The 144,179-nt window shown below is 39.3% G+C and overlaps 3 protein-coding genes and 1 long non-coding RNA gene across 19 annotated transcripts; 1 reads left to right on the top strand and 3 right to left on the bottom strand.

Annotated features, from left to right (window-relative positions):
- Positions 1 to 43,890: 43,890 nt before the first annotated feature.
- LOC128152360 (uncharacterized) lies at positions 43,891 to 55,099 on the bottom strand. 2 transcript variants are annotated; one of them, XR_008238628.1, is made up of 4 exons: positions 54,880 to 55,099; positions 50,983 to 51,082; positions 48,095 to 48,231; positions 43,891 to 44,319 (listed from the first exon to the last, which is right to left on the bottom strand). It is a non-coding gene; the product is annotated as an uncharacterized LOC128152360 (long non-coding RNA). The 2 variants fall into 2 exon arrangements; XR_008238627.1 differs by lacking the exon at positions 43,891 to 44,319 and having other exon boundaries at positions 47,827 to 48,231.
- A 561-nt stretch (positions 55,100 to 55,660) lies between these two features.
- Positions 55,661 to 68,493, top strand: PGRMC2 (progesterone receptor membrane component 2). The gene is made up of 3 exons (XM_052815185.1): positions 55,661 to 56,069; positions 66,361 to 66,516; positions 67,276 to 68,493. Exons 1-3 carry the CDS (start codon positions 55,694 to 55,696, stop codon positions 67,371 to 67,373), a joined length of 630 nt encoding a protein of 209 aa, XP_052671145.1. The 5' UTR covers positions 55,661 to 55,693; the 3' UTR covers positions 67,374 to 68,493.
- A 4,590-nt stretch (positions 68,494 to 73,083) lies between these two features.
- On the bottom strand, positions 73,084 to 114,277 carry LARP1B (La ribonucleoprotein 1B). 11 transcript variants are annotated; one of them, XM_052815093.1, is made up of 19 exons: positions 113,907 to 114,261; positions 106,085 to 106,146; positions 104,928 to 104,987; positions 101,105 to 101,285; positions 92,475 to 92,618; positions 89,729 to 89,872; positions 89,308 to 89,476; positions 85,352 to 85,496; positions 84,935 to 85,109; positions 83,936 to 84,108; positions 83,061 to 83,432; positions 81,144 to 81,265; positions 80,069 to 80,282; positions 79,574 to 79,680; positions 78,884 to 79,041; positions 78,419 to 78,563; positions 77,055 to 77,164; positions 76,706 to 76,833; positions 73,084 to 75,914 (listed from the first exon to the last, which is right to left on the bottom strand). In XM_052815093.1, the coding sequence occupies exons 1-19, from the start codon at positions 114,217 to 114,219 to the stop codon at positions 75,681 to 75,683; spliced, it is 3,156 nt and encodes a 1,051-aa protein (XP_052671053.1). In that variant the 5' UTR covers positions 114,220 to 114,261; the 3' UTR covers positions 73,084 to 75,680. The 11 variants fall into 11 exon arrangements, with proteins under 11 accessions (XP_052671053.1, XP_052671042.1, XP_052671071.1 ...); XM_052815082.1 differs by having other exon boundaries at positions 78,884 to 79,044; positions 113,907 to 114,258; XM_052815111.1 differs by having other exon boundaries at positions 78,884 to 79,044; positions 113,925 to 114,257.
- A 4,496-nt stretch (positions 114,278 to 118,773) lies between these two features.
- Positions 118,774 to 141,068, bottom strand: ABHD18 (abhydrolase domain containing 18). 5 transcript variants are annotated; one of them, XM_052815069.1, is made up of 13 exons: positions 140,912 to 141,068; positions 139,970 to 140,078; positions 136,549 to 136,633; positions 135,324 to 135,424; positions 133,482 to 133,560; positions 133,308 to 133,392; positions 132,418 to 132,445; positions 130,001 to 130,139; positions 127,844 to 127,933; positions 127,014 to 127,115; positions 124,373 to 124,748; positions 122,585 to 122,747; positions 118,774 to 121,556 (listed from the first exon to the last, which is right to left on the bottom strand). In XM_052815069.1, exons 2-13 carry the CDS (start codon positions 140,059 to 140,061, stop codon positions 121,505 to 121,507), a joined length of 1,392 nt encoding a protein of 463 aa, XP_052671029.1. In that variant the 5' UTR covers positions 140,062 to 140,078; positions 140,912 to 141,068; the 3' UTR covers positions 118,774 to 121,504. The 5 variants fall into 5 exon arrangements, with proteins under 5 accessions (XP_052671029.1, XP_052671001.1, XP_052671021.1 ...); XM_052815041.1 differs by lacking the exons at positions 133,308 to 133,392; positions 133,482 to 133,560; positions 135,324 to 135,424; ... (1 more) ...; positions 139,970 to 140,078; positions 140,912 to 141,068 and adding an exon at positions 130,557 to 130,699 and having other exon boundaries at positions 132,418 to 132,495; XM_052815061.1 differs by lacking the exons at positions 133,308 to 133,392; positions 133,482 to 133,560; positions 135,324 to 135,424; ... (1 more) ...; positions 139,970 to 140,078; positions 140,912 to 141,068 and adding an exon at positions 130,557 to 130,645 and having other exon boundaries at positions 132,418 to 132,449.
- Between the last annotated feature and the right edge of the window lie 3,111 nt (positions 141,069 to 144,179).

Here is a 144,179-nt window from a genome sequence, read left to right as displayed (position 1 = left end):
GTTTTGTATTGAACTAACCTACATTGATTTTTAAGTTGTTCAGGGAAGACCCTTGTTTCTGTAATCCATCCTTTGGAGATCCCATCGAGAAGATCAGGGATTCTGAAAAAGCAACTGAAGACCAAGCCTATCCTCTAGGAAACATTAAACAAAGCTAGCCAATACACTAATCATGCTGAGAGAAGAGGAAGGAGAGCTAGCCAAGTCACCTCTGAAGCCAGCCAGTAACACAAGCTAGGCCATTATGGTCTAGATCTTTCTCACCTGTGTTGAGCTGGGAGCACTCTCTGAGAAAGGCTGTAGGTTTAGGGAAAAGTCTAGGATAGGTTAGAAGTAGCTTCTAGATAAGGTATCATAAAATAAGGTTGTACTGTTTGGCTGAGAGCAGGTTGTGGTTTAGTGAACAGGGTCCTTGGATTAATTAGATTGGAAGGGGACAAGTTCTCTGAAATATGGGATAGGGCCTCAGCAGGCAGATGTGCCTCCTGACAGAAGGTTTGAGCTGGGTTACAAGCTTGCTCTAGGAGTGTAAGATTTTGAGACCCTGCTCTCGTGACAGGGGAGATATTCCATAAGGCAAAACAAAACATCCATTGTAACCTTTGTTCCACTCATCACGGGGAACATGGTCTGGACACACTCAAGCTCTTTCTGAGTTGAAATAAGGGGTCTGGGGACACAACCTGATGCTGTGATTTTGTACCTGTGCTTGCACTATTACCTTTTTATGGAAGCTCTTCTGTTATCAGAGTCTCCCGTTCCATTAGCTGTTGCCGAGATAATGGAAAACTGGTAATATTCTTGATGATTAGTAACCATGTACAAAAAATATAGCCTCCAGTCGTAGTGACATTGACTACATTCTTCTATAAGGGGGAAGCAAGGTCCTGAATTAGATACTTCAAGTTAGTTGCTGAAAAGACCCTGGTTTTTCCCCCTCCCTTTTTCCCTCCCTTCCCTGCTCCAGCTACTGTTTCCAGTATAGCACCATAACACTGCCCATCATCAAGTAAGGAGCTCTCAACCACCACAGGGTACTTGAATGCCTGTTTCTGTAAAAATCCATAAAAAATCTATATGGCTGTAATATTGTCATTGCCAGCATATCAGCAGCTGTTTGTAGTTTAATTTATGAAAAATGTTTGTTTCATAAACTATTGCTAGAAAACATCTCAAGGTAGCACTACTATTGCTTTCATTTTGGAGAAGTATTTTGCAGTGCAGACAAACCAGCAATAGAAACCAAAGCTAGTAAGTTGAACATGAAGTTGAAACAGGAAAAGATGAGTTTACTAATAAGCCTAGTTAATTCTGCAAGGGCTTGCAGCTCATTTCTCATCCCAGTGAATCTAATAAAACTTGTTGAATAAACTATACACAAAGGGTAGCTGAGAAAAAGTAATATTTAAATTTATTTCAATCCAGTTTGACCATAATTTTTTAAGGTTAATTGCTATAAAGTTTACCTGCTATGGACGAAGTTAACTATTTGCTCGGTTATACACTTCAAAATTTCTTTGCAACAGATACCACTAAACCTATTTGCTAGCGCAAATCATGTACATCATATACACCAGGGACAGAAATGGGTTAAAGACTGGAACATTCTCAAATAACTAGCAATGGTCACTCTAACTCCCAAGTGAGGTCCTTGGTAGACAATGGGAAAACTCTTGTTGCTGCTGATAATGAGGTAACTACACTGTGACTAACAAAAATAGATTATCTTCAGGATTGTCAGTTTGTCATCTGTAAGTGTTTTTTTCATGGAAGTTCTTATAATCTTGGAAGAAACAAAAATAAGATGTCACTTCTATGTATCAGGTCATATATGACCATTGCTAAGGTTCTTGCCTATCAGGTGAAAATCAGAAAACTTTTTAACTCTGCAAATATCAGTTGATGTTAGCAGAATTATTTTATATTATGCTTGTCATTGTCAGTAAATAGCATTTCTATCAATAATTTAAATTCATCATAAATTGGCATAAAGTCATAATCTCACGGGTATGTAGCCCATTATGGTTCTGTGGATAATAGATAATTCTAAAACTACATTCTCTTAGTCTATGTAGGAAAGCTGTACAAATCATACCAGGATTCCTATGACAATGAAAAAAGCAAAACCAAAGCTTGTCCATGTTTTGCTGAGAAGAAAAAACTGAAGAGTTTGTGGGGTACTACAACAGAGAAAAAAACCAGCAATGATTCAGACCTCTGAATGTACAATATCCCTTATATGGCACACAATAGCAACAACCAATCTCTGATGCTATGGCCCAGTAGTTAAAGCTAAGACCTTGAAAAAATCACAGAGCTTCTTCATCCATGACACAGTGCAAAGGGCAAAATAACAGTATATTTTCTGGCCATTCTTTTTTCAGCATAGAGGAAAATTAATGTTTCAAGGAAAAATAAAGGGAAAACTATTTCCTGGGGAAACAAGCATTCTTCTTTCAACTTTTGACTAAATTTTATAGTTGTAAGAAAACAAAATCTTACTCCTGTAAGTTTATCTGGTTTTGGTACCTGCTAAACATTTGAATTATAATGATCTATTTGTGATTTTAAATTCATTCCCATTATGTGGGATATTAAGAAATAAAATTTCTCAAGCCTTTAAATTGGAAATTCATATACTCATATAGAGCACATACTGCTCTGTATTACATTGAATATTATTTACTATCAGGTTTTCATACGCAAATCCAAAGTGTTGAACTGCAATGAAAAACTGTGAAAGCTTAGATTTTTACTACAAATCCAAGGAAAACTAGAGCAAAAATTTGATACATAAACAACAGCAACAGGATGGATAGATGATGGATAGAAGGATATTCAGATGGAGACAGAAAACAATATTTTGTTTTTCTGTTGGAGATTGTCAGTGGTTCAGCACTGTACAAAACAAAAGGAATAGAAAAGAATGTTCTAGATTACAGGATGGTTTGGGGATTTTTTTCAGTATGCAACAGTCACGGTAAATTGGATATACTAGCAATGAGGAGTTTGGCAGAAACTGTGCTTTAAGGAATAATTTGAACTAAGGTAGATTAGTAATTTGCTTATAAAGGGTAAGAGAGAGACCTTCAGAAATATGATACACATGGTCTTTAACAGCACTCACTGATGCTGATTAATGTTTGAAAGTGATCAACATAGGTCAACATAACTATCATCAAGAGGTCAACATAAATAGGGCTCCAATAATGTCTCTAAGAAAATTGTAAGAAGTTTGGATTTATGAATTAATTTACAAGTGACATAGATGGTTAGCAGACGGATGCTACAAAGACACAGTACTCAACATTTGAAACATTAAAAGTTTCTTGCATATCCTGATAAAGTCACAAGGACATGCAGCAGCTGTCAGTCACTGGGTCACAAACTGGCTGATACTACTTCTCTGGAACTTGGTGGTCCTCTGCACTGATTCACTGTTTTTCTTTTTATAAGAGATTACATATTTCTTAATGTAGCTATTTATTTTGAGATAATTATACAGATGACTTCTTAGTAATTATAAAGCATTTCTTTTACTTTCCCCAGAAATTTTCATCGTTTTGCTAGAGTCCCCAGGAAAATATTTGTTGGAGTCTAGTCAAGGGAATTCAACATACCTATTAAAGTCACCTATCACCAAGCATGTGAGTAGTCCTGTTTAAATTAATGAGTTTATCTTTGCAGTAAAAGGTAGGCACACACTACTTGTCTTGTTGAATCAGGATTCCCCTGATGTAAATAAACTAAACCTCGGCTTGCTTACATGTTTTGAAAATCAGAATCTGTAAACTCTTATCATCAGTTAATTTACATGCAAAAGAATGACATTCTCACTATTCCATGTTAAGTGACTAGCTATTTTCTATAGAGTTTTAAACATTTATTTGACTAAGAATATCATCTGGAAGGTGGCAGAAATTAAGATTACCAAGCCCCGTATTTCTAGGGAGAGGATGATTTCTAATGAAATCAAAGGAAATCCTTTCCTTACATCTTACAAAGAACTGATTGACAGCCCAATGAAATGTATTAAAATACTGTTCTTGGATAAACTGGTTTTCATCTGGCATTTATATTTACAATTACAGTGGGTATGCTGTAAGGTTATTGCACTTTGTTCCAAAACCTGATGCCTAATTATCTCAGCCACACACCTTGTCCAGTAAGGCAGTTTTATGAACCAGCATAACCCCAACTAATACTTCAAAATTTTGATTAATTTTGAAAGAGAAAAAAAAAATGGTTTCTTCATCATCGTTTCACTGTTAAGCAAGCAAACACCCACTTGTTGCAAAACAATTTTATAGTGAATTGCTTTCACAAAACAAAATAGTGTTGTATACTACCTGTAAATCTAAGTTATAAATCTAAGCCTATCCTGTGCTTAAGCACTTCAGTCAAAAGAAAATATGGCCTTTGGCATATTTGTGCATTTCAGAATCTGTCTGTATTTTATAACTGCAAATGCTTGACTCTGTCTCCCAGGTTCCATATGGTTAGTTGTACTATTCTGGGCTAATGCAAGAAAATAGGTTAGTCACCAAGAAAAGAATCCCAATGTAGAACGTCCAATTCTAAAAGTTATGGTTGATACAAAAAGACTCTCACATCCCAAAGGAACAGAAAATTAGCTGCTACACCTTTTAAGAAAATCTATTTCTACTAAAATTTTATATATTACTGAATAGATTGCTGGCAAGGATTCATTGTTGGTTTTTCAGAAGCAGAGAAAAGTTTTTTCTCCAGCTTCTATTTTTTTTCAATTATAAAATTTCCTATCTACCAATTAGAGGAGTATTCCATGAGCTCAGTATATTTAGCTTAGATTGTGGGTAACTTAATTATAATCTTAAGTAGCTACCTGAGAGGCAAAATTCTCACAAAAGTTAAAAAGAGTCTTGCTTTAATCAATGGGAGAGGACTATGGTTTCACCAGTTGCAGAAGTGCCCAGCGCACCAGCCAGTGCTGGTATGAATTAGAAACTTCTATGCATGGAGGACATAGCAAGGTCTATAGGCAAGAACTATATGAGCCATGAGTCTATACAAGACAAGGGGGCAGAATACTATGAAAGCTACATTTGGAAGGCACAACATTATTCTAAGAAGTTAGCATTTTCCTGACTACTTAGTGTACAAAAAAGATGGGGATCCTACTCACCTGTCCACAATTTATCTTCTTAATCGTAAGTCTTTTATATGGGTTACAAAATAAGTAGCAGATTCGACCTTCTTGGCATAATTCATGACATTTGGGTTCTGCTGCTAGAATCATACAAAATTTAATGTAATGCTGAAAATCACTGACATATCTGAAATGCTGCTTGTTTCAGGCAGTCCATTAAAGATGTTGACAGCTATTATCTGACAGTGAAAATAACAGACTTACAATTAAGTAAGCATCCCAGAATTCAGACTGTTAAGGAAAAATTGAAGACATTTTAATAGAAAAAGCTTCTCCTGAATCTTTAAAAAATCCCATCTAATTTACCAAACAGTAAGGTGTCTGAAACACCCACTGGATAGATCTTTACTTTTTGATGCCCCACACTAAACAGGATGTTACACACGCTAATTCTATTTAAGTATGTGCAAATATACGCGAGGAAGACTACTGTTTTACGAGCAAATGTAACTCCAGCAATGCAGAGTTCCAAGTATCTGACCAGAAAATGTTGACATTGGATTCGATTAACCACAACCACAGTAATGCTCCAGTGTTGAGGGGGGAAAACTGGGGGAAAACGTTCACAAAACCCATCCATGATTCTCTCACAAACTGTCTGTCAGAGACAGCAAGTTTTCCACACACCAGGAGTTGTAAATCCATTGCTCTTTCCTGGGTGCTCTGAGATTTATGCAGAACGTGGAAGACCCGCTGGAGATCAGGGCCCTCAGTAGTGGACTCTCTACCTCCAGTCATTGAGATGTGTTTTTTGTGGGCATGGTAGGAAAAACTGATTCAGTTTTAAGCTGTTTTATCAAATTGCTGTTCAGGTCTATTTCCAGCCATTGCAGAACTCACAGCTTCCTTCTTTCAGGCTTTCTGCTTCATCCCTCCAATACCCACCACTCCTTTGAGAAACTCATGCTGTACTATGCAAATGCTGTTTAAACATTGTTTATTGACATAAAGCACCTTGGACCCACAGAAATTCCTGATGGACACACACAGGAGATGGTAGTGTTGAAATAGCCAAAAAGGCTGTTTTTTACAAAGGGAATAAGACTTTAAAAGCATTACAGGCTTGTAGAACCATATTGTGATGATCCCACATAACTAATAAACTGGGGGATGCACAGAAGTCTACTTTCTCACAATGTAGAAGGGCTTGTGACAGGCATGATCTCTACAACCTGTGAGTGCAGAGACTTGGCCATAAACTGCAAGTCACCAAAAAAAGGAAGCAGAAGGCATGATCATAATTCAGTCAGTCTCTGCTTTCAAAGCAAGGTTGAAGAATGAGGAGGAGGAGAAATCTACTACATCCTTACTATATGATAGAGTACGCCTCAGAGAAGTGCAGACACTTCTACAGATGTATTAGGCACAATCCCTTTGGTGCAGAGATTTCCTTTTCAAGGGAGTGCAGCTCTTCACTGCCTCCTGTGAAATATTATTAGAAGAAATGTCCAGGACAGATCACAAAATTTTTCACAAAACAAAAATCACAATGTGAAAGCACATAGCTTCCCCAGTTGTCAAGTACTTGTTGTTAACAGAGACAACACCAAGCACTGTGTGGTAAAATAAGCTGTAATGAAGAAGTATATGAAATTGTATTCCTTAGAAATTGATACGTGGTATTTTTATTGAAATAAGACATGTCATCTGTAAATTTGCAATTACTTATACTAGTGGCAAAATCGCATCAGACCTGTAAAAGTGAAAAGCCTTAATGTTTGGAATAAGTCCTGGTTTATTCTCATGACTTACAAGTCATACATACAGGTGAGCAGACAAATTCAGAGACTGTATCTGAAAGTATATCTGTACCTTTTGTCAAAGTTAGGATGAACTTTAATGGTGAGATCTCCATGGGAATACATGATGCCAAAGCTCTAATTCCACAAAGTCCTGAAGCACATGCTCAAAATCAAATAGGAGTTTTGCACAGTGGAATGAATTTATACACGTGCTTACATTTAGGTTGTGTACTTTTGGGCTTTGCTGAATATAGGCCTAGATATTTTAGCTTACTGAAGATGGTTTTTATTTCAGCAGATCACTAATAAAAACTTTATTTGAACAGATTCTTTAAACTTTTCTATATGTGTGATACTTTTGGATAGGTAGGTAGGTAGATAGACAGATAGATAGATAGATTGATTTTTTTCCTCTGTCTTAAGTGTAACAGATATATGAAATATCGTCCTGTCAAGCTATATTCTAAATTAATTTCTTCTGACTACCATAAAAATATTAATTGAAGTAGAAGACGCTTCAAGAGCAAAACATGTGCTAAAATTCTAGATAGAAAATATCAGGAAATTATCATATTTCAATTAAAAATAATGGAATATTAATCTCTTGAGGAGAATGTCAAGATTTAGTGACTCAAAGAGTATGTATTAATGAAAGCAAAACTACCTAGCATAAATTGCTGACATGTAACAATTTGGTAATTACTGCAGGGAGCACCATTAAAACAGAAATCTGTAAAAATAGTCTGTCTGAAGCATTTCACTGTATCTGTATATTTACTGTCTCTTGATGATCTTTGAATAACATGTTTAGTTTGATATACGTATATCTACAAATATAATTTAATTACCACTTTTGCACTTCCCACATTAGCTACATAGAAAAATGGAAAATCACCATAGAAAATATATATGGATAGATTAATTTCATTGTACTTGCTGTAGGCTAGTTTCTCCTCTGATACAAATTGGTATAGTTCCACTAATTTCAACTGAAGGGGTTTTTTTGCCAGCTGAGCAACTAGCCTTGTTCTTTTTGTTTTGTTTCAATAACCAGATGGAGGCAATTTAAAAATACAGATATGAGACTTCTTAGAGAAATTATTAACATTGCATTATAACATATTTGTGGTTTTAAACTAAACTGTAAAATCAGGCATGAAAATAATTAAGACTTCAGACTTAGAGTTAACTCACTAGTTTTGGACATTGTAACAGATAGCCCTTTCAACATAAATTCCCCTTTCACCTTAGCCACTCAGAAATCTCTCATATACTGAAGTGTTTCCTACAACCTTTGTTGTCACAGCTTAGTTTCCGTTCCTCTCCAGCTGAAGTAACAGTTAACGTCTGGATTGTACTGTGGCTGCATTTTCCTCACAAGATACAAATTCTTGGATAAAGTAGGAAAAGCTCAGAACTATTCTCAATAGTGAGGGAGGAACTAATAACTCAAGGAACATGACATTTTTATTAAGCACCATAGTCTAAGTTTCTTCAGGAACCAGCTTTAATAATTTGATTGTGCATTGCTCTGAAGGGATTAATATTATTTACTTATAAGCATGGCTTGAAGCAAGACTGCTAACACATCCTGTACTCTTTCATCAGCTCTGCGTCCGATTTTGGCTACACATAATTCAGAAGAATCATCACAGAGTGATTTCCCAACTATATATGTGCCTCCAAGCACACGCAAGGGAAAACTCTACCAAGCATAAAAAATGGCCTTTAATATCACAGTACACCTTTCGAGATGCTTCCCTAAATTAATCCAGAAAAGCAGATGAGCATTTCTGTCTGTTTGTTCAAAAAAATATAGTGAATTCTACACTGTCATATATAAGAAGATCAAACTGGGACCATCTTCAGTATTAATCACTCCTGTCCATATAGATTTTACTTTTTATTCTCCATGTTTTGTTAAATATTTAATAAAGTCCTGACTGCTCACTGTTGATAGTCAGAGAATGGCAGACTTAAGAAAATGGCATAGTTGTAACACTTCTAAATAGTGCATTAAGATACAAATAATATATTCAAATGTAAGTGTTCTTAAGTGTCATTAATAAGACTAATCTTATTTAAGTTATAATAATTTCAAAATGCCTTACAGAAATAACTAATTTTAAAGGTATATTAGCATCAAACACACAATCTTTTAACATACTGTTATTGAACATCCACAGTTATGACAACTGAGTAGAAGCAATATTTCTCCCTATTTTTAATTTGTTTTCTTTTTTGTTTGATTATCAGAAGGATTCATGCCTACCAGAGTTCAACAGCAGGTTTAAGAATACACACTCTTAGCCTCTTTAGGACTTACGGTAAGTGACTGATCTCACATTGTCACAGTGGGAATTCAAGAAGGAATTTTATGGTTAAATGACATAATAAAAACTAAAAATATTTCTTGTCCAGTTGAGTGTGTTTGGCACTTTGTGTAACTTCACAAGCACAAAATGTGAACATGCATATGCTGTAACAGCACAAAAAAAACCCCAAACCTGTTTGTACCAGTGCAGGAGCTCAGCATCCCCTTTTACAATAAAACAACGAATCTTCCTTCAAGATTTTCACTTGAACAACAAGGTAACTATATGTATGAAAGAAAGAAAGAAAGGGAGTGTAGACAGGACTAAAGCTTGCAATAAGGATAAGTAAAAGAGAACATGCAGAAGACAACAGGGAGATATCAAAATGTTCCCTCATACAAAAGGGAGGAGGAGAAAGTTCTCTTCAAGTGAATAACTATATCTCAAGCCTTAGGAGAAGGAAGTAGCTGGTCTCAGCCAAGAATGAGGAAATCAGCTGTGGTTGATTAGCAAACAATTGCCTCATTTACATGAACTCAATGTACTTCAGAGAGTCTGGTGATTAACTAGTTTGGGTCTGCTGATGATCATAAAAAGGTTTTCCGTGACACCTGATAAGCTAGATAAATATGGTTTATAGATTATAATTTTGTGGGATTTTCCGTATTAGATAGCCAGAAATGAAAGAGATGTTGTCAGGTCAAAAATAATGGCTACTGACAACTGCTGGGTCTCTGTATTTACACTGCAGACACACCCAGAGCAGCCTCCCTCAGGGCTGCAGCCTGACACTGTAGTAGGTACTTTACAAATAAAGAGCATGGCTGCTGCCTGAGCACATCAGTGACAGAGTTCAGAATACTTCATGATGTTACAAATAAGTAAATCAATATACAGTTATCATAACACTGAAACACTGTGGAAAATGGGAAAAAATACAGAAAAATAGCATTATAGGCCTCCGATTTAGTACAGCCATTAATGTAGCTAGTTCTATTTCATCAATAAAACATTTTGAGATGGACATGAAGGTGAAAATACCTGGTTTGGCTTGAGCCAATATGAGAGCTGAATACCACCAAAAGGGTAAGATACTGCTTTTCTTCCCTCCCTTTCATTCCCAGCCACAGGTCCTTCACCACTAACACTTTGCACTGAGGCCCACTTCAGATCCCCATGCGCGTGTGTACACACACACGTGAACAGAAAGAGCTGGTTCAACTCACGAATCTGACAGAAGACTGTGTATTTTTTCTGGGTCAGCAGGGAGAAATTTCTGTCTTTCAGTAATGATGTCCTACTAGATTACTAATTTGGACTGAGACATATAATTTAATTTCTCCCCAAAGGTGTACTTTCATGAGATGCTGACTTCACTGAAATAATCCAGGATAAAAAAAACCTCCAAAAAGTGGATTTTTAAGCCAGATCATTTCAGTGATCCAGTTTACAATGCTTCCTAAAAAATATTATATTGGCAGAACTGAGGAGGCGGACAGTTTGAACACATGACTGGAAACAAGCCATCAAGGGAAGGAGACAGAGTTTCTTAAGTTGGCTTTCTTGGGAAAACCAATGTCTGACAAGCCTGCACCTTTAGCATCCATGTATTTTCAGACCATACAGAGTTCAGTTACTTCACTGGTGCCATACCTCAGTGCCCATTAATTATCTATTTTTGCAAAATAAACTTTACTAGTGACTCTTCTTTTTCCAACATTGCCTACACTGTGAGTTTTCACAGAATGGCTGAGCCAATGTAACATCATTCTGCTACTTGAAGTGGCCGTCTTGCTTCCTTCATTCACCTCTTCCTTGTACCAGTTCCAGCACTTGTGTAAGCCCTGTGAGAGGTGCTTCAGCTCCCACCAAATCACAGAGAACTATTCACTTTTTTGCTGGATTAGTTTTCTCTGGTTTGGTGAGTGGAACTGGCTTATGGTAGGATCAGACAAACACAATAGTTAGCATCAGGGAAGCAACAGGAATGTGTGGCCAGGAGAAGGGGGAAATGGAATTGACCCTTTCAGCAGTGGCAAGCCACTAAACCAGTTCAATCCCAGAAGAAGAAAAACAAAGCCTCACCCTGACTGAAGATAATACGCAATGGCTCAGTTATTGTTGGCTGTAATATTTGGCCCAACAGCTGAATTTAGCACTTTTTCAAAGAAAGTCTTGTCACCTCCCATATTTTCTGGGTATAAAGGGCATAACCAAAGAAGAATTGCAGTTCTCAGTAAGAGAAGCCCACCTTCTTAGCAATGAAAGCAATACTGCACCATGACAAGCAGAAGTAGTGGGGAATATAATCTGTGTCTTTTGTAACACTGTTAGTAACGAGTGCGGTGATACAGCTAAGAATGTGCTTTTTGGACTAATATCAATGCAGAGGACTTTATCAGATGGAGGAGATTTCTCTCCCTGCCCCTCTGTCTCCTCACTGAACTGCTTGTCACCCCTAACTGCCTTCTAGGACACACAAACCTCCACTCACACTAAATTTGTGGTGGCTCAGTTCTCTTTGGATTCTTTCCTAGGAAAAAGCAGCAATATTCCTGGCCATGGGGAAGGAAGGGTGAACATTTCCATTAAGGGAAGACAACGACAGAGATGATACAGACCCAACCCTGTGAGAAGGCGTCAAAGGAAAAGGGAACAGAGAAAAGGCAATAGAGCAGGGGCAGAGGCACAGTTATGCTCAGAGCCAGACTGCGCAGACTGCGATAGAGCACAGCAAAATCTGGTACCACAGATACAATCCTGGCACTGCAGAACTAATAACTCTATCATGTACATTTAGAATTGCAGTATTACCGTATATCGCCATATGCCATAACCACCCACTGCTAATAGTAAGGATCCTTCAGTTGTTTTTTTCAAGTATGAAAAAGGGATCCATTATTAGCTGGATTCTGTCTGAAGGTTGTGGGAGGATAACGGCCACAGGAAATAAAACACAACTATTCCCATCTTAACACCTGCAGTTTTACTTCTATTACCGTATGACTCCTCTAGGCATAAAGAATCAACCTGTTTGAATTGTACCCTGCAGATACTTTTCTAAGTACAAGATGATTTTACATGGGCTGTATCCTGGATTTCTCTTAAGTAGAAGAATCAAGCAAGTCTTAGTCTTGTTAAATTTTGCTATGGATCCAGACTGATGCCAATTAAGCCACACAACTGTCTGCCTTTTGTGATATAGCAACATGCCATGTGAGACTACAGCAAGAGATACAGCCAGCAGCCCAGAATGCAGGAGTGTCTAGGAGCAGAAAAGGAATTGGTCAAACAATTATTTTTCAGACCTATTAACATATTTTATTTCATGTAGTCTTGTGTACTTCTAGAAAAGCCAAATGTAGCCACAAAAGGATTTATTTTCTTTTAAGGACATCGTTTCCTTGGGTGTATTTGAAGAAAAGTGCATGTTAAGCACTTCGGAATAAGTACTTGATAGCTCTGAGGGTTCCAGGCACTCAGCAGTGCATGGAGTACTGCCACCTTTTGGTCCTTTTCTGCAAAAAAACTTTTCCTTATTTTATAAAACCTCACTAGCGTGTAACATTGTTTCTTTTTCCATAAAGTCCTTCTGTCTTGGAAATTCTCTCTCCCTTCTTTTAACTGAGAGGTATGGAGAGATATTTGGAAGGATATTTAATATCCTTTGTTGTACTTGATTATTAGGTCATTTTCTTGGTTTGCAAGTAGTCTTTTTTTACAATGCTGAGGAGGCTTAGTGTTTGATTAATGTGAAATAAAAACATATTATTACAGTCTTATTCAGACTCACAACAATGCTGCTATACGTGACTGCAATCTTTAGATACTGCTATCCTGGACAGAGTTATTAAATAGCTCCTTCTTTAAAAGAGGTGTCACAAATAATAATAGCGAATAACCCTGCTCTAAACTACAAGACTGGAAACCAATATCCTAAGAAATTGACAACTTTCAGTATGATACAAAAAGCTGCTGACATCCATTCGCTCCGACAGATATTTAATGCAGGGGGTTGTTCTTCTGTTGTGAAAGAGCCACATCTTGCATTCCTCTGAAGTCAGCAGGAATTCTAACTAAAAAGACCCAGGTTAAAACTTTTCAGATTGTACTTGCTACTTCCCTGCATTAATTTCTGAATTTCACTTAACGTCCTATCCACATGTAAGATTTACACACAATTCTTTTTCTAGGGAGAAGAAAAAAATGGCAATTCTGAAAATTTCCAAAGGTCCTACTCCTTGGACTGAAGGAAACAGGAACTGAAGGAGAACAGACAATACCTTGCACTGTCAGACAGCAGGAGAGTAAACAAGCAAATTTACTTTTATCAGTTTAAATCATAAAGTACTGAAACTGACCACGCAATTCTCTTTGTCTCAGGGGTTATAAGCTTTTTAGCAGGGCCTGTTGTGATAGGACAAGGGGTAATGGTTTTAAACTAAAAGAGGGTAGATTTAGATTGGATGTAAGGAAGAAATATTTTACGATGAGGGTGGTGAAACACTGGAACAGGTTGCCCAGAGAGGTGGTACATGCCCCGTCCCTGGAAACATTCAAGGTCAGGCTGGACAGGGCTTTGAGCAATCTAATCTAGTTGAAGATGTCCCTGCTTATTGCAGGAGGGTTGGACTAGATGACCTTTAAAGGTCCCTTCCAACCCAAATCATTGTATGATTCTATGATAACACTTGCGGGCAGGGGGGGAACTGGGGATTTTCAGACAGGTAAGAAGCAGAGTTGGGTTCTTTCAATATCTGCTCTTTCTCCTGCATTTAGTTATGATCTTACATTCCTGCGGCCAGAAAGAGACTGTTCATGTGAGGATTCCCCAGGATACAGGACATTTTTTTAGTTTAGCGACAAACATTTTTGCAAAATTGTTCTCTTTTCTCAGAGGGTAAAAGGTCAGGGATTACTTTGACTGCTGCATTAGACCCTTATGGTTACATTGTCAAAGCTATGCTTGTGTTGGAAACACAAATCCTGCTATTGTTACAGGATTAGTGCACATAACTTTCCAAATGCTGCTTTGAAAATGGAGCCAAGAAATATTATTTGTGTGTAGTTTCTGGAATTAATGTAGGCTGTGATTATTGGCCAGTCTTAGAACAGCACGGTTACATACACATCTTTTGATGTACTACCTATAGACACTCATTCAGACCTGTCTGGATTTCTTTAGTAGTTGGACATTTATTTAAAAAAAGGAATGATAAGACATCAGTTTCAACCTACCTCTTCCTTTACCACAGATTAATACAATTTGTCTTGACCCTTGTAACACTTTTTCTTGCCTTTTTTTCAATTGTCTCTTAGGAAAAAAGAAAAAAAAACCAAACCAAACTTAAAATTAATAACATAATCTTTGTTTTGCTTAGTTCCACTAGAAACTTAAAACCTGCGCTGCAGTGATGGAATCAACCTGGTGCCGGCATTGCCAATTCCCCAGTTCCTCGAGCCTGATTAAACTTTTTCTCCCGTTCTGAATTAAAACAGGTTTAGAATCTTATTACATTGTACAATTGCCTCAGGTGAGAAATAGTTTTCTCCTTTGTTACTGTACAGCATCTATTGCAATCAGAGTGTTAATTTTTAACTATAAATGCTTAAAATTGTCCTCCACTTGCATATCAACTTTTACACGAGAATGGACCTTCTAACCTTTGTTTTAACCACTAAAATCATTAATAATGGTCTTCACAGGGAAATAGAGGAAAAGAAAAGCATGTGCCTTGTAATGGAAAGAACATCTAGTTTCTGTACCTTGATTACACTGAGGCATGACATACATTGCCTATCCAGCACTACCAAATCCAAAGCAGTTCCAGACACGCCTGGTGACATCACTAGGCACCTGGCACAGTCTGAGAAAGCTAGAAAGCCTAGAATTTGGGTTCCACATAAGTAGGCATTTTCAGGATTATCATTTTGGCCTTAAGTGCCTAATTTTGCATTTGGCGTACTACAGGCTTATATACATAGCCTGATTTGATTTTTATTCCTGACATTGTCATTATCTTTTTTTCTGTTTATACAGTAAAGTAGGAAGCTAGCTGCTCTTGGCTTCCTGTGTATAAGCAGGGTGAGAGGGCCTCATCAGGAGAGTAATTCAGTTACCTGTGATGAACTCTTCCTCTGAATTGCCCTCTGGGTAGTAGAAACCTCTTTCTCCCAACAATTACGGAAGATCCTAGGAAGGCTAATCACCCAACAGAGGCACTCTTGCCTTGGAGTGCCTTGAATTAGGCTGTGAGAAAAGCACCCAAAGTTACAACATAATGGCCTCCCTTGCATGGGTAACCCAGCAATATCCGGTTTTTATAAAAGCAAGCAAATTATGGTAGTCATCTTCTCTGATATTGCCATGCTTCTTATACAGAGCTGACATGCAGTCAATATAAAACACCATTTATCCCACCAGCCACATTTCAACTATTTCAAGACTAAATCTATCACTGACCTCAGCTTTCATCTTCCTCTTTTGTCAAAATTTTCTAGGATTTAAATATAATCCAACTAGAAAGAACAGAGATTATTTCTTCAGTAAGTAATGATAATTTCTCTTGTGTTGCTGTGGTATGAACACAGACAGCATCCAAAAGTCTTACAGCCACTGGTGTAATAAAGTTCTTTTTGGTGTGATTAAACATCAAATAGTTTTAAAGAACCCATTTATAAAATTTGAATTTCAAATGTGTATTTCACTGCTGAAAGTCTTGTATTATGTTCAGACAGCTGATCTATAAATCCTCCCAATCCTTAAACTGCACTGGCCAAAGTACTATCATTCATTAGATAAAGATAGTGACTACCTCATTTAAAATGAATCCTAGTAGATGACAGGCAGTGGAAGGAATATTTTCTAGTGTGACATGAGCCAGAAATACAGTTACCTAAAGGAAATAGCATTGAGGGGTAGTAGATATTAAACAGGGAAAATGCCTGCATGATGATGACTGTGAAGGAGGCCATTCAGAGCTTCTACACAAGCAATATTTCTTACATAGTCTTGGCTACAATCCAAGACTATATACTCACACAAACATATATATGTATAAAAAATATACAGTCCATCCTGGTATATAATTTAAAATGTAAATTACAAATCCTTACATATATTAATCCAACAGTTGTGGGCTACTTACTATGAGAGTCCACTGTTATATGTTAACAAGAAACAATATTATTTTACTGTATTGTTTAAATACATTTGGTCTTGTGATGTATAGAAAACTGATGGTGTAAATCTGGATCTTTTGTCTCATTTGGCAAAAAGTAGGCATTTCTAAGGGTTTTAATCCGCTGAGGACAAAGTAATAATTCAGTTCCAATTCTTGCAAGTTATACACATGCCTAAGTTCTTGCACACAGTATAAAAAAATCAATTAGAATGTTCACATGACTAGATTTTAGGCATATCCATAAAGTTGGAAGAACCACGGCCTTAGTATGTGCATGGATAGAAGTAGTTTTAGGACAAAGTGAAGAAGAAGGGTCTCGTCTGTAACAACTAGACATGTTCTGCATAGAACCTGGAATAAAATCAAGGACCTTAAATTGAACAGATGCTTCAAAGTGATACTGAAGTATAAATAAAAATAGCCTCCAGGATTGCTTCAGTCTGGTATTTAATTGTTTAAGGTTTCACTTTCTCTATGTTTGCAGTTGATTTTCACCCCAAAAAAAGCAGAACTAAAAGAGCAAACTCGCTATATATCTCTTAGGTAAGTAAAACCTTTTGGAGATGAAGTAGGTGTTTTAAAGTTACTGTTTCTCTTTTAGCTCCAGTGCATAACAGAACACATTTGCAACAGCTTATGGATATACACAAACACATTATGGCTGCCTACCTGTATAAATGCCATGGTCAGCACATGGATGTGTTGGGGTGGAATGCCAGTGTGTTTTGCAGCCAAGCCATGCATCTGTACAGCCTGGCCTAACAAAGGGCTCTTTCAAGTGTGTGACAGCAATCATAGATAAGGTTTCTAGAAGGGAATGGGGTCAGATATATTGGAACAGTTTTGCTCTCAGCAAGAACCCTCTCTAGGCAGTTACTACGGAGTATACCTGCACTACATAAAGGAAAGCCTGTGCAGGGTACGCAAAGGCCTACCTGCACGTGATTGATCACACTTTTGAAAGCAACTTATTTTACAACAGCAAATTGGAGGGAATGGAAAAGTGCAAAGGACAACCTATTTCTGTAGAGCAAAAAGTGAAGTTTTCAGACTTTCTTAAGTAAAAGCTTGAAAGTTATTTTTTTCCTTCATTTAAGAATAAATAAATAAATAAAAAGTTATACCAGACTTAAATAATACAAAGCAAAAAAGCAAAACCCCAGGATTGAATACAGGAAAATAAGAGCTACTTCTATCACGATAACCTAAAGCGGCTTGAGTGGTGTGACATGTTCTTCCAGTGCATGGCTAAGGCAGGACTAAAAAGCTTAGTTCAAATTCAATCTGGAAACAAGAGAAAAATGCTGTTGGCATTCAGGATGCATCCACAATTGTTAAGATATGGGGTACCTCCCGTCAACTGTTCGGATGCATTTCAGCCCAGAGTGCAGCAATAAGGTCAAGAGAAGTTTGGAATTTATTACAGAGAAAAGATTGCTGCTGTGGGACCTCTCTGGCATCGAGCCCCGGAGAGCAGAAAGCAGCCCCCCATAACTGCTGGTCGACACAGTCTCCATTGTTCTCTCAGGTTTCACAGCTGCAAAGGTTGCTTCCTCTTCCAGAAAGCAAGAGCTCTCCTCCCTGCAAAGCTGCACAGCAGCTCCATGACAGGAAGGATTTTTCTCTTTCTATCTCATTTGGTGGGGGTGGGGGGTGGGGTGAGGGGGTGCTGACCTTGTATGCTCTTCACTGCTTATATCACCCTGCCCCAGAACCAATTAACTTGGCCTGAATAGCCCAGTGGGTCTCAGGTGGCTGGGGCTTGATGAGGCATTTCCTCTCTGTGTGCTAGTCTTGATAAAAATCACTTGAAGGATACACCTCCTAAATTATTTAATCTTTTCTTATTTAATCAAAAAACAACTTTTGCCTTATATATAAGAGTTTGAAGACAGGCCAAGAACATATGAATTAAATATTTTAAAGCCCTGTTTAATTGATTAACTGTGGTCCTCAGAGACACTCTTGCTAGTTCCTAAGAGGGTCCTTCACCTAACGGTTTCCTTTAATGGAGGGAGCTTAGGCTAAACATGTTTCCCAAACTTTTTAGTAACTTGATCCCTTTCTACACTGGAATTGCCCCAAGCCTCCTAGCAGGAATCACCCGCAATTCCCAGCTGATGATAGTCCGAAAGGCAGGATATTTGTGGCATAAGGAAACTACAGTTTGAATAAACCTCTGGAGTTTAAGAAGGGATATATCCATGCTACAAAATGGGAGCTGTAGACCTGGTATCCTAACACCCTGCTATGGCGTAGTGCCATCTCGTGGACACCAGCGGTTTCTAGCAGAAAGCAGAGGAGGCAAGGAAGGTGGAAAGGAAGAGAGAGAGAGAGAAGAGGTGGTTTCAGAAAAGAAATTAAACCCCGTTCCATCTGCTATGTTCCTGATGTAGTAGAGCATTCAGAGCAACTTACAGGCATCTGATTGCTTAATTACCATTGCATAATATTTGTACTTGAGTGCCTTCGTGGTTTTTTCAGGCAACATACATGTGAAATCTGGGAGTGACCATTTACGAAAGCTCAAACATAAAAGATGTGAAGATTTGGCCCAAAATTTGAAGTTTTATCATGAGTAACTCCAAGTAACAACGGCAGTAAAAAAAAAATACTAAAATAAAAGAGATCTAAGAGGTTAATCTAGTCCTTCCATATAATTACTATTGTGTATTAATATTTGTGCATCATTTTTCATATTTAATGCAGTTAAAAATAATTAATTTACCCACAAAACATCTCTGTGAGCTAGGTACCAGAAAAACCTAGAAAAAAATTATTTGTTTTACTTCACAAATTTGGTGGTCTGAGAAAGGCAATATGTCATTGTTTTTTTTTCTGATGAAGTGATTTCGTATTATTTCCAAATGATCCTATTCCACTCCAAAGGGAAGTGAAACAATTTTGATTTATAGTGATTTAAAATCATAGAGTTTCATTGGAAAGCTAATCTGTCATGCTTCTGAACTCCCACTTTGGCTGTGCATAGGCATTATTTTGTCAGTCCAGTAAGCTTTTTGTTACTATACTTCCCAAAATAAATGCATCACTAATCAGTAACTACTAAAACAGCACCCAGACTGACTCTAACCTTTTGCAATAAAGTAATAAAAAAAATATTATCCAGATTAAGAACTACTTTGTTTTCCTAGGTAGATCACAATCTCCTTCACTGCTTTAGTTCAATTTTTTTTCTGACATGACTGGAAACTCTTTTGCTAAAGGAAATGTATCTGTCTTTATTAGATTAGGATTTGGCAGCAAACTCTGAAATATTATAGTCTGTCATATCAGATGACACCAGGGATTAAAACTTTTCACATTCCTTTAGTTACACATTCTAGTAGAGCTCTGCACATCTGAATTTTAAAAAAGTCTCATTTTTGCTTTCTGCCTGATGCTGAATGAGCGCAAAGAACTCTGGCATTTTATTTTGTTGGAAGAACTCAGTTGTTCTTAGAGTACAAAAAATGAACTTGGCTTACTTCCATCATGGATGTATGTGTGCAATAAAATTCACTTACTTGAGAGAAGATGCCCACACTCCCTGTAAGTTGCAGGAAATTTAGCCATTCAAACCAGCAAATTTAATGGACTGACACCTAGGCTACCAGTAAAAGATGCCAATAAAAAGGAGAGGGTCTAATATTTGTCACCAATAAGCAGCTAGGGGCCTATCCTTATGCAGGATTCTCAGCTACTGGCTGTCTTCTAGAGCTGGTGTCTATGTCCCATCAGCCCCTTCTCATAAACAATAAGACAGAGGATTCACAGTGTTTCCCAATTTGCAATACTGAGTAACTTACAAATTAAAGCATTTGCTTTTGTAGGGGAAGGTGCATGTTTGAATTCTGCCTCTGGATAAAGTGAAGCCTTGGTTTTTGTTCTTCCATGACTGATGTGAGTTACCTGCTTTTCAGGATACACGATCAATACTGTTTTCTCCTCTCCCTCTGGCTCCAAACTAGAGAACAAGAAATTCAAATCCTCTGCTCTAGGAATGAGCTCTGACTACTGTGTTGGGAGGGGGCACACAGAAAAACTTTACATGTCTTGTTCTTACCTGTCTTTTGCATAGATGGATCTAGACCCAGTTGCCATTAAAAACAAAAACAAAAACAAAACCAACAAAACCACAAACCCATAGCCCTTCACTTAACATTTCCAAGATTCCTTAATCTACCAATATAGTTTAATTTCAAGATGGTTTTGTGGACATTCCTTATAAATAAGTTCATTCTTTAATTTCTGACAAAAATACAGACTTGAGAAGATTTTTTTCTCTTCTTTAAAATGGAAAGACTTGCTTGTCAGACACAGTAAGATTTTAAAATGCTACTCCAATCTTAGAATATATAGCTGACATCATTGACAGAATGCTTTATGATGTGATCTCTCTCTCCTACTTCCAGCTAAGATTAATAAAGTCCTCACCTCCCCTTTGGCCTCCAGATCTTATTCCAGCAGGAAATCACACCTTAAAGTAAGTGATCCTGCCAGATACTTCATAGATTCTCATTAACAGTGAAAGTGGCAGGCATGTTCCATCACAGATCTTCCCAAATGAGTTGAAGTGAAACAGGGAAAAAAAAAGAATAGGTGTGTTCATCTACACACATAAGTATCGTCTGTTGTTATTAGGATCCTTTATTTCTAGGGAATAAATATGTAAAGAATTTGGTTTACCCTGAAGTTTTCAGGAGTTTCTTTTTGTATGCTTATTCCTGTATTACTGCAGCCGAATAACTTAAATTATTTCATTAAGACGTATATTTTAAAATATCATCCTAATATATATGATGAAATAGTTTACACAGATAAACTTCTGAGCATTATTACACTGTACAGTAAAATGTACCGTGCATTAATTTGAAATGCACCTAATTCCAGAAATATTAACATAATTAAAGTAATTTTTTAAAAAACAATTTGGTAGGGGAAAAAAGCCCAAGTGGAGTAAACCAGAAAAATTTTAGCAGAGATGAGCCAAAGCGCTTGAGGGACTCTGTTAACCAGTTCTCTTATATTCAGGCAGGGCCCAGTGACAGGACTGTATACAGTGCCATGTGTGACTGTCAATTTTAAGCATGGTATGCCAATGCAGCCACGTGTTCAATCAAGTTTTTGCATTACTCTGGAAAGTGATATTAAATCTGTGTTTTCTAGGCTTTTTTTGCTTTTTCAAACAGTAACATTTCCAGTATATAACTGATTTACTGTTCTATACTGTGAGTTATTATTCTAGATTTCCAAGGGGAAAGGACTGGTATTTTTGCTTTCAAGATTGCCCTAAGAAAACACCTGCATTTAGAATAAGAAATTTTATAGAGCTATGAGATATTGTCCAGGGTACAAGTGGAAATATTAAGAATTATATCCCATCTGAGGCTGAAATTAATATATTTCAAATTTCTGTTTCGCTCTTGCACACATGGAATATGTTTAATATCATTCTCAATGCCTGTAGACTTCTTTAAAGCCTAACTGAGATAAATTTACTGTCAGAAGAAGGAACTGTGTATTCACGCAGGAGTAATTACTGCTAGTCTTATTTCACATTTTAGCCTGAAACGTAGTGAGTATTTTCATTGCCACCGCAGAGAATCTGACATGAAGAAAATGCCTCTAATTGTAATCCCATAACCTCTAACTTACTTTTAACTTAACTCTAGATGTTATTATGATTACACTATAAAAAGAACTGCTGGAAGATCAATTGTGAATGGCACCAGAAAAATAAACTTCTTTTATTTCTCTTCATTTCATACACTATAGCAACACAGATGAGATTTGATCAACTAGCCAAGTTCAGCAAAAGATGTGGGTATCTGACACACTATCAACCAAAACTGTCTAACCTGTTTTCTTAAGCCAAATTTAGTACTAAGTACCAGTGTCCAACATAATGGCTCAGTTCTGCTCCCATGACAGGACTTCTGTCAGGCCAATGCACCTGTGGTCCAAGAGGCTGGTTAAAGTCATTTAGGTTCCAACACAACAGCACCACATAGCCAGTCCTACACTTCCCCCTGCACCTAGAAATTACAGCTGAGCCATAGTGCACCTAATTTTTGCCAGGACAACATATTGTAGTAACAGTATTACAAAATGTTCTGTAGCTTTATAGAGCTTTACAACAGATAGGGAAGGATGGTGGTGCAGAATAATCATGTCCTCCTAACGGTAGCTGTCCTCACCTAACTTTTCAGATTTGAGATAAGAACATGTTATGGGATTTTGACAGATTTTGGGGTTACTTAAAATAAATATTGGCAGGTAAGACACACCTTGCATTTTAACAATGTTACAAAGGTAATTCTGCCTAGAGGACTTCACTGTTTTATAGATTCCACCCCTGCTTAAATGTCAGATGTCCTTCTGACTAGCTTTCAATCCAGGCAGATACTGCCTTTTTGGTCTAGACCTTTAACCTCTGAACCAAATTATGCTGTTTACATGCTTAAAGCTCCTTCATACTAACTATAGTAAATATGCAATATCCTTCAACATGATCACAAATGATTTCTTATGATTACTATGCTGCACAATGTGAAAAATAGAGAAACAAGGTTATTATTTGCTGTGACTGAGTTTAAGCCTGATAGCTTTGACTAATACACAGGACATGCTGTTATTTTCTCTTTTTAATTCAGATGAGAACTCTTCCTCCTTTGGGTCAGAAGCAAATACAGCTGGGTACTGTCACTCCGATTCTGCCTACAGGTTTCAGAGTCATCTGCAGTGCAATTTGCAAAATATACCATTTTTTATTACTGACGCGTATGGATTATTTTTCAGGAACAATTTAGTTCAGTTTCTTTTTTTCTGAATGTCACCGACTGACGTTGTTCCTCCTTTGTTACTACTGATTGTCATTGTGTCGTTGTATGGAAATCTTAGATTCTTAGTCTTAAAAATTTTCTGTTGCATTGCCATGAAAATAGATCATCCTGTTATTCTTTAGTACATAATTTATATTCGTTATCTTCCTAACTTGCCTCTTAAATCTGTACTGTACTAACATGTTTTCTGGTTTTATACTTCAATTTATATACAACAGCATTTTAAAGCCCAAGATTGTTCTATGTAATATCCAATTACAACAGCATTACAGCCAGGAAATGAAGTAAATTACTTTGAATAAGCTCAAAATTCCTGTTTGAGCTACATCCATGAAACACAATTGTATGCATCTGTCTGTGGCAATGATAGACTAAGACACCCTGTGAATGTTTACAGTTATCATTTTAGTGTCTAAGTTTGATTTCTCTATTAAATACCATTGGCTTTCTCTTGCTATTTATAAAGGAGCCCTTCTTCACAGAGAACAGAGGAACAGCAAAACCAAGCAGGACACTAAATTCGTCTCAGGGTTCTCCTGACATCAGAAACCACTCAGGCTTTGCTCGAGAGACTCTTCATGTATTTATAACCCTGTAGTTTACAGTTTCCTTCCATTTACTTTACACATGGGTGACCTACCGAATGTATGCATGACAGCCAATATGGATCCCTTATATGTCAACACTGAGCTGTCTGGTGTTAGGACCCACACTCCAATCAGGTTTGAAAATGTCCTGGACAAAAACTTTTATCATGTAGCAAAAACCATAGCAGCTGCCTGCTAAATACTATCCATAAAAACAAAACTATTGGAAAGTGAGGCTGACAAGATAAAAGTAACTTAAGTCACTTCAGAGATGAGAAGAACATTTGGGTTTTGCACAGACTGCTGGTTTTCTTTATTAATATATTTCTTTGTTAATAGATTTCTGCTGAGCCCTAAGGCAGAACTTTTTGGGCCACGTACTCAGCCTTTCCTCAAAGCCAGGTGAAGGCATCATTTAATGAGAGATGCTGCACAGCTGCCACCTGCTCAGGTGATCTTATGTAATGTTATGACAGTGGTTACAGTAGCCTTGTTCTCCTCCCAGTGACTCCATGGATGTCCTTTCTACTCTTTTTTTCATCATTCTAAGTAGTTCCTGCCTTTTTTGAAAGCTGTTACCACAAGCACAAGTTTAAGTAATGAGACTATTAAAGGTCAATGCATTGCTCCTAACAGCTTTTTGGTAGCACACAGAACATGAGGCAAGATATAGCACTGTGTGACTACAGTGAAATCCATATATTGGGTTCTTTGGCTAAGAGGAGTGATCTGATTAGCCAGGGATGTTTCTGGCATGCATGAGCATGCTCCATCAGCATTGTATCTCAATGGTAAAAATCTTCCCTCACTTACATAAAAGTAGACTAATTTTCTAATCTTATCCATAAAATAGTATAGTATTATTCATGTTGAATAAAAGCTTGTTCTTAAATGAACTTGACAGAACAGTTTCTGTTAACACCTCTTCAAAGGTAATCTAGGGCTTACAGCAGGAATGAATCAGATCAAATGCCACTGGACCATTTTGTACTTTGTTAAGAATAAGATTTATCTAGTTTGTTCACTATATTAAAACTGCTTTGTTAAAATAATCCCACTCCCTTATAACTGCAACCAGCCTTCCTGCTTCAAAGCTAGCTTAGTTGCCCTGGATCTTCTAGATGCATCTAGGTGTCTCTGAAACACACACAGTTACCCACCAAAAAAGAAGACTAAAGCATTACAGTAAGGTGTGGATAGCACCTGGGTGCCAAAATTCCAAAATTTGAGTTCTAAAAATCCTTTCCCAACAAAGGAGCTATTGGCGCTATTTTTTTTTTTCTTTTTTGCAAGTTGTGGGGTTTATGCTGTGAAGAACGAAGTAGCGTTCACTGTAAGTGCGAGCTGGAATGACTGAGCCTACACCACTCTTGATGTGTGCCCCGAAGCAAGTCATTGCTCTCTCTGCCACACTTCCTTCAACTGTAAAATGAGCATATTGTAGCACCTTCCTCAGAGCAGGGATTCAAAAATAACCAGTAGTGTAAACATGTAAAAATTTTGTGGTCCTTAACTATACGCTTCTAAAATGAGAAGGGTGATGGGACTGGCAGCCTTTGGTATACTGATTTTTTTTACTACAGTAAAATTAAGAAACTGTCAGAGAAATTACGAGAACATGAAGATCATTTGTTGTTTAATCTCTCACTAAGCATTTGTCAGTTACCGTTTTCTGGAGGCAGGATTACGGGAGAGTGAACAGCTCTTACGACTGAGTACCCAAAAGTCCTCCAGCATTGTCAAGAGATTAATTCAAGGGGAGGCCAGGAGCCTACACCACCAGCTGCAGGACTGTACGCAGGCCAATAGGAGCGAGCGCACCACTTGGTACTGCCTCCAAACTCAGATAATTAAGAACCAGTTTATGACTCATCTATGATACGCTGTCTCTTCAGTCTGTGCTTCGTTCATAAACAGATGGACTGTAAATATTCATGAAACAAATTTTTCAAAACCAACTCGTAACCTCATAACCAAACATTAACTGGATAAACCTCTGTGAAAATATAATTGAAACAGATCTCTGGATTTAAGTGTAAGAAATACAGAACATAACACCATAAACCCCAACTAGACATTTTTAGAATTATTTTAGAATTTGAAAGACACTATTAAATGACATAATGGCACTAAATTAACCCAGTTTTGCAATTACATTTGACAGTCCTAACTAAATTGTGCTCTACTGTGCACACAAGAAGATTTAAAAGACTACGAGTGCTTGGTTTAGAAAACGATGAAAGAAAATCTGGCCTCAGAAATATAAATGGCATATTTTTACATTTATTTTTATTCATAAGGCAAGAACAAGTGGAGATTCATAATTATGACAGACTAACATATGCCTATAATGTTTGTGTTGACCTGTAAATTCAATTCTGCTACCATAATTTTGTCTGAAAAGCTTCTAATTTTGTTTGTTCTTGCCTTCTGCATTTTTCCACTTTGAAGTAAATACACATTGAACGGTAAAGTCTTTACATTCACCAGGAACACCGTTACTGAGAAATATGCCAAAAAATGGCAATGCCAATCATTCAGTTGGGTTCACTCTAGAAAAATAGACTGCCTGCAACACCAGAAAACTGTTTCTCCTTGTTTGCATTTGTTGTGAAAGGGCAGAGTTGAGGTAGGCAATGGATCTCATGACTTCTGGAACTGCTAGAGACCTTTTGACAGAGAAACTAGAACATGACAGATTTTTCCATACTGAGTTCTCTGTAACAACCTGTCAGCTGAGTACAGGATTAGGGTGTACTGCAAAACCTGTTAAGCTATAAGCAGAATCCATGGACTTTGTAAATGTTGAGAACACTCATGGGAAGTGTTTGGTATGCAGATGTTTAATAATCTTGCTTTGTTTAGCTAAAAAACTATGGCTGATTTGAAAATAATTTTCTAAATGTGTAAATTACACAGTTTTATTTGTAACCTCCCCATTGTAGGAGTTTATTCATCAGTCACAGCACAGGTCATGATGAAATGCAGGGTCCTGCATTAACAGAAGAATACTGTAGTATTAATGCAGCTCAGACCATAAGCGTGGAAGCTGGCAGGGTCAAAACATAGGCTCTACTACAGACTAGCAAAAAGGCCTACCACATTTTGAGTTCTTTTCCCATCTCCAGTAAGGAGCTCAGAAGAAACCAGAAACACATCCTGTTTATTCCTTGCCTTCTAGCTCATGAAGAATAATAAATCATTAGGGGAAAATAGTTTGCTATATATTTAATGGAACAAACAAAACCAAAACAATACACTAGACACCTCTGGAAAGATTTGTAGCTATTGTAATGTACTAAGAAGCTAAGTCTTTTTGGTTCTGCTAAATGATGCAGTCATAACTGACACATGACTAGTAAAATCCTAACATTGGCAAATACAGATAAAAGAAAATAACCAAGTGTTCCTCTGGTTGTGGTCAGAAGGAAGGATAGGACAAAGGCAATGTTCTAATCCACAGCCTTTTGAGGACTGGTCAAGCACATAGTATTAAAATAAACATCCAGCTCTAAGGAAACCTATATTATGCTTCAACTCAAAATATGCTGAGGGTCACAGCTTACAGGAAAAGGAAAGTTAGGAGCTGATTTGGTGGTTCTTTACCCTTACAGAGAAAAGTGAATGCTTAAGATATCAGCCAACTGTGTGAAGTGGGAACCGTGCAAAAAGCTACTGGAGCGGGGTCCAGAGATGAGCTGAATGCTTTCTGCTTTGGTTTTTTTTTAGTTCATAATGTTCCTAAAAGTATAATTTCATTGTGTTCCTTTGCAACCATCTTATTTTAATTTAAAATCACATGGAGCCCAAATATAGGGCTATGTTTTCAGATCTGGAGAGTACTTAGGTTACCAGATAAGGTGCTGCAACTAGAACTAGGTATAAATTCATTGTTGCCCTAGTTAAAAAAAAAACAACCACCAAACCTGAAAGCAGAGTCATTGTAGCAGAACAGGATATTTGAATTGCATTACATCCACAAAACACTGACATTCTCATTTTTATAGTAATCATTACAGCAAGAAAGGAATGTAAAGTTCTAACTTTAGATGTTATTACTAAAACCAGATATCTTGTTGGAGAGAAACTGCAAGAGTTTACAACAATAGCAACCTCAGTAGTGGCAATTCTAGACTGAAAATAAACAAAGATCTGAAATGTATAAAAATGTCAAAAGGAATATAAAGGCAACTGTTGTACCACAGCATGCAATAGTTACTATATGGTTACTTCCACATGTACAAAGTACCTACAATGACAGTATCTTAGACACCCTTCTGCAACTTTCTAGGGTAAAATTTATTTATGTAGATTGAAAAATAAAGCATTTAAAATTTAAGAAAAGCTAGATTTAGGCTGGTGTTATTTATAAATGTCATTCTCTCTTTATGCTTTCCCAACCTATGCACTAACTGAAGCAGGGCACCCCTAGGCAAATAATACGCTATCGTGTAATCGTACACCGTATCATAATGTATTCACTCTAGAAGGCAAAATTAAAGATACATTTACTTTCATGGGAAGACAAAAGCAAGTAATGATGGTCAAGATTTTGGAAGCCTGTATTTGTCAAGAACAGAGAATTAAAAGGCTTTTAGCAAATGGACTTTTTCTAACTGCTAAAAGTATCACATTGATATTCTCCACAGTTACAGCTCCAGGACTGGTAGCAACAATGGAAGTGGTTAGAAGTAGGGCTCAAGGTACTGAGGCTCAAATTGCTGTCATCACCACGGGGAAATGCTACATCTAATTGTTAATTCTCAAACAATCAGCTAGCCTGATTTAGTCTGATGACCCATCAAGATTCAATACTGAACTTAAGTAGGATTTTCTGGAAATAGTCTGTATATAAATTCTTAATGTGACTTCTGGAACACACTGTTCATATCTTGTCCTCTCTACATTCAATTTTTGAATTACTTTTTGTAGTATCTTATGGCATTTAGCAAAGAACATATTTAATGATGAGAAGATGTAATTTTGTACAGGTTTGCTTCAGTAGAAACACAAGCATGCTGAGATCTAAGAGAACAACTCTCACAAGGGCTTCTATTCACAATGACCTCAGTTGCCTCAGTTTCAGAATGAAAATAAGCTAAAGCTTTTCACTCAGCAGGTTTCTGTTCCTCGTTCTAGTAGGTAATTAATTTAAATACTAACAAATAATCATCAACTTTCAACTTGTTCCTGCTGCTGCAATAACAAATCAATTCTCAGTATTATTCAAAGGGCACTTTACAGATACAGACCTGCTTATCAGCAAAGGCTGGGAGTATTCCAACTGTACATTTTCGTTCATGTTTATTTCTAGTAATAATATTAACTACACTACTCAATAAACTAAATTACACGAAATTGGAATTTACCTTCTAAAATATGCAATTCCCACATGCAGCCACTGGATGGACTTACGGAGCCAGTGAATATTTTTTGATTGTAGACAAGATGCACAATTAGGTGAGCAACTGGGAAGAACTTTCCCTTCTGGGCAGTAGGAGAAGCTTTCTGTAGAAAAGGCCTGAGCCTAAAAAGCAAGGTACAAGAAGGGATTTTAGCCTTTCAATCGATCCTTACTTTTCAACACAATTTGTTTAAGAAAAGCTAGGCTGTACAAATGAAACAGAGTGATAAGAAAATTAGTTTGTAGGAGAACATACAGGTCAGTTCCAAACGTGATGATTTGGCATTAAAGTTTTAGGGTAAAAGCACTAAAAATTGCATTGAAAAGAAGCTAGGATTTTTTTGATAGCTCAGTTTGCAAACAGAAGCAGATCACAGTTATTTAAAGTTCTGCTTAATTTTTAAAACATATTCTACTTTAAAATGCTCATATTCTTTAAGAATAAATTAGGAAGGTATTTGCTTAAGCTATCTTACCTTTTTCTGGAACAGAAACCATATGAAAGTTTGAATCATTCTGCATAGTAAGTGTAAAACAAGCCCTGCATTAAGTAAGAGTTCGATTGTCCGTGAATATAAAAATTTTATTTCCTGTTTTATTACAGCTGGCTGTTGCAATTACTTCTGAGTATTTTGAGTGTATTATATTTAACTATAGTACAATCTATTTAACGCACTTTTTTAGACCAGTTACCATTCCAGTGTATACAGCAGTGATAAAATACATATGTGATTCCACACCCTGTGTTCTGCTGTTGTGTGGCTAAAAGAAGCAGTAGGCATCAGTTGTAGCAGGAAAACTCAGTAAATTCACCTCAAAGAAAGTCCAAGTAAATAGAGTTGCTGTGGGGAGAACTAAGTGAATTTGGGCAATGAAAGTATAGATGTATGAGCCTAAGAGAAAGAAGAGCTGTTGCATAAATCTCCCCATACCTGCTGTTCTAAATCTGTGGGCAGTGACAGTGACTAACACGGCCCCTTCACTCCCCCTCTGCAGATACACCCAGTTACAGGATCTAAATGTGGACCGTATGGTTTTATCATTTTATCTGACTGCCATCACTCTGTTCTGTCCCAAACAATTTAGAATGGCAGCAAACCTAACTATAGTTGAGGTTACTCTGCATGCCTGAATTTCTTTTGTCTTTATACTGTGAAGGTCATACGCAGAGTCTGTAGTGAGTGAATGTCCTCTGACTCTTTATTTAATTGCATGGGATAGTCTTACGGGGTACCTATTATAGCCAGGATGAATGAGATACAGTTAAAAAAAGCATGTGAGCAGGGAAGGAAGGCTGGGTCAGGCTCAGTGATACTGTCTATTGCCTTCAGTCCTCTTCCAGAACAAAACATGAAAGGAGACTACAGACATTTCTCAGTTAACAACCTCTTCCCAATCCTAATTCACTTCTTAACAGTGTACAATGGCAACTCTGTGGATAAAACGACACCTGCAGAAAAATCACTCTGGATCTCACCAATATTTTGCTGCTTTCTACCATAATCTGTAAATTCCTGTTATCTTTTAGAAAAGCAAACAAAGCCTGATATAGGGCCCAAAACAAACTACCTTAGCAGCCACATTTAAAGTTATGCATGCACTTTAACACCATTTTAAGTCAGGAGCTGATATCCATGGATTAATTGCCTGCGATGATCACACAGGCCATGAAATAGGATGAAATGGCACTTCTTACAATTACAATAATCATGGTGCCCATCACTGGACACGAAATGCGTGCAGTGTGTCTCTGGCATGCAAGGGCTCCTGAATGCCATATGCTGTCCTGACCTCAGACGGGGAAATACCATCTGGCATAGAAGCCCTGCAGTTGGCACTGCAGACTGCAGGCTCCTCTCTCTCCCTCCCCACTTCCCGACCTACCTCTCTGACTATTAGAAAAACAGTGATCTTGCAGGAATGAAGTCAGGCTGCAAGAATATTGAATGACTGAGTCAGAGACTAGGAATGGGGCTGGCAGCTCTGGAGACTGCCTGATATATATCAATGCCTAAAAGCAAAATTGTGACAAATCTGGTTCTCCTGTACATCTCAGTAGGCAATGAGATCTGCTTCCTGTTCTCCCCACTACATACAGTGTCGTGTCACAGGTGCGCACCTCCCTGCTAAAGTCCTCCTGGAAAACATCATACCTCAGCCAAGAATGCTTCCCCCTGTGAAACCCCTGAGCACGACTTGGCTATTCTTGGCTTGTTCTGACCCCCTTTAATTTCCTGACCTTGTTCTGGAACTAGGTGTTGGTCCGCTTTTAATCACACCAGACCAACCAAACAGCAATCTTCTCATACCAGTGCTGATTTAGGAAGCCTTTGCTAAGCTGCTGCATTGGGAATCTTCCCCATACAGAGATTAGGTCACAGACTTCCTTCCAGGGTAGGTGGCACCATGAGCGGCCAGCTCCGAGCTGGGACAGTAAACTGGGTGGGGCAGAATCCTAATATTACAGAGGGCAATGTAGACAGAGCCTATGGAATTACTAGTACCACTAATCTAACCACCTACATAAGCAAATCAAGTGAATCACCTACATTACTGGTCTATCAAGCCTCAGACACACATATGATACTGGATGTATAATGGTCGACTGGCCCACATGAATTAGATTTTTAAAGTGCTTCTAAATTACATGTTACAATTCAAGCTACTTAAAGACAAATGCTCAGTTTGGGAGTGGATTTTCAGACAGAAAATCTACGTAATTTATTATTCTAGATGAACAACTGAATACAAACCTGTTTATTCCTATGAATAGAATATTTGTCTAAAGTTCTAAAACCAAAGAATTGCAGGACAATCTCATTATTTTATCACTATGTTAAACTTTTCAATCTACTGTAGTTAGGAAATAAGAAGTAAATATCTATACCTATAATGTTGCTTTTAATTAAATCTCTGTCAGGCAATTAGTTGCTAGATCCACAAATGACAAAGCTGATGCAAAGCTCTGAATCTTTTCACTCACAGATTGTTTGGTAAATTGCTTTATTTGCGTTGGATGCACTACTAAAATCATTCAAATTAGTAACCAATCTGTTCCTGTTACTGTACACCTGAAAGCGTACTAGCAAATCTGTCCTATTACAGCCAAATGACAAATACCAGAAAAAATGTTGCCAAGACTGCCTGGTTTGTCTGTGTTGAGGCCTGTGGATTCCCACCTGTTCTGTGCAATGCCACTGCGTATATTATGTCGCAGCACAGGCTAAGCACAGCTTGGAACACTGCAAGTGTGGGTGACATATGACACTCAATATGAATTCCCCTCACTTAATTAACATCATGTACTTTCTTTGACATGCAAAAATTTTAGTAGCATATTCTTAAAATTTAGTAAATTGGCTTTGATTTCTTTTTGGGCATTTGTGTGTGCCATTCTGAAGAAGTAACAAGACTACAGTACTCACATTGCTCAACCCCGACATTTGAAATGTCTAAACCCCGTGCCAAATTATTTTCTGCATATCCAAAGTGCTTGCACATACTCATGCTGATAGGTATTTCTTATCTCCTGACATTTCAGTGCTGATTTCAGATTAGCTTTTTAAAGGCATAAAGACTATCAATACATGTTTCCATGTGTTCTGTAACCTATTTCTACTCAATTCAGAGTTTAATTTCTGACACCTCACATACAGCCTTTGCTTGTTGAAAGCAAATATCCATGCAAATATGAAGGAAGAAGGAATTTGAAAGGAAAAACAATAATTTGCAATTCCTGAACAACAGATGAAAAGATTGATAAACCTTCTATCCTGGAGAACACCTGCTTTTATTTACATATAATCAAATTCCAAAGCCAGAAGTTGGTAACAACAGACTTCTCTCCCCACTAGCAAATGTGTATCCAGAGCTGACCAATTAAGTTCATAGGCATGCTCAAGGAAGCAAGTCCTGATCCAGAAGTAACCTTACCCCTATTTTGCTAGTCTTCAGTGCTTTAAGACTCCTTGTACTATGTCCCAGCTATCTGTTCCTGACTTTGATCCTCATTGCCTTATAATGAGGTATGTCTTTTTATGAATTGGTTCTTTATTTAAACTTATGAAAGTGAGATGTGAGATGTGAAAGCGTGTTACACAGTGTACTTTTCACTCAGAAATGTGAGTCTCGCACTGCTTGCTAATGTGTACACTGCATGCCACAAATCCACCCTCATTAGACATCCAATCCAATCCTAATGAGGGAATGGATTCCTTCAAAAGGAGTGGGTAGAACAGTGCAGGGTATTAATTTCATGTACCAATGTGCATTGGTATGTACCAATATACATACTAATTTCAGGTACCAGTATGCATTTTCCTTATCCATGACTCAGAGCCTCTGGATGAGCTCAGAGGTAATGGTGACTCCAAAAATCAGGGGAATAGTCTTTATACATACACTTGATACAAAGTTTGATGGAAATGGATGCCACAATTACATAGGGAAGATGTACATTCATGTGTGTGGTAATTAAAAAGGAATATAGTGGTCCAGCATAAATTCTAAAACTCACAGTACTAATAGAATGGAGAAGCATACTGTCATCTTTTTTGTAATATGTTGGTTTTGCATTAAGGAGTTCAGTGATTTCTAAATATAGCAGTATTGTGTAGCAGCACTACTTAGATAAACTGGCGTGGCAATGTCATTTAATCTAAAAATAGAAAAATGCTTCTCCCTAGAAATACCTAAAGACTGTAACTGTGGTTTCAGAAGCAGCTTAAGGCAATCTAAGTTTGCACAGTCATGGAAAGCAGCTGTCCTGCCCTCTCCCCCATCTCTGGCTGTAAATTTCTGCTCTTCCCTTGCCAGGGCACTATGCTACGGCATAGTGCCATCCCAGCACCATGCCATCACGTAGCCATTCGGTTCCCTGAACAAAGCTACCTTACATCTGGCCAGTTCAGAGAACACAGCAGCAAACTCAGTGACAATTTGTACAGAGGTCTTAGGTAGCATTTAGGTTAGATATTAATGAGATGTGAGTGAGTCTGGAACCCAGAGATCCATTTTCATGCTCAAGCTCCTGACACAGTAGGTGCCTGCACACCTCAAAATGAAATCCAAGGGAACTAGTGAGCCGATGAGGAAGCTGCTTGAAGCCACTGTCTTAGGAAGTACTTGCCTACAGTGGGTCAAGAGGGAAATCTCAGTGGAGGGCTGCAGGTGCTCTGTTCCATCTACTTGTGTGTCACCACGCAGAATTTCCAGAAGGACATCAGGACAGATCATTGTCCTCTGCTAACGTGATCTAACAGGGGACAACACCATGGTGGTAACAGTCCCGATTTACAAAATGGTATTAGTCCTTGGTCAGAGGTGGGAAATCTGGCCTAATTCCTTCTTAGGCCAAATGCAGTTAAACACAGATCTCTCTGAGGTGTGCTCTGGTCATCAGGCTAACGTTTTGCTCTTGGATGAGGGCTGGAGTAAAGTAAATGGTCAGGCACTTGTGGTACTTGAAGTTGTGCCACTTGAAGAGAAAAGGGAATGTCAGTCTCATTGGGTAAGATAGGAAGCATGACACTAATCCTTTAATGTAAAAAAAAAACAAAGAAAGAATACATCTTAATCATATGATGACCAATTGTAGGTATGGGAAACACAGCTTTGCATCTGAATGTAGGGGGAAAAAAAAGATTTAGCTTTCTAACATGTGAGCTGCTAATTACTGTCAATTAAAAACAAAATAAAACAAAAAAACCCAACAACCCAAACCACAGATTTGTCTTATAAAACTTTAAGAGCCCGGTCTTTTTTCATGCATTCAGATGGAAGCTGCATGTGTCATGCATTAATTTACTTTATCAAGCCTGCAGTTTCTACTGCAAGGTAAACTCACACAGAAGCCCCTACTTCCATCTCTGCAAAGTTATGTGAATAATGATGAACAATGACAGGTATTTCTAAAATGTAGCTTATATGACTGTATTTTCACTGTCTCAACCAGAATGCCTCCAGGTCAAGTAGCAGAGATACATGCCATAGCACCATCTGTCAGACTTTTTGAAAAGGCACAGACTTATCACCATTCCTATTTTTGGGTTCTTCTTTCCTGAATTGTACAAAAGAGCAATGAGGCTACAGAGCAATTTCTACTTCTTTCCCCTCTTTTGGGCTGCAATGATTGCCTTTCATTTTTAAGATGCTTCCAAATGTTAATACCGAGGAGCACAAAATATGTACTGCTGTTATAAAGACTGTAAACAAGGAGACTTCTTGAAATCCTGTGTCATGGGCCTTCTGACATCTTTCCACATACATCATGCACAGAACTTTCATCCTCAGCCTTAAAGCCAGTTAAAGCGAGCTGAAGACTATTTCAGGTTGGATTGTCCTGCTAAACCAGTACCACTGCTGCTCTTAACCTAAGAGTCTTTTTATGAGTTGCCAGTCAGGTCACCCAAATTCTTAGTTCAAAGAGCAGGAGAATCAGCTACTATGTCCTCACATTTCCACAGGAGCTCTCACATCAACACAGGACATCTCACTTACATGAATTCCCAAGTGCAAATCAATAGAGAGGATACAGAAGAAAAGAGCAAGTATTAGCCATAAACTGTACTGATTACCAGATTTGTATTGAGAAGACAACCATAAACTGCCTGTTCTAGTTAAAGACTGCATTCAATAACAAAGCTTTGTTTCCTTTTGTTTTGGAGAATGAAGATCAGTTGCAATATGTTATTTCTAATCCACTTTCACAACATAGAGTAAAGAAGATATTTAAGCGGGGAGACTAGGCTATATCAGCTGCTCTTTGAAGCAGCCTATAAAAAAGGAATTGCAGCGGCCATAATGAGGTAACACCTGTATTCCTGGCTGTAAAATGTCTGGAATTCAATCAGATTTGAACTTTGTAGAGTGTTTGCATATGTGGGTCAGGTCGCAGTTCTCTGCTCTCTGGGCAGACCAAGACAGCATGGCTTGTTCCCCTTTGCAGTTAGAAGAGGAACTGGCTTTCTTTCTAAATAAGTACATCTTTTCTATCTATCTTCTAGCATTAATGGACAGCTTGGGACTCTACATTTGGTCACTGATTACAGCCATAAACAGCTACCAAGCCTGATGCAGTTTTCCTGTATTTAATGAGATAATTTGTGTATTTCAGAGTACTACATCTTAAATTTAGTCTTACAGCTAATCAGGATTGGAGGAGAAAGACGGACAGAGAACACCTCAAATTTAGCGGCTATGGCTAAAGCACAAGGCAGGACACTGCAAGCTGTTTGCCGTGCCTGAGAGACGTTTTACAGGTCTAAGTGTGAGAGAGAAACAGAGACTGCTGAGGGTAGCCAGGTGGCTGGCTGGTGGCTGGGAAGCGCTATAGCACCCTAAGAACAGCTGAGAGGGGATTACTGATACTGCAGCATCTTAGAACACAACGAAGTGTTTTCTAAAAGAATCTGTTTTAGCTGGGCAGGAGGAAGTAAAGGGAGCTGTTTTCTTCTGAATCTGCTGCTCTTGCAAGGGCCTCATTCTGGTTGTTCTCTTCTAACTGTGATCTACTTCAGACTAGAGAAAGAAGTAGATATAATCAGCTATATAAGGGACTCCTGCAGTTAAGAAATCTGCTATTTCCTGCAGCACAGCTAGAGGCATAGAAAATTTAGCTGAGATGTGAGATTTTATGATTGTATTAGCAAATATCTAAGTACCACTGAATACACACATTACATAAATGGGATGGAATGGAACTACTCACAACTGATTGTAGGAGCAGCAAAAGGGAGGAGCACAGGTACAAATTACAGCAAACACAGCCTTACTGATGCACGGAGGACTGTAGTCTTGTCAGACCAGCAGAAGATTATTCCCCCTCCCCATCTCATTTTGTACAGAGGGAGAAACAGAACTTATGTATCCATGATATATCTCCAACTGGGCTTCTTTAAATTAGAAATGTCTCTGACAGCAGAAATAGAACACCTGATTTTTCACAGGCAAGAATAATTTTTAAATGTTCTTGCACTGAACAATGTTTTTGTAAAAAATATGAAATGGCTTTTATGAAATCAAAAGCAGAGTATGAAGGGTACCTCAGTGAAAGTATTTAATTTAAAATCTCTAGTTGTGCTTCGTTTTCCAAGTGTAATTATCAAAAACTGCTAGGATCCTACTAGAAGGAACAGAACTTTTTTTTTAACACTAGATCAAATTTTCTCTCTTAATAATTCTTTTCCTTAAAAGAAGGTTTTCTCTCCTCTCTCATGTGTGCAGCCTTTAATTAGTCTGTTCAGACACAAGTAGTATTAGCTAGACTCTGTCACAATTACCCACATTTGGTAGCTAATTACTCCTTGAATAGTCTTAAGGCTACCAGCAATTTTAGTACAATTGGCAGCCTGGGGCCCCTAGGAGCTGTTCCAGCAACCAAGAATAGCTGGAACAGAGAGGCAGGCCAGCCATGACCCTTTCTCCTCAGCCACAACCTAACATATCTACTATGCCAAAGGCAAGAGCAACACAGAAATGAAAATATTCCCAAGTGGCTAAATGTGCTCTCTTTATGGCCTTTTTAAACTAATGGAGCAGCATAAAGGGACTATAGGGAAATGGAAAATAGGACCTTTTAAATGCTAAAGCGTTGGCAGGACTACTAATGATTTTTCAATTTTGCAATGTTCCATTAAAACAACAGTACAAAACACTTATATGGGATCAGATTCTGACACAAGACTTTTATTCTAGTGTAATTTTATTCACTGATGCCTCATATTGCAGTAATTTACATCACTGCAATATGAGTGTCAAGTGGGTATAAATTGCTGGCTTGATTTAGTAACATTTCATATGTATTTTACACAGGTAGAAATTACTTCACAAGGGACACAGCAGTGTCTGTGATTTCAGTAAAATGATTCCCGCTGTACACTTGTGTGACATCAGTAGCAGACTAAAATTAACATAAAAATTTAAATGAGAACTTCAGTTTTAAATACACTGTTAATTCAGATTCTATTCCACAACTCCTAAGAGTGTTGCTTTGCAAATTCAGCGGTACTGGGTTTGCAAAGAGCAAGGAATTCCTCTTAGAAAACTTCACAAGGTTATGAGGGAAACACTTTCTAAGTGTTTCTGTAGCTACACCCTCACTGAAGAATTAGCTCATTACCTCTGCTTTTCCTAATCCCTTCAATTTAGGCCAGTGTTCCCACCAAAAAAAATTATTAGTTATCCATCAGATTCTCAAAGGGAACTGACTCTTCTTGCATTGCATGACCATTTGATCTGGTGCAAGAGAAGAGGTGTGAGCCCTTGATGTACACAAGTTTGAGGGAAGAGTAGCATCAGCTCTTTCCACTGGCTGCCTGTTGTTACTCTGGATTAAGCATATAGTAAAACTGCACCTCATTCAATGCCCCTCTGGAAACTATTTTCTCCTGAACTGTGGAGACCATGAGAATTGAGAGAAGCTGTTGCAAGATAATTAGCCCTCAAGTCAGTAGGTATCCATAGTGCAGAGTTGGCAGCTATGTTCTTTTAATTTAACCTTTAGCTTATCACTGCTGATGAGCAGACTGATACGAGTACACCTGTGGATGTGTCAGCATTGCTGATGTTGACTGTAAGACGGACACTGGACTCTGAGCAACAGCAATAGCTTAGCTCAGCTGTCAGCAGCAACACCACAAAGCTGTAAGTTTGAAGATACATTGCCTTTGGCAGCAATATTGACTTAAGGTACTTCCAACAATTTTTCCTTCCTTCCTGCCTGTTCTGTTCTCTTGACAGCCATATGACTTTCATCAACACAACTGTCTGTAAGGCCACACTGTGAATCAGGCCCAGGGAATTAAACAGGTATTAAAGAAAAATTCTATACAAAAAGCATTGTTAGGGAGTTTAACCTGAATTAGTCTCATGATTCAGTTCCCAAACATACACATAAACAGCTGTGCTGGCATAGCTGAAAGGGTGTGAGGAACAGCTGGCAGTTGAGGTGGGTCCTGGGAATGCCTTAAAACAGGCTGCTGCTGGGAAAAATGTGCATGGAACAATACCTTTACTGTGTCTGTCTTGGCACTGCGTACCTGCATGTGCATTGGCCAGTTCCAGGGCCACGGTCCATAACTTTATGCACTGCAGTAAGTTGAGGCACCAGTAATCCTTTCCCAGTGTTTGTGAGGGAATTTGCCTGGCCTTCTGGGAGCAGAGCGGGGATTAGAGAAACAGCAGTGTTCTTAGCACCTGATTGCAAATCACCAGCCTAATGGAAAACAAAAGTAAAACACATCAAATTTGGGTTCCACCAAAGTATACATGCAAACCTTAACCCTCCTGACTAACTATAGTGAAAGATACTCCTCAGCTCAGTTCCTCAGTGGGAGCTATGCTAAGATCATGTCCAAAGCACAAAATCCTCTCTGGCTGCAAGAAACCAGAAGGCTTCCCAAACTAACTCTATGGTGTCCTGACTCACAATTTCCTGCCCTTTGTGCTCCCCTAACATCAGAGTCCAAGACCGGAAGAAGACACAAGAGCAGCAGGTTCTGAAGAAGAGACAAAATTACTTCCTAAAATGGTCCTGGTCATGGATTGGATAGTAGGATAGACAGATTGTAGGACAGATAGAACAGCTATTGTGAAAAAAAAAGTTCATAAGGAGGGTAATCAAACACCAGAGCAGGTTGTCCAAAGGGGTCTGTTGACTCTCCATTCTTGGAGATACTCAGAACTCAGCAGGACAAGGCCCTGATCAACCTGATCTCAAATGGCTCTGCTCTGAACTGAGGTTGGACCAAGTGACTTCCAGGATCCCTTCAAACTAAATTATTCTGTGACCAAGGAGCACCATGTGCATGACTGATGAAGCTCTAAGCTCAAAAGGCATCATGGTTTAAACCGGGTAATGCTTGGGATTAATTCCAAACAGCAGTCAAAGCAAACCCTCAGCCTATGCTTTTATCATTTATCCATTTCTCCAAGCTCTTCTTTTTTTGTCTCTTGACCTTCTCCTTTCTTAAAGTATTTCACAAGGTCACCAAAAAATTTCCTTTTTTTAAAAAAATTTGAATTCCCTACTTCAGTTTGCCATGTAAGCACTAGATAATACAGGTGGTTTTGAGGAGTTCAGAGCCTAGAAGCAAAACCTGAAAGGTAGAGAGTTACTGTTCAATTTTCAGGTTTTATAGTAGCAAAGAAGGTGTTGATTTTGGTTTTTGAGTCTCTTTCCAGACTGTGGAGACCATATGTCTCTTCCCACCTCTTATTTCATATGCTTTGGAAATTAAGGAAATGTCCATAGCTCTGATATTGTCAGTAGCTGCGCCAGAGCAGTGAGGGAAATGGGGCCTTGTTTGCGGCGCAGGGCATGTTCTCACTCTTTCTTAATATTGCTTGTAACAGTACAGAGCCCACGTGAATCCATGACATCAGGAAAACAAGGCCATAAGTAAGTGCAATTCAGGAATCATTTAGAGGATTAAAGCATTGGGATAGGTATAAGGCCTTGATTTATGTCACCAAAAAGTTAAAAAAAAAAAAAAAAAGAAAGAGCAAAACCACCCCCTTATTTACAAGAACATTATTATACTCATTTTCTGTAAGGCTGGATGGCCTTCAAGACCTACTTAGGGAATCAGAAAGTGGTTTTGCCTTGCATTAGAGCCTTTCCAAGCATTTTTTTTTCAGGGAATTTCTTTTTCTATCATCTGTGGGCAAATCCTAAGTTAGGTGTGCCATTATCATTCCTGTGCAATGAGATAATGAGCACACTGGGAGTTAACAATATAACAATTATAATAATCGTATATAATTATAAATTGTGTTGTGTAAAATGTTTCTGTGCATTTTGCCTCTCAAGTGCAATCTAAGGGGTTTTTTTTTAAAAAACATTTATATCTAAGAAGGTTAATTGGGTTTTTACTGATTAAAAAAATACATTGGTAGGGTTTTATTGACATTACTATATAATGATGAATTATTTCTTGTGTGATCAAAATGCTCTTACTCATACATGTTTTGATGATAGGGCATGTTCTCTGGAGGCTGATATGATTGGCATAGGACCATAAAGAATGGCGGCTAGTTCACTGCAGAAACTATCAGCAAATGAGCTGGCTCTTACAGGTCACCATCTGAAGCCACCGTCATTTTAAGCATGTGTTAAGAACGGGCAGTCGCCTAGAGGGCTGAAGAGGGAACTTGGAATGAAAGAGGTAAAACAATTTGTGGCTTCCTGGCTTACTACTGGGAAAGAAACTGTCATTTGGAGCATGTAAGGATGATAGTAAATTAAACAGAGGTAAGCAGCATTGACAAAAGCTAATTCACATCATAAAACCTATCCACATGGCATGTTAAGAGCACCAAATTACAGGAACAAAAATAAATACTATGTGTACACAACATCATATTTGCACCAATATCTTATAATGGTAAAAGCAATGGTTCTTAACAAACTCTTCTACAGTGCGGCTTACAGCCAGAGTATTTCTTTGTTAGAAGACCGGCCAGCAATAGGGGAGGAAGGTAAGCAGGAAGGAGGAGGAACACAGGACTATGTCCATACCTGAGGGATCAAGTTTTTGTGTACCGAAGATCCCTTGGAGACATGGTTATACAAGCATTCCTCAGCCACACGACTCTAACTATTCTCTTCCACATTGTCCATGTCCAAAATGGAAGAGTAAGTTGTCAATGTCTTTTAAAAATATCCTATTTAGTTCGAATTCTTGATAAAGGCCCAGCACGTATCAGTTCTCTTCGTTTTGGATATCTTCACGTGTTTTGCTCTAGTGTGATGTTGCCTGAAGCCTGCCCGTGACCCAGATCAATTCACAAGTTCCCTCAAAAAGTTTGAATTCTACTCTTTCCTGCACTTTTGCCTCTTCCATAGAGCCAGAAGACTTAGGACCTCAGCACGGCACTTATGGGAAGCACAAAGAAGAGCTAGAGCAAGATGCCGACTCCTAGAGTGTGCATACACAGAGATAGTAAACCTGGCTGCAAACTAGCATTTTAACATTTAATCCAACCACTGTGACTTCAGAGTGGCAAACAAATGCAGGTTGTTTAGACAAGTGTGGAAGCTATGTGCACGACAGTTGGGGGAATATAAAAAAAATTTCCTATGTAGGTACATACTATTATAATGAAGTAACGGTATAAGATGAAATGAATGATGATTTTAATAGTTAAAGGTATTACACAGATTTGCCATTATTTTATAAGAAATTGCATCAGGAGAAATCACATACATGTTTTTTTCACATCACACTCGTTCCCACCTGGTTTACCACAAATTAACAGGCCCTATCTTTCAAGGAGATCAGACCCTCCTTGTAGTATCTGGATGAACCATACTCAATAGTCTTCAGTAGTTTCTTTGCTTTAGGATTTGTGGTCACTCCTGAGTCTCTGAGCATCCAAAACAGCCTATCTAGGAGAATACCTCTATATCTGCTGCTCAGTAGCTGGACCCATTCAGTCCCAAGTGCACTGTAATCACAGGATGGCTGTTTTTTCTCATGCAGGTGGAAGTCAAATACACAAATCACATTTTGGATTAAGTATCTACCTGTGTAGCAAAATGCTATGTATCATCAGAGCTTAACTTCCTCTTGGAAGTGTTTTCTATTGATGAGCTTTTATGAAGCATCATTTTTTGCAAAATTCAACCCCAAAGCATGTTTTAAGTTCTCTTCTCTTCTTGTATGCATTCAGTACTTCTGTATAATGTAATGCGATTGCAGTTAAAATAGCACTGCTAGTACATATTATATCGGAATGGTCATGAGCCCAAGCCTACGTCTAGAGTAAATGTTGTGAGTGCTTTGTATGAATTGAATAGTGGTATGCTGCCAAGAGTCTAGGTTATCCCTCCACAGGAAACTGTATTGAAAATACAAATCTCTCAGTACAATCTGGCCCCATTCTGAGAACAAACATAAGCTTTTCAGAGGTGGTAGTGGTAGAAGAAATAGTAGTAGAAGAATGCTAAAGATGCTTCAGCTGTGCCGAGAATGATTTTGGAAAATTCACTGAAATATATCACGAGAAATGAAATGGCTCTTCAACTTCTTAAGAGGAACTTCTGCATTCTCCCGAAGTGCCAGCTTAGTAGAATTACAGATCTACAAACTCTTAACTAAGATCTGCATAATAGGAATTCTTGCTGAATTTGGGGTGTGCAATGTTTACATTAGACGGGTATGCTATTTACTGATAATTCCAATTTTTAAGGGTCTTGTACCTGTAACAGTTTTAGTAGCATAACTCTGTCACTTAGGAGAATGTTTTTATTAACACTGTTATACCAGCACAATTGGTATAGATGTAGTCATACCAGAACAAAGCTGACTTACAGCCCCCAGTACATGCTGTACTTTTCAAAAGTATTTCTGTTTTCATATGACTGCATCTACTTCAGGATACCTTTTTCTACTTTAACTTATTCCGTGGAATGTAGGTACAGGTATGCTCTTACCCTGAGTTTGTCAGGAATAATCCTTCTTTCAGTTTATCCCACACCGCCATACCCTTTTGCCAGGTCTGCCATAAGTTCCCAGCTCCATTTGTTTTCATATGCTATGTAGTTTGTAGGAAAAAAAAATTCAGTGGCAGTGCCAGCTTTCATAATGCCTGCTATTCTTCAGATCAGTTCCATGGGCTAGTCCAGTATGCACCCCGAAAAACTGCTGTGCTAGTCTAGTAAAGACTGCAGTGCAGGTGCAGAAATGAGTAGCCAGGGTTGCCTGAACAATGTTAAGCAGTACTGTCACTGAATTTTGAATTGCAGTCAGTTACAAGCCCTGGCCAAAGACAGACAATACTGCAGTGACAAAAGTAAATTCATAAATTCTAATGGAATTCAAATGACAATTAACAAAATCCCCACAAAATCTTAAATAACCTCAGCCAATTTTATATCAAAGTTAGTAAAACCTGTACACACCTACTGACGGATTCGGCCCTTTGACTTAGGAAGTCTCATAAATCATCTGTTTCACACTGTAATGTTCTTGTTTACTATCTTCACCTCCAGTAACTAGTGTCATGACAATCCATCTTCAGAGTGAGATGCCAAGGATCCATAATATGACACAGCAGCTGCATATTTAAAAGAAGAAACATGGGCAGAAGCACAAAATCAAATCCTTTTTCTATTATAGTATGGGCCCAATCCTAACCCCATAATTTCATGAATTATGTTCCTAATTATCATTACGACTCATTTTTTCCCATCTCATTATTTACATTTACACATGAGTACACTTGAGATTTCTATACAAATCATATTCTGAAACATTTCTGTGTTTGCCTAAGGTATAAAATATAATTTGAATTTGTGACTCTCCCCTTCTTTCCCTCTGAGGAAAAAATTGTCAGTCTATTTACAGCTAATCAGATATAGACATGCTCTGACTTGAAAAAGATTTGTCTAAGGACTATGTAGGGTTTACAGCATATTAGGGTGGTAGGCTATCATTCTGTGAGATAGTAAATAGCTTGAAGAAATAATTTTGTCCCAGGAGAGTTCCTATCAGATGAGATATTGTCTGTTTGTACCACTCTAACTTTATGTTGGATCAGGCATAATTTATCCTCCTCAGCTGACAGAAAGCTGGCATAAAATCTGAATAAACACTGTAACATATGCTCTGGCTGATTCGATAAAAATGCAGTCGTCTGCTCATGCCAATACAGATCAAATTTTTACTGCCAGGAAATCCAGCATGCACAGATTTTATATTACTTAATGCAGAACCACAGACTTATATTGCTTCATTTTTTCTGCATATTAACTGATTTTTAATTACTTTATTATGGGCACAAATAAAGCGCACAGGTTTCTTTGAAATCTCCCTGACAAATACTTGTGTGGAGTGAGCCTACTGTAGTATAATGGTTCTTCAAACACGATCTCCAGACAGCATGAATGTCTCTTTCATAACACTGGCATGCATGATTTTGTACCTTTATGATCTAAAAAAAATTAATTTATTCAAGGCAAAAGAGGCTATAACACCCCTCCGTAAAAAAGATGCTGGACTGGCAGTAAATCTGCACCGCTGGAGATACACTCATGTGCAATGCAGAAATTTTTGTGTTATATTTCACCTCTTTGCAGCCACTAACAGCACTGGAACAGAGAACACGGGCTACTCTGATTTTCAACAGGAAATAGTCCTGCACAAGCTTTATGCTGTGACCGAACTCTCATGCACACCTTGCACTGTCTGCATAGCTCAATCCCTATTCATCACAAATTATGAGAAATACATGGCTGCTGTTACCATTGGAGGAAAAGTTTAGTCTCTAAAGAGTACTTCTGCAGGACTGCATTGAACATAGAAGTTAAAGAGGAAAATTCTCAAATCCTTACTTGTGTTAAAGGCAACCTCTCTCTCTGACTTTCTCCAGGCTGTTTCTGTCCAATGCCCCTTCAGCTTCCAATTCTAACAACCTGATTTTTAGATTATAATATCGTATTGCTTCTTTAGAATGTGGATTTCCCATTTAGATTCAGCCTAGCCCTGGTCATTATTCAAAATAAAAAGGAGGAGATAGGGGTGCAAAGAGATAAAATATGGATACATACATACTAAGCCTGCTTTTCCAGTGTCTTGCGTTTTATTTAGTCATACACACCCCTGCTAGACAAGTGCAAAATGCAGGTCGAGGGCTCCTTTTTTGATTTGTTAGTATTACACACTTAACTTTCAAAAGGCTTTAATAATGAAAGATTTGCAAGATATTCTAGTGTAACTCATTTGTTGCTACAGTATATAAAAATCTGCCAGGAACGTATTAAGGAAAGTGTGTATTTAACAGCAGGGTGAGTTTTAAAAGACTTTAGTCCCTTCCCACTCAACCTCCCTCTCCTTGCGTAGCGCAGGCTAGCTTGGCAGGCATAATGCTGCTCATATGATACAGTAGCAACCATGTGACTGAGCAGCTCTGTCATCTGGGTTGTAGCTGCACCTGACCCCTGACTGAGTAACCATCGACCATATGTTTGGTGGTCTTTGTATCTGTCTCTTCCAAGGGGAGGGACGTAAAACACATACACTGGAGTGTTTGGCTTACACAGCATTTTGTTTCCTTTGGTGCTTTCTCTTTTTCTGGTAGTAGAGAATAAAGGTTTGCAACCTTATAATATATAAATAAAAGATGAATTGGAATGAGAGAACTAGTTAATATTACCCTTCATTAAAATGTTTCCCGTAAAATATAAAGGATCGAGGTCACCTGTTCTAGAGTACTTCAGTAACAATTAAACCTGCTGGCTTAACAGGTTTACAGCTGCTTTTTTACATGAAGTAGAAACTCTGAATCTAGCTTGAGATGCTTTCAGACTGATGTGTATGGTCAAGAAAACATAACCATAACACAAAAATTACATTCTTCCTCTTTCCAGTTGTCCTTCAAATCATTAAATATTTAATGTATTTATTATATGCAAAATAATTAACATTCCTCTCATCACAGGATCTTGACTACTCCCAAAAGGATATGGCTGTGTCTTCTCACATAAGGGTTGCCTTCGTAACCTAGCATAGGGAGTACTCCCCCACCAAAAAAGTTGGGCCCGTAATTTGTCCTCCCAAAAGTTTTAATGCCTGCATTAACTGGAAGAAATATAACTCTAATTCTGAATGTCTTGAGGAATTTGGTCACACCTATGTCAAAAACACTGCTTAACAGTGGCAGGCACTGACAAGACACTAGACAAACTGGAACCTTGCTCAGAACCAGTGGCATTGCTTGTAATGGGTTAGAAGTTGTTAACATACTTGGGTAAACCTCATTTACCTTCTCCTGACATTATTTCAGAAACAAGTCCCAGACAAGGTGGGGCCTGCACAGAAAAAGCAGCTATGTTCTTAGCCACTGCTGAAGTAGAACATGCATTTGGAAGGCAAGACAACTCTTCCTTTTATACTACAAATAGTTTACGCAAGTTTATGACATACTTCATTTTGTACCATTACTTGAGAAACTGAAAGTGAGGATTCTGACAAGGTTTGGATCCTGTAAACTTTTGCTATTAGTTGTTCTGAGCTGACTCACACTCCTGGGAAGCATCCATACCTTTCACAAGAAATCAGGAAGACTAAAATTAGAAAGACTATGCGTATTCAGATGAGGCCATTTTAGGGAGCAATTTATTGCTAATATATAGGGTGGGTTTTTTGGCTAGAAAAATGCTCTGGAACATGCTATACACATTTGTTATGAGGCTTTGTAGAGGTCTGTGGTGCTTATTCTTTCCTAAGCTTTAGGTTAGGACTAATAAATTTGTACAGTTGTATAGTGCCAGATTAATTGTATGGAAAGCATGGGATAAGGGTTGATTGCTTTTTTTAATTACATGTCAAATTAAACATAAATCTTGGTGTGTACTTTCCTGTGAGCACAGGATGCTGTTGTATCTGATCTTACAGATTGGTTGCTTTACTCTTCTTTAAAACATTGTGGCATAACAGCCATTTCTTTATGACTAAGTGGACAACCGGTGCCTAAATAAACAAACAATTCCATTAATAGTAGAAACATACAAAAGGAAATGTTTAAGAACAATGCTATCAAACCTGCTGTCAGCTAACAAAAGAAATGTTTTTTAACTACCTAGTATAGTTTGGCTTGCCAAGTGCAAACTAAAGCTAAAGTGAAATCTGTGAAAATAAAGTCTATAAATGGACTGTCATAATTTTTATGTGCTATGGTCAGGGACCTCATCATTAGTCTTTATAGAATCTGTATCTGCACATAAACTTTAGATGTTGGAAAGTATTCATTACCCTTCTAACAAGCGCCTTCTTTCCTCATTTTTTCTCATGCAATTAAGTTGCCAGTTTCTTATCCCTTGTTCCTGTTGTACCTGCAGCAAGTCTTAGAATTTGGTGTTCTTCTTTTGCACCTCCACAGCAACGTCACTGGCAGTGAGATGCACTTGTTCGCTATCTGTAGCAATGGCTTTGCTCAGTCTCCTAACTGGCCCATCCATACTCAGAGTACCTGCAAAATTAGAGAAAGAGAATTCATTAATCAGAAATTCAAAAGAAAAAACTTGCCTAGCTTCTTTGTGATAAAGGCCCCAGTTTACAAATTTTAGCACAATGCTACGCTGTCTTTCTAAGCAAGGAGAAGGTATTCTGTTCCAGTAGAGGAATTTCTTCAGCCAATAAAAAGAAGATTTCGTAGACCCTGGTGACAATACCACGTATGAATGAATGTGAGTATTAATAACAGAGGTGACCCAGCAAAATTCACCTTATTAACTAAACAAATCGACCAAAATTCTGGCTGCATAGTAAGTTTGTAAGTATTATTTATTAGAAAGTGTCAAAGGTTACTGATGAATTGCTGATGTAATTGCTGCTACCTGATAAGTATAATCTGGCTGTATTCTGCAACTTCCTCCCCTTTCCTGATCAAAAATAGAAAAATAGAAAGGGCAAAAAATGAAAAATGTGGACTTTGCCACAGAGGACTTCAGCAATTTACGCCTGACTATGAACAGCTGCCAAGAACAGGAGCATAGTTTTCACACACTCTCCTCAAAAAAAAAACCAACCCAAAGAAACCTACAAGGACAGACTACTTTTGGTGACTTTGAACCCTAACACATTTTGTCCAATGAAGAGGTCTATTATCAGTAGCCCAAGTTATGACTTAACTCTATCTCAGTTTCCTATTATGTGTGAATGATGTAGTTCTACGGATTGTGACAACACACTAAAGAAAAGGCATCTAATCATATGAATGGTCACGTATGCCTATTTAAAATCATTAAATCACTACTATGACACATTACACTTGGTTGTGTATTTACCATTTTCCCCCCTCAATAATGATGTGGACTTTGGGATGGAAGAGAGGCAATAAACTCCTGCATAAGCTGCTTAAATGGCTTTTGCCCTTAACAGAAGCCAATCTCCCTAGGAAAACCAACACTGTAACAGATATGGCTAAGAAATGTGTATTAGCTTGTAACACTGGTTCCTTCACTTTGAACCTGTGGAGGCACCAGGGAATTCATTGCTGAAATCTCCTAGGATATCTAGCGACAATTTCTAAAATGAACCCACAATTGCCCTGTGTAGTCTGTTTTCCTCCACTGCTTATCAAACACAGGTCTGCTTCTATGGTCAGCTGCTATGAATCATTGGCTTGTCAAAAGAGGGGTTTGTTAGCTGTCTCTCTGAACAGTAGCCTGTAATAGTCCATAAAAAAAAAAAATTGTGATTTAAGACTGAAGAGAATATACAATGCCTCAAAGACTTAATGGAACTGAGACGGAAACGCAGGCAAGCAGGACAAAGAGATACAAGAACGTAGAACAGGAGGAATGCCAGCAGTGGCCTACTTCTGTTTGTGATCTTTAACTCACAGCTAGCAGCATTGTGTATCAACACTAACACAAAAAGAACAGCAGCTGAGGTAGACACCTGTGGACAACCTCACACATTATGATTGTGGTGAACCAAGGAAATTACCGTAAGAATTTTTAACATGAGTGATATGCTACAGAACAAAATGTACATGTAAACACAGCAGTATCTTATAACCACAAGACAGAGTTAAAATGCAAAAAATCATCAACTGAAATTGGGCTAAATAGTATTAGTTCTGTGATGAACCAGGACAAAATTAAATGAAATGTCTATGTTAGTGGTGCTTCCTATGGGGCAAACAAACAACCAAACAAACGAACCAACCCAGTTCTTTTTAAAACTAAGACAAGGTTACTACTATTATTAAATTTGTGAAATTAAAGCCACTAGAAAAGCTCTTATTGACTTCATGGGATTTAACTATGTCACTGCACAGATAAACATAATCTGGTTACTTAAGTGCTTGGTTTGCCAGTGTTGCAGTAAAATACACATGGTACAACTCTGCCCAGTATGCAAAAGGTCATACCTGTACAGTTGAGAACTGAGTTGGAAGAATGGAAATACTAAAATTATTTGCAGTTGCATTAAGGAGTCAAAATTATTTTCTGACTTTAATTCTACATTTTACATACACTATTTCATTATTTATAGTGCCATACACTACCAGTGCCAAGGCTATACTTGAGCTCATGAACTGCAACGCACCAGCAAATAGTCTACCTCCCAAGCCTCTAGACACGTCTTATCCCCAGTCTCCTTGCTGCACTCTTACGTCTGTGTAACTTGCTATTTTCATCTTGTGTTCCTTTATGGAGACCAGCTAAAGAATATTCTGCAGCTCTTACATAGTGTCCACACTTTCAGCAGATATATCCCACAATACAGTGAGGTTATGTAATCTAATAATAGGCCTGGGCATTTAGTATTTGTCCTATAAGCATCTAGAGTCAAATATGAAAACATAATTAGTGTAGGAGTGTGGCCTATTTATATTGAAAATCTACCTTCTTGCTTACAGATGGCTGTGCCCAAAGGCCTGCCTGGGTACTTTCTCTGCCGTTCCACTACAGCCTAATTATTGCAGTTCTGAAGTTAACATTTGAAACACAGCCGCATACACACAGTTCAGTTGCAAATATCCCAAATAAGTTGTTTTGTTAAAAAGTTGCCTTTGCAAATGCATATGTTTTTTGAAAATGTATCTCCAGTATACAGGTCAGTAATTTACTTGACCAGATTTGGAATAATACATGCCAGAGCCACTGTGAGACCAAGAGCTGAGAGCCAGGGTCACCTGAGCTTTCCACCTTTGAAGGAAAGCTGCTCTCAGCTCCTACACCAAGCTGAGCTCCAGTTGCAGCAAACCTACCTCTGGCTCTGTAGCAAGGCACCACCAGTTCCTCATCTGGTCAGCGCTTAACTGGTGCTCACAGGTTTCTGCTGGTCCCAGCCTGGACCATAGAGACTTTCTGTGAAGAACACCATTAGACAGAGTAACTTTTTAATGGATGAACAAAATCCAACTGTTTTGTTAGAGATTAACTTAATCTCTTTCTGTGCTATTATAACCAGGCACTTAAGGTACCACAGAATTTACAAAGATTAAGAAATAACAGTAGACTTTTTACCAATGAAAAATCGAGCCCCGTATCAGCAACTATGAAGAATATTAACTCTGTCCTAGCCAAAACTAGCACAATGGGTTGATATGGACTTTGCTATACGGCTATTCATACTATATTTTCAAATTTTTCAAAAATTTCTGAACAACTTGTATGCATTCAGCATCCCTTCATTAAAGGACCCTGTGACATGATGTTAAAAAATTTTAGATGAGTCTACATGTAGCACTTAAAATAAATATGAAATAAAGATGGGTTAAGGAATGTAAGCAGATACTATTTTGAAATAAGACATCAAGCATTGCATCGACCTCAACAGTAAGCATTTCCAAGCTGCTTAAAACAGCTTAAAACAAAATCATCAGTGCATCCCATACATTAAGCTGGGTTTAAAAATATCCAAAATCAATGGAGCTGATTGATTGTTCTAGTATTCCAAATTTACTGAGACATCCCTACGTTCCTTCACACACAGTGCACCTCCTCATCCGTCCTGAACGTAGCCTGTGTTTGTGCGATAACAGATGTTTCTTCAGCTTCAAAATCAATGGAAAATAAACTTCAGCCATGATAGTGGCTTGCATCAGAGTTTGATTTCTGCTTGTAAAGTTGTGCTCTCATTGTGCTTTTCACTGAGTTCAGTCCTCTTTCCAGAGGCTGTAATAAGCAGTGTTTGAAAACAAAAAGTGAAGAATGCAACTCTGAGTTGAGGCATTCACCTCCTAATGGAAAGGTCATCCAGAAGCATCCTACCTGCTTCTCTCTAAAAAAATATGTTAGAGAATTATTTCATATGTGGAGCAAACAAAGAAGGTGGCAACTGATCTATTTGTGAAATTCTTAGCACAAAGGTGCAACAGTCAGTCATAGTATATCTGACACATTATAACACAGAAGGCTTTGTTCTGAAGAAGAAATTGTATACCGATGTAGAAAAATATTGAACATCTAACACCAGTGAGCAAATAACTTTAAAAGATACTACTGTTTTTTCCTTGTTGCTAGAACAAATCATGTCAGATATGGCAGAGAGACTGCTCTGAAATTTAATGGCCATTAGCCTCCAAAAACTAGAGGATAAACAAGTAACAATAGACAAGATTGCATATGAATATAGCAATATATTATTCATTTTCTAGGTAATCTTCAAATTTTGTTAGGTAAAAAAACCTATAACATTAAATAATACTCAAGAACAACAAAAGCTATAACATACGTAATTGGAAACTTGGCAATATTCTTTCATACGTGTTTTTTCAGGGCTCACTAAGCTCTTTATGGGAAACCATGATATGAAAGTATTACTACTTCATTTGCTCTTCAGATCAAATCCATATGAAAAAATTAGCAGTGCATTAATTTCAGAATTTGGAAAACTCTGAGGGTTTTTTTCCACAGGTAGCCCAGAATGTCTGATTTTCCTTTCACTCCTCTAATCGTATTGCTGTAATTACTCCAGACACTCGCAATTATATACATTAGCAATACCTGGGTTGCCCAATCATGGATCAGGATCTGTGACAGCTGGCTGTCAATTACATCAAAAATAAGATTCGTTCGCAACAAAAGAACCACACATAAAGAACAGTGGAAGCAACACAGTAATGCTAAGAGACTTTGGGGGACCTGTTACCAGTCGTAGGTTTATAAACCATAACTTTTATACTTTACGAGGGCAGACTTTTTTTGTCTTGGCAAACCAAAGACAGGCAAGGAAGAAACACTGGAAGCAGTCATAGTGGAGAAACTGTTTTTTCTGGCATTTCTCTGGCAGGTAAAGCTAACAGCAGAGTAACAAAATTTGACTGAAGTTGAAACTAGTCTGCCCCAAGACAGGAAGACATTTGCTTGTCATATTTGAGTTAGCAGATCATGAGTGCCTCTGCCATATAATGATGGTGTTCTGGCATTCAAGGTGCCTGCGGCTGCACTGGGACCTTAACTTCCTTGGCACTTCGCATCTGGGCTTGTCTGAGGTGTACACTAACAAGGGGGCAACCAGCCAGCGTTTCTCCAGTTTGGAACCTACACGTTTTCAGTGGTTTCTATCTGCTAGGTTTGGAAATGTTCTAATCCAAGTATACTTGGTATGTTTAGTATTTGCGTTCTATTTCTGATGTATCTGTCTATTTTCTAGTGTTCAAATTCTTTCAAGTAAAATTCTTCTAAACTCAGTCTTTCAAACGATTTCACTTCCTTAGGGCAGGTTCCTGGAACTCCTTTTGGTTTCCAGCTCTTACCTGGGGATCAAAAATAGCCACCATTTTGCTGTGCTAGATCCAAGGCTCACAGGAGTAAATCAAAGTATCCTAGCCAAGCCCAGGTAGCAATATAATCTCTTAAGGCGGCATCCAGAACAGACAAATGAAGTCTAGAATTCTTACGGTAGCCACGCCGATTTCTGAAAGTATTCCTTCCAGAATATAGCAGAACACCACATTGATGCAGTGGAACACCATGTGCTTTCAAAGAAATGTCTAGAATTATTTAGCCAGTCAGTATGAATTTAGAGATAAGATCTTGGTAGGAAGATGCGTAAAAGTACTTCACATCTCTTACTACTTGTTTTTGTTTTCTGAACCCATCTTTAAAATACACAGGAAGTTAAGAGAACATAGTAAGATGTTGTAGAAAATCTAAATTAAACTTGTGAGAGAAGGAAGTTCGGACGTAAGAGTGCAACTCCATCTTCTTCTGACCTGCACCATAGCTGTGCCCAGACAAACCAAATATATTATAATTCTGTGATAAAAACTGTTGTTAACCACAATCAAGCAGTAACTTGTTGAGATAAAAGGACTTTCTTAATAGTGTTTACTTAGACATATATTAGAGTCTGCTTGGTTAAGAGGAACAGTAGTAGTAGTAGTAGTATAATTGCAGGTCTTTAACTGGCAAAAACTTCATCTTGTTTCCCCACAGAGGTAGTCATTACTGAACTGTCTCAGATGGTAGAAGATTAAACCTAATCATTAGACAGGGTGTTGAAAACACAGAGCTTTATGTAAATGCTAAGTACCATTAACGTTATTTTCCACTGGGTTAAGTCTCTTGCACTGTCTACCAGCTTTTGTGGAAACATCTGAGTTTTCCAACTTTTGTGACTGAGTTACGTAATTGTGAATTATTCTTAAGGCTGATGTTATTAGGCAGGGATGCTTCAGCACCACATGGTTACATGGAATAACGATGTTTCTGAAGTCCCAAGTACTCCTTGTATCACATTCCAACTGTAGGGAGGGTGGCTGACATTCCCTAGGCCCAGTTACACACTTGTAGAGTGGGTCTTGAGCATCATCTGATGAGAGAGAGAGTTTTGCTTGGGAACACATTCACAAGGTCAGAGGAACAGAAGGGCTAAATTCTGCTCAGGTCTTTTGTCTTCTCTGCAGGTAAGTGTCGCCCTACAGAGATGATCTACATGCACCCACTCTCTCCTTGAAAATAGTAAAAGCTTTGTCTTTCTCCTCACATAACTGAGCAAACTCAGTCCCGGGCATGGGTTGTACTTCACAGAATATACTAAAGCCATCTATGTGCTGCCACCGCTATGTTTCCCAGCACAAGGAGTAACTCTAGCGGATTAGCCTACTGTTAGCAATCATCCCATTTTCTGACAGCAAAAAGTGGAAGGGTGTATTTACCCTAAGCAGTGGAGCGCACCAAGCAGTCCCTTGAGCTACCTCCAAAGGCTTCCCTCCACAACTGGGTGCTGCGTCACCTCAAGGGCACGCCTGCGTTCACCCAAGCGGACAGCAAAAGCACCTCCGCACCAACCCTCTGAGCAGACGTGTCGCTTACTCAGCAGCCGCCGAAAGGGCACTGCGCGACGTGGCCGCACCACGGTGGCCAACGCCGCCGGCCTTCGACCCCATTCCCCAGCGGCGGGAAGCACGCAGTCCTGCAACCCCCCCCCGCGGACCTAACGCGCTACCCCGCCGCCCTGAGAGGCTGCCAACCGGCGCCGTCGAGCGCCGCCGCCCTCAGCCCCCTCAGCCCCCTCGTACCCCGCCGCCTCCCGCCCGCGCTCTGCTTTCACTGCCGCGGGCGGCGATGCCCGCCCGCTCGCTCGCTCGCTCCCGTGAGGGAAAGCGGGGCGGCGGTGCCCGTTCGCTCGCTCGCTCGCGTGAGGGGAAGCGGGGCGGCGGCTGAGGCGAGCCGCGCCGCACGAGACGCTCCCGCCAACGCCACCCGGCCGCGCGGGGGAGCGGGGCGAGGCGACCGCGCAGGCGCGCTGGCCGCACCACCTCTCGCGAGCGGAGAAGCCGTTGAGGGCTGGCGGGGCGTGCCCCGCACCCAATTCGCCCGCGGGGCGGTGCGAGCCCGCCGGGGGCGGGTACCGCCTGGGCCGGGCACCAATGGGAAGTGGGCGGGCGGGGCGGGGCCGGCCGCCTGGCGTCTCTCTGGGCGCGAGCTAGGGGCGGAGCCGTCGGGCGGGCAGGCGCTGGCCTGGCAGTGATGGCGGACGATGGGGATGGGAAGCTAAGGACTGAGGGGAGCAGCGACGGCGGCCTAGGGGGAGCGGGGGAGCCGCCGGCCGGCGCGGCGGCGGCGGCGGCGGCGGTGGTGGGCGGCGGCGAGATGCTGCTGAACGTGGGGTTGCTGGCGCTGGCGCTGCTGGCGGCCTACCGGCTGTACCTGCGCTGGGGGACGCGGAGCGGGCCGGGGGGCGCGGCCCGGCAGAGCCAGGCCGCCGCTCTGCCGCGGATGAAGCGGCGGGATTTCTCCCTGGAGCAGCTGCGCGAGTTCGACGGGGCCCGCAACCCTCGTATTCTCCTGGCTGTCAACGGCAAAGTCTTCGACGTGACCAAAGGCAGCAAGTTCTACGGGCCCGGTGAGGGGACGGGCACGGAGGGGGGGGTCCCTCGGAAGAAGCCGCCCTTCCCGCCGTGCCGGGCGGGGGCCCCGCGCCGCCCCTCGGCTGCCGTTCGGGCGGCGCTGGCGGGAGGCGGGGGCGGCGCTGGGGGGGGGCGGGGGGGGGAGACGGCTGCGGCGGGCGTGCCCGGCCGCCGGGGGGGGGGGGGGGGGGGGGAGCTCTTCGCTGACGGCCCCCGCCACCCCCCCCGGGGAGGCGGTGGGTTTCGGGGAGGCGTCGCTGCTTTCTGGCGCTGGTGGCTTCACTCGGGGCCCTGGGTTTATCTGACGCGTGATAAGGCCGCCGGCTGCCCGTGGTGGTGTCAGATGGGAAGCAGCCCTGCAAACCGTGACCCGGCCCTGGTCGCGGTCGTCCGCAACCCCTTATTGGGCCTGCCTGCCTGCCTGCCTGGGGCCTAACGGTGGTTTTAAAGTAGGTGACGCGAAACGGGTCTGGGTTCTGTTCAGGTGCTCGTCAGGCATCCGTTTTTCCAGTTGCCTGGATTTGGATGTGCAATGTTTAATTCTTTTTTTTTTTTCCTTCTGTCTTTTCTAGTAGGTTTCCCAAGTGCAGCTGAGCAATGCTTCCTTCGTTCTAGCTCTTACGGTTCAGGAAAGAAAAAAACCAGCGGGTTACTTATTTAGGTGCCAGTGCCATATTGAGTATGAATTTTAATCAGGATAGAGGCAAGCAGGGAGGGCTCGGGGACTGATACGTTGCTACCATTGAGAGGAGTGCAGAAATCAACCTGATCTCTTAGTAGAAAAACAGACAGTGCAGGTTTTTTGAGTGGAAATGTATACTTCAGAGGTTCAGAAAAGTATGCTTCATATGCAATGTTATGTTTACGTATTTGCAGATTCGTAGATTGTGAAACTGCAGCATATTTTCTCGTAATAAACAGTGTTCTTTTTAATGAGGTGGATAAACTTTACTAGTGAGCCCTGTGTTCACATCTGATGCCAAAGGAAATGAGGGTTATGACTGCTGATAATTTTCTTCCTTAAACAATGGTGTTTTGGAAAACTTGACCTAAGCAAATTATGCAGGAGTTTTCATAGTAGGTATGGCAAGTGCCCTCATATGAGGGGTAGAGGAGAGAGAGGATACTTTCTCCCCACCCCCCAGGAAATAGTTCAAGTTAAGTAATGATTATTCTTATTTTTTAATAATCTTAGGTTACAAAAAGAAAAATACAGAACTGGCACGTTACAAGTCTTTGGTTCTTACTGGGGAAGTGACAAGCAGTTGTACGGTTGAACTGGCCCAGTGTTTTGTAACTCTGGTTACCCTCAAAGTTTGTGATACCAGCTCTGCTACCACTCACAGAAGTTGAAACTGCCATAACTGAATCAAAATGCTTTTCTTACTGGGTACTGTAAAAGTTAACAATGGAATCTAAACTACCATGCCATGGCTTATTTTGTTTATTGACCAGTAAAGCTGAGAAAATGCAGTCTGGTGTGCTGCAGCTTTCATGACGTGTAACTGGGCTAGTTCTTTTGTCTCTCTCACTTGAGGGGTTTTTAAACTGAGACCTATGTGCTGATATAAAATGCAGGTAATACATATGCTACATGAAACTTAAAACACCAGTGAGTTGACGCATTGCTTCATGAATTATTCCATGAAATAATACTGAACCATAATCTAAACACTCACTTTAGCTCTTTTGTGTATCAAATGTAAATTAAGTTTAGACTCTCCACTGTGGATGTCATCACTGGTTCACATCGTCAACTTGTGGAGGTCTATTACTGTGAGGAAGCCGAAGCTTTATGTTCTAGGACATCAGTCTGCTTTTTTGATAACTGGCAGCAGCTGGTTTCCCTAAAGCAGTGCTTCCAGCTTTTTGTGGAGAGGCACAAAGGCTGCTTTTTTTTTTTTTTCTTTGCCCTCCTTGTAGTGAAAGATTGCCTTTTTATAACAGAACTGACATCATCTTTGTCTCTCAGATCTCTGTTGCTTGGGACCATGCACATTAGGATAGTGGTGCTCAACCTGCACATCATCAGCTGTGTGTTTTCTGCCAGATGTGCTGATTTTTGAATCATGCTGACGTGGTTTCCCTGTGTGGATGCATGTTGGGGAATATTTTCTTGCAACTGTTTTGTGGCTGAAAAGAAAAAAAGCTAGTAGGTGGTTTGCAGGCCTTAAAAGATCTGAGAAGAGTTAGGTGGAAAAGTCTTCTACAGCTGGTTGAGACCTTTTCAGAAAGACTTCAGTCAGAGGCGCCAGATGTCCACAGCAGTTCTCTTGGTAATTTTACACCTGATAGCTGGAGTATAGCAAGAGAAGTGCAGAGCATACCAACAAAGCCACGGCCAAATTTTGTCTAACAGAAGAAACAGTTGAGGGCACTGGCTTTGCTGAAATTGCAGGCTCGGACTGTGAGCCTTTTGTACTTTGTTGAGGTACTGATGTGAAGTAATGCTTCAGCTTTGAAGGCAGCAGAAAGCATTGGCTGAGGGCTTACTATCAAATCTCAAGGATGTCTTGACTGCTAGGTTAACATTGAATAACGTGGCTGTCTCAGAAGGCTTCTGATGTCTTGAAATTAAGGTCTGTTCTTTTTTTTTCCTTCAGTGTAGTTTGGATGCAAAGGTGTTCCTTATTTCTCTACTTATAGCAGAAGGCTAAAAATGCACAGAATTGTCATCTAGTCCGGATTTTTGTCCAGCAGTTGAGATTCCATTAAAATTCCCACCAAGCTTCTGATCTTATTAGAAGCTCTCCTGTTTTTAAGTTTCCATCCACTGAATCCTGTTACGCATTGGTCTGTTTCATTGAAGAGCCCTTTACATACATACAATTAAGATATTTTAAAAAATTGATAGACTGTTGAAGTCATCCTTTCAAACAGCCATGACTGAAAACTTCACTTTCTTGAATATTTAATGGAAATGTTTTCCAAATTTTTTGTGTTTTCTCATGTTGTCTTCTTTAAGCCTTCCACAATTTAATCTCATTGGTATCCTATTAGTCTTTGGAATGTCTAATGCATTTTAGCTAAGAGCAAGAAGAGGTTATATCACACGTTTAACTGTCTGTGCCTCCAAAAAAATCACTTTGCTTACACTGAACTCTTAATTTAAAACTTTACGTGCCACGTTCTTTTCCAAAATGCTGCTTCCTGGGATAGTCCTCTCTCCGGCAAGTATACACTTAGTTTCAACACTTCACTTTTAGGTGTATTAAATACAACCTCTGTTTGTGCCAAATGAGTCTGTGTCCTAGAATGCTTTGCTTGGTTATTAATTTTAATTAATTACCTCTTCCATTATCACCCGCAAACTGTAAAAGAAATAAAGTAAACAATTAGCGGCTCACTATTAAAAATATCATGTAACCAGAATTTCGAAGAAGCTGTTTTGGGGTGATTTCCCCATCTGTAATCACATCTCATGACTTAGAGTCTAATGATTAATACCTTTAGTGTGTGCTGTGTTGGTTTTATAGCCTTATAATGAGAGACAGTTTTTACTGTTTCATTTATCACAACATTTAATTTCATGTTTGTTTCCTGGTAGTGTATTGTTCAATAGAAGGGCATAGGAAGAGTTGAAGTATTGTTAGCAAATTTTAATATTTAACATTTAAATTGGCATGCCAAGATAATGCTGTAAACGAGTTTTGATTAACTTATGAAATACTTTGTGCAGTTCTGAAAAATAACAGCTTGGAGCATGACAAAGCAAGATTATATGGAATCCAGTGTATACAACTGTTCCACGTCACTTCTTGGTTCTTAATGTTTCATGATTTTAAAAAAATCAATTTCCTGACTTTCCTTCGCCGCAGTACATTGTCACTGTCAACTCATTTCTCATCCCACTCTTGTCTGGCAAAATGTCATGAAGATTTCTGCTTTTCAGTTTGCCAAGAGGAGTAGATTAGGTAGTAGTAGTTCCTTCCACAAAAGTTTCCATCATAGTTCATTTTTCATGAGGGGAAAATTACCTTTATTTCATGTTGCAAATCCAGTTAAGAACCATGATTTCTGATGTTAAATACTTTGAAAAATTCTGTAGTAAACAGCTGCCATTTTTTCCCCATCATTTGTGTAAAAATAATGTGATGGTGTCAGACTTCCTTTGCAATTGAGTGCTGTAAACTTCATTGTGTGTCTCTTTAAAAGATGGCACTGATGCTTTTCAATACATCCTTTACAAGCGTCCATGGTTAGAGTGAAATGTTGCAGGAGGGACATCATATATGTTGTGTCTCGAGAATTCTGTTACAGGTGGCCTTATCTTAAGAACACAACAGGCCGAGGGTTTACAGATAAGTACAGATGACAAGACTGGGGGAAAAGGAGTGCTTCCTGTAAGGTGTGTATCTTCTCTGTGTTTTTGATGTTTGTCAGCAATTTGGTGTCCATGTAATGGAGGTGTCTCTTGCCCTGGGACTCAGCTTTTCAAAGAAACAGCGTTTCTGGATAAAGAAGCTAAGTTCCTACCAGAAGTAGTAAAACTAAAAAGGTGTATACATCCGTATTGGTGAGGGATTGTTTCCCTACTTCCAATTAAAGGGAGTAGTGCCCTTGCCACCAGGATGAAGGGGTTGTTCTAAGCCCTCAGTCCGTGTTCACAGAGAGCAGGGCCAGTAAAGCCATTTTGTGCAGGAAGATGCACCACTCTGTCTCCTCCTCTGCTTCTGCTTTGTGTGTCTATCAGCTCTCTCTTTGTCTTTTTTTCTTTTCTTTTTCCTTTTTTAATAACCTGAATATATTCCTTAAAACTTGAACAACTGTGTCTTGATAAAAGGTCTGTGTAAATCCCTAGTTCCTAATTAAACCATTCAGGCTCCAGTCACCTGAGGCTTGCCGGGCCTGATCAAGCAGGTATGCTCAAAGCAAGATATATTAGGATGTGACAGTGGCATCATTTTTAATGACATACAGATGTTAAATCCAGTACATAGCAGTGTAGCTCTCTTTCATTTAATCAAAAAACCTGGCCAGCATTGCTTGCCTTATTATGAAATAAACTAGTGGCCAGAGCATTTCTGACTAAAGCAAGATGTGGGATCTAGGTCCTCCTCAAGTATGGAGCTATCTTCCAGGAATCTCTCGACTACTGAACTACAGGCTCTCCTAGCAGCGCTCATTGTCTGTCCCTTTAGTTGAAATTGGGTCATTGATTCTTGCATTTTTTTTTCACAGAGTTAAAAAGGAAGCAAGCAAAAGAGAGCATGAGGCCCTCTGGGTTTGTGCCTAAGAAGTTGGGTTTAGACCCCTCTTTCTAAGCACTTCCCATCTTAGCATGTAGACTTTGTGGATTGCTCTCCTAAGAATGCTTACTTTCCATGCAAGTTGTAACTTAAAATTGACCCACATCTTCCCTTTCATGCAAATCTGGAGCAGTAAAGTTGACATTATGTCACCTTGAATTCCCAGTGATAAATGTTATTAGAAAGCTTCTGCTTTCAAGCTGCATCTCAAAGTGGCTTTGTCTAATTTGTAGCTTTTTCATTGCCTCATAAAAGATGCAGGACTGAACAAACGTGTCAGGATTCAGATAGAAAATTTTAAACAGACAGTGGAGATTTTGCTTTGATTTGGAGTGGAAAAGGTAGACAAAGTGGTAGAATAGTGCAGCTGTCAATAATTTTGTGGTCTGTCTCCCTTTGTTCCTTTAACTTACATTAAAGGAGAGATGAGTCTTTATTCTTGCCTGCAGTTTAAGAAATGTTGTCCATGAATTTCTAAGCTTCAGACAAAACTGGGTTTTATTTCCAGTGGCTGCATGGAGCCCACAGATGCAAAGAACATCTGGTATGCTTTGGATATTTGGTGATTGCTTGGAAGTGTTTTTTGACTACTTGAAGAAACCAAAGCTGGTTTAAAACTGAACCTTGTTAACCTGTGTGGCTTCTTCAGAGAACTTGTATGGGCCTTGCGAGAATGCATACAATTCATAGATTACAAATCACTTCATTAGATATAAAGTCCACATGCGGCGCTCTGTGGCGCAGTCCCTGTGCTGACAGTTGGAGCAGTCCAAAGTTCAGCGTACGCCTTCGTTGCTAGTCTTGGAGCAATAGTCTGGGATGTTCTGCAAAGCTAGTATAGAACTGAAATGGTCAGATTAGCCTCACTGATAAACCCAAGAATATCTACTCAAAAGTTGAACACCAGCATAGGTTTTGCTGGGGGAACTATTGGCCAAACTGGCTGAAAATTGAAACGTGCTGTTCCAAGATAGAGTTTAGCCTGTTTTGGAGCAAGTGACTAGAAGCAGTGCTTCCACATAAAAACTTGAGCTTGGACAGCTTCATATCCTAACTTTTTAAATACAGTGATTTAATGTTAAATTTATTTTTCTTTGCCTGCTGTTGTTTTAGGCTGTCTGCAAAGAGAAATTAAATCTTCATTTGAGAACCAAAACAGGGCTAGGAGATGCAGTAATCCTGAGTGCAGGAATTGGAAAGGTATTTTTACTGGCTGAAGAGACTTCGATCTTGACAGTTCTCAAGCTACCCAGTTCATTTGTGAGTAAAGATGAATGTCAGGCTGGAACAAGATGTCAAATTCATCAAGGCTGCCAGATTTTTAACTGGTTTCTGAAAGAAAGTGAGGATCTGCAGGTGGTGGTTAGCAACATTTTGCATGCGTTGTAGCTTAGAGAAAGGCATGCTTTATACAAGGTAGAGTTGTAAGGTAAATGAGGACTTTATACGGGGGGAAAAGGCATTGTATAAATGTGGTGGTATAGATGTGGAGATACACAGGCAAATGTGTAGTCTTGATAACTGTTTGGTCTCGGCGCTAAAAGAAACAAAGGCTCTGAAACAAAGTGTTCTAATACGTGAAAGCAATGATGGAAGAAAAGTATTCTCCAACGAACAAAGTTTTCCTTCATGTAAGGCTCGTCGCTATGTGTAGCCACATAACGTAGCAGACCTGTTTTAACAGATTTTGACACTTCCCTGACTTTCCTTTTTTTGTTGCAAGATGCCAAATAGGAGTGGGAGGAGAATTTTTTAAAGAAATATTTGACTATGAAATAGCTCATTTGGGGGTACTGCAAAAGAAAACCACTGAAATTTTGTGACAGGGTCTCAAAAAATCAGTTTGGTATACATACCTATGCTAATAGCATCTCTTTTTGCAATCTCTTCAGTATGTATATCATGTCATGGTGCAATCAATTATTTAGAACAGGAGCCGGTCTAAATAGGTGGGCAGACAAAAGGAAAGAAAAGAAGGACTATGGGTAGGGCTTGCAGAGTAGATTGCATCTGGTCATGAAAGAACTCGGTGGGAGTATGTCTAGGATTGCACTAATGTCTCTACCTCAGGATCATGTTCTTGAAGTATATTTTCTCCCCAGGGATTTCTATGCTGGCACCTTCCCAGACGCTTCTCGAAGTGCAATGAAATCTGATATGCAAAATACCTTTTTAAGACTTTCACCAGTATTTACATAAAAGTGAATAATAGACTAGGGCTTATAGCAAAACCCCAGTCCTGAATATTCTATATTAATATAAAATACTGTACTTAATCTCTGTGTAAAAGTATCTGAATAGAATCTTTAAATCTTGAAGTAGATTGCTCATTCTGAGATCTCCAAACTTCTGCTTTAGCAACCCTGCAACTAAGGTGAAGCTAGGCTTGTGCTTTTTTTTTTTTAAATAATCATAATTCAATATTTGCCTTTTAGTAAAGGATTAAAGAATGGGACACAGTTCTAAGTTACATTTGCAGAGCTGGAATTTGAGATGCTGTGAGATGCTGTCTACCAAGTCCAAAGGCTGTTTTTTATTAGTTAGCATTCTGTTGAGTGCTTGGACCTGGCGTAACAGTTTTTCTGTGACTTCTGAATACTTCTGTAGTAAACATGCTGGAATGTTAACATTTAAATTCAATTTTGGAAAAGAAAAAAATATTGGTATAATAGCATCTGACATTACAATATATTTGCAGAAACTTTGCATCCATTAATCTTAATGCAAACTGCTGTATGCTGAAAGCATTCATACTTTCAACTAAGTATATTACTGAGATGGAAGGGTGTTCAGGGCTTGATCTGATAAATATAATGTAATTCGCTTTTTAATAGAAATAATTGGAATCAAGCTGGTGGACCAAGAGGTGGCATCTCAGCAGGTGCTGTAAAACTCCATAAACCACTAAATGCAGGGCAGAAGGGAAGGAGAACAGTATGCTTCTCTAACTCTGGTTAGCCAGAATTTTTAAAACGCATTATGCAAGTAGCCAGTAGGGTTTATGGAAATATTTTTTTTAAACACTTCAGAGAAAGGAAAAGCTGGGGACAAAATACTGTTGGTGGGGAGGTTAAGTAGCAATTTATAATTGCTCTTAAGGATATCCTGATCGCCTGTGGTCTTTGTTAAGAGTTGCTTATAGCTCCTGTGTTTTTCATTCAGAACATCAAAAACTAGATCACTTGAACGATAGCTATTTTGGAGTGAAGCAAGACTTTTTGTTTGAAGAAGCTCTACGTTATGTTGCAAATGATGACCTCTTACCCTGTTTTATGGGGAGTGACTGAGCGTGCAAAATGGATAAATACCTTGGTATAGGATTGATTTTAGTCTCTGAATCCTGTTTTTCAAATAAACATCTAATTCAGGATGCAAATAGGAAAGATAGAGTTCACAAGCCCTCTTGACTCTGTTTCTCCTAAGTAGCACAAATGTAGTCCCTGATCCCAGAGGTGGTTACTGTGAATGTCGTTCCTGGAGCTAAGTATCTGAAAGGACAAGCATGAAGATGCTGTTAATCATTGTGGTTGTCTCTTACGGCCGGATTTGTACAGTGCAAGCTTCCAGTTGATAGTTCTTTCTCTGATGCGTACTTCTTGTGAAACTTTCCTTTTAAATCACTTGGTTTATTTCCAGAGAGACAAGGGAATTGTCTTTGGCACACAAGACACCCTTCTGTTCTCAGGTTTGACTGTAAGCAACTTACAATGCCAAGCACTCTGGGGTGGAGAGACGACACCAGTTCTGGTGAGGACGTAGTTTCTTCTAATCCATATGGTACTCGGGTTCCCTGCCTCAGGAGTTCTTCCTGCAGCATTCAGCCTCTGTCTCAACCCTGAAGTCAATGCCCGCCAAGAGCAGATAGGTGTGGTGGCTGGAGCAAGCGGCCTGGGAGGAAACCAGCCTCTCTGAATGATTTCCTGTGGCTCGTCCTGGTGCAGAAGAGGTCTGAGGTGCTATAGCAGGCAATAGAGGGGGTGAAGGACAGTGTGTGGCCACTTGCTTGTGTTCATTCTTGCCCATGGATGCTGCCTTTTCTTCAGGCTGACGGCCACTGTCGTCTTCCGAGAGGTAAGCCAGAGAAGGGTTCTGGCCTATTTATCTTCAAGTAGCGACCTCTCTTTAGAATGCCTTGGGCATTTCCCTGTTGCTTAGCTGCTGCAGTTAGTGCAGAAAATTTTGAAGTGGTTTTGTTTTGTTTTGTTTTAATTAAGCTGAATTAAGGTATTTGTTTTGAGGTCAAGAAAATCTAAGGTAACAATATGCTTGAAGTTCTTTAGATTCATTAAAATTTGGGAAAGCCAGTTACCAACCTTGTCCTGAAAGTTGTTGGTTTGCAGATCATCCAGTTCTCTTAGTAATAATATTTATTTGACAGTCATTGCTCAAAATTTTATTAGCGTATTTGTGCTGCTTTGTCAAAGAGCATGAAGGAAGTAGTTGCTTTACATTCCTAGTGTGAAGATTTGTGCAGTTTTCAAGAACAATACAGGATAGGTACGTGGGTGATAGGCTGCCCAAAATAAATGAGGTTATTTCCACAGAAGTAAGAAATGCATGAAAAGATGCACTGTATGTCAAGTATGTAGAAAGTTGTGGTGGTTCTGTAAGTGAAGTAAAATTATTAATTGGCACTCTTAAGTTCTAAGTAAGATGCCTATACAATTTGCTTCTATTCATGCCTGACTTGTAAATATTCTATGCTTTGCTTAATAGAAGTGTGTTTCTTTTGAATTCCAGCCTCCAGTCCCTTTGGAATTTGCATCAACTGACTTGCATCAAATGACAGGGATTTTTCCAGATATCCCTTCAAAGCTATTTTCCTGGTTCTGCTTCTCGCAGCAGACTTTATCTCCTAGTGATACTTAAGATTGAATTGCAGCGCTGTTGAATGTTGGAACAGCCATGGCGTTGAAACTACTGCTGTTCCCATCACTGCGGAAGTTTAATGTTTGGCTTCGGCAGACTATTTAAAGAACTGAGATTGGTCACTATAAACAAAGACTTGAAAGTATCAATTTTGTCTTTTTGTTTTCAGAGGGTCCATATGGAATATTTGCTGGCAGAGATGCCTCCAGGGGACTAGCAACTTTCTGTCTAGATAAAGATGCACTCAGAGATGAATATGATGACCTATCGGACTTAAATGCTGTACAGATGGAAAGTGTAAGAGAGTGGGAAATGCAATTTAAAGGTAAATTCTCAAATTAGCAGCACACCTTTAGCTTAAGAAAATGCTTTTAATAAAAATGACTGATTTAGGCTTGGGGCAGCTTTTAAAGAGGTGTTGACAGTGACATGAATAATGCAATGTAACTTTCTTGGGAAAAGACCAGGGATTTCAGGCCTTTCTTCCATAGAGAGGATTCCACTACATTCCACTATAGCTTTTTCAACCTTTTAGCTTTGTACAAGAAAGCTGTTCTCTTCTCAGCTCTTCAGCGCAGAATTTCACTCTAAAATCTCAGTGTAGCTTAGCTGATGGAATTCCTGCTTGCAGGTTGTTGGCTTTGGATGCCATGGAGTTATGATTAGGACTAAAGAGTTGTTTTGGCATGAAGGGTTGAACAAGTTTGTCTTGACATAATTTCTCAAAAGTATGGAAGTATGCCTCTGGAGGGAGGGGGAGTCATTTTTGACATTAATTGAAATCAAAACAGGCTGAGGGAATTTGGGCCCGTTTTCATAGCAGCGTTTTCAGCCATTGTCTGATAAAGCTTGCCTGATTAGCTGCGGGAGAATTGAAACAAAGTACTACGAGTAGAGAAAGCAGTGAGGAGCAATGGTAGCAAGATTGGTTTAGGAGGCTAAGCTTGCTGATAAGTTGCCATCAATTTCAGTGATTCGGGTTCAGAACCTTAGTGTGAGGAGAAAGAGTGAATTTGCAGCAGTGCAGGCTAACTAGCAAATGCAGCTGTATTTGATTTGTAATGGAATCATAAATCTTTTTCAGAAAAATATGACTACGTAGGTAGACTCCTAAAACCAGGGGAAGAACCATCAGAATACACAGATGAGGAAGATACCAAGGATCACACTAAACAGGAATGAACTTTGTAAACAACCAAAGTCAGGGGCCTTCGGAACTGCAACCTCTTATTCCCCATCACAGAATGTCCTGCATCTTTGGGTACAGTTCATCTGCTGCGAAAAACATTCAACAGGTTTTGTACAAGGAAAATAATATACTCACAAATGAAGATTTGAATACTAGACATTATTTGTGCTGCCAAACTTTTTGTTGCAGTTTATTTGTAATGTCTGGTTAGGCTTCGTTAGTGAAGAGGGGCCAGGGATTTAAAGGCAAAAACGCTATTCCTTTTTATCAGTAAGCTGAAGCCTTCAAATAGTGTATATTACAAGCTCTCTAAAAGACATGAGTCTTCAAGCTCAGTGGAAGGTTTGAATCTTGTTTCATGTGTGTCTTCTCCTTCAGCATTAAAGACAGACGTACTCATGTACATCAGTATCAGTAGGTTAGACTACTGAAACTGGTGTTAAAATGTGAATTTCCAATTTTCTTTTGTATGTGGACGTTAGTAGCCCTGGCAGAATACTTCAGTTCTCTAAGAGAAGTCCATGTAGATTAGGATGGGGGTAAAATTCATCCTTTTCTCAAAAGGATTGGGTGAAACTGTTTCCTCTACAACAACTATTATCTGAAGCCTGCCTCTCCCCCCTTTTCCCATCCTCTAAATCAAATCAAATGTTAATTGTGCCTTATTTCGCTTACATAGACTTGAATCGTTTTAAGGGACAGCCCCAAAATTGTGGTTTCATAGTCACTACAAGCAGCATTGAGACTGAAGTTAGAATGTTCTGTTGACTGGAAAACCTTGATGTCATTCTGTGTATAGAATGTAAAAGAGGAATACTCAGTGTTACTGCCATATGTTAATACTACATATACTTAAATTAGCATTGTGATGGCCAAATGCATACTCCCATGCTTCTTTTTAAGTAATTACAAACACACAAAAAAGTCACCCTTCCTCCTCTTCCAGAAGCTGCCTAACTTTTGGGAGCATAGCCTTCACAGCCCTGTAGAGTGAAGGGGAGTGCGCGCGTGTGTATGTGTGCGTGTCTGTCTGAATGCAAGACTTGGGAGGGATTGTTTCTGCAGATATTGTAAATACGAGTACCATTTTAATAAAGCATGTACAATACCAAATGTGCTGTCAGACTTTATGTAGAAGCTGTTCAGGAGGGCTGGAGTATGATGGAATACAAAGTAAGGGGAAGAAGTCTCGGATATGAAACGTCCACCGCTATTAATACTGTTCCTTGTCCTCCTGGTGTTATTTTTCCTTTCAAGTCCCAGCTTTTGAAGAATCTTGAAGACTTACTCAGGTAAGCTCTATTTAAGAGAATAAACCTATGCCAATGCATTTATGGTGGAAAAAAAATAAGCAACGTAAATGAAGGAGAAGCATTTTAGGAAATCATGTAATGTACAGTAAAAGGAATATGTCTCATGGCACTAATAGGACAAGAACGCTGGAGATGATATGTACGTGGGTATCACTCAACGTATTGTAGAAATTTCGCCGTCTGTTCTGCTAAATTCCTAATGGTAACACCATTAAGTTCATGACTTGCAGCTTTACGGCTTAACATCTGTACCTCTGTTTGCAGATTTCACCTGTGACAAGTCTACGGTAACAGATTTCTATATATACATTCTGTTGAACTGTAAACTGTGAAATTCCAGGGACTACTTCCTTTTTATTACTGTGTGACTGAAAGAGATTTATATTGATGTAAATGAAACAAATAAACAAAAATCCTCCGTTGAATCATGTGTAACTCACGTGTCCTAGATGGCAGGTTGAATTCTTCTTGCACATCCAAGCTTGGAATAGAATAATTTTGTCACAGAAGAAGTAACAGAACTGGAGCCATTTCTCCACAGAAGTTGGGAGGTTACGCTTGCAGGTTCTGGTACAGGCTGAACAATCCCATTAGGTGTGCGGCTGTTCAGCTACTGGCTCTAATTCAGTGAAGCACTGGTTTCTGCTTAGGTCACATCCTCGTAAGATGAGCATTGGTGCGGTGTCCAGAGTTCGGTTTGCACGTTGGTACTGCAAGTGTCTGCTCATCATCGTACACTGCTGAAATGCTGGGCATGCTAGTGTAACTAACCACAGAAATAGGTGTTTTAGATGGAACAGTGCAAGCTACCAAGGGATAAAGAAAAGCTTTCATGTATAGGACAGGAGCTAGGAGTACTTAAGCGCCAGTTCTTTATCTGGATGTTTCACTAGGGAATTTTTTCTCTTTTAACTAGATCTCGCTATAAAAGGTTTTACACTACGCTTCATTTACAGTGTGCATTTCACTTTTAGCTTTTGCGCCAGCTGTTGCACCAAGACGTGTGTAGCTGTGGAGCAGGAAAAGGCAGCTTACCCAACTATTGGATAGGACAGCCAGGTAAATACTTTTTCCCAGGCTTCCATGTAAAAATACACGTATTATGTGTTACAGCTTCTACTGTACAAAGTCATGGCTGGAGGTTCTTAGCACTTGCCGTGAGTTACTCCACTTTTCACTCACTACAGCTATTAGTATGGCTACATCTGGCATAGTGGTAGCATTAGCTGTTTATTGTGCTTGTATCTCTTTTATGTAGAAACTTCCTACTGGAAAAGGAAGGGTAGTTTTGCATGTGCCATGACTTCCTAACCTAAGTAAGTGCAGCCTTTTCCTTTCCCTTGCTGTAAGAAATGCAGTGAAGCTTAATCACAGGCAAGTTACGTGAAGTTTTGTTGTTTGGTTTTGGGGGTTTTTTTTAATTGTTTTAGAAGAACGATGCTCAAATTTTTACTTTCTTTCATGATTTAGGGTTGGTTGAACAGCGAGATGGGTGAAGGATGAGTTTTGCTTTGAAGCAACTTAATGGTGAAGAATACAAAACTGTCATCCTATGGCAGCAATATGTGCATAGACTTAATCCTGTATTTTGATATCTACTGGATCTACATTAACCTCATTCATCCTACATACAAAGTCACTAGTGATTTAAAGCTGACAACCTAAAAAAAGTGCTTTAAAGCACACTGCAGCTTTCATTTTTATAAAAAGTTGACACAAAGAATAATATAGAATAACATCAGATCTATCAAAACTTCAGTGCAATTAATAGAGTTTTATGGAGGCGTTCATCATTGTAACGTTTGTGTCAATCATTTGGTCAAAATTCACTATTAACTAAAATGACAGGCAGGTTGATACTGACAATGTGTTAAATTTTGTTTAAGCAACATAAGGGACTTGAAGGGAGTATTTCTCATTATATTTAGAAACAAAATACATTTCCAGTTTAATGTATGACTTGTTTTCCTAGGCTAGACTTAGTGTTAAACTAGTTTGAGTAGTCGTTTCTTTTGACACTTCTGTTTCATTTGTACACCGCTTCCAAAAAAATGCTTCATTATGGCAGGAAATCTATTTTTAAACCTTCTTGATTTAAAAAAAAAAAAAAAAAAAGTACCGTGTTTTTACTTGAGCTGAACATCTTGAACTTCCACTAAGGGCTACAGAATTATCCTTGCACGTGCTTGTACTTGTTTCTATCTTTTTATTGAGCTAGATCTACTTTTCCTTGGCTAAGGTTTAAATTTTCTATCCTTCAGAGTTGGACACAGCATGTGAAAGCAGTTTGGTACTCTGCTTCTGATCTTGTTTCACTTTAAATATCTTAGTTCTAAGCTACTGTCCAACATATTTTTTTTTCTTCCTGCAAAACCAGTTTGATTTTACTATCTTCAGTGTAAAGGTCAAGGAATAGTTAAACCTTATGCTTTGTTTTGAGTCTCTTTGATAATTGTTTTCCCTACAGTAAAAGGTTGGGGGGGGGGTATTTCCTCGAGGAAATACATGCATTGTTTTGTAGAGTAGTACAAAATATTGATCAAGACCTAGTACTTTGAATACAATGGTCTTCTGGCTCTGCTTTGGGGTTGGTTTTATTTTTTTAGGACAAAGCTGTGTAGTTTTTCATGCAGTGTAACTTGCTAATTTGGCAACTCAGTACTGAAATGTTGCAAAGTTCACTAAGTGTGTTTGTGATGAAGTCCTGTGGCCTTAGAGTCCTTCTTGCAGTCTTGGTTTTCTCCCATTTTAATGTTGCAGAACAAAGCGTAGGCTCTGGGGAAAAACCCTGCCATCACTGTTGTCTGACTGCTCTTTCAGGCACGAATGGAATGATGCAATTGCAGCTGTAGCTTTGGCTATTTTCTCCTTTTCCTACTTGACACTAGTAATAAGGTAACTCTGGCCTTGAAGGCTTCTTTAAATATGGAAACTAAATAATTAAGTATGAATGGTACTGGCAAATCCTTCCACTGGCTTCTAATTTATGGTTAAAGGTGAATGTTTACTACCAGGTATTTACAGATTGGGTTTCTAAGCCTGCCTTTCATAGAATCTGTGTGCCAGGGTTGGTTCAAATGCAGGTGAAGGGTTGTTTACTTGAAAACTTAAAAAAAACCCAAACCCAAATAAAAAACCCCAAACAAACCCAAAGCGTTCCTTGCCCTTTCTCTTTGGGGAGTGTTGTGGTTTTGGGTATTTTTTTCCTGTACCAGAAGGCAGCAACTTTAATGTGTTTCAGAGAGGTCGAGTCTGGCGCTGCAACTTTCCTCCAAAATTCACGAACAAATCAAATTCTCTCCATTCAGGTTACAAAGCTTACTTGGGTAGGGGGTTTGGGTTTTTTCTTGTGATGATCATATTTTACTGACCTGTCACATTTTCTAGGTAACTGGGCAAAGTCTCAAGTGTACACACTGTAAGCATCTGAAAATAAAGCCTTTTGGAGGTGTGAAGTTCCAGTGGCAAGTCTGGATTTGTCACTTCACCACAAGCATTCAATTACTGTTTGTATAAAAACTCCCTTTCTCATTTCACAAGAGTGAAATCACTGTCCTTTACTTTTACACATCTGAAGGCATGATTTAGTGTTTTTTTTACTAGAAAGAAACAACTAACCAGCTTTCTGAACCCAGGACAGAAGGTACTAACCAAGGCACTACCATGGAAGTGGTAACAAGACATGATTAAATTTCTTTAAAAATGGTATAATGTTGCCATTCAAGTTGTACTCTGAAGTTTCTTGTTACTTAGGTCATACAACACTAACACCTTAGACAAGTTAAAAGCTGTAAGTCCATTACGATGTTAGGTTTTGGGGTTGGTCTGTTTGCTGTATTTTCATAGTGGTGTTTGTGGAAGTGTAAGTTGCAAAGGGAACTGCATTTCTCCCCCCCCCCGCAAAAAAAACCCCAAACCTGTCTAGGCTGAGGACAGCAGAGAAGAAGGCTTTTAAGATGACAGGTATAGCCTAGCATAGCTGTGGGATTTGTCAGTAAAAGAACATTGGCTAACGCTTAGTCTCTTCTTCCATCCGGAACCGAGAGTAGTTTGTCACCTCAGTACCGCAGCAATGCCTGAAGCAAAGTCTGCAGGGTAGAGGCTGCTATGAATACAAACTGGTTTCTGTTCATTCTAATGCTTTATCTCCCACAGAAACCCAAATCCCTGTTAAACTCCAGGAGCATCAGTCATGCAGACAGGCTACTGCTGCTCATCATAGGGAAACATGATCAGGTCTCCCTCAGGAACAAGAGGGATCGAGTCTTGCCTTCCTTCCCTTTTTAAAAAGCCTTTAGAATCCAATATTTTCAGCATGACAAAAATCTTACTGAGTTTAGGCAGGGTAGTATTTTGAAATATTTGTACAGTCATTTCTCAACAGAAGAAATGAAGGCAAACCGAAACAAAATTCTTTAATAAGCACATGGGAGAATTTCTAGACAAGGAAAGGTCTAAGACTTGCTAAGTGTTTAGTAATAGACTACTATTAGAACACAACCAGTCTTAAGACAGACAAATGGAAGGTTGGCTTAAATGGAAGGTTGGCTTAAATGGACCTAAAAGGCATCGGAAAGGATGTTGGACACCTACATGCTTGTTCCAAGACAAATTTATGGCTCTGCTGCAGGTATGGCAGTTATTGAAAGGTGATTAGCCGCTTTAAGCCATGTAGAGAAACAAGCTGCTTAGCCAGCAAAGTCTTTGGGGTTTATTCTGAAATTCAGCGGTTTTGGTCTCAGCTCAGTGTGCAAACACCAGTAATGCAAGTATAATTTTTTTCCACCTGTCTGCAAGGGCAGAGAGGGAAGATTCAAGCCCATGGGAAGTGAAAGGGGGCATTCCTGGGAGGCAGCCAGAGCCATGGATGGTTTTTTGTCTAAATAAAGGGACACTGTCTAAGCAGGTAGCTGTATAGAGGCCAACAGGACAGAGAGCAGGTAAAGTATTCACTCTCTTCACTTTCAGCCATATTTATCATTCACCTGCCTTTTTTTTTTTTGACAAATACCCAGTCATGTGAAAAAACCAGATCAATATTGAACTTGAAGAAAGCTGGCTCACATTCCAAGAACCACTTCAGCCTTTACTGGGCTGGGTTTCCCCAATACCTTAGTGCATCAGAGGCAGCAGAAATTCACATGCAAATCTACAGCTTTACATTATTTCATGTTGTTTTTCTTCACACTTTGGGGGAAAAAAAGTTGATATACAACATTATTAGGGTTTTGGTTTTGTTGTTTTTATAAAATTTGTCAAGATATCACAAAATTACACACACTAAAAGCTTAATCTGCACATTTTCCAATGAAAAATTGAAAGGAAATATCTTAAATCTATTACTTGTATATACAATTTCAATCCAAATTTACATTTGCATTGTTTTCTTGGATAGCAAAAGGCATGGATCAAACACAGGATTGAGATGTGTCACTTCAGCATATTTGTAGGATATTACTCTAAAATATTGGTATGCGTTCATTTAAATTCACTTAGAACAGGCCACTTCTTACAGAAGGCTCAATTTTGTATTGAAATTGTATTAACTGTTGGGAAGGCCACTGCTAACATATACCCCTTTACAATGCAAACAGTTGTAGTTTGTTTCATTGAGATTCACAAGACAATGACTGAAGAATTAATGGACTTTTTATAACCTCTGAGATCTGATACAAGTTTAAAAGCCCACACGTGGCTGCACAGTCAGTTAGGACACCTGCACGGATTAAGGCATTTGTGCTAGACGTAACTTTTTTAAAAAGTTAACTGAAGTCGTCTGCAGTTAGCTAAAAAAAAGCTGAAATTTTTCTCACCTACCTTCTCTTGGAAGAGAGAAGATACCCACTCAGGTCTTTTTGAGTATTTAAAAAAAAAAATAAGTTGTTAAGAAATTAGAAGATATAAACATCCCTGTCTTTCAGCTGCAGAAATGGATTTGCATTTGAATAACTTACGTTCAGTGAAATTGTATTTAGACCTGTTTGAAATTAATTAGGCTTAGCTAGCACAATTTAATTTAAGCAGAACTTCATTCAGATATTGCAAAATAAAGCAAAAAAAAAAAATTTACAAGGAATACTTTGTTTCCCTCCAAACTCATTTTTATTACTTGAAATATGCCACTTTTAAAAATTATGCCTCTCCGGTGAGAGTACTTCATAATCATAAGAGAATTCAAATGAAGACACCTCTCAAGCCAAGAATAATTTGAATAGTTTGCTATTTTAACAACCTGCACAAACTGTAGATGCTGTATGTTAATTTAAGACACTATGAAATCAACATTTTCCCCTGTATTTTTCTGTTGCTTGAGTTAAGAACCAGTACTGAAGGAAATACCTGCAAAACTATCCCAGTTATGTCCACTCAAACTCCATACTTAATAAAATACTAACTATGGAGACCCTGAAAAAAATAGAAACTATGTCTTTAAATAGAATCCAGAAAAGCAGTTTCATATATAGCTGCACATTCTCGAGTGTGCTTTTGCACAAAACCATACTTTTTAATAGTTCGATTCAAGAGCAAACCAATCACATAAATCCTTCCTTTACATTTAAAATTCTACATATAACAACGTCCTCTTTTTTGCTTTGGTAAAATACAAATAACGGGCAAGTCGGGGTAAAGAAAGCACAGTAAATAATGTGGGTATGTCATACCTTTTTTTAAGAAATACGAGCTGAAATGTAAGGCATCCCCAAAGTATTTTTTGCATATGCAAGGAATGCAGTTCTTTGTAAACAAAAGCTTGAGGAAAGCAATACTGAAGCCAAAGAATCTTCCCTAGGATCCTTCCGATGATCCCAAAACCAAAAGCAACTCTCCTAGGGTAAGTGTTTTGGAACTAAATCCTGTGAGAAAGAGAATCCAATCCTTTGTCTTCCCATACATTTTTAATCATGTATTAGATTGGCTCGCCTTGAAGATCTCCAAATTAAGAGTGATGTAAAAGTTGATTCTCAAGGGCACAAGCTCATCTTAAGTCTATTTTTCTGGTCTGTCACTTTCTATAGATTTTGTGGCAGCATTATTACGGCCTATGGACGCTTGCACAATATTCCCACTGGTAACGTTCCCCTGTGCGTGGGACTGACAGGCAGCCGTGGGTTTAGCGGCAAGAAGCGTTTTAGAAGAATTGGACTGATGTCTGCGATGACCGGAATCCTCACCTGTTGCAGCAACCGGTTTCTTTCTGCCAGATTCTTCGCTAATAGGAGGCTGAAAATAAACATTGGCAACCTGTTAAACGTTTTTCTGTACAGCCAGGTATTTGCCTTTTCATATAGGATCAAAAAAGACAGAGCATTCAATAATTAGGCCCTTAGTTAGGCCTAGTAATCTTAGTTACAATTCACTGATGATATTCTAAAGCTTTCCTGGCCGTTTAGCTAGAAGCACAAGTACATGACGTATTAAAGACTTGGAACAGTCTTACAGCATTATTTAATTGTCACTGCCCAAATGTTTGCCACAACTACAAAATGGAGGATTATAGAGGACGATGCTAACGTAGCGTACCATAACCCAGTTATGAAAAGCACGGCAGCGCTATACTCTGGACTCACACAGTTTAGGAATTCAGCATTCGACAGGAAGGATACATTGAATTTGGCATGTAAAGTCTCAGCACGGACAATGCCTGTCACAGTTCATTAAGAAATGCCAGTCGGCCATTAACTCATTTGCCAAATTCTTAAACGGTATAGAAGTCATGAGTCTTACGAGTGACAAATATGCTATTTTTTGCTATTTATTTCATTACACAATGAAAATGGATCACCACCTTTTACATGTTAGCTACCACATCTCAGCACCATACTTTGGTTCAAAAAAGAATGTGTAGCATAAAACTGCATTTTTAATTTAATTTTTTTTAATCATGCTTTTTCTAGTCATTGACAGGATTTGTAAAGCTGCCTTTTTGTGAAATGAAGTACTGTTCTCAGTTTACCTTGCAGGAAAAATACTCGTACGCCAAATATCTATTTAAAATAGGTATTAAAACTCACATCCACTCGGAAGTCCTCCAGTCTCTTAAATTTAATAAGGTATTCTTGCAGTTTGGGGTCAATGGTTGGAGTCTTGTGCTGAGAGTATTTTAGGTAAGCCCAAAATTTTTCCAGTCCATATAGCTGACCTAATAATGGAAAAAGAGAATTTTACCAATTTACAAAGGTCAGATTTAATTAAAAACTTAAATTATTCACTGGTAACTACACGGTTAAGAGAACTGCAAGATAAAAGGAACATGAACAAAAGCTGCTCTTGGGTTAGTTAACAAGTCAGTGCCAAGGAACTGGGATTATCTCCCAACTAAAGTTACCCCGGTGTGAGCAGGGACTGGCCTATGATAATTACCAGCTTCATAGTCTCTCTTTGTTTCTTCTTGGAAATCCTTGAATATTTCTTGCCTGAATTTCTTTTCTAGGCCATAGCTGTAAAATCGAAACAAGCATTCCAATCCATACCTGTAACAGAACAAAGAGGTACAAAAATCTTATACATACAATCCTCATTCCTCAGAAGGATGCAAGCTTTCAGTCTCTCCTTGCATCTAAGTAAATGGCAGTCTCATTTTACCCTTCTTGTAAAAAAACACTTCCTTTTTGCATCAATTTTTATCGATGTGTTGTTCTGAAACTTCTTCACAAATAATCAACACTGACTTAGGAAAAGCAGGTTTGTCCCACAGCTTCAACTTACAAACTACAGACACTACACACACGTACAAAATGAAGACAAATGCTTTCACCTTTTCAGTATGTTTGTATACACAAACAGTTTCAACATAAAACCAACCATAGTGGGTCGGACCAAAAGTCAGCCGAACCCACCACCAGTGCAAAACCCTACGCGTAAGGCAGGACTCGGTGTCCTTTCAGCTTCCGCACACCCCAGCGCCAGGGTTTCTGGCTCTGTGTTTAAGTAACACTCTGGCTTTGGCTGCCGCACTGTCACCAGAGCTGCCTTGGGCCTCTAGATAGCTGGGACCTCCTCCTGTCCTGCATCTACCTGCTGCCACCTTAGTCCCCTTAAGAGCCTTCTGAAGTTTCTCCTGGTAAATATATCCTTGGATAATCAGAGCATCAAAAAAGCTCAGAGCAGAGACACAAGGTATTATTAAAGCCACCTTTGCACCCTATGAACTCTTGCTCCGCCGTCTCAGACAACACATCAGAACTTCAGGATTTCCATAGCCAGTACTTCCTCATTTGGCATTCAAAACGTCAGGCTACCTTGTCTCTTTGGCTAAGAGAAGTAGAGGTAGGGGGAACTGGGTGAAAGGAAGGGAATAATATCAAAGAGCTAAAGGGGCAGTGGTAATTTCCTTTGCGGTCATTTTTCTGGTACTTTTGAGAGGCAAGAAGCAGTTTGAACAAGTTGAATGAGGGTAAGGATGTCTTCACCTAAGGAAGGAGGAATCTTATGGGTGTTAGTAAGTATAGAGCTGCCTTGTCACGGTCAACAAGTTACAGGATTTTGTAGAATTCAGGACCGATTACAAATCAGGAAATGCTGCACCTTTAGCTATACATCTGCAAAGCACAAATATATGCCAACAGATTTTTGGTAGTAAAATAACTTAGACTGCTATTTTAAAGATTTACAAAGAGTCAAAGCCAATACTAAAAACGTTCACTGCAGATATATGTGAACGTCACAGTCGTTAAAACGAATGGTAAGACCTCAACAGTTTTTAACTTCCAGGAAAAAGTGAATACCTGTAGTGTTCTTTTGCATCCTCTAGAGCAAGTAGTTTGAATTCTTCATACATTTTCTTGTTAAAGTGATCTCTCAGAAAAAAGGACCAGAAACGAAAAAGTGTGTTCATTTCTTGGGACTGGCCAATTCCCAACCGTTTCCTCTCTGGAAGAAAAAAGAAAGGGAAAAAAAAAAAAAAAAGCTCTTTTTCATTTTTCAGCAGCATATTTTCAAGTGCTTTTCCATTAGTAATACATACACACAAGGTCTTCCAGTAACTAAAGTTTAAATTTGAGGGTAATTTTTTTTGTCAGGGAATGTAAAGTTAAATGGAAAGCAGAGTTCATAAAATAGAAGCATCAAATAAATTTTGCTTTCCTTTCCGAAGAAAAATTAAGGATGAGGAACAATGTGGAGAAAACTGGTATCAGATGACACGTGGTAACTTCTACCTAAAATTTTAGGAAGCGCATTTAACAACTTACCCATTAGACACCTTCGACGGTATTTGTGGTACACCTGCTGAGTAAAGCCATTTTCCTTTAACAGTTCATGAGAAGGATGCTGAAATTTTGGAAGAGAATTTGGGGTACACCCGTAACTTCCTGTTAGTGGAGCTCCTTCTGAAGGTGAAGCATTGGAACTGCTGAAGAAAAAACAAAAATATTTCTGTCCTATAAACAGTGCTCTTCTACAGAATCAGTTTTCAACTGTTCTGATCTACACAAGAGCTGTCAGAATAGTACAGTCACGTGATGACCACTACAATGCATGCCTGGGGTCCCAGTCATCTGTTTTCAGGTGCACCTCAAGAAAACCAGACTCTCTGCTAATATGTCAAGAAACAGGCAGTTTTGGATGATAATAATTAAACATTACCGTAATGCACGATTTTAAATGACCACTTAAAGGCAAAATCACTGAAGTGAACACCAGTACTTCAAGTAGTATTACCGCCAATATATCATGGATCAACAAATGACATTGTGAACATAGTCAGTTAGCTAGTTTACTTCTGAATAGCCTTGTATTCTATGTTTTTGTCTTTGTTGGTCGCTCTTTTCTTGCTTCCGCTGTATTTATAAAGTTGTCTTTTATTGCAGCCTATTTCTCCATTAGCACTGAGAACTAATGACATTGCAAACAAATTTTCTATGAAAAAAAGAAAAATTTACCTCACAGAGGAAGTTCTTGGTCTGTGGTCTCTGGAATCCATCACCCAACCAACGTGGCATTCTAAGGGAGGATTTGTACTGTGTCGTGTTTTTCTTTTTCTGGGAGTCTAAGAAAGTAAACGAAGGATTTATTTCCATAATTTGATTTCACTCATTTGCTCCCTCAAAACAAAATTCTAAAAATTTTATATTCTATCTAACACATTATAAAGTCACAACACTCCAGTTTCGTAACCTAAAGACTGGTCTTATGTAACAAATTAAAATCTTTAGACATTACACTTTTTCAGCAAGGACTTTTAAGAAATGTTACAAAGAAAACTCAGAAACCATTTTGTAGAAATAAAAAAGAATTAATATGGTAAATATTTTGAAGATAAACAAAGTACAAGCGTTTCATTTTTTGCCTTTTCATTCTTGTTAAATCGTATGCACAGACATGAGTTTTATAGGCTTTTCCTGTTTTTAAAAAAAATATTACGTCTTTCCATTTACCTTTACGTCAATGGATCGTGCCTCTTTAACGACAGGGTAGAATCTGGGTGTTTTGTTGGGATCCTGTAGCCTCGGGGTGCGAGGTGTTCGCGGGGTGAAGCCAGGGTGAACGCAGGGGGAATCTGGAACTGCTGTTGGCAGCGATCGAGCTATTGCTGCTGTCGGAGGTACTTCAGTACTTAACAAATTACAAGCCAGCTCCTCTGCTAAACCTGTAGGCAAGAAGGAGAAAACATTCATTTTCAAAAGAGACTTAGGATTTCAAAGCCTAAGCTCCCCTAGTATCTAGTATCTTAAAGGCCTGTTTCATTTCAAGTGAACTACATCATCCCCAAAGGATAACCAAATTAACAAAAGCACTTGGTGTAGCAGCAGTACAAACTGCTCAAAACTATGAAATAATGTTTCAAGCATGTCTTTGCTAGAAAATTTAAACCCACTCTTTTCTTACCTGCTTGTTCTTGTCTATCTGCACTAGCAAAGTAATGGAAAAACACTGGTGAAAGCGTAAGCACGTTCTTGCTTTTTGGTGAGGTGGTGGGTTTAGTGAGGTGGTTTTCTTCAACTACTGTAAAGATGCTATTAGCATGTATCCTAGTGAATGTTAATAATACTACTGTAATCAGAAACACCTCAAAAGATAAGATTTGGACATTGTGACTGCTCAGAAAGGTTATGATACAAGTAGAAAATTCTTCTAATCTCACTTCATTCTATCCCTATTTCCCGTAAAAATACTGGTTTCTAGAAAATGTTTCACAACATCACTAGCTATTACTTTACACACTGTAAATGACAAGTTACACAAAAAGCACCTGGTGTTGGTATATGGTGACAAGAACACAGAACACTGTCTTTTGATGCTCATATGTATCCTGAAAAGTGCTAGTACCAGCGCTTCTAATTCAATGGAAACCACGTTCCTGATGAATAGTTGGCAATTTGAAAAAGAAAAAGCCCTTCAGACTGCTGACCGAACCAAAATTAAAATATTACACAGGCAGAAAGAGTTAAAACACCTACAGAATTGTTCTTTATTACAGAAATTCTAAAACCAAATATGTATTACTTAACTTTCTGTAACCCTGGAGGTCCTGGAGGAACTTCTTGGGCTGCATCAGCAATTGGTTCTGGTGCAAGATTATCAAATTCTTCCTTGCTAATGAGATTTAGCTTCTTAAAGTTCTCAATCTCTTGCTGAATTAGAGAAAGCAAATTGTAAATGCAAAAAGCATGATAATGTATATCACCCTGAGAAACAAGTGAATTTCATAAAACAGAAAATAAGCAAGCCAGAATTGACACACAACTACCCATACACAGCCAGTACAGATTTCTTTTAAGGAAGATAGAAGGAGTCTCTAGCACACATTGTAAAAAAGTTGCTGTGAACACTGTATATAACCTAATGCAGCTCACACTGCACTAGCTAAAAGAGACAGTTATGCCAACAAATGGGCCAATGGAGGCAAGCAAGGCCATCTACACGCAAATTTTCATAGACAAATAAGAAATAGAAATCACCAAGATCCTGCCCCTTGCCCAGCCCAAAACCATCCTCCTTCTGCAGTAAGCGTGCCAAAGAAGGTCCTAGCAATTCTGGGGAGCAGAAGAGGCTGTGCTCCCTTCCTCAGGCTACACCTAAAGAAAAGCCAGTATTTGTAAATAAAGCGTTCAACTTTTGGGGTTTTTTTGGGTTTTTGTTTTGGTTTTTTTTGAATTGGTAGCATAAACTGCAGAAGGACAGGATTTTCCAAGATGGGTGGCAACTTCTCAAATTACTCATGCCCCTACTCAACTGAAGGTGGGGTGGGACATGTGCGTGTGTGCATGCTGTGTGTGAAGAATCTTGGTTAAATCATTGTCAGGAATGTAACAACAACAACAAAGAAAATATTTAAATATTTTCTCTTGCTGTGTGCTATTTCTCACTGTCCTCTTCCAGTTTGCTGGTTTTCTCGGTCCATTTCCTTTGTAATAAAAGCTCCATATTCTGAATTCTACCTTTATTTCTTGCTCTTATTCTCAGCATTCATTTCAATTTTTGTCAGCACTTTTTTGTACCCACATTTTGTCCTTTAAGCTACTTTCCCCCTTCCCACCCACCCCACAACCCACCTTTGTCCTTACACACAGATAAAGCTCCTTCCCCTCACCACTTAGTGTTTAGGTAACTTTGTATTTCTGTACACATAATATCTGCTAGTGATACAGCAGGATTGCCTACAGACATGCCACTCACCAGGCTTGCTCGCACAAAAGAAAGGGTTTCTTAAACCAAGAGCAGCAAGTGACAGGACTGCAGCGTGCCATGTCGGCCTCTGCCTATGCAGTGCTGGAGTTCAACTCATCTGCAATTTTACAGCTTATTATATTTTAAAAACTAGTAATTTAAAAAAAAAATTAGAAGATCAGAAAGCTGACAATCTCCTTGTAAAGTTTTGAAAGCCTCAAAGACAGGGGCCCACGTACAGGCTAGGAAATAAAAGGGTTTCTATAATAAAATAAGGCATGCAATCCAAAGTTTCATTTGCTCACATTGCTATCATTCTAACAAGCTGCAAGGCAAACAGAACCTTAATATAAAACTACTTTAAAATTACTGTATTACCTTCCTCTCTTACTATCTCATCTCAGAAATGTGCTCCCTTCCCCTCTGGTAGGGGTTTGCAAATGTTTTGAAACAAGTTATTCATAGAACAAGAAAACACCGGAAAAGCTGAACCATCTCCAAAACATTAAAAATAGTTCTAAAAAATATTCATTCAATGTTTTTGGTCAAATCTATGACAAGAAAAACTTGCTGGTTTTGCTTTCAACTATTTACAATATTATCAAAATAAAGATAATTCAGTAGACCTGTAAATCCAACTACTGTCACTTTTCTTTCAAAAAAGCATAGCATTTTACAATTACATAGCAGATGGCTGAAATTAATTTTGGAACTGTTTGGACAGGCATGGTTTTCAGGTCAAAAAATGAAGAGAGTTACCTTCATCATAGTGTCATTTTCACTCTGCTCCATCCACAAATCCTGTTCATAATAGTATAAGCCATCATTAATAACTTTGGCAAGTTCTGATGTAATTTTTGCACGGCATACATGGTTGCCAGTACGATCTCCACTAAGATGTTTTCTCATATACGGTGGTGTCTGTGTTACAATCAAAATCTTGTTTATGTCCTGATCATCAATTTCATAATCGGAATCGCTGTCTGACCAATCAGTAAATTTATTCTTCCGACCTTGAATTTGTTCCATCTCTTCATCAAACAAAAAATCAAGTTCTTCTTGTTCTTGTTCCTCTGGAGGCAGGGGTGGCTGTTGTGGATCTGATGTTTGATCAGGTATAGGAACACTTTCCTAAGTTGGAAAAGGTGATGCATTTTATATTTGAATGGGATAGTGATTATCCAAATGGGAGACAAATAGAACACAATAGAACACTTTAAATAAAGAAATGTATGGGAATTAGAAACAATGCAGCCACTTTCAGATGCTTATTAAGTAAATTACTGTTCTAAATAATTCTGCCATAACCTTTTAGAACAATTCTCAATGCACATTACAATATATTTTTCAATAATCAACAGGTACAACTGTCCCTCAGCAGAAAAAAAAAAAAAAAAAAACACCAACAAACCAGCAGTATTTCCTTTCCATTTTAGTGAGCTTTGGATCAGGATTTTAAATGCACTTAGTTATTCTAAATCTGGTAGAGTGAGAAGTACACGCATTAACTATATTGCATTATCAAGCATCACATACATTAACACATAAAAAAATCTTGTTTTACAGTATAATCTGAAGGTTGGCAGGTTTTGCATTTGTTTATTTAAACATAACTTAAAGGTTTTCGATTTTACCTTTAGTTTGACCGTGGATGCACGATGCCTCTTCTTCACTTCTATCCAAGGTTCAGAGTCCAAATCAGGCAAACTTGTAGACAATCCCTTAGACATTGTCTGAAAATTATTCATTTCAGTGTTTTCCTTTGGACTCAGTGGGCTTCCCATTCTTGGAGAACTTGGTGCAGACTCTAGCAGTGGAAAACAGTAGTTCAGTTCCTGTTGTGGGTGGTTTTGGTTTGTTGTTGGTTTTGTTTTGTTTTTTAAATTGTTTCACTAGTCTTTCTTCTAACCACAGCTACCATTTTTCCACCTCTCTGGTTAAATATAACACTGAGCAGCAGAATTTCTTTTCATTTTTAGGAGATAGCATTTCACAGTTCACTCAACATTTTAGGAAAAGTTCGATTCTAGCAACTTATTTACGTGGAAAGTTTCTAACAGTCTGAGAGAAATTATGTGTTATTCAGAAAACAAGAGCAGCATCATTAGGGACATGTTTTCTCCACACCATCCTCTCGCTCTATGGACGGGTGCCTAACTCAGTCTTCATTCTTCCCATTTAATTCCAGCCAACATTTTAGTAAAAGATTTCCTTGCCAAGGGTTGTCAGCGAATAAAGCCATCTCCCTATTAATAATGTGAATGAGATCACCATTCAAAACCAGGATGCACCAAATAAAGAGTTAACTTTCAGCTGCTACCAAAATGAAGCAGATTTTATGACTAATTGAAGATTACTATTACTACTTCTACTACTAGTACTAAAGGACTGTAGTCCATCATACTGTATTCTGGATAATGGTCACAGCAGTTAACACATAAGAGACATTTTTATCTACTTCACATCAGCCATGCCAGCCATGTGACTTGGCAACTGCAAGGCTGACGGGCATACCAGCTGAATAAACTGTTACTGAATGTACAACTTCTGTTATGAAATCAGTATCAAGAGGCAAACTTCCTAAGCTAGATAGACAGTCCTAAACTTATGTTTCTATAAAATAAATTCTTTACCAGTATGTGAGCCAAAAATTTGGCCTGGTATGAATTCTGGACAATTGATGAGCTGAGAAAAGTCAGTCGGTGGCAGACTGCATGGAGGAGGACCTGGAATTGGCCACTTTTCTGGATCAACCCTTTTTCTTATCCGCTGATCCACAGTTTCAACTTCTGTACTGTCCTTTAGGGCCTGTGTGACAAGCATATTATAACTTTAAAAACTTTACATATCCAGCACGATCCAAAAAAAAAAAAGAAAAAAAAAAAAGAAAACAAACCCCAAACACAAACTTTGCCATTTATAGTCTCTTTATAAAATCCTTGTCATTGCAAACAGAAATATTCCTTAACTTCATAATAGCACTGACTTTAAATGACAGTAGAAAATCAAAGCAGCAACTTTCTACATACATAACTTCTGAATTATTTTACCTCCAAAATGAGTGCAGCATTTGTAGTGAGAGCTTGCATCCGACGGAAGCTAGCAATCAATGAAACAGGCAGAAATCCTTGTTGGTCCATCTTTCTCCTCAGAAAGAAGTCTCTTTCCAAATTTTCTGTGCTGAAATAATACTCACTGCAGAAAAACATACAAATATAAGCCTATTATAGGTTAAAGAAAATCCTAAAATAGCAACTTAGAGATTCCTTGTTAAAGTCTTCCATTAAAAACAGAGCATACTTTGGCATCAACAAAATCGTTCTTTCAACAGGTGTATCATTATAAGCAAGACTTACAGAACAGCATGCATACTCAACACGTTAAGAAAGACTTATGATCCAGTACAGTACATAGGGGTATAAATCAAAGCCTTGTTCCATTTGTGCATATGAACTGCATAAGGAAAAACTATGCTCGATTTTTCTTTCACCCATCCCCTCCCTTATTACTTACATGAACAGAAGGAAACAACATTCTCTTAGCCTCCATATAGATGAAGGACAACTACTGCTTACAGTCAGGGCATAAGTTATTTCCCACACAGCAGTATCAGTGCACCTTCATCCTGAACTGTATCTTTTCTTTTCTTTTGCCAGTTTCCAGTACATTAGAAGGTTTAAGTATCCTATCTGAGTGTTGAGGCACATACATGTACTCTGAATCATTACTTCAAGCATGCTTGTGGGAAGATGAGAAAACAAAAATAGTAATGTTGTATTTGTCATGAAACTGTACCAAAAGGCACAACAGTTTGCGGAGAAAGGTAAAGTCTAGAAGAAGAGATGATGTTTAGTGGATAAAGAGAAGAGGGACAAGGACCATTTCAGCAATCTGACAATACCACAGAACAAGAGAGACGAGGGACAAAGAAATAGTAGAAAGACCAATCTTCTTAAACAATGAAGCTGCTCTATGAAATGATCAGGGTGTCAAGATGTTTTATACTTCGCGAAGAGAAAAAGTAAGGAATTCATGATCTGTCACACAAAGCAAGGGAACGAGAAAACATCCTATGAAAAAGTGGAAAAAAACCAATTTAATCATGACGACTAAAATCTAGGCCTTTCACAGAGTTTACACATCGTACCATGATTTTGCATATTACATCCAAGGAATACTACTCCTCATCAGGTTCAGGAAAATGTAGATAGTGAAATATTTAATGGAGAGCAATTAAAATTCTATGACACAAAAATAGAGATAGAGCAAAAATAAAACAAGAGAGCATTAAAACGCTGAGGGGAAAAAAAACCACCAAAAACCGCACATGCAAATGTAAATAAAGTTAATTCTAATTTCAACAAAGTATAAAATGCTAAGTGTCTCCACTGAAGTTGGGATCAAGGCCAAAGTTACCAAGAGGAGAGGACTCCGATGCCATCATTGACCCAAGGAGAAGCTTGATACCATTTCTTTCTCTAATTTTTTGGTAGCTAAAGAAATTCAAAGCAAAAGCTCTCTATATGAAACACTCAGCTCCAAGACAGAATGAATATAAAGTCTCAAAGTTGGACAGTAAGACATACGACAAATGAAAACACTGCCATTAAATTGGAGCAGAGAAGAGAATAAGGCTTTCGGAGAATTAAGCTCTTGCTCAGAGCTATGTAAACTGATCAGTGAAGCAACTGTGCACAAAGAGAAGGTTTCTTTCAAGAATATCCTATTTACTGTTCTGAACTGCTACACTTCTTTTCCCCTCCCAATCTACAAGATAAGCAAGCACAAAATCCATATATCAACATTTTACTAATGTTACCTTTACAGTCATACAGTAAAGGTAAAATCTTGTAACGATTCACCTAGTTAAAAATTCCACAAGCAGAAATGGACAATGACTGAACTTGACTCAAACTGCCTCACTTGATGTCCATCACTCTAGAAAAAGGAATGTGAAAGACCATTAATGATAAATGAAGACAACGCACAAGTTTGCTCCAACTAGAGGGACAAACCTAAACACACATGCACCGCCTCCAGCTTTTTCTTTTTCGTCTTCCTCAGAGTCCCTTTGATATTCTTGAATTGATGCAGACTTGGATGCATGTCTGAACTTTTCTTTCTTTCTTTCTTTTTTAAAGAAAGAGGACTTTACATAGAGTTCTACTGTGTGTTGCAGACTGAGGAGTTGCTAAGCACTGAAACTTTTCAGGCTGACAACTTCAGCCTGTAATTAAAAACGTTAAAGATGTTTTTTTATGCAATACAAATATTACTCTCTCTTATACATCAAGCTGGTTCTTGGGACAAGCATAAGCTGCTTGATAGCAGTGTATTTCTTTCTGTAATTACATATCAACTCAGTTGGACACAGTCGCTAAGATTTTTCCCTATTAAGCAGGTAAACTGTTTTAAAATTCATCAATTCACTAGGATTCAAACTAATCTCACTTCTCTAATATATCCTGATTTATCTTGGACTCCGTAAGGAACTCTGAGACATAACAGTTCTGTGTAGCTTTATTCTTTACGTACTTCCTTTTTGGCATAGTCATTTTAATATTTTATAACTAAATTATGAAAGGCAGACAAAACCATCCCCATTTAGAAGCTAATAATAGGTAATTGATGAATAAAGTCTGTTTCCCATCATTTTTGATGTGATAAAAGAAGTGAATAGATAACAAAACCATCTTTTTTTTTTTTTTTTAAAGGAGCATAAAAATAGTGAAGTTGTGTCCTAAACCTGCTCAAGAATCTCCCTCTCTCTCATGGAAAGCAAACTCCATAATCAAACTGCCTTAGGAGTTTATTTCAGACAAGCAACCAATGGCTCTGGTTAGCCAGCCATGCCAAGTCTTCTATTGATACCTGCCAACCTCTTGTTGCTAAAATAAAATACAAATACAACCAGAAGTCAGATGTGACCAACGCTGTAACTGACATTTTTCTCAGCAGAAGGGGACATCATCATGTCCTACCTTAGAAGGTCTGGATTCTACACTGCATGCCCAGAAATCTGGCCAACAGTGGAGTGTCTGTGCTCCTCCCTCACTTGTCTGAGGACAGTGCAGGCCGATTATCCTGACATGGGGGTACATGTCCACTGTCAGGTCTCATAGGGGCCTGGCAGCAAAAGTAACAATAAAGACTGCAATAGAAGTTTTGAAGTTGATAGCCACATGCCAGATACTTTCTGCCCTTAAAGAGGCTTTTTTCTTCCTTTTTGCGTCAACTGTAACAAAAGAAGCAAGAATAAAATAAGCAAGTTGCTTTATGGAATACAAGGGCAATCAAAAACCACCACAAAGGCATCGCAGAGAAATGCCGTTGCAAGTACAGAAGATGAAATATCTGCCAGTGGTGGAAACTGTCTCTTTAAAATGAACTAGTGGTTTCCAGGCCCTTTTTGACTTGTCTCCTGGTGATAATCAGTCTTCCAGATGGTTTCTCATTGCCTAATGGTGTACACGAGAAAGTAAACATTTCAGATTATTGAAAAATCAAGTATCATTGCAAAACTACTCTCTTTCAGTTAAATGTTTCAGGTGAAACACTCTGAAAACATAAAACTAACAAGACTTCTCAAAGTGAAATTGAGAGCAAATAAGGGAAACGTCTAGCTACATCACCCAAGAAGAGCTTTATAGGCAAACAGACCAACAGTACTCAAAAGCACAAGCTCAGAGACATCCATATCTCAGTTACATGACAACATAAAAAGAGGTCTATGTACCATAAATAAAGCAGGTATACGAGTTAGAGCCAGACTACAGCACAAGATGCAGAACAGCTTCCTTAAAATTCCTCCCCATCACTCAAGTTCTTCCACCCCACTAGTGAATAAATTCAAACTTACACCGGTAATGGTCAAATCAATAAGTTCAATTGAAACATCTTAATCTCCATCTTTATATGGATAATAAGGATTAAGCACTGTTTGAAATCAGTTATTTTATCTGAACTAGATCTCTAAAAATATTTGTACATGAAACAATCTACTTACATTTGATGTTTTATATATTCTTTGAGAAGTGCTTCATCCACAGAATACATCTGCACTCCTGTTCCATCACCATAGTAATACATCACACTAGCATTAAGCTCAGGTTGAAATACTTGGTCAGTTCCTTCCCCATACAGTTCTTGATAACCAACTGAATATTCAAAGTTCACTTCAAAATAAAAGAGAACATAATATTTTTTCATTGTCTTTCTTTTAAGTCCAGCACACAAATGTTTTAAGGCATGATAAACACTGCTATTTTACTGTTGGTTTTCAGCATCTGATTTTAAAAAGACTCAAGCTACTTAATTATATTAAGCTACAGGGTATGTTTTTTGAGACAACTCTTACTTCGTATGCAAACAATAACATTATAAACATAGTTTTAAAATTTTTGCTAAGCATCTACTACTTTGCATACTTCTAGGGTTTCCTCTGCCTCGTCCTCTTCCTCTGCCTCTACCTCTTCCTCTGCCTCTGGAGAATCCTCGAACACTGCCACCCTCACTTCTCACGCTGCACACTTCATCATGATCATCTCTCTTTTCTCTATCACGACGCCAATCTTTAAGAGAAAAAAAGCATAATACTTGCAATCATAATTAAATATCACAGTATAATTAAGTAGTCTCTGATTTACTCCTAGGTATTAACCACAAAACATTGCACTGAAAAGTGTGTGTCTCCATTTTCTGGATGCTCAGAATGGCTGAAGGAAATGACTCTGCAGAATACATGATTAGCACCAAAAAGTCTCTTGTAACATAGAGTTCTCAGCTTGCGCCCAGGCAATCCACAGACTCAGTCACGCCGGCTGAAGCTGAAGGTCAGATCTGAAAGCTGCTAGGGTGAAACGGTAAGGTTTGCCCAGCCAGGCCTAAGGGCGAGTCAGGCAGAAGCTGTTAGCAATAAAGAAAAGTAAATGGCCTTGACTGGCAGTCAATTTCAAATGCTTCTGTAGTAACTGGACACTCTGGTGCCAGCTCAGGGATCACAATACCTATGATCAGCTTGGGTCAGGAAGGCATAATCATGCAATTCTTCTAGGCATGATAATACGGTCTCCTCCTGTGGACAACACCCGTACCTAGAGGGAGCTAGGAAGAGCTGCTAGCTCTTGACAATCCTGCTCTGGGCAGGATTTCCACAGCCACGGCTCTCCAGAGCCTCCCTCTTGTTCCCTCCCAGAAGCAGCCATCTACCACTTCCCTGACTCCACCCATTTAACAGCAATCATTTATTCTCTGCTGGTCCTGCCCCAAACTGAGCTTTTAAGTTAAGAACCCCTTTTTGATAACAGATGCAACTCTAAGATGACCGTAAGAATCTATGTAAGGTTTTCACATAAATACGTGGTCTGCGCACATAGCAAAAGAGAGTGAGAGAGAAGCAGAAGAAAAGAAGAAAGGCAGGAAGGAAAGAAAGCAGGTCCAAACCAGACCCCAGGCACCTTGGCTCCGCTCACCACAAAATTTAAGGACAGGTGTAATTCTCACTTTACTCATGAGAGAAAATGAACCCCTCTCTCACACACACTCTCTCACCCCATTTGTTTCTCTTTTCCTGACACTCTCAGAGACTTCTGTCTTCAGTCAGTCACCCTTGCTTAAAGTTTAAGTTGTAATTGGATAGTCTTCCAGATCCCAGGGGACCTCTTTGTCAGAGGAATGCCTGGGAACACAGACTCCGATCAAATTAAGAGTTGCTAAATTTAACACCGGACTGACTAAAGACATGATTCTTTGTTCGTATTAGAAATCCTGTTTTACTAGCAACTATTTTTAATGAACCCTACAACAAAATACATATGCTCATACATTCAAGTTCCTGTATTTCACTTCCTGTCAAATAAGACTCTGAATTTTAGAATATCATAATCTGTACATGTGTCTCACTGGGAATTTGGACCTTAGCCTTCACACTTGCTACCCTCTACCTTAGAGATCCCAAATGCGTAGGCGTTATTTGAACTACTTCCCCAAATCAGTTCCATTTTTGCACTCAGAGTACACGTGGCCCAGACACATGCAAAAGTCCTACATATAACACCTTCATGAGCTAGTGTATTTAAGACTGAAACAAGTTTTTTATTTAAACAGCCAATGCTCCCGAAGAGCAGGAGATGTCTTATGTTCTCTCACACTGAAACTGGTCTTGAATCACTAGAGCCTTGAGGTAGAGTTCATGCTACAAGTTTCTGGTCATTTGACCATCAGGTTTCTGAGAAATAATTGCTGAAGAAAGTGATACACTAGTAAAAATCCTCCCCCTGCCCCTGTTCATCCCTCAGACATTCAGATCACACCCTTATATCAATGTTCCTAAAATTACTTCATAAACAAATCCCATCTCAGTAGCATCCAGCACTTATTATAACGAGCAAACATTTAAATTGTTAATGTATATTGCAGTTTTAAAACTTAAATGCAAATACACAAACCAAAGAGTTACATTCAGCCTAAGATTTCTGCCATCAGACAAGCTGTATTCAGAACACCTGAGGACCAGAAACAGTACCAGATGTGGTGCATTTCTCCCTCTGTTGTGGTAGTACAACTTTTTGCATGGCCATGCTGAGAAATAGGTTGGGAAACCGAGGGAATTGGTCCAGCTTAAAGGAAAAAACAACATCGGTAGAACTGCCAAAGCAGAGTTCAAAGTGTAGGTCCACAAGCAATTGCTCTGTTAGCAACAAGCTGCAGGAACAGCAGTAGAGCAGGACAAAGTAGCCACCTTATGAGGCTATTCCCAAACTTTCTGCATCATAAAGCTGTGGCCCAAGACTCTGTAGGAAGCCATGAAGAGAAAAATATATGCTGCTCTGATTCAGAGCACAAGCACACGCTGTAAAGATAGACTGTTTCCAAACTCAGTTACTCAGCAGAGTCAGTGATTGAGACATTACAATTCTGATCAATTTGTGAAGAGGTTAAAAAAAAAAAAATCTGACAGTAAGCTTTTAAACAAAACTTTCCAATTTAAAATTTGTTAAACTACAGTACAATTTATTTCTTTTTTGCTGGTTATTGGCAAATAGTAACACTAGGTTTTACTTACCATAGCCAAGGTCAAGTTTCAATATAAACTGCCAATCTAATGGCCTACTCACGTGGTATTATACTTTATTTGCCACAAGTAGAAAGACCCAGAGATTGAAAACTACTTACTTCTTGTCTCATTCCGTCTGTTGTTATGAGGTATTAACTTGTTTGTTTCCAGCAGAAATCTTGAGCTAGTTCGAGAGCCTGGTCTTTCTTGACTGTCTGACCGTACATCATCCAGGTGAAGTGGCACCCATTTCTGCTTGTTACCTTGAAAAGTTAATGTATTACTCTTAATTGTAGTACTACTTGAGGTTTCAGCTCCTGAAAAGATTCTATAGAATTCTTCTTGTAGAGCTAGTAACAGTTAATTTCAAAGTTTAAAAACTGGGAGAAACTTTAATGTGGAAATTTTAAGATATGATGAATGACTAAACAATAATCAATGCAGTAAACAGGAATTTCTCAGACTGAAAGGTAACCTTACCTAAGCTTTATATGAAATTAAGGTTAGCTTTTTTTATGTAACAGATTTTTAGATGTAAGCTCCATTATCAAGAATTTATAGCTACATAAGTGTTAAATTTATACAGTAAAATCATTACTATATAATTTCACAACTTGCATATGAAACTTAAAGATAAAAATAACATATCAGGTTAACCACTAAAATAAAGATTTCAATCACAAACGGTAAAAATTTTCCTGAGAATTTAGCTGTGGTACTGTATTTTTACCTTGAGATACTCGGATTAAGTTCATCTGAGGGCATCAAAAATTATTGGCAAAGCTGTACTTTGTTGTAGGCTGGCCTAAAATATCCACTAACTACTTACTTTATGACAGTATTTGCTGTTCTATACTTGATTGGTATTGTGGGCTTCATACCTTTGTAGCCAAGAAATATAAGCAAAGACAAAAAATGCGTTATCTGCTCTGTGGGGGGAAAATATAGCTTGCACCTGTAGAATGCTTTGCTTTAATTTCCACTTAGACTGAAAAAATTAAAAGCAATAAAGGATTTTTTTTTTTTTTTAATATATACATAGGAAGATTAACAAATCTAAACAACAGAGTCTTTAGGATCTGAAGAAATATCAGCAGGGAAGCAAGAAAAAGAAACAGTTGATGGCAGCAATATCTTAAAACTCTCTCAGCTGTTTCTCCAGCCTAGTCGAGTCTAATGACCAAATGAGATACAGGTTTGTTTCTTACTTTTAACATAGCAGATTGGATCAAAAAGAAATTAAATAACCTGGTTTAGTTTTCAAGTGATCACTTCAAAGTGTAAGCTAATAGTAAAACATGAAAATTAAAATGTTAGTATATATAGTAATACATACACATTGTCCTGGTTTCAGCTGGGATAGAGTTAACTGTCTTCCTAGTAGCTGGTACAGTGCTATGTTTTGAGTTCAGAGCGAAGAATGTTGATAACACTGATGTTTTCAGTTGTTGCTCAGTAGTGTTTAGACTAATGTCAAGGATTTTTCAGCTTCTCATGCCCAGCCAGTGAGAAAGCTGGAGGGGCACAAGAAGTTGGCACAGGACACAGCCAGGGCACCTGACCCAAACTGGCCAACGGTGTATTCCATACCATGTGACGTCCCATCCAGTACAGAAACGGGGAAGTGGGGGGCAGGGATTCGCCGCTCGGGGGACTGGCGGGGTGTCGGTCGGCGGGTGGTGAGCAATTGCACTGCGTATCATTTGTACATTCCAATCCTTTCATTATTGCTGTTGTCATTTTATTAGTGTTATCATTATCATTATTAGTTTCTTCTTTTCTGTTCTATTAAACCGTTCTTATCTCAACCCACGGGTTTTGCTTCTTCTCCCGATTTTCTCCCCCATCCCACTGGGTGGGGGGGAGTGAGTGAGCGGCTGCGTGGTGTTTAGTTGCTGGCTGGGGTTAAACCACGACAGTCCTTTTTGGCGCCCAACGTGGGGCACGAAGGGTTGAGATAACGACAAACCTGACCAGAGCTTGTTAAAACAAATTTGTTATAAGCATTCATTATATCGGTCTAATAGTTGCTGGTCATTATGTTGATTTATGTGTTCTTAGAGTTGTTGCTCTGGTTTTTAAAGTTCTGTTATGTATCACCTCGCTTGCTGTATGTAGTCCCTCTTCTGCTGCTTATCATCCGTGGGAGGTGGATTAAGGTTTTCGCTTTGATGTATTGTATAACACTGGTTTATGGTATGATAAAGTCGTCGGCTGTGGGATTAATCCGGTACTTGCACCCAGCATTGTCACCTTTATACTGTGGAAGCCATCTGTGGGAAACTATTAATAATTATACCATTTACCTTTCCTCCTTGGAAAACCAGTCTATGGGTGGGATACCTTTCTTCCCCTCTCCTTTCTCCCTCAGTCCAGTTACAATGGTGTTTGAGAATTTTGAAAAATTTGAATACTCTTGGGATGTTGGGACCAGCACGGTCCTAGCCCTACTGCTAGGAATTAGCATGCTTCTGAATGTGGTTCAGCTCTCATTTAAGGTTAAACAACTATTTAAGAAAATCACCCAGAGATCTGCCCCAAGGCTGGATAATTATGAGTGGCAGGGTGTGTGGGGTAGTATGGGCAAGTACCTAGAAAAGTGGGCACCTCCAGTGTTTTGGAAATTCACCCCTGAACAAGTGCAGAATCCAGAAGAACTAGTAAAATATTTGGAAAAGGTATGCTGTCACCCCGGCAGCTCCAGAGAGATACAAATTACTGCAACGTGCTGGGGCCTGGCCCATGCCTATCGAGCCCTGTTCGACACCACTCAGTACCCTCAAGGGGAAGAGAAGGTCTCTGGACCTAACAACAAAACGATGAGCACTGTGGCTATCCAAACCTCAGTGACAGGCACTGCAGCCCCTCCAGCCTCGGCAATGAGCACGGCAGCTACCCAAACCTCGGCAACGGGCACTGAGGTCCCTCCAGCCCCAGCAACGAGCACAGCAGCTACCCAAACCTTGGCAACAGACACTGCGGTTATCCAAGACCCGGCGAGCGGTACTGCAACTGAACCAGTGGACCAACCTGCACCAGTATCAGTTGCCCCCGTACAGAAAAAGAAATATACAAAAAAATCAGTTCGCTTAGCGAAGGATGAAGGCGAACCAGGGTCATCACGGGAACAGGAGGAAGAGGCAGAACCAGAGGTAATAACCCGGTCCCTATCCTTGAGTGAGCTGCGGGATATGCGAAAAGATTTTGGCCGCCGTATAGGTGAGCATATTATCACCTGGCTCCTCCGATGCTGGGACAATGGGGCTAATAGCTTGGAATTAGAAGGTAGGGAAGCCAAGCAGCTGGGATCGCTTGCCAGGGAAGGTGGCATTGACAAGGCAATTGGAAAAGGGACACAAGCCATCAGCCTCTGGAGGCGACTCCTGTCAAGTGTGAAGGAAAGGTACCCCTTTAAGGAAGATGTTATATGTCAATCAAGCAAGTGGACAACCATGGAAAAAGGTATCCAATATCTGAGGGAATTAGCTGTGCTAGAGACAATTCATCATGATCCGGACAACCCACAATTACCCAAAGATCCAGACGAAGTCCAATGCACACGACCCATGTGGCGGAAGTTTGTACGGAGCGCACCATCGTCCTATGCCAACTCACTGGCAATAATGACCTGGAAAGACGAAGAGGCACCGACAGTGGATGAAGTGGCTCGCCAACTCCGTCAATACGAAGAGAATCTCTCCTCCTCCCTACAAGCCTGCATTTCGGCTGTGGAGAAGCTGTCCGAGGATTTCCAGCAATTCAAAGAGGAGATGTCCTGTTGCCCACCTGTAAGGACCAATGTCTCAGCTATTAGGAGTGAGCGCTCCTCTGCCCAAGAGAAAGAATATAGAAGGTACACACCGCGAGGTGCCCTGTGGTTTTACTTATGTGATCATGGAGAGGACATGAGGAAATGGGATGGAAAACCTACCTCGGTCCTAAATGCACGGGTACGTGAGCTGCGAGGAAAAAACACCACAAAAGGGGATTCTACCAGGAAAAATGCCGCTCCGGTTTCCAAACAGAGTAGAAGGGCTGATCTTATTTCTGATCCTCTTGAAGGGACTTCTGAGCCAATTTTACGAGAAGTGAATACTGGATACTCTGACCAGAATTAGAGGGGCCCTGCCTCCAGCCAGGTGGAGGAAAGGGATAACCGGGTCTATTGGACTGTGTGGATTCGATGGCCTGGCACGTTAGACCCACAGGAGTATAAGGCACTAGTAGACACCGGCGCACAGTGTACTTTAATGCCATCAAGTTATGAAGGGGCAGAACCCATTTCTATTTCTGGTGTGACAGGGGGATCCCAAGAGTTAACTGTATTGGAAGCTGAAGTAAGCCTAACTGGGAATGAATGGCAGAAACACCCCATTGTGACTGGTCCAGAGGCTCCGTGCATCCTTGGCATAGACTATCTCAGGAGAGGGTATTTTAAGGACCCAAAGGGGTATCGATGGGCTTTTGGTATAGCTGCCTTGGAGACGGAGGGCACGGAACAGCTGTCTACCCTGCCTGGTCTCTCTCAAGACCCTTCGATTGTGGGGTTGCTGAGGGTTGAAGAACAACAAGTACCAATTGCTACCACGACGGTGCACCGGCGGCAATATCGCACCAACCGAGACTCTCTGATTCCCATCCACAAGTTGATTCGCCAACTGGAGAGCCAAGGAGTGATCAGCAAAACTCGCTCACCTTTTAATAGTCCCATATGGCCCGTGCGAAAGTCTAATGGGGAGTGGAGACTAACAGTTGACTATCGCGGCCTGAATGAAGTTACGCCACCGCTGAGTGCTGCCGTTCCAGATATGCTAGAACTTCAATACGAACTAGAGTCAAAGGCAGCCAAGTGGTATGCTACAATTGACATTGCTAATGCGTTTTTCTCAATCCCTCTGGCAGCAGAGTGTCGTCCACAATTTGCCTTTACTTGGAGGGGTGTCCAGTACACTTGGAATCGACTGCCCCAGGGGTGGAAACACAGCCCCACCATTTGCCATGGACTAATCCAGACTGCACTGGAAAAAGGTGAAGCTCCGGAACACCTGCAATACATTGATGACATCATCGTATGGGGCAACACGGCAGAAGAAGTCTTTGAGAAAGGGAAGAAAATAATCCAAATCCTTCTGAAAGCCGGTTTTGCCATAAAAGAAGGTAAGGTCAAGGGACCTGCACGGGAGATCCAGTTTTTAGGAATAAAATGGCAAGATGGGCGTCGTCAGATCCCAATGGATGTGATTAACAAAATAGCAGCTATGTTTCCACCAACTAATAAAAAGGAAACACAGGCCTTCTTAGGTGTCGTGGGGTTTTGGAGAATGCATATTCCAAATTACAGTCTGATTGTAAGCCCTCTCTATCAAGTGACCCGAAAGAAGAATGATTTTCAATGGGGCCCTGAGCAACAACAAGCCTTTGAACAAATTAAACGGGAGATTGTTCACGCAGTAGCCCTTGGACCAGTCCGGACAGGACAAGATGTTAAAAATGTGCTCTATACTGCAGCTGGGGAGAATGGCCCTACCTGGAGCCTCTGGCAGAAAGCACCTGGGGAGACCCGAGGCCGACCCCTGGGGTTTTGGAGTCGGGGATACAGAGGATCCGAGGCTCGCTATACTCCAACTGAAAAGGAGATATTGGCAGCATATGAAGGAGTTCAAGCTGCCTCAGAAGTTGTTGGTACTGAAACACAGCTCCTCTTAGCACCCCGACTGCCAGTGCTGGGCTGGATGTTCAAAGGGAGGGTCTCCTCTACACATCACGCGACTGATGCCACGTGGAGTAAGTGGATTGCACTGATCACACAACGGGCTCGCATAGGAAACCCCAGTCGCCCAGGAATTTTGGAAGTGATCACGGACTGGCCAGAAGGCAAAGATTTTGGAATGTCGCCAGAGGAGGAGGTGGCACGTGCTGAAGAGGCCCCGCTGTATAATAAACTGCCAGAAAATGAGAGGCAATATGCCCTGTTCACTGACGGATCCTGTCGCATCGTGGGAAAGCATCGGAGGTGGAAAGCTGCCGTATGGAGTCCTACACGACAAGTTGCAGAAACTGCTGAAGGAGAAGGTGAATCGAGTCAGTTTGCAGAGGTGAAAGCCATCCAGCTAGCATTAGATATTGCTGAAAGAGAAAAGTGGCCAGTGCTCTATCTCTATACTGACTCATGGATGGTGGCAAATGCCCTGTGGGGGTGGCTACAGCAATGGAAGCAGAGCAACTGGCAGCGCAGAGGTAAACCCATCTGGGCTGCCGCACTGTGGCAAGATATTGCATCCCGGCTAGAGAATCTGGTTGTAAAAGTACGTCACGTAGATGCTCACATACCCAAGAGTCGGGCCACTGAAGAACATCAAAACAACCAACAGGTGGATCAGGCTGCCAAGATTGAAGTGGCTCAGGTGGACCTGGACTGGCAACATAAGGGTGAGCTATTTATGGCTCGGTGGGCCCATGATGCTTCAGGCCATCAGGGAAGAGATGCAACATATAGATGGGCTCGTGACCGAGGGGTGGACTTGACCATGGACACTATTGCACAGGTTATCCATGAATGTGAAACATGTGCTGCAATTAAGCAAGCCAAGCGGTTAAAGCCCCTGTGGTATGGAGGGCGATGGCTGAAATATAAATATGGAGAAGCCTGGCAGATTGACTATATCACACTCCCACAAACTCGCCAAGGCAAGCGCTATGTGCTCACGATGGTGGAAGCAACCACTGGATGGCTGGAAACATATTCTGTGCCCCATGCCACCGCCCGGAACACTATCCTGGGCCTAGAAAAGCAAGTCTTGTGGCGACATGGCACCCCAGAACGAATTGAGTCAGACAACGGGACTCATTTCCGAAACAACCTCATAGACACCTGGGCCAAAGAGCATGGCATTGAGTGGGTGTATCATATCCCCTATCATGCACCAGCCTCTGGGAAAATTGAGCGATACAATGGACTGTTAAAGACTACATTGAGAGCAATGGGGGGTGGAACTTTCAAACATTGGGATACACATTTAGCAAAAGCCACCTGGTTAGTCAACACCAGAGGATCTGCCAATCGGGGTGGCCCTGCCCAGTCGGAATTTTTACATACTGTAGAAGGGGATAAAGTCCCTGTAGTGCACATAAAAAATATGTTAGGGAAGACAGTCTGGGTTACTCCTGCCTCAGGCAAAGGTAAACCCATTCGTGGGATTGCTTTTGCTCAAGGGCCTGGGTGCACTTGGTGGGTGATGCGAAAAGATGGGGAAGTCCGATGTGTGCCTCAAGGGGATTTAATTTTAGGTGAGAACAGCCAGAATTAAACTGTATATTAGTTGCTATATAACCCTGCTACTGTATATTATCCTTACTATAATTATGTGCTATATCCATAGTACTATAGTAAGAATCACTTAGATCAAGCAAGAAAAGAACTGTGATAAAACTGAGCAAAGCGCAGTAGTGATGGAACCAGAACTGACTCCAGCATGCAACAATCCAACGGTGCACACCATCCTCCTGCTGCGCCAAATGTCACCTGCTTGTCACACTGCACTGAAGCCCAATTCTGCTCTACCGACTGAGAGGACTTTGCACCATCCCTCCTGCCCAGAAAGACTGGTATGACAGATGGAGCCCAGAGTCGGAAACTAAATGAACTCAATGAACATTTTATGAACATGACCCATGAACTAAAGGAATGATATCTCTGTGTGTGTATACATATATATATATATCATTGCTCATATGTCTTAAAGGGATGGAAAAGTGATGATTGATCAGGATGTAACTAAAGGTATGGGAACTGTGCATGACGTCAATGGTATAGAATAAGGGGTGGATACTGTCCTGGTTTCAGCTGGGATAGAGTTAACTGTCTTCCTAGTAGCTGGTACAGTGCTATGTTTTGAGTTCAGAGCGAAGAATGTTGATAACACTGATGTTTTCAGTTGTTGCTCAGTAGTGTTTAGACTAATGTCAAGGATTTTTCAGCTTCTCATGCCCAGCCAGTGAGAAAGCTGGAGGGGCACAAGAAGTTGGCACAGGACACAGCCAGGGCACCTGACCCAAACTGGCCAACGGTGTATTCCATACCATGTGACGTCCCATCCAGTACAGAAACGGGGAAGTGGGGGGCAGGGATTCGCCGCTCGGGGGACTGGCGGGGTGTCGGTCGGCGGGTGGTGAGCAATTGCACTGCGTATCATTTGTACATTCCAATCCTTTCATTATTGCTGTTGTCATTTTATTAGTGTTATCATTATCATTATTAGTTTCTTCTTTTCTGTTCTATTAAACCGTTCTTATCTCAACCCACGGGTTTTGCTTCTTCTCCCGATTTTCTCCCCCATCCCACTGGGTGGGGGGGAGTGAGTGAGCGGCTGCGTGGTGTTTAGTTGCTGGCTGGGGTTAAACCACGACATATATATGAAGTTAAATTAACATAAATCTATCTAGTTAATGAAATAAAGATATGAGACAGTAATTGTTTGTACAGCCATGCTAAAATTTTCCAGAAACTGTCAGAGCGCCACAGACCATCAGTAGGACACAAGCTGCTTTTTCCCCAGAACTCCTGTTTGACTAAACAGAACACTCCAAAACCTGAGAAAGGAAGCCTGTTTTAAGCTTCCTACCAGAAAGCAATATATTCTGTTATCACCTAGAAAATGCAAAACAAAAAGTTTCATCAAGTCATTCAACTGGAATTAATGTAACTGTATCAATGGTGACTTACTGCATTACACACAGTGCCCAGACTGACCTTTTTTCCTTTGGTTATTAGTGTGAGCTTCATCTTCGCTAATATTATCTCCTGGACCATCTGGCTTTGCCTCTGGGTTGTCCTTGATTCCATTATTGCTTTTTTGATCAGATTTCTCCTCCTTTTCTCTTTTATTTGTTGGCTTCTTACTGTGACTTACAGTCTTACACTGCAAGAGATACTGGTAATTATTTCTGACAGTACAGTTGCTGATAGCAAAAGGTATAAAAGAGGTGAGTTTTAGGAACTGTGTTGTTTTATAAAGTCTCATTTTAAGTAGTTCTATTTTCTGCTAACTTAGCAAGACTATAAAAAGAATTTTTAGACTAAGAAAGTTTTTGTTTGTTTTTTTAACTGAAGATGTAGAATTGCGGAGGGCACGACAACCATGTTTCAATACCTCAGAATTGAAATTTATTTTATAGGAAAGAAAGAAATATTACTCACTAGTACCTACTGTTCAGACTCATTATCTTTAAAAAGCTGTGCTTACAGAATACTGAATGGTAAATCAGAAATTCCGATGACGCTGTACAACCTCAACAGCATGCCAAATGTTCGTGTAAACTATAAGGAGCCGTAGGTCTTAACTCTGACAATTCTGTTCCACTAAATCAGAACATGAACCAAAGATCAGAAGATGTGGAGGTGTATGATTACAGATTTATTTTTTCCCACATTAGAATACAGCATTTACGGGGAACTGTGTGCCTTTGAGTAGTGCCAGCATCCTGCAAATCATCACTTCTTGGAAATCCCACAGAATACCAGGTTTCAAAGAAGGCAAAATGAGCAGCATTTTAGCGAATAGCAGAAAGTTTCATTTTTCCCCGGTATCAGTACAGGCTGGGGGATGAAGGGATTGAGAGCAGCCCTGTGGAGAAGGACTTGAGGGTCCCGGCAGATGACAAGCTGGACCTGACCCAGCAATGTGCGCTCACAGCCCAGAAAGCCAACCGTATCCTGGGCTGCATCACAAGAAGCATGGCCAGCAGGTCAGGGGAGGTGATTCTCCCCCTCTGCTCCGCTCTGATGAGACCCCACCTGCAGTACTGTGTTCAGCTCTAGGGGCCCCAACATAAGGAGGACGTGGACCTGTTGGAGCGGGTCCAGAGGAGGGCCATGAAGATGATCAGAGGGCTGGAGCACCTCTCCTGTGAAGACAGGCTGAGAGACTTGGGGTTGTTCAGCCTGGAGAAGAGAAGGCTCCAGGGAGACCTTACAGCAGCCTTCCAGTACCTAAAGGGTACCTACAGGAAAGACGGGGAGGAACTCTTTAACAGGGAGTGTAGTGATAGGACAAGGGGTAATGGCTTTATACTGAAAGAGGGTAGATTAAGATTATTTCTAAGGAAAAAGTTCTTCCCTGTGAGGGTGGTGAGGCACTGGAACAGGTTGCCCAGAGAAGTTGTGGATACCCCATCCCCGGAAACGTTCAAGGTCAGGTTGGATGGGGCTTTGAGCAACCTGGTCTAGTGGAAGGTGTCCCTGCCCATTGCAGGGGGGTTGGAACTAGACGATCTTTAAGGTCCCTTCCAACCCAAACCATTCTATGTTCAGATATAACATCTACCTGCAAAATTAAGCTTCGCAGACATTTCTGCCAAACAGAAGGAATACTCCTATGTTGTGGAGATAGCTTTGAACCTGCTGGAGTACATACAGTAGATACTGCAGTACTACACCATAATTAATTTGAATGCAAAGCCTTCCCCTAGACAAATCAATTGAGGTAAACCAAATAACATTTAGTTTGTATTTAAACAGACACCACATGAATTTGTCTACTAAAATTCTCACATACTTAAGTCAGCAAAAAGTTAATATCTATGCGAAACAAACTAGACCATCCAGTAAAACAAAAATCTTTTAAAAAATACTCTTAAAGCGGACTATTTCAGACAGAAAATATCAAATATGTATATTATGAAAGACTACCTATGTATCTCTCAGCCACTCTGATTAGTACTGTACAGACATCATTAATCATATCAAAATCTGACATAATAACCAAGTAGATGCTAAAGACCTGCAGTACTAAAGAGAATGCAAAAGATACGGGTGCATGTTTTCTTAAGTCAATAAAATCAGTATTTCCAAAAAAAAGAAAAAAAAGAGATGCTAAAATAAGCATATTCTAGACTTAGTCACAAATCAACATTAGCATTTACAAATATTATTAAAGGACATAAAATTTAATCCTTTCAATGCTATTCAATCTCTCAGATCTAAGCTCAGCAGACCCTCTCCTTTTCTGACCATCAGAACAAGACAGAAAATATAATTATTTTTTGGACATAGTTACAGAGTTTCTCTGCACTGTATCTCCTGTGTTACAACAGTAGTCTCTGAAAAGTTACAAAAAGTATTGCATAGTGGAACTGACCACACAATTGTCAAGAACAGCATTTTTTATTTATTAGGTTGCAGCAAAGGAAGAGGCTGTGCATCTGAGGTATAAAGAGCAGGGGTGAAATTATTTCTGATCTTATGAGTAGCTAAGGAAGGAGTTCGATGCACAGCTGAGAGTTACACACCTCTAATGCCGCCAGATAAATTAGCAGCTTTAGGATGCAAGTCATGCATCCTTCATGATATTGTTAAGTATATCACCACTGTCTCCTCCTGAAGTGGTAGTCTCAGCAACTGACAGGAATATGGATGATGAAGAAGCTTATTAATACTTTAAAAAAAAAAAGTCAAATCAAGGATCTTGGATAAAACCTAAACCATGATGGGAAACATGCACACACTAAAGTATTCTAACTGGTATGTGAGCAACTGAATGAGCATTAATTTATTGGCCTACAATCCATTCAGGTTTTTAAGATCCTTCTAGCAATCTCAAATATTTTCTTTGAGATCCTGTAGAACAAGCTACTAAGAGGAGGCAAATCCTACCTAGCAGTAAACATAATGTTGTGTCAAATCTACAGACATCTAGAATTTCGATCTGCAACGCTAAAAGCCTGGTTAGACACTTGAAAAATATTTTGTTGCTGACATAAACAACAAAGTTATGACAATCAGTTGAAGGAGAAGGGAGAGTGTTAGAAACTGAGCCCGTAGGACAAACGATTCATGCCAAACTACCTTAATACTCTTTTTCAGTTTTCATTTGGCACTTTCAATTATATAATGCACATTGTTGAACCCAAATCTTCTGGTTTCCCTCACCAAGAAAACAGTAACAGTAAAAGCATCACGGGGTGCTGCAGAACCAAAGCAAAGAGTGAAATGGCACCTCATAGCTTGCAATTACCTGGGCTCTCTTCTTGTTTTAAATAGCATAAAAGAGGTGTAAGATATATTATGCACTTATAACCTGAGATAAAGTAAAAGGAAGATAATTTGATGGAATAGATGTTAACTAAAGATCCAGCAAGGGAAAAATGTATTGGAGGAACAGGGCAAGGATAACCAAGTTGTCCTAAGACAACCTGCACAAAGCATTCTGAGCCACAAGGGAGGGCAGCATGTTCACAACCCCAAAGGCCTTCTCATCTGTGCATAAACTTCCCAACGAGTAGAAAAGGGAAATACAAGTTTTAAAATGGTGGAGTAAACATGGCACATTTTTACCTACAGGTCCTTGGAACACCACTAAGGATAAATGGAGTGTATGTGTGCAGGCTTGTGAAGGGTTCAGAAATTCTGGTACCAGTGCAGACAGTTAAGCACAGACCAGTATCCTGAATCATTGACAAAATTTCTGCTGAAAGCTTACAACAGCCATAGCACATTCTGAGGTGAATGGTATTAAGCAGAGAAGTCAATATAGATTTTAAAATAAATAATACGGAAAATAACAAAGGATACTTACTTCATTGTTTGCTATTTCGCTTGGTGTTGGCCAGTTTGTGATATCACCAAAATCATCAGCCTGCAAAGATGACAAACAGTTTATACTACTTCCTAGATTTAGTCCTTTTTAATACATGGAAGATATCACTCATGACTCAGATGGCCAGACAAACTCTTTGAGCAGAATTGTTAGAAGTAGCAATTTTTAAAAACTGAGAAATACAACAGAAAACAAACACACAACTTTTGAAAACAGAATATGATCAATTGTAGAAACAACTATTCATTGCAATTACATCCAAATCAAGGTCCAATACATCTTAGCTTGTAATTTGTATAACTGTCTAAAGAATGCCTTCACGAAGAATATTTTAAGCGGGCACAGACAAAAAAAAAAAAGATAGCAAGCAAACAAAATTTTCTACATTCTATTACAAAACAAACCAAGAGGGCTTATGACTTTTGAGCACACATAAAACAATTGTCAGATTAAATGCTGCCTCACACATAGCTTCCCATGTGACTTAAAGGCATCTACTGCTTAAAAGTCTTTTAGCTTTTGGAAGACCTTTGAACACAGGTATTATTCAACCTCAAAAGGGGTGGCTGTACAGAATTTTAGAAACTTCACTTTTCAATAAAAAGGATTCAGTGTCTCCTGTTGTCATAATGATAAATTTATAACAGCACATAAAAGAACACACATCACATGACATGCAAAAAGGATTTCCAAAACCAATCTAGCATCACTTGTGCTCAAGCGATGTTGTTTCTTGGCAGCCCCTTCACATTTTTATATAATCCCATTGCTTTTTTTTAATAAAAGTGCCTTTCCTTATCCCTCATACATACACCACTTCAGCATCCCTTCGAATTTTAAATTCCCCTTCCTTTTTTACTTTTCTCTGTCTTCAAAATTAACCATTACCAAGGCAGAACACAACACTTCTGGTTGTAACTTCAAAATACCTTGCTATCTTTTTATTTTAGTAATATCAGCTATTTACCAAATTGAATATTTACAGCCAGAAATACTCCTTTGAAATTATTTCCTTTTCTTACCATATTATCAGCTGAGCTAAATGCCAGTTTATATTAACAGGTTAGATTAACTGGGACTTCTAACACAATCAGTCCAGTAACTCATAGCTAAATGTCCTTCTGGCAAATACAAACCTTGCTGCATTTCCTTGTCCTGGGTTTCACTGCTTTTATAACTTTAGTGGAATTTTGTAGTTCTGAAAAGGAAGAAAAATATTTTCAGGTGAAGAATTAGACTGCACTTTAAAAGAATAAGGAAGGATACTTTAACAACCCTGTTTAACGACCTATCATACTACACCAAAGGTTTTTTGAGGCCTTGGCATCGAAGTCAATGAACATCTCCATAAAATAACTAATAGTACATGACACTGAGAAACTCACATTCACAATGACTGTAAATAATCTTGAAAACCAGGTGTACAGGATACCGTATAACACATTATTTAAGTATTTGCTGAGATATAAGGTCAAGACTAAAACCTCTGGTATTCTAACCTAAGAAGTAGCAAAGAAAATGAGCCCCTGAAACACATTTTAAAAGTTATCCTATTAGAAGCTATATTTATAAGACCGAATTTACAAAATCTATCATTATGCAAGCATAAAAAAAACCACAGAAGCAATTACATATTCACAAATTCCTAGTAATTTCCTTTTATATGCATTTACTCAAATGCCAAATAAAATTTAGCCATATTGCTCATAATCAAGCCAAAGCAGTGGAAAAAAAAAAAAAAAGGAAAGGCGAAAAGAGAAAATGACTATAAAAACTACATGAAGACTAATAAATTTTAATGCCCACATTCCACAGTGGATATGTTTATGATAAATATGTGCATTTGCAACAAAGCTGACACTCATACATTTTAAGAACCACCCTGAGTCAAGACCTAAACTTTATAATAATGATCCCATCTGACCTCCTAAGCATGAGTCCATTATACTTCTACCAGTAATATCTGCCAGAAATTAATATAATGTTTGTAAATAGTGCTCTCATATATGGCAACATTATTGGGCCTAATGATCTAGGATCAATAACTTACACTGAAAAAACCCCAGTCTATTTAAACTTACTATGTATTTTAGTACATGTGCAATTACCCTTCCATATATGAATCCGATTTTCTTATTCTGTGCAATTTTTCCCTACTCATCTCAATTGTGTTCTACTTCTTGCGTTGGGAATTCAGGGGGAAAAAAACCCACTAGTATCAGGCAATTTTTCTTGGGAGATTAGAACTGAGACAAGGGAAACCACCTCTTAACTTCTCCTGTTAAGCCCTGGTTCTGCTCTCCCAATGCATATTTTCCCATAGAGAAGTGGTCACAACCCTTCCTTGAAACTTCTTATTCAGTATTTTATTGCAAGACAAGCTTGAAACATTGAACATGACTGAAATCACTAGTGGATTATTATTTCATACAGGGATAACATCACCTCCTCAACCCTTATCTCTTTCACATCCAGTGACTAATCTTCCTTATCACTGCTTCACACTGGGAACCCCACCCTCATGCCCCAGTGACTCTGAAAACCCTCTCTGTCTACTTCCTGGAATATTCTGTGAACGTTAGAAACACAAACTAAAGTATACTCCATATTCCACTGTAAGTTATATTAATACTGCTATATACAGCTTGCACATCACACAAGACATGTGAATTCAATGAATGCTGATCGGCCTTTGACTTTTGCCACACCATTTACCAGCAGGTTTTCTTCCTCTCCTACAGATCTGCTTTTTAAAACAAAGACAAAACACACTCCCTCCAAACTGCCTCTTTCTTGTTATTCAATCACAATTAACTTTAGACTGAGAGCTTTCAGAAACACAGTGACTGTGTAATCCAAATTTTTACTTGTCATTCAACAGTAAACTAATTGCCCTTTACAGAACAAGACAAACAGCTGTAGAGGTGGATCAGCAAACAAATTTGTAATTTTCTCCAACAAAACTGCCAATTATCTGTAAAGGTAAACTGACTGGCCATAGCATTTGTCCTCCAGTAGTCGGTAAACACGCACCTCTCTTTAGCTGTTCAATTACCTTACTGAAGCCCTTTTTCCATCTCACAGCACTTCTACTTAAATTGCTGCTGAAGGACTGCCAGAACTTCTACTCTGTGTGTCACCAGGGCGTAGCAAGGGATTCAAAAATAAAAGACTCGATGTCGCTGCACTATCTTAGTCATGGCATATTATTCCAGGCAGCAGGAGAGGCTATCTGAATCGACAGAATGAGACCCAACTTGTTTTAAGGAATCTCTCTTATCTGTATGTAGTAATCCAAGACTTGGAAGATGCATTTGCACACTAAATGAAAAGAAAATTACTGTTAGGCAACACACCGCCTAGTTGATGATGCCCTTTCTGAACACAAAGGCCCGAGATCTCACCACGCTCCATACTTCCCTACCCGAAAACAACTCCACAGAGTTTCTGGTCCTCCCAGAAGAGCCATGCTCAAAACCAAATTTTACCGATCGTTCCTGACCAGCTTTCTGGGGCTTCTTGTGTGGGAGTTGGATTTTAGTGTGAAGCAAGAAAGAGAAGATAAAGGGCAAGGGGGGGGGGGGGGGGAAGGAGGGTGGGACAGTAGAAGAAGAAAACATCAGATCACTTAAAGGTTTTACCCAGGTCACATCTGTTGTTACGAACAGGCCTAGAGCCACTGTTCAGGCAAAAGCTACTCTAGAGTGCATTTAGATAAAAGCTCTATGCTTAATATTACTCCGGTGTTTAGTTTCAACACCACATAACAGTGCTGAACACCCAGAAATGGCATCTTTAGTACATTGCTTCAGCAGAACCCAGCAAGCCCTTGCAAATAAACTATTTCACTTACTGTTAATTCCAACCTAACTGTATTAAAATGGTTTATTCGGTCATATGCTACAAGGTAACTTGTTTAGTAAGGCATGCCGTGTTGATAAAAAATTCAGTTATCTTCAATTACTTTACTTGCTGGGTTTCAGCTAAGTTTTGAGGGAGAAAAAAAAATAAAATTAAAGATGAGGAAGTTTAACTGCCAATGATCATCTTTCAATCACTGAACTCTATCCAGTAAAGATGCCATCCACACGAAGAGAGAAATCAGCCTTCAAAGCCATTTTTATTCTGGTTCTTCCAAGTCTCTTAATACATCGCATCTCAACACGAGGTATTTTCTGCAGAAAGATGTGGATGTGCAAACATGCCAAGTGCAGTATGTCAAGATACATGGGATGACAGTTCTGAAAAATGAGAGATAAATTTTGGAACCACAAAACCAGCAGCAATTCTCTGGAGCAACAGAAAAGAAAAAGCAGACTGGATGCTGTGCAAAGGCAAGAGAAGCAAAGTTTGTACATAAAGATGTACCACTGATTATGAGACAAATTACGTTTTCAGTAGTAGTACTTCAGAATGGATGGTTTGAAGTTCTGCAAATAATTAGTCAGCAAGTAATTTTTTCTGATAGAAGGGGAGGGATCATATTGCCAATTTCTTCTGAAAGCAAAGTCTATTAATAAAAGGTGGAACACATTCTACCTTTGACACAAACGTGGTTTATCCTGTAAGGACTTCTAGACAATATTCAAGTTTTATTGTTTACCTGGACTGCACGTGTATTTCCTTTAGTGAAGGAACAATATTGCATAAATAGCAGAAGTGCTTCAGGAGGCGGTTGAAATCACCCAGCAGAACAGCCCTTCAAAACTTCAGTGGAACATGTTTGCTGGATCTTGTACAACCTTTTCCTTTCAATGCTCAGTTTGAAACTCCACAGCATAATTCATTTTTAAACAAGGTAAGCTCTGCTTAAATCTATCATTTTAACAGATAAACGTGAAAGCCTTGCAAACGTGACAAAACAATCCCTTGCAGTATATCATAATTTAAATCTAGAGCATGGATTTAGATCCAAGATTCTGGGAAATAAAAAAAACCCCTAAAGAGTAATTATGCTCACATCCTTTCCTACAACACTTCTAGCATTTTATAGCAAAACTACATTAGATTGACCTTCTTCTCACTATTTGAGCAACTAACCAAGGCAATGAGTTATGACACCTGCACATCCTTCCACCTATTTACATTCAAAACCAGTCATTTTTTCAATACAGCAAGCAACAGGGGAAAAAAATCCCCAATACATGATTGATTAACCTTATACTATTTATTTTCCTTCCATTTCATTTCTCATTTCATTTTTGTCTTAGTTTCTTCCTAGAAAGCTGCAACCTGTGACTCAATTTCTACAAAAGCTTTCATGGTCTAAAGGGAGCACATGCTAGAGCACAGCAAGCCAGTAGCATGTCTTCAACTCTAGGCAGCAGGATGGATTTCTCTCTCATAACAGGTCTCCAGTTTAGAAACAACAACAACCACCCTACCATCTAAAATGACATACGCTGTTATATACAACTAAAATACAGACAGCAGGTTTGTAAAGATAATGTTTTTAATCCTTTCAGGGTTGGGGTAACCGTCAATGTTGTACCTTCTGATAATTTTAAAAATAATTTTTAAAAGCTGCTATTAAAACACTCGGTGAATTCATAAGAACTAACGATAGTATCTGCCTTAGATACACAAAAAAATTTGATAATCAGATCGTTTATCAATTTATTAATCAAAAGTTTGCTATTCCTAGTAACACAGTATACCTTTACTAAACTGTACTTTTACAACCTGTTTTGCTAACAGACTAAAGCAAATCAATTTATACCATATAGCACTACAGTGAACTGGGTCTGCTACCAGAATATCAATCAGATAAAAGGTGTTCTTTGATGCCCAGAAATAAACACAATGAAAAAAGACAAATGGAGCACAATACAAGACTGAAGTGTGCAGTTATTTTAATTAACTACATCACTCAAGCACACTAGGAAGCAAACCCACTTCAACCACTTAAGCAGCACAGGTATTTTGCTTCATTGAATACTTTCATAAATGTCATGAACAATTTTTGAATAATCATCTAATGAATTAGTAGAGACCCACATCAGCTATACAAATCACATGAAGACTAGAGAACTTGTCATTCAGATTCCCTTTTGCAAGCTTACAAAAAGGGCAGCACTTTGGATTTCATCAAACAAAGAGGTGGGAGAACTTTCGTAATAAAATTATTTCAACAACTCCATCCTGGGCAAATTATTTATATGGAGGAAGGGTAACTAGCCTCTTCTGTGAGAGCCCAGCTCTGAGGGGTAGCTGAGGAAAAACAAGGAATACAGGACTAACGCTGGGTTGTGCAGCTTCCATGTGGACGCATCTTGTTGGCTCCATTTAAAAAAAGCTTATCCTGTTACCTTGTAAAAAATTATCTACAGGATTATACAGGACTTCTTCCTCGCAACCTTTCCTCTCCTTTTACTCACAGAGCGAAGAACTGAAGACTTACTGCAATATATTGGCTGGCTGGGTGCCACAAGGGAAGGAAGACATACCGCAGAAGTACCTGTCATCATTTGACAGCCTATACTGAAGCTAACTCCTTGCGTTCACGATCATTGGGATTAAACAGAAGGCTATTAATTTCACTAGCAATTTTATACTGCTGCCAGTCTTTCTCCATGAGTTAAATGCAGATTAGAATGTAAAAATAGCTGTAAAATTCTGAAGTTTTTCTGTTTAAAAGCAAATTTTAATAAAAGTTTAATAAACTTTTATAATTAAGTTTTATAAAAATAACTTAAAAGTTTTTTAAGCTTTGTTAAAAGCTTAGTCAGAAACACCGAAATGTAACAAACATACCATGAAAAATTCAAATTTGTTTACATTAGATGTTCGGTTTACTATAACATGATTAAAACCTAACAACATGTCCGAGACAAAAACATAATAGGGCACAGTAACAATGCTTTGACCGAATTCTTTCACCAAGAATTTTAAGCCTTTTACATTACTTTTTTCCTTCTAGTGTCAGCTGACATTAACAGTTTCTTTCAGTAACAACAGTCAGGTTTGCCTCTATTACAAACTAATGCCACGCTAAATTGAAAGTCAAAAGATGACAGACTGGGGTCAATTTTCTCAAGCGTGTAACTATCACTGAACACACCATATGTGCACGTCTCAGGAAACTTTCAACAAATTAAGCCAGGATCAACAAGTCGAACAGGATTCAGTCACTACTTTGATGTGAGATTCTTTTACGTTTTATTATCCTCTTTATGGATAGTTTTACATTCCATGCCGGTAGTATTTTTGCTCATCTACTTATTATTTCACATGACTAATTTCCATACTACTACATTTATAAGGGCCTAGCGTGACTGATTTTGCTTTGCCAACATGCAATTAGTTACTTTAAAATACATCCCTCATTGCAGATGGAGGCCCATGGCAATTCCTTCCTTCAAACACCCAGGAAAGATCAGCTGCTTTGTCTTTTACAAGGCAGAGAGCAGTGGCTCCTTCTTGGTGCTGTCGGTGCTGGCCAAACCAAAACACGCACCCTAGTATGCGTTCTTCACCAATGCCATTACCAGCAACGCTGACTCCCGTATTTGCTCAATTATACAGTTGCCACTGAAAAAGATGTTCCGGTGCAACAACTCAGTTTAATATTAACTTGATAAATGGTAAGCACAACTTTTACGCAGAAGAAAAATAATTTTTCGCTCTTTGAAATCATCGAATTAAGCATATAATGCACACAGTACATGAAGTCACCGCCTCCTTTCTCCTCCTTCCTTCAACAACTATTTGTGTATTCTACCTTAAGTGGAAAAGTAAACTTTACAGAAGGTGAAGCACGAGGTGGCTCATGCAACAAAAGCAGCTTTCGCAATGATTCTGATGTACCATTATTATTACTGCCACAGCAAGGCAAATGAGTGACAAATTCCCTTTCATGCATGGACAAGACCACAAGCTGCTGCCCAGCAAGCAGGATTGTAGAAGCTATGTATAAATAGGTATTTATGAGTGCGTCAGTACACACAAACGAAACAGTCGAGATGATAAAGTTGACTATATATGTTGCCAAAAGGTTTGATCTTCAGCTAAGTAGAGATTCTGCGGTCTGGAGAACTCCTCTGCTTGCACGACCTGCATACTTGAAACTATAAATTATATATTTCTCTTTGTGAAGGAAGTACACGTGTAATTCAAGGATAAAAGCGACTGAGATCACAAAAAGGTTTGTCAGGTGCCTTCAGGTGCAAGCGCTGAGATTGAAATTCTCAGGAAACACAGGTTGAAATACGTATTTTGAGGTCAGCGGTTTACTTCCAGCCAAGAACAATACTCCAAGAAGCTGCTAACTTCTAGGAACTCTTTGCTAGCCTAAGCACAAAGCCTGGCCATTTCAAGTCAGGTCTTCGATGACCAACTTAGTAAAGCCATCTGCCCGTTTAGTCGGTATGGAGCCTATAAAGTAGCTTTCTCTTACGCATAGTGATTAAAGGCCAGAAAATTATACCACGGCTACTCTCGCTCCCTTCTCTTTCCACAAAAACAGCTTGAATCCCGAGAGCAAGCAAACTGACTACTTTCGTTAACGCTTAAAGCCTCCGCCACCCAAATCTTCTGGAAAGCAAAACCAAGTAACGGATCGTACCGAGGACCTTGCTATATAATTAAACAAAAAAGACCTGCGGTAAAGCAAGCGAGCGCCCTCGCCGCCTTCCCCCCCCCCCCGCCCCGGCCCCGGCTCCGGGCGGCGGCCGGACCCCACCTCCCCTCGTTCGCTTCCCTCCTCTGCCCATGTATGTCAAAAGCCCGAGGGCCCGGCTCGCCTCCCGCCGAGCTGCACCGCCGCCGAGGCCGACCCGCACCCGGGCCCGGGCCCGGCAGCGCGCTGCCCGCCCCAGGGGGAGCGGGGAGAAACACACGCGTTTCGCTTCTAAAAAGAAAACCAAAACAAACCAAACGAAAACCAACACCGACACCACACGCCAACCGGCCCGCCGCCGCTCCCACCCCCCCCCCCCCCCGCCCCACACACACACACACCGGGCCCGGCCGCCACACCTGGGTCCTGCGGGACGAGCTGCCCGTCGGCCGCGGGCGGTGAGGGGCTGTCCCGCGCGGGTCTGCGCCTCGTCCACGGGTTCTCCTTGGGCGGCGGGGCTTCCACCGCCGGCCGCCGCCGGCCGCCCTCCTCCGCGGCCTCCTCGCCGCGGGGTGAACCGGACTCCGGTTGCCGGGACTCCTCCGATTCCCGAGGCTCCTCCGATTCCCGGGTCCGGCCGACCGCCGGACCGCCGCCCTCAGGGCCCCAGCCCCGCCGCTCGGCGGGCGCCGCCGACACCTGCGCCGCGGACATGCCCTGCCGCCCGCCGCGAGGGGCCGCCAGCCGGGGCGGCCGCAGGGAAGCCAAGGCGGGGGCGGAGGTGGCCCCGCCTCCTCCCTCGCCGCCGCCCCGCCCCGGTCCGCCCCGGCTGCGGGAGATCCCCTGTCAGCTCCGCCGGCCGGGCCGGAGCGCCGTTGGCCCCCTCCTTCCCCTCAGCCGCTCATTCAACCGACGCCTCAGCCCAAGCTGCCGCGAGGGCTGAGGGGAGAAGCGGGGGGGGGGGAGGGGGGGGAGAGCGACCCGACCCGCCCGGCCTCGCCCCGCCTCCTCCTCCCCGGGAGGCGCTACCGGCCCCGCTCAGCGGGGAGGGGCGGGGCTTGGAACGGGCCGGGGGGGGGAGGGGGGGACGCACTCCTCTGCGTCATGACCTCAGAGCGGCCGGGCGCGAGCGCCGGCGGAAGTGGCGGGAGTAGCCTGTGAGGCAGCGGGGCTACCCTGTCACAAAAAACGTCACCGTTTATTTCGGTGGTTTAAGCACCTTTGTCAGTAACACACACACGCCCCCACGCACACCCGTTCTGACCTGGCCTTAATGAGCTTGCGTTAATTACAAAGAGTTACGAAAGGTCCGCTGAGGTGCCAAGCGGGCGGGCGCCCACGGGCGCCCAGCACCGGGGGCACCCCACCCCCGGGAACGCAAACCCACCCACGTAGGAACCCCGGCGATCCCCGCTGCTGCTGCTGGAAAAAAGAATAAATCCATCGCCCCACCGCTGCTTTCAAGCGAGGGCACGGCTCAGCTTTGAAAACCTCATTAGAATGAGGAGTAATTTTTTTTTTCTTTTTTTTTTATAGCAAATACTACTACTTCGAAACTGGCTGCTCGAGTTCCTGCTCTCCATCCCAGACCCACCCTCGCAAAGACGGTTTAAGCTCTCACGTAATGCTGACCGGACATTGCGCTTTCATAGGTCTCGCCCATACTCGTACCCTACGACGAGGGTCTCAAAATACGGGAGGAGGAGGATGAACGCGTTTCGCTGAAGCGGACTTCTCCGGTTCAGCACTTGCAGGAGCACGGCCTAGAGAACGCGTCCAACCGGCACCCAAGAACATACGTGGGGACAAGTAGCGAGGGAAGCGCGCGTCGCTTAAGCATCGCAACAGAGCGGTACCTTCGCTATCGCACCGTGTCTCCTCCACCTTTCTGCCAAAGAGCTCCCAGAAATCACCCGGCAATGGCACACGTGCACTCGTACCACGCTTGCTGGATTCGTTGGGAGGTTATACCCGCGCCTCTGCCTCTGCCTTACCCCAGAAGCACTACGGTCACAGAAAGAGGAAAGCCACTGCAGCGTGAAATTAATCACCCCTTTCCTTCTTTGCAATCTCCATAAATTCTCCTTGATTACACCTTAAGACACCCTTTCCTCTCAGATTTCTTGCGTTCCGTCTCTCGGCCCTCTTCTACTCCCTTTCCTATAAAAGGTCTTCCAAAATAAAATTAAAAAAAAAAAGCCAACACCTCTCTAATGAACTAAGCAAATTCTTAAATAGGCTTTTATAAAGCTAGTCAAATATTTTTGAAGTACTGTCACAAGTAACCACATCTCCAGTGTTTCACAGCAGCAAAATATGTTGTTTGGGGTAACATTATTCTCTGCTTTAACGAGACTGTATGCACTTTTAACCCTTCAACAGAAAAAAACCCAAAACCACCACAAACCCACCAAAACCCACCATAGCTGACACTTCTTCAGGCACCAAAGCATTTTTAGGATGATTCTGGAACAGTGGGTACAGTAGCAGCTCGAAAGAACAGAGGCCATCTTCTACACCACCAAGCACTTCAACTGTCCCAACCCGCAGAAGCGGCTCGTGGACACCTCAGTCAGGTGTGACGAGATCAGATCACCCGGTGGAGGCTCAGGTCTACCTCAAAGAAGAAACCCCTCAGGTGCTTGCTGCTTTGTTCAAGATATTTGGAAGTTAAAGACCTTTTGTGGTGAAGGCTTGAAATTCAAACATCTACCACAATTGGTACGCTACCATAAGCAAACCGCATAGACACTTTAATGCACGTTTCTGTAACTGCAGATTTAAGCTCCAAACATGGGTAGTCAGTGAGGAATTTCTCTTTTCATAAATAGAAAAAAGAAATAACTATTGCTTCTAAGCACTTTTGTACAATAACTGACACATGTATTCTTTCTCCATTTTAAATTTATACTGAGAAAAAAATGTAAAATGATTAAAATGAAAGCAAATCTTCAAACTCTTAGAAACATTTTTCTTTGCAACTAAGAACTCAATTCTTTTGGATGCAATAAATTTACTAATCAAGGACATGCCAACTGCACATTGCAAGTGACAAATTTACTTGAAATGGAGGAAACCATTTTTAGTGAATAATTTTGACTGGGAAAAAAGCCCATATCTGTGTACATTTACATCTACATTCCTGAAAACAGGCGTATCAGTCACGCCACCTGTTCAAAACAATTTTTGCATCTTTTATTTGGTTTCCCAAACTCAGAAGTTAAGCAGAGGTTAGAGTGATACCAAAGTACAGAGGCCCTACCTAAGTCGCTGGTAAGAAGGGGATTAACCTCCTGTTTCCTCTTTTTTTCTCGTACCAGCATCAGAAGATAAGGAAGCAGATGTGCCGGCCAGCCGGGACTTCAGAAACACTGCAATACTGCAGTGCAAGAACCTGCATAAACCAGGAAAAAAGCAGGAAACTGATTAAGAGTTAACCATGTGGGGGCAAAAAACCAGTAAAGGTGACCAGTAACGTTTTTGTACATATGGTTTTGCTAACTTTGTGGTAGTAGGCAGCTTACTGTATACTTTATTGGATGGACTGGGCTTGAAGAGTGTATAAAAAGCTTTTACAGTTGCCCAAGACTCATCCTTAACTCTTTGTCCACTTTGTATCATCCCTCTTGTTACTTTCTAGCAGGGCAAGTCAGACTTCCTTGGCAAAACTCACAGTATTTTTTTCCTTTAAGAGCACGGTATTTAAAATACTCATATTTGGAAAAAGAGGCTGATTTACACTACGTGAAACCAAGAGAATAACAATCGTTACGAGCTACTTTACATTTTAAAGCTTATGTTTTCTCTTGTGTAGAAGCATCCAAGTGTAGCAGGAAACGCTGCTAATTACAGGATTGCATAATACAGTAGCATTTTACTCATGTCATAGTTTTTCATGAAGAATTGCACGCCTACAGACTATATGAACCTCCTTTCAGTACTGTATAACTTATCATTACAGCCAAGCTGACAGAGAAGCTGACAGTTTAAGATAAAGAAACTTCCCTGCCCAACCAACTGTAATTAAGATCAACATTTAAAAAAAAAAAAAAAGCGACACAAGACAGAAACAATTAAGATAAATAAATAAAAAATATTTACTGCCTCAAAACGTTAGCAGCTACCAAACAAAAATAGCGTTCTGAGGATCCAAGGATTTTCACTTTCTAATCTACTATTTAAAGAGTATCTATATACACACATATGACATTCCAGTAAGAAAAATCAACAAGACTCCATTCCTTCATAAAGGTACCTTTTTGAAGACTTTCTAGAGTAATACAACACAAGTGATCTATCCTTGGTTAAAAAAAAAAAAAGCTGAGCATTCACTTTTGAGGGGGGTGTTTTTTGGACTTGTGGGAAAAAAAATTACAAAAAGCTCTGTTTGACAATGATTAGATGTGGTGTGTTCTAGATGGTGATCAGCACTTAGGTGCCAGGAGAGAAACATGTAAACAAACACTAAAAAAAAATTACCTAGGTTACTCACGGGTAACACACCAGACCTAACCTCTCACTCTGTCCTGAACCTTTCCTTTAAAAGGCAGGAAAAATGCACTACCGGCTCCCTTGGTCCTCCTCATGTTTTGTCAGTCTTTGTGTGCGGAGGTGTTACCACAGCCTTCACTTTTCAGACAGCGTCACTGAGCACCAAAATAAAATTGATTGCATCTTCGTTGCTGGGCACAACCGGCAGGCTTCAGTCAGAATGACTGCTCCAATTCCACAGAGTAAGCCACAATTTTCCAAGACTTTTTTTTTTTTTTGCATATAAACATCATCAAGACTCAGAGACGCACCTGCCAGTAACATTTACAGCTATCTGTTCAAAGCAGCCTTTCAGCTAGCATGTGATACTCCCACTCGTATGACAGACTGCTGCAGACGATGAAGTAGCCTCCTCTTCTCCCGGCAGCAGCACTCCAAAACCCTACCACTACCTTCCCACCTTGCAAGAGCAACCACCACCAACGAGGGTGATTTTTTTCAATTACTGCTGGACAGTCCTACAACACGCTCTGAAAGTATAAAATTGGAATCACAACAGTATCTTAATTAGATGATACAATCTTATTTTCTTTACTCGGCACTGCATGTAGAAAAACATGAAAGCAGTATCACTGTTATGTGAAGCTTTTATCTTGCACTGTAGATTAACTACTCTTCTTGTGCTACAGTACTAGTAGGAATAAAAAGGATTACAGGGTGACAGTGAGATGCATTCTGAATTCCTGTTAACAAGAAAGAAAAAAACTGACACCAAACTGGTTTTTTAGGATTTTTATTGAAAAACGTTAAAACCAAAAAATGATCAAGGCCCGTTTTACAATAAATGTAAGACATACAGAATGGCTTACCTGCTATTTGGATTTAGTGCAGGAACCTTATTCCAGTATTTTTCTCATGCAATTGCTGGATTAAAATTACATTCTCATTTAACATCAAAATGGATTATTAATAATGCTTTCCTAGGATTTAACCTTAAAATCTGATTTAAAAAGTCGATTTTCCAAAGGTTAAAAACATTTACACAGCAAGACTTCCCCCTTCACAGGCCAGGTATATAGCTTTCTGTGTCTGATAACTGGCAGAAATAGACCACAGAGCTCATTTTTCCTTTTTGTTATTCTAACCTGAGAAATTTCTTAAATGCTTCTTACTGGGCTTTCATATTTGGCAACATTACTTTAGTTACATAGCAAAGTGTGATTTCTCATTCTTGTCAGAGACCAGTCTTTCACTACTTATCCCAAAAGACAGTCTCACAAACAGGAGTTACATTAGCATCAATCTGCTTCTGTGAATAGTATGCCCTTTTGGCAAGTTAAACCTTGTTAGTAATATCATCAGAACACTAACCTCAGGATGTCAAGTTCCCATCAGTTGTGTAATTCCTAGTATTGTGCGCTTTGAAAATATTTACTTTGGCATGTTATACTTTGTAGCATAGAGAAGTTGATTTTTTTTTTTGCACTTACTCCCTGCCTTGCAAAATCTGTCTTTTCTCTCTCTTCCATTTATTCAAGCCCTTTCCCTTGCCACCAGCTATCTCCCTTTCTCGTAGCTGCAACAGAAACAGGACACAAAGCACACAAACACATTTAAAATGCGAGATCTAAAAAAGCTGGTGAACAGCAGACAATGGTCTTGTAAAACACTCTTAGTTGATGAATGAGCTTGTAAAACATAAACCCCATAAATCTTTTAGTATAGTATTCAAGCCTTCAATTTTAAATTTGTGAGCTTACTTATATTTGATTTCAAACCTTCCAACATTGTTTCACTATATTTAAATGTGCTACTCACTTCACGTTTGCTCCCAATACATATAAAAGCAACACTGTCTAAAATGATGAAAAAACACTTGAAACAAGCAATTTAACTTCCAACAGAAGATAACTTCTTTTGCATTTTCAGTACATTTGTATGTTAAATAATTTGGGTTATTACAAATTGTTGCACTTCAGTTTTACCTGAACTTATCTGATTTTCAAGAGAACCGTTATTTCCTCCCAGGTACTAGTCCTGTCTGCCAGACTAAAATTCAAGAGAATATATTTATATAAACTGAGCTTTGTTTGCTTCATACTCTGCCTATTGAAAACCATTACACTAACCACAGAGATCAATGAAGTGCTTGATTTGAAAGGTGTAAAAGTCACATATCGTGAAAAATGGCTGGGTTTTTCTGTTTGTTTTTGTGTAACTCTGGTCATTACTGTACTAAAATTAATATTGAAGTGTTTCAGTTTTCAACTTCTCTGCAAAGTAACTTTAAAAGAATGTTACAGGAGATTACCACAAAATCAGATGTGGACAGATACCGTATACAGCTGATGCATGACAACCTTTTATTCTACTGTAATTTGTTGGCATTTTTGATCCCAAAAGAAGAAACAACTTTGGATTTTCTTAAATGCGTTCATAATTTTTTTTTTCATCCAGTTAAAAAAAACAGTGTTGAAAAATAAGGAGCTAACAGAACTGTTTTGATAACCCTTTGTCTCACATACATTTTTAATATTACACAGTGAAACTGTATTTTGCATATCCGCACTGAGTGCACTTTAAAAAGGACCTCTGCTGAAATATCTCAACAGGTCTTTATAGCACCATAAAATCTGCTGTTGATTTAACTGCTTAGAACCAGACTCTGTGCCACTGCTTCTAAAGAAAAATGATTACATTTTTATTTCCTCTAGCATTCTAAAAAAAAATTCTAGAAGAAAAAGTTTATGTTATCCAACTGAATGAACGTAAACAATTAATCACTAGACACTCCGTTTTCACTTATTCAATTTTGTGAAACTGATCAATGAATTGCTAGATGATTTTCTGGAATGGCACAGTTTAATTCAGTAGCAGAAAAATCTCAGGGATGCATTGAATGAAAATGTGTCTCTCACTCTTCATTGAATTTTGAAAGTCTCTTTTTTCAAGATTTGATGCTGCCCCTTCTATTATAGCTCATTTTCAATTCAAAATAGAGAAAATCAGTGACAAACATAAGAGGCTGAGTGCTGGCAAAGCCATAGTACAACACAGTAGGAATAGCAAGGGGACGAGGAAGCAAGAGGAAACCAAGGTACCTGGAACAAACTAGAAATACACTAAACGCAAGAGAGCATCTTAGCCCTACAGCAGATTTTACATTCTTTCATTACTTAGATTGGTCTGTTTTCAACTGATACACAATTCAGAATTTATTCAGAATTAAAGAAATACACAATGTGATTAAACATGAGGTACATGAACCATTCATGCACTAACAAAGGCTGCCATTGTTTTTTCACAGGTAAAGCTGAAGCAAGTGTGTCAGAATGGCATTTGGCTGAAATGAATGTAACGCTGGTACTTCACCATTTTTGATAGTTGTTACCTACAACAGTCAAAGTCAGTGACCATCCACTCAATGCTGCAAAAGGCTTGTTTTCCAAATATGAGTTCCAGTAAGCGAAGTACAAATGAGATCAGTTTGAATACATTATGAAGATTTTTAAACTGCGTATTTCTGAAGAAAGCGGTCAAATGCATCATAAATCGCTTGTCTAAAACAAGGAAAAAAAAAGATCATTTGTATAATTTGGGAAAGGGCAGATGTAAGTGTGTATTTCCATACATTTACAAATATATTTACAAACCTATCATCACAATTTCAACACAGCATTCAATAAAAATGTGACATTAGGTAGTCTTTTCTCCTTCACTTGTTGCTGGGATCTCTCACTTCAATCCAGTAATCTATTTTTCAGGAATGAGTGGGACTGTTTACCAATTTTAATACGAGTGCAAACGTTAATGGATTAGGAGTTTTCTACTCAAACATGTCAGGAAAGGGGTCAGAGAGACATGCATAATTTATAATTTCTGAGCAACTGTCATAAAATAAGGCTGAAGTTTTAAATAACAATAAGCTAGCGGTTACCATACCTTGACCTGGTATATTGCTATTCCTTTTTGTTGGTGCTTAGACTTCCTAAATGGGATGTATAGTCCTACTAATTCTTTCTATTTTAAAATTAACAGCACAAGTATTTAACTTTTTAAAACTAAAGAACTGCATTTATGTAACTGATTTATAAAACCGTCTTCAGGAAGTCAACGCCTAGTATTTCTAAGGCAAGAGTTCACGCAAGTACAACTCATTTGCAGTCAAGGTTATATTTCAATTCTCATCCTCAATTGTGTGGGTTTTTTAATCCTCAGGAGACAGCATTTGCAAAAAGACAACAGTTGCGCAATACAACATAGGCAGTCACTGGTTAAAAAATATTTTCTAGTGTCCACTGAACAAACTAACTAAAAGCTCTTGTAGGAAAACAAGAGTGAGGAGGATCATTCTCTTGCCATTGGCTTACTGAACGATCCGAGCTATATTGCACCTCATCTTTGCTCATAAAAGGGAAATGCTGACACTCTCTTTAAATTATTTCAGATCCAATCACTTGTTCTTCAAAGCAGTATTTGGTATTTGTTGCTTCAGAGTAATTATAGACTTGCTTTTAGAAGAAAAATTATGTCTCAAAGTTACAGTTTTAAGCTCTCAACTATTTTTAAACTTTCCTGTTTACCTTACCTAAAGAGTCCTTGTTTGAAGAGGTAGGCACTGACATGACCTCCATCCAGATACCTAATTTCACATCCGGGCCAGATTTCTTGAAGACTGCGCACCCCAGTTCGAGGAATATATGCATCCTCCTTAGCTTGTACAACTATGATTAAACTTGGGTCAACTGGAACTAAAGAAAAACAAATCAAAATTGAATTCATCTAAGGTAAGAAACAGAAACACATCAGCTGAGATTTACGTTGTAGAAATGCTCTCTATTTCTAAAAACATTAGAATTATTCTAAGCTTTAATAAAATTATATTTTCTAAAGTCTCCAGCAGAATTTATCTGGTTTTTGACATTACAGTAGTGAGGCCATCAGTAGAAAAACAAACTAATCAATCCCCTTCCCTCCCTTAAAGCAGAAAACTTCACAAGTCTTTGAGGAATCATAGGAGAATTGTCTTTCCTCTTATCAACAAAACTCCATAGCATTCCAGTCAGTTCTCTGAGATCTCTTCTTTTCATGAAAAGAACTAGGAGACATCTGAAATTCAATAGAGTAGACGCTTCATATAATTTTTTTTCCTCAAGGAGAAGAAAAAAGACAACTTTTCATGTGAGAGATCAGACGAAGTGCAGTATATATTCACTTTCTTTTCTGTTTCCTATATGTTTTAGTTACAACATAAAAATCCCAACATATTGTTATACATATTTATTCCTGATAACCAGAATTGCACCAATCAGATTACTGACTAACAGGAATAACACCAAAATGATGTTGAGAAAAATAACACCAAAATTATGTCGAAGAGTGCTCTCTTCACAAAAAATGTATGTGGTACGGTAAAGAGCAACCAGCCAAGATGTTTGACAATAGGGTGTCACAAATAATTTAGACCCTCTCCTTTCACATATACTAGATGATTTATAGAGGATATGTAATGATAAGGTAGATTCTAGTCCTCCATTCAAGTTTCCACAAAATCTGAATGCTAGGCAGATTTTCTGAAGCTCCTCTCTACACACACTCCAAAGATACCCTGGCAGGGGATGCAATGTCTCCCAGAGCATCAAGAGACCTGGGAGACAATTGACACAAAGGACTACATCACTTTGACAAGTGCCTTAGGATCATAGATCCTCTTAAGTTTCAAGAAAGGTTAATGCTTTAGCTAAGTGATACTTGGATAAGTGTCTAGATAAAGAAGAATGTCTGGACTTAGAATATAAGTTTACAGGGTTTTTTCTGTCTACTGAAATAACTTTTAAAGCTAAGGAAAGCACTTCACTAGTATTTGTCACAAAATATCCCTGGCTAGCAGTGATCTGGGACATTGTCCAAGCCAAGAAATCTATGCTAGTGTTTGGATTTAATCTTTGGATTTTTTTTTTTTTAGAACATTTACCACTGGAGTACTGAACGCCAGAATTAAAAAATGAAGTGGCACAGGGTCTCAGTATCAAGAATGTTTTGACATTCAAAGACAACTCTGTCAGAAACCTGTCTGAAGTCAAAGTATGTCCTAGGACAGGTTGAGAGTCCTCAGTGGGTATGTGCACAGGCAGAGAAAAATGAGCAAAGATACTGAAAGGCAAATTCTTAATTCACTTTATCATTGGTTGGCCATTAAGAAGAAACATAAAAACAATTAGGAAATTGAGTGGTAAATAGATGCTACTGAAAACACTCCAGATATTTTCATATTTTAGCTAAGACGCCAGCAGATTTACACAATGGAGAATGAAGAAAATACCTTTCCTTCCATGGTACTTTTCCAAACTGCACATTAAAACAAATAAATGCATACCTGAGAAGTTAGCAACATGAGTACATTCATCCATTACTCCTTTCATGAACCTTAAGGATTCTCTCTGTAAAGTGTCACTCCTCCTTTTATTTATCCTGTGTCCTTGTTCGCTGGTTAAGTTTTTATTGCTATTGCTACTGGTTGAAAATGTTTGATTTATGCACTGCATTTTAGGAGCATCTTGTATTAAGAGTCTTTCTGATGAGGCACTTAGAGTACTTCTATTTGCGGTAAAGCTGTGAACATCTTCTTTAGTTACAGCCTTGTTTGAGGAATCAAGGTCAAACATTCCGGAAGTCACATCCACATCCTCCAGACTGTCCACACTGTCAGGGAAGTTTTTAACAAAGTCTTGTCCCATCTTGAAAGAATCCGTCTAAACAAAGACAACAGGTCATTTATTAAGGGTTTCTCCTTTAAACCAGTGGGTTAATCGTATTTTTAAGATCAACTCAATATTAAAAAAAAAAAAGAAGAAGAAAAAAAGATACAAACAGCACTGCTCACAGTACTTGTTACTTTCAGCCTGCGTATCACTCAGTTAAATCCTGATCATCATAACCTCTTGATAATTTAATTTTACATTTCTGTCAGCTTAAAAAAATGCAGAAAGTACTTATATATGGTAGCTTATGATACAAACATTTGTCTGTTTTTAATTCTGTATTAAACTCTGAATTTATAATTGCAGTCATTTAAGCTTAATTTTCTAGGCAAATAACTCATAAAAGCTATGCACTTCTCAGATTTTTTTTTCCCACTCTCAAAAGAGCAGTAATATCTTTTTGGCAAAGTATTAAAAAATTAACACTTACATAGACATGAAGAAAGATAGGCAATAGCAATAAACATATGTGACCAGGTGCAATGTTAGGTTTAGGACTGAAAAATTTACTGTCTCTAAATATTAGGAAGACACAAGCTGAACATCTTGAAATATTTCTTCTTTTCATTTTAGAATCATAGAATCATTTAGGCTGGAGAAGACCTTTAAGATCATTGAGTTCAACCATAAACCTAGCACTGCCAAGTCCACCACTAAACCATGTCCCTAAGTGCCACATCTACACGTCTTTTAAATACCTCCAGGGATGGTGGCTCAACCACTTCCCTGGGCAGCCAGTTCCAACGCTTGACAACCCTTTCGGTGAAGACATTTTTCCTAATATCTAATCTAAACCTCCCCTGGCGCAACTTGAGGCCATTTCCTCTCGTCCTAGAAGATAGAAGAGACCAGTACCCGCCTCGCTACAACCTCCTTTCAGGTAGTTGTAGAGAGCGATAAGGTCTCCCCTCAGCCTCCTTTTCTCCAGTCTAAACAACCCCAGATCCCTCAGCCGCTCCTCATAAGACTTGTGCTCCAGGCCCCTCACCAACTTGGCTGCCCTTCTCTGGACACGTTCCAGCACCTCAACGTCTTTCTTGTAGTGAGGGACCCGAAGCCAAACACAGTATTCGAGGTGCGACCTCACCAGTGCTGAGTACAGGGGAACGATCACCTCCCTGCTCCTGCTGGCCACACTATTGCTGATACAGGCCAGGACGCTGTTGGTCTTCTTGGCTACCTGGGCACACTGCCGGCTCATATTCAGCCAGCTGTCGATGAACACCCCCAGGTCCTTTTCCAACAGGCAGCTTTCCAGCCACTCTTCCCCAAGCCTGTAGCATTGCATGGGGTTGTTGTGACCCAAGTGCAGGATCTGGCACTTAGCCTTGAAGACTTTGTCTGCTCCATCAGTGTTCCTGGAGTGTATTTTACTTAAAAATGGCAAGCGCCTAAGCAACCATCTCCATCCCAACCCCTCTCCTCCTGTTGTAAGATATTTGAAAAAGTACTGTCACAAAGCAAAGAATCTTAGGAAAGAAGTTATTTACCAGAAATGGCTAGAAGACAGTGTTGCAACATACAAGCAATTCTTAAAAAGTTATCACTCCAATCTAGAAGAGCAGTGAAGCAACGAAATTCCCCTTGGGAAGAGTCTTTCAACCATAGTCAAAAAGAGTCAAGAAGAAAGCAAAAAAAATATGCAGACAATAAATCGTATTTCGTAAGGAGCAAGAAGCTAATTACAAAAGCTCTACCTCCTGTTCATCCCAACTGCTCGTGTAACAAAAGTCTAAAGCTGAGGGAGGGCTAGCATCACACACAGAAACAGAAATAGAGAGACCTAGCACTCTAAACAAACTAGAGAAGTAACTTAATCTTGCTACATATTAAAAATATTCTACAGCATTGAATATTTGGAAGCAATTGCTTCAAAGGGCAATAAATGATGATTTTGTATTTACATGCCAGGCTACTGGCTTTCCAGACTATAAAGCCAGTTAGTGGGAAATATTATCTACAGTTTCCATGTTTTGATTGAATTCATTTTATGTTGCAGATTACACTAAGTGTGGTCACGGAAAAAACTTGTAGCAAGGGCTATACTTAACACACATTATACAACCAAAATACTAGCTTCTCTTTTTCAGAAGGTTTTCCTTCAAAGGTTACATTTATCAAAAGCATAAGGAAACAAGAGGCAAGCATGTTTTAGCTAACAATTGGCTACTCTTACTGGAAGTAAAAAGAAGTTACATTATTTGTTAGATTTTCACATGTAAATATTAGCAAATATGGAAAATAAACTATACTTACACCACAGTATTCAAGCATTTGAATGATTTCTTCTTCATAAACAGTTTGTGTAAAGTACTGTTTCTCTAGCTCTCTCCAGTTCACTGCCTTGCTCAACACACCCTGAGATTATAAACACAAGCGTCCAGTACACAAGTAAAACCCAGAGATCATTCTAAAATAATGATATACAGAGAAAATTGATCTGTTCCTCTCCGAGACTTGATTTTTCCAGTGGAATTCTGCCCAAGTTTCCAGATAACCCTTAGAATTATTGTAATCAAAGCATAAGCACATATTATAACATAGGACATGGAAACCCACCTCCCTTTAAAAAACAAACAAAACAAAAAAAAAAGGAAAAAAAAAGTAGGCAGAAAACAGTCCCACTCAGGGTTTACACGCATCTAGACTGGGCTAAACCCATGATGGCTGTCAAACCCAGTGTATTCATTCACCTATGCTGGCAGCAGTAGTGAAAACAGGTATCCCTCATGGTAGTAGCAGCATTATTTCCCAAACATTTAAGCCAGGCTTTGAGCAGAAGAAAACATGTTTTCACGGCTTGCTTCCTCACCTTCCCACATTCAGACCAGGCCTCTAATCATTGTCCCACAAACCAGCCCCAACCCCTAATCTGGTACATGACCCACTGAAGTAGCTCAAAGGTACGTTGCTTATCATGTGTTGTATATCCTGAGCAGGAAGGGTGGGGTTTGCCACTAGTCACTAATAGAGGCCGAAGGGTGATGAAATGCCCTAACTGAAAAGGTGAATGTGGCCAACCCAAACCTTTTAACTTACATATCTGATTACATTCTAGTATATTAACAAAAATATATGCTAATTACCGTAGTAAAGACTGCAGAAGCTGTTGACCAGGAAAGACACGGAATCAATGGCAATGGTTTAGGCCAGTTTGTCACTGCCAGCGAAGCCATCTAGAATCAAAGGCACTTATTACATATTGTAATATTGAAGTCACAACATGGTAAAAAGAACTCTCTCACCTTCAATTTATTTGTTTATAGAGTATCAAACAGATACGCAGTGCCAAAGCAGTTAAGGACTGTGGCAGTTGGATATACTTTCACCTATTTAGAAGATACAGCCTGTTCTTCAGTGATTTCCCTAACAATAAACATTGCTCTGGATAGGACTAATTTCAAGGCTGAAAGGGTTTTTGTTCTAAGAATTCCCAATGGAATATTTATTCTGACCTTTTAGTTGTTTAAAACCATGAAAAACACCTGTAGAGCCTTTTCATCAAGGTCTCACAAGCTTATTTCAAGGCAAAATGAAGACAATCTACAAGAAGGACTATTTAAAATTCTATACTTTTTAAATTTGTATACTGGAAACAAAATGTGGAGAAGTAATTTAGCACGTTAAGTGGAGACTTTCTGTACTTTAAAGTTTAAGTTATTACTTTTACATCAGTTATCAGTACACACTTTTGTGAATATTCTGTTTATTGAAAAAAAAAACAAAAAAAACCCCCAAAACCCCACCCAGAGCAAAGCAGCTCAACGTACAGAAGTTCCCTATATAGTATGTTCTTGACAAATTTTATTGGTCTGAACGGAACAACAGTGTAAACCCCTTAATATAAAATACCCCATGTCTGTGCCAGATGTTCTAATAAATGGATTTATGCAACTGAACTATAATTCTATTCTAATTATTTTTTATTAATAAAAAGTTACAGGAATACCACATATCTATGTTCTGATAGCCAGGAAGTCTGACTTCTTTCTTCTTAGTTCCAGCTCTCCCTATCAGTAAAACTTCATTAACGCTACCTACCTTCTGTTGTAAAACACATTTTATAGATAATCAACATCAAATATGATTTATTTCCCTGGTTTTAAATTGTACCGGAAGTCCTATAAGTAAGGACTAGCCAAAAAAGTATCTTCCTGGACTAAGAAAAAAAATTTCAAAGGAGTTTCCAAACTCACTCTCTCAGATCTTGCCTCCTTCTATACCCAGGCTGTATATGACCATTGGTATAGGACACAGCACTCAGTTATCCCCATAGCATTTGCACAGCATTTGAAGTGTCCTGCATGGTTACTGGTGCATATACCAGTCTGAGAATTTCAATCCAATTTACCAATAAGACAGGGAAGACATGTTTAACACAAAAGTTGTTGTTTCAGCAGGGTAATGTTTACGTAAATCAAAGGTGCTTTTGCACATTTAGGACATTTAGAGTTATAAAATTATGTTTTGGGGGAAAATTATTTTCCTTTCAGTAGACACTACCATTACCAACATTATTTACTTAGCTCCTAACAATAAACAAACAAGGATCAGCAAAACAGAGGTAAGTTGTTTTAATAAGCTTTGTACCTATGTCTCATGGACCAATTATTATCTTTAGAGACACAAGCAGTAATATTTTAAGCATGTATTAGTGTTTCAAGCATCTTACTAATACACTGCTGTTTTAGTTTGAATATGCACAGTGTTATACACAAAATGTTATCCACCTCACAACAGAAATCTTCTCTAATCAATACCAATCGTTGGGGAAAAAAAAAGATGAATTGAGAACAGAAATGACACCAAAAATCATCTCAATTACAACATGCCTACAAAGAGGAGGCATTTCACACAATGCATTCAAACACAAAAGTTTAAGCAAGAAGAATTAAGGAAAAGAAGGAAAACTAGCAATTGATCAGTACAGACCTTCTTTCAGAAAACATTTCTCCCCCCACCTTGTGGAAAAAAACATAATTATGCAAGAAGCTTATATTCTTATTAAGCCTGTCGGGAGATGGCTGACAAAGGGCTCTATGATTTGTCAGTACTTATTGAGGATTATACTAATTCAGCACCACAGAACATGAGAATTGCCAACCATTTGTTTCTCATGACTCTAAATGTTTATTTTAAAGTACTTCCAAGAGGAACGCTATAAAACAAATTATTTCCATATGCTAAATGATGAAATGAGAAGTTAGAACAAAAATTACTGAACAGGAAATATAAAAGCTTACATGTCCTCCCATGGATATTCCAGTCATCCCTAGCGGTCCATAGCCTTCTCTCTCTAGCCAGTGCAAAAGAGCTGCCGATTCTAGAACAAGAGCTCCTCCCATCACAAACAGGTCCGAGACATTTTTTAAACATGACCGTCTTTTCTCCCCAGAAAAGGAAAATATAGGATTTACTTTCTAAGATTAAATTTTGACAGTTCTCATCATTCTGTGCATACTTCTATACAAAGCCTAATCACAACCCCAGAGAATTTTGGAGCTGAACTCCTGTTGATTCAACAGGAGAAAAAGCAAGTGCAGATTCTCTGGCACTTGTACTTTTTCATCTAAATGAGGACTAGAAATAGAGACCTGCTAAACTTCTAATATAATACCACTGACAGCTTGGTCTTCTAGAAACAGATATTGCCAACATTAGAATCTCATTAGTAGTAATTTTCTGTCCTGTAAAGTTATAGTGGATCTTTTAGAAATAGCATCAAAGTGATACAGTCCTAGACATATACCATCTCATATGCAGAAACAATCCTTTTTTCTTTTTTTTTTTCTTATTTACCTGTTTTATATCATTGAAAAATTGCACACAACATTTGAAGAGCAATCAGTATGTCAGCTTTGGAAGCACTCATCAGTGTCACTGTAAGACTGAAATTGTAAAGTGGGAAGCTTGTCACGGTACTGAGAAATTCATGTAGTGTACTGCAAAGCATTAAAACACAAAAGAAACAAAAAAAAGTAGAAAGCTATTCAGCTGAACCATCAGAGGGACTCTAAAAAGTGAAAAAAAAAAAAGTATTTTACAGAGCAATTAATATACCTCTAATTTGGGGAGGGGGACTGTGTATTTTCGGTATCACACAGTCAGGTTACAAAAGGCTGCTGGCCTCTTCTGCCAGCATACAAACACATTTGAGACACTCTGAGGCACAAGGACAAAGCTTACTGTGCAAGCCACAGGAGAAATGAACATAGCTGCTGCAGACCAGTATTTATAGGCTAATGTAATTCTTTCCTACAGCTCTGTTATGAGATTCCTCAGCCCTCTCCAGCTGCTGTATTTATTAAACACTGTTACTAGCATATTAACTAAACCCACTGTTGCTGCTGCTTTGTAACCTTGTATCGAAGAGTGACAATTACTGGTTGGGTTATTAGACTGAGCACTCCCCTTTCAACTCTTCTCTACATCATGCATATACTAAGCTGTCAAGCTAGACAACTGAGAAGAGAGTTAGAAATATCCTCGCCAAAATATTTAATTTATTCTTCTGCATTAAATGCTCAGCAACTGCGAAAAAACAACACCAATGGACATATTCCAGCACACACTCTCTCCTGTCACTTTCCTATAATCTTACACTTTAAAATGCAATAATAAATATATATACGTTTAAGCAGTTTTCCTACCAAAAAAGCAATTTTACAACAATCATCTTAGTTGGTAAATGTAATTCACTTTCTTTAAAACAGTGGTTCTTACGTCAAAATAAATAAAATACAGTATCTGCTTTGAAAAAAACCTAGAAACTATTTTTGAATTAAAATTTTATCCTTAAAAGTAATTTTTTTAAGCTTTTGGATTTAGGAAATCCAAATAAAATCTAGAAAATCTAAAATGCTTTAGTGTGAGACAGTGCTCCTGGTGAAGTCCTAATAGAATGGACAGGTTTAAAAATAAATCACCTTCTATGCATCTTCTACTCATGTTAAATGTCCAAGTTAGGACTAAAAAGGATTAAAACACCAACTCATATTTGGACTTTAAGAAATACTGGTAGACTAAAACCACAGCTTTGCCTCAGACACATATCCTGTTGAATTCTGTTTATACTCCAGTGGTTCGGAAAATACGAAAAGCAAAAAACCAGGACTGCCTAATTAGGCTTCTAAATTCACATTTAAGAAAGTGACTGAGGGAGTAAGTCGCATAAAATACTGAATATTGCATAGTTTCCACTGACTAACAAACAAGCACCACCAGATTTATTTACGTCTGACTGTAAATCCTTAAAATATCTTGGAAAAGCAAAATCTTAGCAATTATAACAGGAAAATACACTGTCTGTCCAAAGATTATTCACAGTTGACTGAAATTTAATTGCAGCATTTGTACATGCACAGTTGTGAATCAGGAAAGTAAACTGGTACTTGCATTCACACAACTTGCTTGCATCTCACTCTATACTGCAAGTTCATCTTGTGCAAACTTTCCCAATCGCTGTGATCTCTTAATACAAAAAATGACAAAGCAGTCTAGCAAAGGGTAGACACTTTCACATTAACAGGTTAACAAGTGGTCCATGCTTGGGATTTTTTTTCCCTAATAAGCTATCAAAGTTTATACTACTTTGAGCTTCTTGAGAAAAAAAAGTGGTATTTTGAAAGACAGTATCCATGAATGTAACAGCAATACTTACAATTGATCCTTAGGTTTTCTACAGCCATGTAGAAGATTCAAGTTAAAGAAAGTAAAAAATTGCTATGTAAAAACTGGCAATTAAAACAAAAAATAAAGTAAAATAAAATAAAATAAATCACATAAATAGCATGGATTAATTAAAATTTAATTCTAAATGCTTAACTGGAACTAAATCAAGTTAAATGTAGTTTGCAATGTAAGATTTTACTTTTGTCAGGTATATGGCTAGGAAAACAGTGTAACCAGTAATCCTATTTAATAAAACAGAATGACAGTGCTATAGAAGTTACTGATGAATTGATGACAGGATGGAACTTAACCTTTTTTTTTTTTTTTTTCCAACGACTCTTAAATGGTAGCAGCAAGTTTCTCAAAAGTACCTGAGGTACCAAAGGGTTGCATTTGAGAAGGGAAGACAGGAGAGGCAACTTTCTTTTCTGTTATTAATACATCCAGAAGTCACACAGTATGATGCAGAATGAATGCATAGTTTTCACTCTGTCATGGCTAAAGGAATCATATCAGTACTTTGATCAGTACACAGATTCATATCAGAACTTTTACTCTAATGACTACAGTAAGAAGCTGTAGAAGACATTTTCAAAAAATATCAGAAAAGCAATACTTGGTGTAAAAGTAGCGTATTATATCATATTATATTATATTATATTATATTATATTATATTATATCATATCATATCATATCATATCATATTAACTGTTCCACATTGTGTTTCATGCAATGGTCATACTTTGCTCTTTGCTTCTATCTGCTGAAAAGTCCACTGGTAATTGATCCACAAAGTAGGTATTATACCAGTGTGATAAGTCTTCTACCTTCTGGAGAGAATGTTGAGAGTAAGTATCTTGCTTTCCACAAAAGGATATAATAAGGATTTTCTAGCAATAGGGAAGCCATACAGGCTTCTTTAATCATTGGGCGTGCCATTAATGTGCGTCTCCTCCAGAAGTGCTAAAGATAAGATGTACAAACGTATATTAAGATAAAATCTGATTATTTAATTTCTCGATAACAATCAATTTTACAATTTACATACTCACATGATCTCCAGTGCCTGCTAAATGAATGCACACAGGTCTGTGCTTGCTATTCCATCTTCTGGGTATGATGAACTGAAATCTATGAGAAACATACACCTATTTTAGCAAAGCAAGTATATCTATTTACAAGCTGCACCAGAGAAATTAATCTAAAAAAAAGAAAAAAAAAAGAAAAAAAAAAGAAAAAGAAAAAAAGAAAAAAAAAAAAGAAAAAGACAGAATAAAGTCTTTTCATAATCCATGCAGGCAAACTGCCAGCGATTCAGCAATATCATTTTTCATAAACACGTCAAGGAAAGGAATCCAGAAGTAGGACAGAATAAATGCCAAACAAGAAAAGGAGCCAAGCTGAAAGATCATGTTCCCGAAAAAGACCACTACCTCATCATCACAATTTAAACTTTGCAGAGTGGAGAAATGGAACTTCAGATGAAGAGCAGCCTATATAAGTATGACTAGGTCTCCTAGGGCAGCATTGCTATTTTTCTCCTGAGGGCACAACAGCTAAAACTGAAGATTAAGATGAGCAATATATCTAAATTTTTTTTAGAAAATCAAAACCCGAACATAAAACCCATGAAACTACTCTATACACCCAACATCAATCACTTGATGTCTTCTGCTGCTACTCAAGTTATCTACAGTCTAACTACTGCAAAAAAAAACCACTTCTGAGCCACTAGTATTTTCCCCACAAGATGGAGCACTGTTACCTACAACTATTCACACAATGCACAACGATCTTAAGGGAAATTTGTAGAGCATTTTGAAACTGTAACAATACAGTCCAATGTAACAATTAGCATAACTGGACTACAAACTGTAAGAGAACATAGATAAGGAAACAATCAGTATACTATGTTTTCCACTATGGTACTAGTTAGTCCCAATAATGTTAAGAGAGAGTTTCTTTCTCTAACCAATGGAGAGGTGGAAAAGAACTGATGTTTTGACTATCAAACTTTTTCTGGCATTCCTTAGTGTTACATGTTTAAGTACACATAAAAACACCAACCAATAATACTGATAAAATTGACAATGCCAGTAACAACTTGAGCTGACAAACTTTTATGTTTCAGTTATTAAACAAAGCTTGGAAAAAATATTCCATCATGAAAGTTTACCTCAAAACTAAAAGCAAACAGAAATTATGCTCCCTTTCCAAACCCACCCCTCAACTGCAAAGCAGTGTTAGTGTGAAACCAGAAAAAAATGCCATTAGGTATCACCTGACTATTAGGGATCATCCAGCTTTCTGTGAGGATGGGGTTTTTTTGGCTTGCCAAGAAAGGCACCAGATCCTCTTGCTACAATTAAATGAACTTACTACTTCAGTACACATACAATATTTTTGTAGTCAGTGTAAATGGAAGGCTGGAATGGTTCCTTCAAATACAATGTAACATGCTTCTTTCATATAAACAGCTTCTCCTGCTATGTATAAAACAATCAACTACTGTTCTGGCTGTAGTATCCTTCATTTCCAGCATCCTGCTCATTCGGAAAAAGCCAAACAAATAATTTAAAACACACCAGGGTATTCCATAGCTTTGTGCCATATGATTTCTACACAAAAAAAAAAAAGACCCCTAGCAAAGGACATACTTATCTAGAGGAGGGTTTTTTTTAAATTACACAGATTAAATTATCACATGAATAAGACTTATCTTCACTTTTGAGATCAAAATCTGTTTCAACACATTAGTACAAAAACCAGTTTGAAATATTTTACAGATAATTTCTATTACAATAAATTAGCTTCACAATAAAACTACTTATAGACCATTCTTATTTCTCTGCAGTACTACTTTCAGAAAGGAAATACCACTTGGTTTCTCTTACCTTGCTACAAGAGATTCAACTGGCAGGATACCTGGGACATAATGAGCCAATGGGGAAATGAAGTGCCCCTCAAGGATTTTACAGTCGGATTGCTCCTCAACCTACAGAGAGAATGGGATGATAGCAGTATATTTCATATCAGTGTTTAACTTGCTTTGAAAGCCTATCTCTTAAAGTAGAAGAATTTGTTACAGGATAAAAATGTACTTAAAAAAACCCCCAAAGCTGAGTTCTATTTCAAATACGGGGATACACGTTATCAACACAGTCAAAACATTTGTTTCAAACTTTGCTTTTATTAAATGACCTATTAAAGGAATCAAGGAATAAAGTGTAATGCTGTCCCATTTTAAGTAACTTCCATAACACATACTAAGATTTGAGCATTTCTTGAGCTTTAAGATCTGACATTCCACCTGCCCCAACTATCGTATTACTGGGGAAAAAATAAAACAGTATCTGTACAGCCACTGCTTTATTCTCTGTTTCCTTCCATTCTCTGCTAGTAGCCAATGTGACTGCTCATTTTCCTGTCCCTTCCAACCCCGTTTCACATTTTTGCCATTGCCTAATTCTACCCACAGCAGCTCAATTTAAAAAAAAAAAAAAAATCAAAACAGCAAACTGTTTAGCTTGTGTTTAGCTTGCCACAGCATTGACCACCAATACATTTATTTGACTTTAGAACTACTCTTCATTTCCAATCCCCTATTCACACTTTCTAGATTGAAATGTCTTCAGGGCAATGATTACTTCTATCTGCACACCTCATTTGGAAGCACAAGGCCTCCTTCTTCCAATCAAGAGCATTTAAGAACTCATACTACATTGATTTCTTTTGCCTCTACAGCCTCACTTCCTCTTCCCTCACAGATAAATTCTAATGTCCTTTTCTTGATACAGAGCAACTGGGAACACCAGTGAAGTCAGTTAATGCACCTGTTAGAAAACTGGTGATCAGCAAAAGCTAACTGAATATTGTCAGAGATGCATTCACCACCCTGTCTCTATGTACTCCCTAACTCAAGTCCCCAGTTGCCAATCCCAGCAGTGAGTCATGCAGTGATAATGTCAGACAACAGGAAAATGCAGATTCACATGACATCAAGATTCAATTCTTCTACCCTGTAAAAGCAGCCTGGTAAAGTACCAAGTTGATTTCACCTTCATATACCATCAGGAAAATAAATTTAGTTAAACTGCATCATCTCTTGCTTTTAAGTACCTTGTCAATGAACACTGGGTAATCTTTCGAAACCAGCGTCTGGCATTTTTCCCTGTTTCCAATAATCTTTCTGAATTCAAATATTCTGTTGAAAGGAAACAAGTAGAGAAGATTCAACTTTTAATCTAAAAAAAAGAGAAGATAGATATATATATATAAAAAAAATTTCAGGAGCTAAAGTAAGCCACAGAGAAAATAAAAGTTATGAAGCCAGCTTTGCATTTACAGATTAATCAGGCTACCAAAGGGTAGGTATAACAGAATATTTTTAATGTAAAAAAACCCCAAAGGCTCAGGTACATTGCTTGCACTTGCACAGCTCTTAAATAGTATTTTACACCTGATATCTTGAAAACATATGTCGTTTGTCAGGGCCAGATTAAGACATGGTAACCTCCTACACTTACACATCCTTGTAGCCACATTGGGACAATACAGACTGAAGAGATGAGAAACAGGCTGCCAACATCAAAAGTGTACATCAAAGTATAGTTGCCAATGATCTAAAGTCAAGCTGGAAACAAGTTACTAGCAGCACTTAGGGAAGTTCATGAATGACACAAACTGGAGGGTGAGGTTGATGGCTGGAAGGCAGTGCTACCATTCAGAGTGACCTGGATAAGCTGGAGGAACAGGTCAACAAACATCCTAGAGCTCAACAATAAAACTGCAAAATCTTGTACCTGGGACAGAACAGTCCCACGCAACAATACAGGCTGGGAACTTCCCAGCAAGGTAGCAGCTCTGCAGGAAAAGGCATGGGCTTTCTTGTGGACAGCAAACTGAACGTGAGTTAGCAGCATATCCTTGCAGCTAGCAAGACCAATGGCATACCCTCTGCATTTAGCAAGGGGGCAGCCAGCAGGTCAAGGAACCAGGGTTTGCATTGCCTGGGGAACAGAAGGCTAAGGGGCAAATCTAGTTGCTTTCCTCTGCTACTTACATGGGCTGCAGTCTTACAGAGAAAACGAAACAAGGCTCTTCTCAGAGGTATACAGTGAGAGGACAAGAGGCAATGGTTGCATGTTGCAACATAAGAAATTCCTGCTGGAACACAGTGAAAGATTTTTTTCACAGTGATAGTGGCTAAGCAGCAGAAAAGACTGACCAGGGAAACTATGAATAATCTCCATCCTCAAGGGACTTTCAAAACTCAAATGGATGAGGCGCCAAGTGACTTGCACCAAGAAGTTAGCTTTGTTTCAAATAGGAATTTGGACTAGATGGCCTCAAGATGGCCTCTCAACCTTAAATACTCTATGCTAAGAATAACTTGTTCAGTCTTATGGTTATAAATACACACAACAATGTTACCCGGCCACCTAAAACAGCACATTTGGGTGGAAAGTACAGAACAACAGTGTAACAGGAATGATGTGTTCACCTTCCCAACACCAGAGAAAACCAAACCAAAAGGGTGGAAAGAAAATCCAGTTTACCACCATATCAAAAATAGCTCTACTATATAGCCTTTGCTTTTCTTATACAGAATAGCAAGTGCATTAAGTATCTATGAGAAAATAAGGGTAAAGGTATGAGACATGAGTGTGGAGGGTAAGCTAAATGAAGAGATGTTTTCCTCGACACTAAACCCTCTGAAAATACTGCATTTATGTATTTCCTCTGTAGTTAGGATACCAAAGGCTAAATCTTGCATGTGTTGAGGAATTTCAATGCTTGCTAATGAGCTGAGGATAAAGCATTAGGATATCAACAGTCATCACATCAAGGGTGTGCATACAGAACTTCAGATTACATCTAGGCAGGGCAGTCTGTAATATCAGTCAATCTCAGTTGAAGTATAAGAAATTCAGTAATTTCTTCTAATGGAGCTTCACAGTGATCAGTTTGAAAAAAAAAAAAAAAAAAACAAAACACCCACAAAAACCACACCAAAACCCCAGACGCTGCTGACAGTGTTTCTGGCATGATAGGGCATGCATACCACAGAGTGGTACTCCCTCCTCCCACTAGCCAGTGTAAGGATTCAGGAGGAAGTGGTATTCTTCCTTCTTCATTCAGGTGAATCCAGGCTGCTGCGGAACAGCCCATCTTCTTCCCATTCAGGGGCAATACATAGAAAAAGTCGTCTTCCACTTTTGAGACCAGCAAGCCTGCCTCATGCTTCCCCCACAACTTTTGATCTCATGTGAGAGGTTCCCCCCTCTCCCATGAAAAAGGAAGAACCACAGCTGATACCATTATTACTACTAGCAATGCTTCTTTATTGCTGTTTGACATGAGTGTGATTACCGTTATAGACCTCATGCAAAAGAAAAGCCTTGCCTAGTATTGCAATAGCTAGCAGTAGAATTAGTCAGAAGTTCCCCTATATAGATCCCAATTGTGTTGGGGGGAGGGGGGAGTGAAACTTCATCATGTCTCACCAAGAACCTAAAAGTTTTTAAGAGAGGGTTTTAATAACATTAAAACACCCCATTTCAGATACACACACACACACCAGAATACAGAAGTGCTGCAATCAAAACAAATAAAACATTGTTTTGCTTATTCCAACAAAAGTAAACTAAATATTTTAAAAATCCAACATTCTCATTTTGCAGGAAAGTCTGCTACTTACAAGAAAAATCAGCTGAAGACAGACATACAAAGCAATCCAAATGCCATTTCAAGATGAGATGTTTCACTTGGACTTAAAAACAAAAAACAACTCCCCACATAACTCACTGCTATCCACAGTGAACAAAATTTTATTTCAGGGTTTTTTTTTATTTTCTTTATTGATTTTCAAATACATAAGAATTAGCTTATCAAAGGCAGATTTATTGTTCCCTATTTAAATACTACATGATGCAGAATATATATATTCAATCGCTTAATTTTTAAACTTAAAAAATGCAAGTGCTCAACTTCCAAGTGTTACTCTTAATAACAACTAATAAAAATCAGCAAATATTTAAAAATTAAGAGGTACTTCCATTTTTTTCTTATTTTCAAGACATCTAAAAAGAATGAGTTTACTACTTTGGGCTACAAGAGAAACTTATGATTACATTTTTCTTACACTTTTAAAGCTCATTATTATTAAGAAGTTACAGAAAGCTAGCAAGATCTTCTTTAATGTTAAACAGAACAATTCCTCTGCAAAAATTCAGCAAGTTTTGTTTTTAGAAAACACTTGAAGTATGTTATATATGAATAAGTGAAAAATGTAATTGGACGCATATACATTCTCTCAAGAAGAGCCTCTTTAAACACAAAGATGTAGCAAATCCCTTTAAGGCTTCTTCTAAATACAGTTCCTCCCTTGGTATGGAAACACATGATTTCCTGAACAAAACAAATTTTAACACTTTTTTTTATTTTTTAATATAGGACAGTAAGAATTGTTGGTACTTCAAGGGTTGTTTTTTCTTTTAATATAAAGTACTGTTTATGCTGTTATTTTTTAACTAGTCACCTTTTCAGGTCCTCTGGCTTTCCCCATCCTCTGATGAAAAGTTTAGTAAGGAGAAGCTTTCTGTACAAGACATCTAATTTACTTACACCCATTAGCAGCAAACTGACATCTAGAAAAAAGAACAGGTAAAAACAAAGCAGTTAAAGGGGTTAACTTGAGTGGCAAGTTCATTGATTGTAACACAAAATAGGTTCTTATTCTGGTATCTGTATTAATGAAAAGCCTTACCATTTCATTCCAAGGAAGTTAACCCTGACATTCAGGTCAATTCTTTTTATTTTAAGCAAAATACAAAGGCAGTTAATACAAACTCTAGCTTTTTTAGGAAAATGGAATTTAGGAGTAGGAATTTAACATGCCTAATATAACCAGAAATTTATCACATAATTGATGACAAGCCAACTGAAGAGGCACATAAGATCACAGAACTACATCTTCAACCAATCCTAACTGTATTTTACTTGAACCGATAAAACAGTGACATTGATCTCTGTCCTGTCAACATAGCTATGTTGGCAAAAACTTTTCAGTCAACATGGGCTTTCATAAACACATCTCAGAATGGAAGCTTGGAACAATATTCGGTTTTAAACAACTAGAAATCTAGATCTCTAGCTACATAATTACTCATTTATAGAAAAGAAAGAAAAAAAAAATGTAGTTCCAGTCACTGATGCAAAGAAAACTTATTATTTTTGTAAACTTGTCTTCATTGGTGCCTTAAACATATCCTAAATCTTATTTTATCTACTCCTTTCCAATTCTTGCCAACTCATTTCTCATGGTTTTGAAAATGATGCTCCCACTCCCTTCAGGGAAGAAATCACGCCATCAAAATCCTTCCCAGTATTATTTCTCTTCCAGCAAATACACTAGCTCAAATATAGCTAAAGCCAACAAGATTTTAGGCAAGCTGTGTATTATTTTCAAAGCAATACTTACTGAAGTGAACAGGGAGCCACTACTGTGCTCTTCCAATGAGGAAGGAAGCAGGGGGAAAAAAAAAAAAAAAGAAGAAAAGAGAACTCAAATCTGGTTTCTTGGTCAGCAGGATACAGGTTATTCAATTAAAAAAGAAAAAAAAGTCCAGGATATGTGCACACCTAAGGAAAAAAGAACAGATTTAATAGAAACACCTGGTTAGTAAGTTACCTTGAACTATTTTCTAGTATTTCCAGATCCCTCCATACTAAATGGTCTAAATAACTTCATCGCACTCCAAAATAGTGTAATTTAATTCATGGGGGTTTTTTTCATTTTAATCCAAAGTTCAATTACTCTGCCACACTTTAACATGGTCATTCTTAAAATAAACTTGTCTGAATATAACAAGTTAAAACTGTGGTCAGATTAATAAATACATTCCTTTGCACTTCTAAAAAGCCAATACTTAAGAATCAATATACAGAAAAAAAGAAAAAAGCTTTATCACCTAGAGTAAGTTACTATCAAAATACAAATTATAGACAGCTTAAGGTACTTGAATACTAGAACAAGCATCCTAGAAAGCCACAATGGTTCTACTTTCAGCCATTACAGGGCAGAAATAAATACCTGAAATGACCAGAAAGTCAAAGTGGGGACCTTCTATTTTAACACTGTAGGAAGTGTTATTTCCTACTCCACCAGTCCCAAACAGCTGACGCTGTAATCTTATTATTCTGATCCATATCTGCTTGGTCTAACAGAATCACAACCTTGATACAATCTTTTTCCTTGCCCACTCTGGAGATATCCATTGACCTCACGTGCTGTGGAGGTGTCAGACAGGAAAAGTTTGCTAGCCTCTGCAAGGTCCCTCCTCTGCTTTTTGGAGCAGGGAGACAGCTTAATATTTTCCTGGTGCTAGAAGAGAACTCGGTGGTGGAGACAGGGACAGCAATATAGAGTGGTCCCGCTATGGGGCTGGGAAGACAGTTCAGAGTGAGTACGCACAAGAGTAAGTCTATGCTGTCAAAAATATACTTAAACTAGATTTGCAGTTCTATTGGTACACTGCTTACCAGTAATTGTGAAAAGAAATTTTAATGAATGGTTTGATGCTTAACAAAGCAGCCTTGCATGTTTTGTTTGTCTTCTGTTGTTTTATTTTAAATCTGCTCCAGAATAAAAGCCAAATAAGAGACAAAACATGAAGATGTTGATTTTGCTAAGAGTTCGAAGGCTGGCGTGACAAGCTCTCTCTGTTGCACCAAAGGAATGCCAAAAAAAGTTTCTAGACAAGTACATTATATTTAAATGCAACATTGATTGAGGTGAAAGGGTTGTCTCATCCTGTATTCTACTTCATTGATTGAATAAAGACTCTAAAAGTAATTCAGGATATTTCAATTAATTAGATTCAAGATTAAACCACTACTAGAAAGAGTACAGGAAACACTAGAACAAAAAAATATTCCAAGTACATGAAGTATGCTGTTTAGAACTTCTCAGAAATATTACTGAGAAACAAAATGGTTTTTTCTTAGTCACAAAAGGGTAGGACACGCCGCCGTCACTACCCATCAATGGCTACATGGAAAGACAATTACAAATACTTTTACTGTCAGAAAAGACAAATCTAACTGTTGGAAGCTGAAGTTTTATAACTTCACAGTAGAAGTAAAGAGTGTATTTTAGCAGGTTTGAACTTGAGAAAAGAATCAGCAGAGCTTGTTTTGGAAAGCGACTGGATTTCCACCACCTGATACCACACATGTCGCATCATGATTCCTTTGTAAGACAGGTCAGCTAGCAGCAGTGACCTGATGAAGACGCTGCATAGTTGTGTAGCCCAAGAAACAGTACCTGTGTTATGAATATTCAATGAATATATTACTAACACGGTAAGCTTTACATAATTGTAAGTTATGAATAGAAATTGTAACAGACACAAAGGCACATTGAGAAGAGATCCACTAAAAAACCCCCCTACGTTTTAAAATAGTATTTTCGAGGGAAGATGACAAACAAACCTAGAGATAAATTATAACTAGGCTCTTGCTCTAGGAAGAGTGTTTTTCTTTGCTTCCAGAACCCTCATACTGCGCAATAACTATAAGTTTTTGGTGTGTACACTTATTTCACAGAAACAGACACAAAAATTCATCCAAAATCCAACACACAAAAGAGGTCAGCTATTCCTTTTTATCCAGTGCACGCAGCTTCAGTTACAAGAAAAACACAACTGGAAAGTACATAAAGAAGTTATTAAAGGCCCAGACTACTGCTTCAACACATGAATACGAAACAGCTCCCAACCTGAAAAAGCCAAGAAGATGTATCTATTTTTGAAGGCCGAGTCCTTAACTTCCCTGCCCTATTACTTTTTTAATAAAAATCTCTCTTCCAATTCATGTCAGGTCATGCTTTTTTTCTCTTTTCCCTCCAACAGAAGAAAGACGGCTTATAAAAAAAAATAAAATAAAAATCACACAGAACTCACGGCGACAAGTCAGAAACAAGCCCCACGACAACTTCACACACACACAGAGGAGCCTGCGGATAAACAAAGGGGCCTAAACCAGAAGCGTTACACCGCCCTGCCGCTGCCTACCTGCCTTTCCTCTGTATTTGGTTATCACTCTGTATTTGGTTATCAGCGGATGGGAACCCCAACATTTACTGGTCCAAAGTGCAGGGCTCAACAGACGGTGCCCAGCCGACCCGGCTGTGCAGGTGGCCCCCGCAATCTCGGCGGAACAACCCCCCCGCCTCAGGCCGCCGAGCCCTCGGCCCGCCCCGAGCGGGACCCGGGCGCTCCCCGGAGGGAGGCGGGAGGCGCCCAACGGCCCGTTAACGCCCCCAGGCGCGGTGGGGACAGGGACACCCGCGTCCCCTCCGCCTCCAGCGGCCCACCGGACATCGAGGCCGTCCCCACCCGCACCAGCACAGGGGTGGGTAGCCCGCCGCGGGGGGAAGCCACCTTCAGCCGGCGGCGGGGACGTGCCCGCAGCGTCCACCGGGGCTGGGCACAGCCCGGGACGAGGGGACGGGGGAGAGCCCCGGCGGGGCACGGCTCCTCCTCGCCCTCAGCCGGGGGCCGCACGGAGACCAGCCGCCGCTCCCCGAGCTGGCTGACTGACTGACTGACTAGCGGGCGGGCGACCCCTTCCCTTCCCGTCCCGTCCCGTCCCGTCCCCTCCCGTCCTCCCCGCGAAGGTCACTCACCCGACGGCCCGGCACTACCGGTGCTGGGCGCCACATGGGCGGGCGGGAAGAGGGAGGAGGG

The sequence above is a fragment of the Harpia harpyja genome, chromosome 2 (assembly GCF_026419915.1).
Source record: "Harpia harpyja isolate bHarHar1 chromosome 2, bHarHar1 primary haplotype, whole genome shotgun sequence".
NCBI lineage: Eukaryota > Metazoa > Chordata > Aves > Accipitriformes > Accipitridae > Harpia > Harpia harpyja.
Note: the sequence above shows the minus strand (reverse complement) of the source record. Positions and strands in the feature narration are given on the sequence as shown.

Bases quoted from the DNA above. Each gene is read 5' to 3' on its own strand.
- PGRMC2 (XM_052815185.1), top strand. From the start codon at position 55,694: ATGGCGGACGATGGGGATGGGAAGCTAAGGACTGAGGGGAGCAGCGAC. The intron at 56,070-66,360 runs GTGAGGGGACGG...TTTTGTTTTCAG, and splicing joins CAGCAAGTTCTACGGGCCCG to AGGGTCCATATGGAATATTT. The intron at 66,517-67,275 runs GTAAATTCTCAA...AATCTTTTTCAG, and splicing joins GTGGGAAATGCAATTTAAAG to AAAAATATGACTACGTAGGT.
- ABHD18 (XM_052815069.1), bottom strand. From the start codon at position 140,061: ATGGGTGTAAGTAAATTAGATGTCTTGTACAGAAAGCTTCTCCTTACT. The intron at 133,393-133,481 runs GTGAGTATGTAA...TCTTATCTTTAG, and splicing joins TAGCAGGCACTGGAGATCAT to CACTTCTGGAGGAGACGCAC. The intron at 121,557-122,584 runs GTAAGGTAAACA...TCCTTGTTTTAG, and splicing joins TTCAAACAAGGACTCTTTAG to ACAAGCGATTTATGATGCAT.
- LARP1B (XM_052815082.1), bottom strand. From the start codon at position 114,219: ATGTCCGCGGCGCAGGTGTCGGCGGCGCCCGCCGAGCGGCGGGGCTGG. The intron at 79,045-79,573 runs GTAAATTTTTCT...TTTTTTCTTCAG, and splicing joins CCAAGAACTTCCTCTGTGAG to CAGTTCCAATGCTTCACCTT. The intron at 76,834-77,054 runs GTAATTATCATA...TTCCATTATTAG, and splicing joins AAAGAGAGACTATGAAGCTG to GTCAGCTATATGGACTGGAA.